General features: G+C 42.7%; 2 protein-coding genes across 5 annotated transcripts; one reads left to right on the top strand and one right to left on the bottom strand.

Moving 5' to 3' along the window:
• Positions 1 to 44,776: 44,776 nt before the first annotated feature.
• On the top strand, positions 44,777 to 87,600 carry PTER (phosphotriesterase related). Of its 4 annotated transcripts, none has more exons than XM_048838032.2 (5): positions 44,777 to 45,082; positions 69,051 to 69,532; positions 72,820 to 73,085; positions 77,013 to 77,153; positions 86,730 to 87,600. In XM_048838032.2, the coding sequence occupies exons 2-5, from the start codon at positions 69,101 to 69,103 to the stop codon at positions 86,938 to 86,940; spliced, it is 1,050 nt and encodes a 349-aa protein (XP_048693989.1). In that variant the 5' UTR covers positions 44,777 to 45,082; positions 69,051 to 69,100; the 3' UTR covers positions 86,941 to 87,600. The 4 variants fall into 4 exon arrangements, with proteins under 4 accessions (XP_048693989.1, XP_048693990.1, XP_074981990.1 ...); XM_048838033.2 differs by lacking the exon at positions 44,777 to 45,082 and adding an exon at positions 52,122 to 52,240; XM_048838031.2 differs by lacking the exon at positions 44,777 to 45,082 and adding an exon at positions 52,596 to 52,779.
• Positions 87,601 to 87,735: 135 nt separating this feature from the next.
• On the bottom strand, positions 87,736 to 97,681 carry C1QL3 (complement C1q like 3). The gene is made up of 2 exons (XM_048838034.2): positions 96,135 to 97,681; positions 87,736 to 90,585 (listed from the first exon to the last, which is right to left on the bottom strand). The coding sequence occupies exons 1-2, from the start codon at positions 96,720 to 96,722 to the stop codon at positions 90,406 to 90,408; spliced, it is 768 nt and encodes a 255-aa protein (XP_048693991.1). The 5' UTR covers positions 96,723 to 97,681; the 3' UTR covers positions 87,736 to 90,405.
• Positions 97,682 to 121,896: the final 24,215 nt, after the last annotated feature.

Genomic DNA, 121,896 nt, shown 5'->3' on the forward strand with positions numbered 1-121,896 from the left:
AGATAGTAATGACTTGGAATCATTGCTTACTTGAGTCACGTTCAAACCGTCGATCTAGAGGGGAAAGGTTCTGTATCCCATTGAAAGAACAACAAACCCTGAATTAACCAGTCTCCTGTGTGAGACTTTCTTTGTTTTTATAGTCAGCACTTTCAGTAGCTCTGCGATATGAAACTTCTTCAATTCAGTCTCTAAGTGTGGGAGGGTGTGAATGTTTCCAGCTCCTGGTAATGAATATTCTGGCACAGCCTGACATAGCAGGCACAGGGTAGTTGGCAATATTCTGAAAAACTGACTACAAATGGTTTATTACTGGACCCTCAAAGCAATATCACTGAGATTCCCTTTGTTTCCTACAGGAGAGTGTCACAGAGTGTGGTGACACTGAGTATCATTCAACCTCAGGACAAGAATAGCAAGGCTGTCATGAAAAGTCACTGAAAGTAATCTGTGCTTCCTTTCCTTTTAAAAGGTAATTAGCTTACTTTAACAAGAAGGCCTTTCTAGGTGTTCCTTTATCAATACCAAATGGCCAGTGTGGTTGGTTACCTGGGTCAGGCACAGCTGAAGATTTAAAGGCTTTGTTTTGTTTGTATTATGAAGTATTGCCTAACAACAGAAAAGGCTCACAGATTAAAACTGGCTGCCTGTGGCTGGCTCCTGGAGGGCCTGGCAAGCAGTAGTGGGTACAACCTGCAGCTCTTCTCCAGAGTGAAACTTGGTTCTTCTGGATTCACCACGTGCACGAACTCACTAGCCATGTCCCAACACACCCATTTACCTCCTTTTTACACTTGAACAACTAGAAAGCTAATCCAAAATAGAAACCTTTCTGCACCCCCAGAATGGACATAGAGTGTCCCTGGCTGGACTCTCCTCTGACTAGTGCATTAATGCACCAACATTTCAGCATTTCTGCTTCACCAGGGCATCACCCGGGCATGGATGCCACTTCAGGATTTGGTCCCAAGTAAATCATCACTTGTGTATACTTGCACTCTGCTGTGTTGCACTGTAATTAGCCTTGTAGCACATAAACTGTGTATTTACTCTGCAGCATTTTTCTCCTAATATGCTGTGAATTTTTATTTTAAATATGTAGACAGGAGGAAATAGCAAAATACTACCCAATGAAGAAGGATGCGGCAATAATTTACTATGGGTGGCTTAATTAAGTTATGAAAAGCACATTTTTCTAACTAATATAGTACATGCTAAAACTGAATGGATATAGATGTTAATTGTCTTCTCCATTAGAAAGATGGAGCTAATGCTAGGGATTTGAGACAAATAGTACTTAACCTCCTGAACCTTAGATGAAGAGAGAGATGAATGTTTGCTTTTGATCATTCTAGTCTTTTCATGCTCTGAATCAATAAGTACCCTTTGTAGCTTTGAGTCATGATTCTAATTAGTCCGCCTCTTGGGCCTGATTTACAAAGAAAAATATAAATCAACGCACATTTGTAAATTCCAACAAGTATTCTGGGCCAAAGCTATTTCAATAAAATAATTAAAATGCAATCAGCCTGTTAACTTGCTCTCCTCTCAGCCAAAATATATATAGTCTCAAATGCCAACCCACATTGGAAATGGAAAGGAAAAAAGGTATTGACTATGTTATAGCTACAATAAACAGGGGATATAAAATAAATCAGCCTTAATAGAATCAGTTAAAGCTTCACTTTTCTTTGTTAATATAAAAACATTGCAGATATAAAAACTAATTAGGGATTCTGATGATTATGGAGACCCGTGTATAATCTAGAAAACATTCACTAAAACTCACAGCTACTCACACAAGGAGGTAAAAGTCAAAACACAGCACACAAACTGCAGTCTACTGAACGGAAAATAAGGCAAGGATTTTAAAGGATCCATGTATGGGCTTGAATTTTGCAAGGACCGAACCCAGGGGAGACTCCTGCTCCTTGTGGAACATCTTGTAGGATCAGGACCTTCAAGAGAGGTTGGCCCAAAATCAATGTGGTGCAAATATCGCCTTCCTTTCTTAATATTCGGCGAACAATCAAAAACAGCCTCTAAAATTCCACTTGCCATTATCTGCACCCCCAGTTATCTGTAGACACAATCACTCACTGCTTCAAACAGAAGGACAGATTCTGATCTCATTTACGCTGTTGTAAAGCTGAATAACTCCATTGATGTGAGTGGAGTTACTCCTGGTTTATACTGCTATAAAGGTGATCAGAACCTGGCTTCAGACTTAGAAACCTAAACTATCCAACTGATCCTGAAAATCAGTGGCTTAGATATCTACATTTGGTTTGGGGCAGATCCTTTGAGCTTACTCAAGTTATATAGCACATACTGCTCACAACAGCTAATGTTATATGACCAAGTAGCAGCTGTGGTCAGGAAGGTTTCTACCACTTATGCTTGGCTAGAAGATTGCAGCCCTTTTTTTTTTTTTGGCTGCATATCATACTACTGTCATCCATACATTTGTCACTTCAAGATTAAACTGCTGCAATGTACTCTACATGGTGCCATCTTAAATCTATTTAAAATCTGGAAGTGGTACTGAAGACAGCTGCCTACCTGGTGAACAGAGGGAGCACATGACACCAGTACTCCACAATCTGCATTGATTGCTGGCTGACTTTTGGGTAGAATGTACAGTGTTCATTCTACCCTACAAAGCCGTAAGTAGCCTGTGACCTTCCTGCTTGACAGGCTGTCTCTCTCCCCGTGCTATATTGCCACAATTGGGGTCAGCAGAGGTGCTCAACCTGAAGTCCCGTAGGTAGAATTGAGAGAGGGCTGCTATCAGTTCCTTGTGCAGCAGGACCCTCTTAACTTCAAAATTCCCTCCTCCTTCTCGTGCAAAATAACTCAAATCTGCTAACAAACAAGACATGCTGCAAGGCTCATCTGATTTTCTGGAGGCATTGGAGATGGTGGAGATACAAAGGGATAATATCTGCAGTGAAATGGGCTTGGCTTGCTATTCATGACTTAATTACAGTTGGATTTTGTTGAGGGATGAGACTGACTGAGGCCTGTATAATTCTGCATGTTGTTTTAGTGGCAGGTCACCCAGAACTTCTGGGAGGGCACCTTTTAGCTATTTTAGAAATCTACATAAAGAAATACTGCTGTCCAAGAGTTCATGCAGGTGGCTTTAGATCCAGTGGTGGAAGGCTGTGGTTTTGGTGCCAGGGGTCCTGACTCAGGCCTTGCTGACAACTGTACTGTTGGTGTGTATGTGGCTACATTTTATAACAGTAGCCTGGAGGCTGATGGGAAGGGTTAAAAGAGTGGCTGTGTGGGAAAGAGAGGGTGGTGATGATGGCTTTGGAAAGTAGCACTCCACACCAGGAGGCTGCATTAAACCCCAAGGTGGGAGCTTTTCTGTTAGCTGTCCATTTATATTCTATTCTGTTTACATAGGTTTTTTACTGCTTTTATCACTGTGATACTGGAGCACCTTCCAGTAGTACATTAAGCCATGTGACTACACGTCTGTCACATGTGGTCTCTCTCATTCTCTCCCCAGAGGGAGACGCAGGTGCAGAGGAGTGGCTTAGTTTGGTAGGGTGTGGTTGTGACATTCCCCATGGTATAATCTGGACTGTTGAACAGCAGTGTCCCCTTAGGAATTCAACGTGGGATGGCTCTTACACTACTTTGCTGGTGAACAATCACCTCTCCAGTTCTGCTCACACACAGTCATCAGCATGTAAATTCACTCCCAGCTAAATTCATGAGAACTCTGACCAGTCATTCATGAATTACATACAGGGCAACATCCTCAAATTCTTAGTCTCAGACTTTCCCCCAGAAATGTGCATCTTGTACTGTCCAGCACGATACTGGACAACGCAAGCTCATAGAAAGTTCATCATTACATCAAAGGAAAATGATAACGCACCAGCCTTGTTATCCCCAAATAGAGTTTCCCACACACTTTTCTCCAAACATACACTGGTTAAGATAAAACAATAAGATAAGCTTATTAACTACAGAAAGATAGATCTTAAGTGATTACAAATGCTAATGCATAAAAGTCATGACTGATTACAAAAAAATAAAAAGATAAAAACACAAGCTAATTCCTAAACTTTAACAAGCTAATAGGATTTAAAGCAAGTATCTTTCTCTTACCACAAGTTGTAATAGTTCACAGGCTGGATTTCCTTTCAACCAGGGACCCTTCTCGCAGTTCAGAGTCCTTCAGGTGTTTGTTGATGTCTTGAGCAGATAGATGGGAAGAGGAGAGGTGAGGTGGAGGTCACTGTCTCTCTGTCTCCCTTTCCTATACCACCCTCCCCCCTTTGAGAATTATCCCCCACTGGGGTGTACGTGGCACATAGTCCCTTGTGGATGTGAGGGTTAAAACATTCTTGTGATGCAATGAAATTTCTTGTTTACCCTTTCCCATTGCTGAAGAATGACTGATTAAGCTGATGATCGCTATTTAACCCCTATTTGGGATGCTAGTGTGTCTTTGTCTCCGAAAAACTGGTTTGGACCTGCTTCTCTTAACCTTGGAGCATGTTATAACAATGATACATAGTAGAATCTAATAACTTCTCATACAATGTTGATACACACATTTTACCAGGACAGCAATATTCAGCAGATTATGAGTTTTCAAATGATATCTCACAAGGCATACTTTGTATAAAATTTATCATAGTCTTGTAAAAGTGATGACCAGAATAGTATAGACTGTTACAGTAGTCTATTATATAATATACACCTGTTATGTGTTTATACTAGAGAAGGCAAGGTCAAAGAAATGTGTCTTGCACTTGGAGTGGAAAGTGACCAGGTTTATGATGATTGTTAGGTCCTGGGAGAGTTCATTTCACAGTTTGGGCAGGGGTGGGCAATCTATGGCCTGGGGGCTGTATCCAGCCCTTCAGACGTTTTAATCCAGCCCTCAAACTCCCACCAGTGAGTGGGGTCCAGGGCTTGCCCCACTCCAGTGCTCCAGCCAGAGAGCAGGGTTGGGTGCTTACTCTGCTCTGCGTGGCTACTGGAGGCAGTGGCATGTCGCCCCTCTGGCACCTAAGCATTGGGGCAGCTAAGGGGGCTCTGCACGCTGCCCCTACCCCAAGCACTGCCCCCGCAGTTCTCATTGGCCAGGAACCACGGCCAATGGGAGCTGCAGGGGTGATGCCTGCAGATGGGGCACCATGCAGAGCCCTCTAGCTGCCCCAATGCTTAGGCGCCTTCATGTAGGAGCCGGAGGCAGAACATGCCTCTGCTTCCAGGAGCTGCTTGAGGTAAGCACTGCCTGGAGCCTGCACCCCTGACTCCCCCGCAGCCCAACCCCCGACCCAGCCCTGATCCCCCTCCCACCCTCCAAACTCCACGGTCCCAGCCCGGAGCACCCTCCTGCATCTCCAACCCCTCATTCCCAGCCCCACCCCAGAGCCCGCACCCCCAGCCGGAGCCCTCCCTCCCTCCCACACCCCAACCCCCAATTTCGTGAGCGTTATGGGCCCACCATACAATTTCCAAACCCAGATGTGGCCCTCAGGCCAAAAAGTTTGCCCATCCCTGGTCTGGGCTCATTCCCAGAGAAAGTTCTGTCTCCTGCACAAATGAGCTTTACTCTTATTGTTAAGTGTTCCATTGTGCCAGAGGAGCTTAGATTATTCATTTATTTTACTTTCTTATATTACCTAATAGGCTTTTTCCACCTTGAATTTTTTTTTTAATTTTTTTTTTTTGATTCTCTAACCAACCACTTAATCTGGCTGCTGAAAACAATTCCCTGTAGCATATTAAAGGCTAGGGAATAGCAATGGGTCTCCAGTTCCAGGAGTCTGTGGTTTGCTCGTAAGTGTTCAAATACCATGGAGATAGGCAAGGAAAAAGAAGCTTGATAGACAGAAATGGTACCTTTACCATAGAGTTAATGTTCACATCTTCTTTAGGGAAGGACTAATTTTACTATTCCTCTTTTTATTCTGAACTAGCAAAAACACACCGAGAATAAGTGGAATACAAATTACCTCTGTTTTCAATTCTGTAGCCTTACTGCACCTCATAAATAGGCAAATTGGAGATGGGTCCCAATCATGGGCTAAAAGGGAGTGTACTCTATTGCCTCATGCCTAATTGAATTTTAAATGTGGGCTGCTCCCTCAACAGAGTGAAGCCCACTTGTAAGAATTACTGATGTAGGGCTCATTCCTGCAGCTTACTGAGCACCTAGTGGTAGAAGACACTTTAGGGGATTTGGCCTAAAGGAATGCAAAGGTTATAGAAACATTTGTGTGTCTTATATCATCTGCACACCTCACCAGGATAATTGTACGTGTTTTGTGTTTTGTTTTTTTTTAAAAACTAGGATCTGATCTTAAGAAATGGCTTCTAATTTTTCTGCTGCAATTTACTGAAAATACAAATGCTGGTATTTGTCTAAGGATCTGATTGTGTGCACATATCATATACTGAGGTATTTAATTACTCATTTGCATCCACAATTAAATTCCATCTGCAAAATTGGAGCTTGGCAATGTTAAAAAATAAAATAGAAATGCAAACTCCCTTTTTATTGGTAGCAGCAGGAAAGGACCAAAGGATCAGCCAAGAAGAACCCACTGCTACCCTATTTTCTGTGGGTGGTGAAGAGATTCATATAAAAAGCCTGAACTCAGGATGCATCAACTACTGGTTTAAAGTACACACACATCACAGTGCAAAACTGAAAAGAGAATAAATTACTTATAAGAATAAAATAGGTTAGCAAATGCTTTATTCTTATTTGTTTTGTATTGTATATTCCTACTTACCCAAAAGGAATGGAGAGGTTAGGCCTAATCACTGAAACTAATAATGGTATTCATTTTACACACTGGTGAAAAATTAGCGATTCAAATGAACATAAAATATTAGCTCCATGCAAAAATACTGGATTTTTCCCTGAGAAAGGACCACATTCTGCTTTATATATAATAAAATTATAATATATAATTAATATATTCTGCTTATTCTCTCTGTGCTGGCTGTAGACTATAGGACAGTGCATTGACTGTGCACTTAAATTACAAATTCTAAAAAAACAGAGGCACACTTGTAGGTGCAAAAGTATCCATACAAATACACACATAGAGTTGCACATGCAATTTTCGGTCATTGAAGCCAGCTGCACGTGCAATTGCCGACAAATACGGGTGTCCAACTATCTATGTCTTTTTCACTTGATTCCCAGGCCTCCTAAAGATAACTGCAAATTACTTAGATTTTCTGCAATGGCAAAATTGTATAATTTAAACAAATACATTTTGAAGCTGTAGCAATTAAAAAGCTGATGTACTAGTAAAACGATATTAGGAAATATAAACATTAAGGATAAACATTTTCAAAAGCACTTAAGTGACTTAGGAGACTAAGTACTATTTAGAAAAGTGACAAGTGCATAAGTCACGTTTGAAAAATGGTATTTAGGCTTCAAAACCACTTAGGCATTTTTGAAAATTTTTCCTTAAGTCTTATTGAAAGTTAATGGGACCTAGCTCTGTCCCTGTGAATATAGAAAATCTCTGAAGCAACAATATCCGTATTGCCAGGTACACTACGTTTTGATGAAAATAGGCTTCAGCCTGCCCAGCACTTGCACGGAGTGGTGCAAAGCAAAGTAAGATGAAAGGGAGGTGCTTAGATACTAAATTAATGGGGCCCATGTAAATACTTAGACAGCTTGATCCTACATTAATGAACATGTCACTGAACAGCTACCAAATTACTTCTGCCACACAGCAGGAGTAATAGCCATGCTGACAGTGCATCTTGATTGCATTTGAGCCCCTGTATACTCAGACATGACCATAACCCTGCTGCTGTTCTCAGTCCTGAGCTCTTTACTATAAGAGAGTGGATGGCAAAGAGCTTAAGATTTATTTCCATGTTTATATGCCTAGTGCTGATCCTTGTTCTCACATGTAGCCTCTGCTCATGCTGCCACCTGAGTGCAATGAACCTGAACTCGCTGCTGCATATCACACAAAGCCCTGAAGGAGGAAGGCCAATGCCAGTTTCTCTAAGAGGGTCCAATTCTGTAACTGGTAAGGAGCCACATATATTTTTCTTGTGTTTAAGATTTCCCCCATTTCCACAAGTCTAAACTTCCACCATCTCTTTTAGGGCTTCAAACAAAACTGGAGCATACCAAACAACAAAAGCTAAAGTCTTTTGCAAATTCAATTTTTGAACAGCTTTTTAGATTAGGTGGGGGAAGCTCTTTTGATGCTTTGAACTAATTAAAAGGCCTGGTGTGCAAATATCAAAATGGAAGAAGTTTAGCAGAAAATGGGGAGAAATGGCCAGATCTCCCTGTTACCACTTGCTGCACATCTCACAAGACAGCCGATTCCCAGCTCTGTATGGGTTCCAGCATTCAGTGATTTATTGGGTAATTCAGCATTTGCCAGTATGTCTTGTGCTAATTAAATGCATCGCACTCTATTCAGAAATGTCACAATTGATTTGTCTTCTGCAAGCACTGACTTTATTTCAATCTTCTAAAAAAGATTTTATGAGCCTCAGATAACTTATCCTGGCACATTCATCTCCCAGGGCAGCTTCTGTATCTGAGGGCAGTATGAGAAGAAACCAACAGTGACCATTCAATACAAATGTCTTTTTTTTGGACAGTTTATTTATTTGCTATATGCTGTATACCCAGGAGTTGGTAGTCTATATGGTGAAATTACAAGCACCTCTGTTAACCAATAAAAACATTTGAACATAACCAAAGTTAATATGCAATATTGGCTGGTTTTATTGGTTGATAGACTGAGTCTAAAAACCTGTGAACTGAGAATGCTGTAGTCTGTTACAAGATGTTTATTTACTAGTGGATTTGTGACTGAATCCAGCTATTAACAAAATTGTAGCCAGAGGAAAGCAGCATAAAATAGCTCAATCTAAACATAAGATACCGGAGCATGCTTAGTATTTATACCCAGTGTGTAACAACAGGAGGTCACAGACTGAATGATAGTTTGTCATTTTAATTCAGAGTTCGCCGCACCCCCCCCCCCATGCTTTTTATGTAGAGCTGGATGCTGAGTCTGAATTGCAGTATTACTAGTCAATCATGGAAAAAATAGTTAGTTACAGTTATAGTGTGTGGCCAAAAAAAATTGCTTAGTTCTGAGAAAATAAAATTCCTGACACAAAATAACCGTCAGGGCTTAATCTGAATTGAAAATCTATGACACAGGAGAAGAAAAATTACCTCGCGTGGGACACAGGAAGAGAACCATTATTGACTGTGAGGCAGCGACACATTACTCAAAGAAATGGGAGAAGGGGAGATAGCGTGAACATTTTAAGAATATTTTACTAGAAAATAGTCATTTTCTATGAATGTTACTTGCATATAGGATCCCTTCCTATTTAACCTTTCTGCAGCTGCACCTTTTCTAAAGTGGATTATGTCATGTAAGGGAAACTTGCTGCATTAATGAGAAACTTATCAGAATCGACTGGAATCAACTAATGATAAACATCAGTTTTCATTTTTGTCACATTAGCAAGTGAATTTTGTGTGCATTAACATGCAGTGAGTGAGCATGTAAGGGGGCTGGTTGCAGGGGCAGGAGCCTGTGTCTGTACTGTGCACTGCTTCTGCCAATCCACTTTGTCCCTTGTTTACATCACCTCACCCATTCCAGTCCCAGGAGTCTCCCAAGGAGAGATTTCAACTGTGACACGTGTCTGCAACATGGACAAACGTTGAGTAGGATATGACCACCAAACTCTGGTCACTGGCTATGGCTGATCACATACACTGTCATGGTTTCCTATGGCTCACATAACAAAACTGTCTGTGAGTCAGGTATTATTCTCCAGTGGGACAAAGATCTCAGTTAAACACTCAGTTTTGGTGGTGATGAGACACACAACCTGTCAAGATATAAAATGAGGGACTCTGCCCATTGGTTAGTATCTGGCTATCTGTTGGCAAAGAAAGCGGCCACTGTCTTGTAATTTTATCATGTGAATGATATCCATAATATAACAAATTAATGTATCATTGCAAGAAAAGTAGGATAAATCACACCACTAGTAAACCCACCTTTTCAGCAACCATCTTTTATTCTTGATTTTCATGTCAACTAATAAAATAGTTTCCATGCACTGACAGCTGTCATTTTGCAGTTATAGGGATGATTTGTTTTTGTAATGAAGGGTAAATATTTGTCTGCAGAAGTGTCGTGAAAATTAACTATTTGGCTCAGGTTTATAGGATTTCACTATTTTATTGCAAAAAGTTGTGTTTGTTCACAGAAACAACAAGCTTTTGCTCAGAATCAGATTTGCAAATACTTGTGAACACAGAATTTTTCACAGGTGAGTACTGGAAAATGAAACTTGGTAGCTTGGCAAAGCCTTAGAGCTGGGATTTTCCTTCCATTCTCAGGAACTCACTTAAAGCCCGGGTCATGAAAAGAATCCTGTCCCACAAAGAATCTTAACTGACCTGACACTTCCAAACTAAAATGATGGTGTCAGTGCATATTTAAACAAGAAAACTGTTGTCCATTTGAGAGGATTATATTTACCCAGCAAATCTCAGTACTGATGCAGCATCTGGTTTTCCATTACGTCTTGCTTTTTGCTGTATCAGCCGAGAAACAAAACACCTTTAAATGACTAGTCATAGATCACACAAGGAGTCAGAAGCTCAACAGGAGTAAAGCCTCCGGGTATTCCCTGCTCCTTTGCCAAATCCCGAAATCACACATCTTTCACACTCAGGCTATGATGTATTTTAAATCTGAATATGTATCAGCAAGGGCCAGTTTTCCAGAGATGGCCTCTAACATTTATGTCTGCACCTGTTATTGTTTGCAAAAGGGCTTTCACACTCAGAAATTGGGTAACTGCAACACAAGAGGTACTGAAGTGGGCAATTACTTGATTTATTGCGCAAATCATAGCGTATTAAGGTTAGAAAAGACCTCAGGAGGTCATCTAGTCCAATCCCTGCTCAAAGCAGGACCAACACCAACTAAATCATCCCACCCAGAGCTTTGTCAAGCCGGGCCTTTAAAACCTCTAAGGATGGAGATTCCACCATCTCCCTAGGTAAACCCATTCCTGTGCTTCACCACCCTCCTAGTGAAATAGTGTTTCCTAATATCCAACCGAGACCTCCCCCACTGCAACTTGAAACCATTGCTTCTTGTTGCACACACAGTACTAGAGGTCATGTTTTAACATGCACTCCCCCCCACGCGCCCCGTATCCATAGATGGGCAGTAATGTCATTTCCTGCTACTATATCACACATGCCAGCCTTTTATTACTGAAATACTGTTGGCAGGTGTTGGCGTGTGTCAAGGTTCCTTCCCCACTCTGAACTCTAGGGTACAGATGAGGGGACCTGCATGAAAACCCCGATAAGCTTATTTTTACCAGCTTAGGTTAAAACTTCCCCAAGGTACAAACTATTTTACCTTTTGTCCCTGGACTTTATTGCTGCCGCCACCAAGTGTCTAACAAATATAACAGGGAAAGAGCCCGCTTGGAAACGTCTTTCCCCACAAAATCCCCCCCAAGCCCTACCCCCCCTTTCCTTGGGAAGGCTTGATAAAAATCCTCACCAATTTGCATAGGTGAACACAGACGCAAACCCTTGGATCTTAACAATGAAAAAGCAATCAGGTTCTTAAAAGAAGAATTTTAATTACAGAAAAGGTAAAAGAATCAGCTCTGTAAAATCAGGATGGTAAATACCTTACAGGGTAATCAGATTCAAAACATAGAGAATCCCTCTAGGCAAAACCTTAAGTTACAAAAAGACACACAAACAGGAATATACATTCCATTCAGCACTACTTATTTTATCAGCCATTTAAACAAAACAGAATCTAACGCATATCTAACTAGATTGCTGATTAACCCTTTACAGGAATTCTGACCTGCATTCCTGCTTTGGTCCTGGCAAAAAAAAAACACAGTCAGAGAGAAGCCTTTGTGTCCCCCCCCCCCCCCCCCCCGCTCCAGCTTTGAAAGTATCTGCCACTTTGGGGAGCTTTATTTGCCACACAGGCTGGTGAGTGGGTTCACTAGTTTAAAATATGGTTTAAAACTAATTCACCAAAGTTACCATGGAGATATAGCAGTATCTCATTTCAAAGGGGAGGAACTCAGGTTGAAACAAAGGAATATTAGGTTTGTTCATACAACCCCACTTCCAGGCCAGCTATTCTTCTGGGATTATTGCTACCAATGCAGTTAAGCCTTTTGCTAAAGTCTTGTTGACTGGTGACGCTCATCACAGTACAGCATTTTCGTGGCCTTCTCAAGACACAAACCAGCCATGCCAGATCTTGTTTGGAAGGGATTTATTTTCATGCCTTTAAGTCTTCTTTCCCCAGCCCTCCCCCTGAATGAAAACTTTAGCCCAAGTCCTGAACTCAGATCCATGAGAACAGACTCTTGGTTTCAGAAATGGGGCCTGAGTGCTCTTCCTCACCAAGAAGCAGAGCTTTCCTCAGGGGGTAAGGAGATTCAACAGACACTGAAAATCAAAGAGGGACAGAGTATTCCAGTAGGGTTGTTCTGCCCTCATTTGTACGTGGCCCTTTCTCGAGTGGAGAGAAGGATCTGGTATGTGAGCAGGGTATTTACTGGCAAGCAGCCAAATGCAGAGACCAAAGAGGAACTCAGCATCCATAGAGGTGAATCTGTGTCCTTGTCTGAAGGCTTTTTATCACCTGTTTGCTTAGTGGTGCTGTTGCAGGATCCCACACTCAACCAGGCCTTCATCCAGTCTGTTCTCCACCCACAAAGCAACAGTGTTCCTGCCAAGGAGCCTCTCTCACCAAATGAGTCATTACCCTTCTTTTGCCCCATATAAAAGGATGTATTTGCACAAGTCCCCCAAAGGATATTCTTTGTCTCTCTGTTCTTCCAATGGGATCTTGGAAAGTGTGGGGGGAGAGTATTCTTCCTCTCATTCAGTATGAGAGCCAAAGATCTAAGAATTCTCCTCCACTGGATTTCTCAGGAGGACTGAATTTTCCTACATTTAAAAAACCTTATGCCACAAACCCTCACAAAGAGGAGAAAAAAACAATTAATTGGTACGGGAATCATTTGTTACATGAGGAAAAACCTGCTACATCTTCCTTTTCCTGCCAGCCCTTCAGAGCATGACAGAATCTAGTCAGTCATTAGATGCCAAGGATTCAGTGAAAAATGTACTGTATATACATATAAACAAACTACTTATTTCTAGCAGAAAGCCAGGAATCGTGCATGACAGAATCCAGAATAAGTATTAGTCAGTGGCTGCATCTGCTGAAAGTTTGGCTCTTCCCCTAGATTCTGTCATTTCACCTAAGGCCGTGCTGCACAGGAAAAGTGAGGTGGTGTTTAGTAGTATCAAGCTCACTGGCCTGTCTGACAGGTAATGTGTTTACTCTACACATGTGTCCAGGACAGCTAAGGAATGGACTGCAGACATTCAAGCAGCACATGTGCCATATTCTTTAAAAACATGAGAATAGTTAATGCTTCTTTGCTAAAGATTGCTTTACTTAAATTGCCTGTTAAAACCACAAGTGCTTCAGCCAGGCCCATCTAGCTTCCTGCTTACACTATGGGGTGGGGGTAACTTACCCTCAAAAGTAAGGTGGTAGCTCTCCCTTTGAAAGGGCCCTGACTATTTGGAGACTTGCTGGATTCCGCTTCAAAAGGCATCCAGGAAAATAAGACCTTTCATCTGCTACTTCTTGAACCAATTGATTCAGACTATCAAGCCCCTTAGACCCATTATTTCACTCTATGGTCCCTGAGCAAGTACGATATTCAAAACCAGAATTCCACCCTTGTTTCTTTCATAGAATAGGACAGAAATCCAAGCCCCTAAATCAACACAACTACTCACCATACTAAGTATCTGCAGGATTGCACCCCTAGACAAAAAGGCAGCCATTGTAATTGATAGATGAGGCAATTACTATGAGAAGCTCTACCTGAAAAGTACGTCAGAGAAGCTAAATGCCAAAGACACCCTGCAGTCAAGTGGCAACCAAGTCACAGACTATCAATCTTCTTACCAGCTAATTGTTTTCTGTGATTTTGTTCTAGCTCCACTCAAGGTCAGCATGAAAGAGGTTCATTTTATTCAGAGAGATGCAGGAAGGATAAAGGCAAGTTGGGGTGTGATCCTGCAAACCTGTTCAGGAGGCTGCTAGTATGCAGGGCCGGCTCTAGGTTTTTTGCCGCCCCAAGCAAAAAATTTGCAGCCCCAAGCTCTGAGAGCGCAACTGCCCAAGCCAAAAAAAAAAAAAAAAAGGATGGCTGGAATGCCGCCCCTGGAATTGTGCCGCCCCGAGCATGTGCTTGCTTTCCTGGTGCCTAGAGCCAGTCCTGCTAGTATGGGTAAATGCTGTCAGGCCCTCACTCCATATTCTTTTGGCTACAGAGTTTTTTAAGAGGAAGGTGGCCCTGCATGATGTGAAAATTCCCATTTGTGGTTGCCTGCCGCCTGCCTGAGAGAAGACTGAAAGAAAATTAACCCCTGCAGTCTGTGCAATTGGAATAGATTCAGAGAACTCATTGGCAAGAAAGACATTTGTTTTTCTCTGAAGCTTATTGTGCCTACTCTGGCAGGGAGTGCTGTGGTAACCAGGAGTGCAAAAAAGATGGTCAGATGTTGCCTACTAATTAAAAAAAGAAGACGCTTTGCGCAGGAAGTAGAGAGAAATGAGTCAAAAAGGGAATTAAGAGGAAGCATAAGAAAACAGATCACACAAACAAACGAGAAAAACACTGATGTTAGGAAGGAAGGGGGAAAAACAAACAAGGGGGGAAATGACATCAAAAAATACATCAACCCCCAAAAAAGGGAAATATCTGAGAATGTATGTTGTTGCTTAATACAAGCAGAGGCGTGAAACAGTCTCTTGGTAACATAGTTTCAAGATAAAGCTATTCTATTTGGGGTAGATGCTCACAGGTATAAATCAGCAGAGCTCAACTAAATTAACATCAGCTGAGGATCTGGCCCAAGGATTTCAAAATTCTGTGCATTTAAGGCTGCCAATTGTACATTAGCTTTTTAGACGAACGTGGCAAACAAATAGCCATACCAAAGCACAACAAAGCAACAGTGTCTACTCGCAGTATGGTTGGAGAAGTGCAATGGAGACCAGAACTTACCCCAAAGTCCATTTAAAAAAAAAATGGGAAGAAAACTGCTTGATTCCAGAATTTAGTCAACTTCATGCTTGTATCAAGATCAGTGGAACTGGAGTAAGAGTGTCCATGTTCCCTGGAAGGACTGCTATTGAGGGGACACCTGTAGAATAGGGAATGTGGGGAGTTAAATTAAGCTGAAAGCAACACAACCACATGGTCAGAGCAACACACAGGGTTTAATAAGGATCCACTTGTTCAATTTAATTTGCATTCAGCTTTACTCTTTTCAAATGAAACTGTGGCTGCTGGTTTGGCTCATTGTACTATGTAGCTGTGCCAGATAATCAAATCTGCTCCTTGAGTGTATAACTAAAGGCATGTTTTCCAATTTTTTATTCATTCGCATGTCTCTTCTCTGAACCTTTTCTAATTTATCAACATCCTTCTTGAAATGTTGACACCAGAACTGGACATAGTATTCCACTAGCAGTCTCACCAGTTACTGGTACTTGACAGTCCCCTGTTTATACATCCAAGGATCACATTAGCTCTTTTGGCCACAGCATCATACTAGGAATTCATATTCAGCTGATTATTCTGGGAAGCAGTGAATCTGAAAAAAGATTTGGGTGTGATGGTGGATAGCGTTCTCTATTACATTTTTCATTCCTAGATGTATAACTTTACATATGGCTGCATTAAAACACATATTGTTTGCCTGCCCCCAACTTACCAACTGATCCAGACAGCTCTGAATCAGTGACCTGCCTGCTTCATTATTTACCACTCCCACAGGTTGTGTGTCATCTGCAAACTTTATCAGTGATGAATTTATGTTTTCTTCCATGTCACTAATAAAAATGTTAAACAGTTTAAGGCCAAGGTCCCCACTAGAAACATGCCCACTCAGTATGATTCCCTCTTTAAAATTACATTTTGAGACCTGTCAGCTAGTTTTTAACCCATTAATGTGTGCCATGTTGATTTTGTGTTATTGTAGTTTCTTAATCAAAATGTCATGCAGTACAAAGTCTAACGCCTTCGAGAAGTCTAAATATATTACTACAGCATTATTACGTTTATCAAACAAACTTGTAATCTCTTCAGAAACAAGCTATCAAGTTAGTTGGACAAACTCTGTCTTCCATAAACCCATGTTGATTGTCATGAATTATGTTATCCTCCTTTATTTCTGTATTAATCAAGTCCTGTATCAGCCATTCCACTAGCTTGCCCAGTATCAATGTCAGGTTGACAGCCCTATCATAAGCTGGGTCATCCCTGACACAGTTCAGGGCAACTCCACCAATATTGCCCTTCTTGTTCCAGCAAGGGCACCCACTCTAGGCTCCGAGCTCCTCAACCATCACCTCTCTTGGATGGAGATAGGCATCTCTCTCCCTCCTGACCAGGGTATTTCCAGGCTGCACAGTCCCCTGACAACACTGTGATAACCACGGTAAAAGACAGCCTGCCTAAGCAGGCCTGCTTCACTTCCCTCCTTGGAGATTGTACACACTATAATTGCCACAGTTAAGTTACCACACAGCTCTTTCTAAGTGAACAAATTTATTCTTAAGGTAAAAGCATTACAGAGAAAACATATTAAAAACTACATAAAAGAGCCTACATGCATGCCAATAAGATTACCAGAGATCACCCCTAATTCCAACAAGGGCTCTGGCTGGTGATTAGTCCCTTCAAACCCCACGCAGAGGTTTTTCCTGTGATCACAAGTTCATCACAGACTCATAGACTTTAAGGTCAGAAAGGACCATTGTGATCATCTAGTATGACCTCCTGCACATTGCAGGCCACAGAACCTCACCCACACACTCCTGTAATAGATCCTAACCTCTGGCTGAGTTACTGAAGTCCTCAAATCATGGGTTAAAGAATTCAAGTTACAGAGACTCTAGAATCTTAAACTCTGTTTAAACTAGTTTAAACTACTGTAAACTAGTTTAAATCTGCAGGTGACCCATGCCCCGTGCTGCAGAAGAAGGTGAAAAAACCCCAATCTGACCCAGGGGAAAATTCCAACCCCCAAAACAATGATCAGTTAGACCCTGAGTATGTGGGCAAGACCCACCAGGCAAATACCTGGGAAAGAATTTTCTGTAGTAACTCAAAGCCCTCCGCATCTAGTATCCCATCTCCAGCTGTTGGGGATTTTTGCTACTGGCAGTTATCGATGGGCCACTTGCCATTATAGGCAGTCCTGTCATACCATCCCCTCCATAAACTTATCAAGCTCAAACTTGAAGCCAGTTAGGTTTTTTTGCCCCCACTGCTCCTCTTGGAAGGCTTTTCCAGAACTTCACTCCTCTGATGGTTAGAAACCTTCACCTAATTTTGAGCCTAAACATCTTGATGGCCAGTTTATATTCATTTGTTCTTGTATCCACATTGGCACTTAACTTAAATAACTCCTCTCCCTCCCTGGTATCTATACCTCTGATGTATTTATATAGAGCAATCATATCTCCCCTCAGCCTTCGTTCGGTTAGGCTAAACAAGACAAGATCTTTGAGTCTCCTCTCATAAGGTAGGTTTTCTATTCCTTGGGTCATCCTAATAGCCCTTCTCTGCACGTCTGAATTCATCTTTCTTAAACATGGGAGACCAGAATTGCACAAGTACTCCAGGTGAGGTCTCACCAGTGCCTTGTATAATGGTACTGCACTTCCCTGTCTCTGCTGGAAATACCTTGCCTGATGCATCTACAGCTTCAGCTCAGAATCAGAACCCAAGCCTTATGGGGTCTCAGTGGGCCAAAGTCTTTCCAACCCTTCCCTAAGGATTGGGGCCCCCCTTGGACCAAAGGACCTGTCCATTTGGTGGATCAGAAAGAAGGCCCTGTGTCAGTTAACTCAATTATTTATCTATAAACCATTCCTTTGTCTGTTAGTCCCTGGAGAATCCAGTTTGAACCAGTATATGCAAGCCTCTCTTCAAGTGCTGGTAATTCTCTGCAGGTATTAAAACCTGAGTGAATTTGCCTAATTACTCACCCCACCCCCTCCCACTGTTCTTAGTTGCTGGACTAAAGTCATCACTGGCTTTTTCCCAAATACAGAACAGAAATATTTATTGAACCTGTCTGCCTTTTCTGCATTATTATTGACAATTCTACCATTTCCATCTAGTAATAGACCAGAACCTTTGGTTGGTGAGCAAAGAGAACGATTTAGAGAGAAAGGACAGGAAGAAGAGATTGCATTAGTCAAGGCGAGAGATGATGAAGGCATGGAAAAGGCTCTAGCTCTAATATACATGCCTGCACCAAGGATCTGAATCCCATTAACATTTGGTTTCAGAGTAGCAGCCGTATCAGTCTGTATCCGCAAAAAGAACAGGAGTACTTGTGGCAGAGACATTTCAGAGACTAACACATTTATTAGAACATAAGCTTTCGTGGGCTACAGCCCACTTCATTGGATGCATAGAATGGAACATATAGTAAGAAGATTATATATATACATACAGAGAAGGTGGAAGTTGCCATACAAACTGTAAGAGGCTAATTAATTAAGATGCGCTATTATCAGCAGGAGAAAAAAACTTTTGTAGTGATAATCAAGATGGTCCATTTAGACAGTTGACAAGAAGGTGTGAGGGTACTTAATTTAGGGGAATAGATTCAATATGTGTAATGACCCAGCGCTGCTCTGTGGGTGTTATATATTCCCACCATGTTCCACTTCACCAGAACACTGCAACAAAGGGCTTACTGTTTCCATTTTCACTGCTACACACTCCACAGTAGGGACCTACTGCACGTTGTGTTGCTCACTAAGCATTCCTTCAGAGTATCCACAGAGATTACTTTCCTTTGGCACAGAGGATAGTCTAGCAAAAATCTCTACAGACAATCAAGGGAAAGAAATCATTCCTTCATTCTCATTGAAAGTCTACTCCTCTCTAAATCCAGAGGATGACTGATAGACCTGCATGACAGTAAGGACGTGGGCTAGCAGTCAGATTGCATCTCATGGGGACTTCATGCAATCAACTCTACATGGAGAGATGGTCCCTTACAGGACTTTAATGAGCTTAACAAGAATCTCACTGAACCCAAACACAGAGCAATTTCACAATTAGATGTCGGAAATGTCAGTTCTCTTATATTTTGTCATCTTTTGATTTGAATTCTAATACATCCTTCTAATCCTCCTTAAATAGTTTTGCTTTAGAGTATTTGCAGTAATTTCAGACCAGGTAGAATAATTCATTGACAGGCAATACTTCTTATTTCATAATTTCTTATAAAAATCATAATACATTAATTTACTGTAGTTATAACTCTAATTGGTAATTCCACAACCATCTGCTATATCTTGGCATTAATTAGTGTTCTTGCTGTATTTACTGTACAGCAGTTCATTTGAAATGAAGAGCTAGGGTGAACTTTCCATTCAAATCCACAGAAAAATCCCACCCAAACCAAAAAGAAAAAATAGCCGTCAAGCTCAAAATATTGTAGCCTTTCAGTTTCAGCATAATGGGTCCACTTCTGTTCCCACTAAAGGCAATGGAAGTTTTGCTATTGACTTTGATGAGAGAAGGACTAGGCCCCCAGTCTGCTTCCTAATTCAATCAGGAAGAGTTATGCAAAACCTTTTGCTCACTCACTATGCCAGGGATCTAGCCTCAAGATTTATCATCAGTAGGATAAATCAGGGCTTTCTGGTTTATGACTTACTAACATGGCCTCTTAACTGAACAGATTATTATGCAAACACAAGTCCTTCACTACACTGCAAACATACACGTGTGTGTGTTCATTTATTAGAGCAGTGGATTAAACCCCAGTATCTAAAAATAGGCTCTTTTGGGATGAGCCTGGCTGCCAGACAAAGCCCAATTCACATTGACTGCTTTTGTTTTACACCACTTTATTTTGGAAGTCATCATATGAAACTACATTTGCTTCCACCACCCCCTCCCACAATCAACATATCTCTGGCTACCAAACAGCCATTCTACCAGCACTCTCAACAGAAGACAACAGGACAGGAACACTGTACTTTCTTCCCTTAGCTCCAGTTTATCAAGGAAATGTGGTCCAAGTAGGGCTGTCTGGAAAACAAGAAATCTGTTATGAAACTAGTTTGGTGGTTTGACATTTGGTTTCATTCTGCATTGGAACGACACTGAGACCTTTTGAAATTTTTAATGACAAAAAGATAACCTCCACCCGCCGATAGCCCAGTGGCTACAGCACTTACTTGGAATGCGTGAGGACCAAGCTCAAGGGCCCGCTCTGAATCAAAGTTTCTCATTTTCTAAATTCCATCATGGAGGTAGGAAACCATTGAAATGGAGACATTTCTGCAAGAAGTTTTGATGAATCAGCATTTTCTGATGGAAACAATGTTTTGTCGAAAAATTCACAACCAGCTCTAGTTTCAAGTCCCAGCAGCCGTGAGAGCAGAAGTTCCTAAGGTGCTCCCAAATTGGGTCCCCAATTACAGCATAATGCACTAGTATCATGTCATTAAAATAGCCCAAATGGTTCATGAAATGATTTTGGGTAGTTAATTTAGTGCTTATGACAAGGACCTTGGTAGATCAAATTGTCTATTCATCTGCAGGATGCACACCGTGTTCACTAGCCTGGGAGAACTATCATTTCTATTTTAGGGTTTTGTAGTAGCACCCACCACTGAAGCCTAGTTTGCAAATGCTTCTCATATAATAAGAAAAGCAACCTGTAAAATTACAGTTGCGATTTTCCATCGCAATGTTTTTTGCTATATAAAAAGTCAGATGTGTGCACGCATTAATCAAGTACCTAACTGCCAAATTCAGGAACACAGATGCCTACTAGGGTGTGCAAATGCAGTGTCTGATTATGCAAACAAAGCCATGCAAGGGGCTGTGTGAGAGCACAAGTGAGTTTCTTCAAAATTGTGGCCATTACAAGAGAAAGGGCACATGCTGGGTAACATTTTGTGCTGTGCAACACAAGTAGCAAGGAAATAAAAGTGCACGCTATATAAGAGATGGACCAAACAAGCTCAGCCTGGAGCAGGACACCACAAACACAGTAGTGTTTGGCAACCCTTTGGAAGTGTAGTTCACTACCTTTGGGTGGGTGTCACAGCGGCTGGTTGGCACTGTGCAGTTAGATATCCACATGTACAGTGAATGAAAGGCACTAACATGCTGATTTGGGAACATTTAATACCCACTTGGCAGAGGAGTATATGAAGCAAAGGAGAGGAGGGGGAGGGGAGTTTGTGCCCTTATCTGTGCACAGACATCCTCTCACCCTCGCTGAGAGGAAAGAAGGGGCCAGCTGCCACTGTGGCACTATGACCCCCACCCCAGGCCCTGCAGAGAGCCCTCTGTTGATGTGGGGACCTCTGAAAGGGGACAGGCAGGGCCAATGCTGCACACTTTGTTGCTCTAGATATGCTTCCTACACCAGCCTTTGGGGGCAGGGGAATCCAGCCCATGGCTGCACTGGTGCACCACCTTCCAACCACTGCTGCTGCTGGGCCACCTTTCAAGGGCAAACAACCGCCTAAAAACTGTGTGTATATGGGAACAGAGGGAGGGCGGCCAGCTGGTTCTATTGGCCTGACCATGGCTGCTGGTGTGGTAGGGGAACCCTTGCTGGGAATGGGCCTGCAGCTCTGAGCTAATGCAGGAGTGTGTGCGTGTTTGGGGGGGGGGGGGGCAGATGGTAGTGATAAAGGAGCCTCTAAAATGAGCACTCCATGCCTACTCCCCAGTGTTGCCACCAAAGTATCACGAGTCTTGCTATATTTGGTCTTTTTGCTTAGAGGCCCAACTCCTGGAGTGGTGATTATGTGAGTGTCTCAGCTTTCATTTCCTAAATAAATAAACAAACTGCAAAAGCCAGTTTGCAGCCTTCATGACTGATGAGAAAAGCTTGGAGACAGGATCTGAGGGCACCCTAAAAGCTCAGAAACCAACACGTAAATGAAAAGAACCCAAAATGTATTATTTTTTAAAATTCTCATGTTTAGGGAGGCCCGACTCATGATTTTTCAATGGCTGGGAGTGGCAATGGAGATAAATATCAATGCCTTTGCAAACTGCAGTCAACATAATGAGCCTGAGGCAGGATTAACTTGTACTTGGTGCCCTCCTGCACTGTGGGGGCCCCCTTAAGCGGAGGAGAGAACTTCAGGGATTGGCGCAGGAAGTAGCTCTGGCAGTGCAGCTCCCTGGGAACTATACCACCAGGGAGTGGAGTAGCCCCAGATGCTGCACTGGAAGGCCCTGCAAATCCACCCAGTCTGTGTGCAGATCTCTTTTTCTGCAATGGGGAGCAAATCTCCACCTCCCTTTGATGACTGAATGGTTTGGTGGAAGGGAACTTCACAGAACATTCCTCTTCATCCCCACCCGGACTAAGAGTTTTCACTAAAAGGTGAGTCTTAAAGACAGTATTTTTGGAAATGACTGATAGCAGGTCAGTCACTCTGTGCAGTCCCCAGCAGTGTGGAGAGTATTTGAAGAGCCCTGTTGTACCAGACTCACTGGCTCTAAACTTGGATGAACCTTGCAGGTTCCAAATTTTAACCTTTACTTACCACAAATGCAAATCAGAACTAAAGCACTTTAGGAGACTGGAGTTCTCAGGTGCCTGGTAAAGGGACGTGAACTCTTTCATGGCTAGGTCACTCCAGAGGCTATCACCTATACCCAGATAAATGACCTTTACATGACACACATTTGTACTGTATGTGAGATGTCACAGTTGTGGAGATAATCAGCAAAATATCATTTCTCCTACTTTTGAATACCTTCGATGGTGGCCACAGTAAACTACTGCACACCTCTGGGGACAGAGTTATCATCCAGCATGAGTCAAAAGTGAAATTGTGTTAATTCATATCCTGAGCAAGACACCTACACTGATCTCCAGTCTTCCCGCACTCATGCATATTTCTCTCCGTGGGATTAGATGCAAAGCACAATCCCTGAAGACCACTTAATGGGTAGTCTCTGATTTGAACCACTTCAGGGCTTGTACATCAGGTTGTTACTGAAGACTAACAACCAACAGAGCTCAAGCTGCGTTGTCCTTTTGGTTAAGGTTGCTTCATTCTTGCTAACCAATCAAACTGATATCTCAGTCATGGCAGATTAGTGTCACTTTGTTTACATCCCTGAGAAAAAGAAAACAAAAGTGTTTCTTTCTTCATAAAGGCCACTATGCAGTAAGTGACCAAAATTAAATTATGCAATCAGTTCATCTGTCCATCTGTTCAGTGCCCTGTCAGTCAGATGTATTTTCCTCCTCTTTCCCTTCAGCAAGTGGTATTCTGTACTGGCAAGTGTAGTGAAAGCAGCATTATGATGCTGGGTAATATAATTCTAAATACCATCAAGCCTATAAAACGGACAATGAGTGATAAATAATTTACATTTATCAGAACTATTCAATCTTATTCCAGATTCAGCAATTGCATGTCCCTCCTTCACTCCACAATCATGCTAGAGAAAGAGAACAGAATTTCAATAATCTTGTGGTTAGATGTATTGAACTGCTGTGCAGAGCAATGAACTCACCATTCTTTTTCCTTCAGCCCTTTGAAAGGTGATGGACCTGGTATGATGCCAGGGCCTGCAAAAAAGCAAAATGGGACCCATTTCAATTTGATTCTTGGAGACTGAACAATAAATCAAAGATTTCAGAGGAACAGCCGTGTTAGTCTGTATTTGCAAAAAGAAAAGGAGTACTTGTGGCACCTTAGAGACTAACCAATTTATTTGAGCATGAGCTTTCGTGAGCTACAGCTCACTTCATCAGATGTATACCGTGGAAACTGCAGCAGACTTTATATACACAGATTGTGTGTATATAAAGTCTGCTGCAGTTTCCACGGTATACATCTGATGAAGTGAGCTGTAGCTCACGAAAGCTCATGCTCAAATAAATTGGTTAGTCTCTAAGGTGCCACAAGTACTCCTTTTCTTTTTGCAATAAATCAAAGACTCTCACTGGGGAATATTTACATACTCGCCTCCCTTCTGATCCCATGACCAAAGCTTTATCCTGTTTAAGATGATCTGAGATATAAGAAACTGCTCTTGTTGTCTCAGTTTTCCCTCCCTGTTATTACTGTGTGTATTTACTGTGTGTGTGTGTGTGTGTGCTATTACTGTAGATAGCTAGATAGACACACACACACACACACTGGAGCCTCCAACAGCATTGCAGACAGTTGCAAAAGGAATGGGTGAAAGGATGTGTGTGACAGCATCTTGTTAATACAAAGCAAAGTGCTTTTTAACACCACCTGTCTGGAACAGGGAAAAGTGAAACAAAATTATTTTCGCTTTCGTTTCAGCTTTCAGCAGCCTAATGTGGCAAAAAGTCTTTTCACCCTATTTTCTTAGTCTGAGAGTTAGGGATGATCTTTTGCATGTTGCTTCTAATCTTGATTCCAAAAACATAGACAGGCTGAAGCAGCACATGCCTCCAGTGCCATCCATAAATGAAAAACCCCAAGTGCTAGCAGTGTCTCCTCTGTTCTGTTGTGGCCTTTTGGTCTATGCTAATTACTAAACTTTGGAGTATTCACTTGAAATTGTTCTGAGGTCATGGTGATTCTCTTCAAGCAAAGTAATCACCAGAAATCCTTTTGTAATTCAGATACAGAGGGTGACATTTAATGTAAGTGGTTAATCATTATTAATTGCTTTGGTATTCATTGTAATTATCATAATGAGTTCATTTGAATGTACAGTGTAATTTCATAGCAGTACTATAGGCTGTACAAGCAGACTTGGATGAAGAAGCACACTGAAGCTTCCAGGCCAAGAGTACATGTAGGTGTGTTTACTATTAATTATTATTATTATCTGTATTTGTATTACCATAGCACCTAGGAGTCCTAGTCATGGACCAGGACCCCATTGTTCTAGGTGTTGTACAAACACAGAACAAAAAGATAGTGTCTCTGGCTTCATACGCTAGAGCTGTTGACAATTCCAATTGTTTTTCATAGGAAAATTTAACAAAAAAGTCCTTTTCCCTGAAGCCTGAAAGATTTTCAAGAACCAAAACAAAGTTACTGAAAACTAAAAATTTGATTGAAGATTTTTCATTTTGTCATCGGGGGGGAATTAAAAAACAGAAAATGTCTACCAAAATAAAAAGTTTCTGCAAAAATATGTTTTGCTTGAAAAGCTTTTTTTCATCAATTTTTAAAAAAACATTTCAATGAAAAATGTCAGCCAGCTGTAGTGTAAATAATGTCACAAGGTAAACTGCACATGTCCTGGGGTAGAGAATCCAGGACTTTTGGCGCCAAAACAATACCGGGCTCTATCATTTGAGCTAAAGAAAAGTATCTATTAGCAGGCCTGTCAGTCGTAGGAAGGCTTATAACTTCTTTGCAGACTAGCCAGTGACATAATCACAAATAGCAGCAGCACTGAATTCCATTCAAACTATGGCAGTGCTGCACCCACACTAGGTAACATATACCACCTGTATATACCCACACGCAGGTAACGTACTTCGCTTTCAGAAGAAGGCGCATTTAGCATCACATCATTTCTTTTCCCTCAGTAAAGTTTTCTCCCCTCACACATAATCTTTCCTCCCATTACCCTCACTCTCCAGCCACTCAGCATGCAGGATTGCATATTACACCTATCAGCCACTAGCCAAGGAGGCCTGGACCCACTTTTAACATTAGACAGGAGGTTCTGCAATTGAGCAATGCTATGCCAGCACATGGACTGCTCATCAGCTTTCATGGCTGCAAATGGGATGCTCTGATAACAGACACCACAGAGGAAGGAGGAATAGAGGTTAGGCAAAGGGATACAAAATAGTTGCTTTACTAAGGAAACCAATCTTGGGGGTGGTAAAGGATAATTAATTTTCTTTTTAAAGTTATGCTCTCTGAGCAGAGATGGGTTTTACAAACCTTACTACAGAGGTTGCATGAAGCTGGAGCAATGAACAGTAACAAATTATGAGTTAAAAATAAATGTTTCTGAGAGATAATAAAGCTATTTATACGTCAATTTCCATTCCGATTTCAGGATGTAAGTTTATATACTTCCAAACTGGAGACACATAATAGTGAACGTGTTGGATATCTATGCCTATACTACACCTGGTCTGTGGCTAATTCTCTACTATGCTATCCATCTAATCACCAGTCCCACATACAGTTTGCAATACTGTTCTAATGCATTTCTCTTCAGTATTAAAAATGTGTGTTCAACAACATGAATCACGATATTTTCAGCTTTGGAAGTTTAAATGGAAATTATCATTGGTTGCTCTGTTCTTTGATTCTCATATAATTGTTGAGGATTTTTTTGATGCAACAATAAAAAATCTTTAATCACGTAAAGGTTATTTTAAAACAGCCACAAATATTAAGGAGTCCAAAATATGTATTCTTTTGTGAAAAAAAAATACCACAAGAATTTGATTTGAGGGTTTAGGATGCGACACTACACCCATTTATATTTACACCAACTGAGGATTTGGCAATTAGAGCTCAGTTTCCTAGGTGGAACAAGCAAGATGTTCCTTGATTAAGAGGAAGCATAGCCTGTTGTAAAAGCATAGCACAAGAAGCTGGAGATCTGTGGGTTGATTCTCCACATTAGAGGCCACATTTGTAAATGTAGGCCTTAATCCCTCTGTTTCAGTTTCTCTATATGTGAAGTGGGAGGACTACCCCACCTCACAGTGAGCGTTAACATTACTAATATTTGAAGAGCACTTTGAAATAATTGAACAGAAAGCACTACAGAAGAGCCATGTAAAAATATTGTTTTTAGATCTTCATATCTTTGCTAGGTAAAAGAAGGTCCAGGAACATGGTAAAGATGTTACCAATTAAAGATACTAGTAGAACTGTACCTAAATAAATGTCAAATTCAGTTATATCAAATGCTGTTAAATTGCAAATGGCATAGACCCAGCTTCCGTAGTTAACAGCTTGCTTAACTGCATACCTTGTGGTATGGTAATGCAAAACACATGTGAAAGAGAGTGCCTTTAGACATAAATTAAGGGTAAAGGAACACAGTATAATGAGTTTTTAATCCAACTTGCAATTTTTAAATTCATTTTAGTACAATTTTTTAAAATTAAGTTTACTAAAACGCACCATGGAGATTGAAATCCCTTTTGCAATTTGAACTTGCCATAGCTGAGATTCAGTATAACAGTATAGAAAAGCAGTATCTCACATGAGTTATAAGATAGTCACTTGACCTCACCAGATCCTAGTCAACCTGAACACTATTATTGGGAGAAATTATAAAAGAGTATTTGTAACCTAACAAAGCTGTGGGAAGCTTTTTGAAGAAATGGTGGCTTGACACTGAAAAATGATGCCACAGATTTTAGAGATGGCAGAGTCTTGCTGTGTAATTTAGTCTTCGTAAAGTTTAGGGCTGTTACGACTGACTCTCTTTAACAGTCACCTCTTGTTTCTCCAGAAAAAAAGGCAAATGAGAGCATAGGTGCTGACTCTGTGGTGCTTCGGACTCAAGCACCCACCAAAAAAAAAAAAATTGGTGCTGCTCAGCACACGAGCCACGGTGTTGCTGACAGTTTCATCCAGAAAGCTACAGTGAGATGTAATGTCTTTAAACTGCGACGTTCGTGAAGACAGTTTGTAGGTGAGTGCAATGATTTTAATATACTGTAATTCATGATGATGTAATTATATAGTGAATTACTATTTTGGAAATGATTAAATTGTTAAGATACCAATGGTAGACACATATTCAATAACGAGAATATGAAAGAAGTGTATCAATATGCTGAAAATAGCCTCCCCCCAAAACTGGCAGAGCCCTCCCCGCAAACACACACGCCTCTTCAAAACAAAAGTCAGCACCTGTGAGGGAGAGTCTTAAGTAGCTCTTCATATCAAATATATTTTGGTGTTCTCCATGGCTAGAAAAATATTCCGTGATGATCCCCACCATTTTCCTGGTTTTTAAATCACACCTCTTGAGACCCTGAACTGAGACAAAAAGAAAAGGAGTACTTGTGGCACCTTAGAGACTAACCAATTTATTTGAGCATGAGCTTTCGTGAGCTACAGCTCACTTCATCGGATGCATATCGTGGAAACTGCAGCAGACTTTATATACACACAGAGAATATGAAACAATACCTCCTCCCACCCCACTGTCCTGCTGGTAATAGCTTATCTAAAGTGATCATCAAGTTGGGCCATTTCCAGCACACTTTAGATAAGCTATTACCAGCAGGACAGTGGGGTAGGAGGAGGTATTGTTTCATATTCTCTGTGTGTATATAAAGTCTGCTGCAGTTTCCACGATATGCATCCGATGAAGTGAGCTGTAGCTCACGAAAGCTCATGCTCAAATAAATTGGTTAGTCTCTAAGGTGCCACAAGTACTCCTTTTCTTTTTGTGAATACAGACTAACACGGCTGTTACTCTGAAACCTGAACTGAGACAGAGATTGGATAAGTCTCCTTTAGATGATCCTATCTCCACTCCTTAATTGATCCTACAGAAGAGGTGAGGAAGGTGTATCCTGCCTTGCAATGTTAAACATGAATTGTAATCGTCCACTGTGATGCTCTCATAGGGGTTGGGCTGATGCACAGAGAAAGAAAATAAGGAAGGAAACTAGAGAGAATTGATCTACCCCTTCAAAAGGAGGCAAGCAAAATGGCAAAGGAGCAATGCATATGCACCTCTTCTCTGAGAGCGGAGCAACATTTCAGGAGCAACACTGGTGGAGTGCTATTTCAGGAAAGTATCACTATTCAGGACAGCACTTTAGCAGGTGCTTAAAGTTAAGCATATGCTTAAGTGCTATCCTGAATAGGGAAAGACTTAAGCACATGCTCAAGTGCCTTCCTGAACCAGAGCCTGAAGGCTGTAGGAGAGGATAATTTTCACTGAACAGAGTGAAGAATTTACACTTGTTTCCCCATAGCTCTTAGATGTGTGGTTTTGGAGCTAAGGCATTGGATTAGGAGTAAGAAGATCTAGTTTTACTCTTGGCTTTGCCACAGACTTCCTATCTGATCTTGGGACAAAATCTTAGAACAAAATCTTCAAGAAGAGTCCCTCCCTAATATTGGATGCCAGGAATTTTGGATGCACATTTTTAACAAGCTTGATTTTTCAGCCATGCTGAGTGTCTGCAGATCAGCCTCAGGAGTCTAAATTTGTACACCCAAGAACAGAGACACTTAACATTAGGCAACACATTTGAAGATCTGTGTTTTAACTGTAGTGTGGTTCTGTTTCCCATTCTTCTTTATGCCACTTATTATTTGTATTACAGTATCACCTAGAGGACCATTATTCTGGAAACCATATGAACACATAGTTAGAGATGGTTCTTGCCTCAAGGAGTTTACACTCTAATTGACAAGACAGACAAAAGTGGGAGGGGGAAAAACAGGCACGTTGAGGCAAAGTGACTTGCCCAATGTCACACAACATGTCATCTGGAAATAGATCTGAGTTCTTATAACTGACTCCATGAAAAGTGTTCACTTTCCATGGAAAAACTGAAGTTTTTGTTGCAAAAAGATAAACTCTTTGGTTTTCCTTCCCCTCCCCCACCCCCCCAGTCAAAAAGAAAAACGTTTTCTGTCCAGCTCTAATACTTATGCTCGCAACTTTGAAATTCACTTATTAGGCCTGATCCTGCAACGAGCTGAGCACCTTCAGTTTCCATTTTTTTTAATGCAAATTGAGGACATTCAGCACCTTCTGGTGATACTCGGGATCATGCTCCCTGAACATTCATAGCAGAACTATCCAATTACATACATGTTGTAGCAGGGTCTCAGTTGGTCCGCTGAGCCGCTGGGGAGAGCTACTGCCTCGCTGAAAAGCCTTGGTCACACCTTTCTGTCAATCAGGAGTTAGCGGAGGGAGGTGTGTCGGCATGAGTCCGTGGCGCGCCCCTCGGGCACGGGGAGCGCCGGCACGAGTCCGTGGCGCGCCCCTCGGGCACGGGGAGCGCCGGCACGAGTCCGTGGTCTTTATCGAGGTTCTGCCACCTGAGGCAGGTGGCCGGGGTAGAGGAACGCAGGCCCACCCGACTCCACTGCATTCCAGCCCAGGGCCCTGACAGTGGCAGGAGGAGAGGGTCCTGCCACTGAGTCAGCGGGGATCAGTCCACAACATGCTGACCAAATACTGACTCACTGCACTGTCCAGTTCTGCCCCTGAGCTACTTCCTACCCTGTCTCTCAAGTGGGTCCCTCTGGTTCCCCCAACTCGTCGGGATGTTCAGCCGCCAGAAGTCTTGGAACCCCCAGCTCACCCTTAGCGTCACGCTCACTCTGGCTCAGGTCGCTGCCTGGCTCCTCCAGTTCCGCGAGGTACTCTGCGGCCAGCAGTCATTGTAATCCGAGTCCTTCCTCAAGGTCAGGTTTCCCCTGGTCCAGGGCCTCCCCTGGCTTCCCCGGCAGCAGGATGTGCAGGGAACAGCCAGCAGTCTGTGTGTGTCTCCCTCCCTGGTGCAGCCCTGACTGGGCTAAGGACCCCACCTTTTGTACTTCCTGTTCCACCCCTCCCCTTCCAGGGGGTGGAGTAAGCTTGGCCTGGCCCTGCCCACTCAGGCTGAGGGCGTGGCTCTTTACCCTCTGGTTCAGAGGGAGGCCACCCTGGCTCCCTACACATGTGTTCTGAAAGTGAGCACAAAACATATGTGTCCTGGTCAAAACAGACTCATGTTAAAGTATGACCAAAAATTCATGGAAGATGTTTTTCAGTATGCAACTACCTCTGATTATTAATATGGTCTCATTACTGTCTGCTGCTGGGGAGCTAGCAATATAAGAGGCAAGGTCGAAGAATTCACTTAATCTCTCACAGTGCATGCCGAAAGACAATGCTATCAATGGGCCACATCAAGCATTCTTAGCCTGTGAAAGATATTTTATTTCTGTTTCCTCTGCTTGAGAACCTTTGTGGGGAGAGATTATATGAAGAAAAAGTGATAAAAATACCCAGGGCCAGGGGAGTTACCGAAGGCAAACACTACTCATGTTCAATCTGTTACGAGGCCAGGAACTAAACCTCTGATCTGTATGCACTGTATCTAGGAAATCCTCTTGGTTAGCTTTCACCGATGCTCAGACCTCTGAAATTCAGACTTTTATAAAAAGAGAATGAAGAAAAGGATATTGTGAGAAAAAACAAAAACCACTGACATACAAAGAAAAGAGCAAAAAGAAAAGGAGTACTTGTGGCACCTCAGAGACTAACAAATTTATTTGAGCTACAGCTCACGAAAGCTTATTCTCAAATAAATTTGTTAGTCTCTAAGGTGCCACAAGTACTCCTTTTCTTTTTGCGAATACAGACTAACACAGCTGCTACTCTGAAAAGAAAAGAGCACGTGAGAATGAGCTGGAGGGGTAAGATTAAAAATGTCTCTTCTTATTCTATAAAGGAAACCTGATCTTTAAGAAAAAAAATATAATAATTAGCATTTGAGCCACTAATAGTCTATTACATTTGAATTTCTACCTGGCAAAAAAATATGATTGGATTGTTTGCTCTCTAAGAGAAAACACTCCTATTCTCTCTAAGAGAATGTAAGAGAAAACACTCCTATTTTCCCACCAGTTTTTCATTTTAAGATGCTAAAAATGGCCTTACCTTTATGAAGCCTCTTTCATCCAGAAAGATGACAAATTGATTTACAAATTACCACATAATGTGGCCACTACTGAAATGTAGATACCTCTGGACTGGAAGCCAGCAGCTGTTTAACAGTGCACAGGAATGCTAACTAATTCTTTAAGGCTGGGAATTAAGAATACCTTATCCAAATGAGGAGGAATTTTAGATAGGCATAAGGTAGCTACCACCCAGTTACTAATTAATCACAGAAACAATTTACCAAGGGTCATTGTGGATTCTCCATCACTGACAATTTTAAAATCAAGATTGGACGTTTTTCTTAAAGATCTGCTCTAGTGATTATTTGGGGGAAGCTCTCTGGCCTGTGTTACACAGAAGGTCAGACCAGCTGATCACAATGGTCCCTGCTGGCCCTCGAATCTATGAATCTATATAAACTATAATTTGACCGGCAAGTTTAGCACACTTGCTTGATTCCTTGAGATCTTTATCTTTACAAGCAGTCAGGATGTTAGGCCTTACAATGAGTTTGTAAGCCCTCAGTGGAACTGCACCAGGGCAAGCTCCTAGCATAGCTAGTGGTGTAGTACAATTTATGGCAGTAAAAACTATATAAATCATACTGCACTGGTGTATGTTGTGCCTACACTAGGGATTTACACAAGTGCAGCTTCACCAGTGGCTAAACACCCAGGCCCTGATCCTCCACTGCATCCACGCACAGCTCTAACATAGCAGAATGTGGTGGTTGAAGGCAGTCAGTGATGGCTCTCCTGATTCAGGGTCAAGCAGCCCTTTCAACAGTGGAATATCAGATTTGGCTTAGCTCTGCCCTGCCAGATCCCTCCATTGTCCCATCCACACCCAACATGCCCCCTCATGCTCTTTACACTGGGGTTCAGAGTGCAGCTTGTGTAAAAGGCAGCAGAGCCATCCCCGCCAGTTTTACACCAGCAAGAAATTCTCCACTGGCCCTGTCTGGTTCCTTTAAGGTCACTTAGACAGTGCAAAGTCATCTTAGCAGACCAGAGAATCCAGCCTTCAGTGTCGACAAGGCCTATGTCTCATTCAAAGCATGAGAGAATTATTTATTGCAGTACTATTGGTAGCATTATAATGTACTGTCTCTGGCTCATGCCTAGTCATATTCTGCGGGGTTTTGTCATGTAGGCACGGGAGTGTCTGCCATAGAGTTTAGGGCCAGACATGACCACCAGATCATGTAGTGTGTCCTTCTGTAGCTCACAGGCCACCAACACCACTCAGCACCCACAAACTAAACCCAAAAACTAAAACCAGACCAAAGCATCACAGCCGATAGGAGACTAGAGTGCGATGTGCCACACAGAGAATAGGAGGGACCGATGTGCACCAGTGATGAGCACAATAGAAATGCTAGTAAGTAAATTCAGTCTCATCAAATTGAGATCAAATTGCTACAGAACAGAAATGGCCCAAATCATCCCTTGTGTAAGGGCTAGTCTACACTTGGAACTTACATCGCTTATAGCTACGTTGCTCAGGGGTGTGAAAAATCCACACCCCTGAGTGACGTAGTTAACCCCGACCTAACCGCTGGTCTAGACAGTGCTAGGTTGATGGAAGAATTCTTCCATCGACATAGCTACTGCCTCTTGGGGAGCTTTGCTGCTCTCAAAAAATATCTCAAAAAAACAAAAGGAGTACTTTTGGCACCTTAGAGACTAACAAATTTATTTGAGCGTAAGCTTTCGTGAGCTACAGCTCACTTCATTGGACGCATTCAGTGGAAAATACAGTGGGGAGATTATTTACATAGAGAACATGAAACAATGGGTGTTACCATACATACTGTAATGAGAGTGATCAGGTAAGGTGAGCTATTACCAGCAGGAGAGCCCGGGGGGACGGAGGGGGGGACCTTTTGTAGTGATAATCAAGGTGGGCCATTTCCAGCAGTTGACAAGAATGTCTGAGGAACAGTGCAGGGAAGGGGGGGGGAGGGAATAAACATGGGGAAATAGTTTTAATTTGTGTAATGACCCATCCACTCCCAGTCTTTATTCAAGCCTAAGTTAATTGTATCCAGTTTGCAAATTAATTCCAATTCAGCAGTCTTATTATGAAAAAATATACTAAAAATGTGTTTTTCAAAGTGTCAGAAATACCTAGATTCCTAATGGGGGAATGATTATTTTCTTTATATTTTACTTGCTTTCTTTCCATTCAAGCTAATCCACTTAATCCTAAATATGAGGCAGAAGATAAGGATGGCCTAAGGATAGGCCTGGGAGCCATGAACTCTTCCACTCCAATCTTATTTCTGACCCTTAGTTCCTCTGTAGCCTTAGGGATGTGACAACTTCTCTGTCTTTCTTTCCCCGTTTCTAAAATGGGGATAGCAACACTTACAGGGCCTACTTGATGGGGTGTTAAAAGGATGAATTAGTTAGCACTTATATTTTGCTTTACATATTAAGTATTATGATTGTTGTGGCCGCACAGCATTATGGTATGTGTTACTGTTAGCTAGTTTTATACCATTTCATTCTTTGAAATACCCTTTTAGAGGCATCATGACATCTACATTCTTCCTTTCTGGGTATCCCACCAAAACTGTAGCTTTTGTTGTTAAAAACATTTTTTTTTAAATTAAGAAAGAAAATAAGTAAGTTTTCAGCAAGGATAGAAACCAATATCCCTTTTACCAGGTTTAGTTTACACTTGAAAAATCTGTCTTTTTGCAACTACAAAATGAATTGCGTGTACAATTGTGAGTGCTCGTACCTCTGACTGATTTGGACCTGGAAACCAGTTGCTGGAGGTACAAGCGCTCAGATTTGTGGGTGCACTTGAAGTGTGAGTGCAAACAAAGAAAGCTAAACCTGCCAACTGCAATTTCATGATTTTGAAAAAGTGTTCCTTAGAATCTGAAGTACTTTTTACACTAGGGCCAACATTCTGTCGTTACTGAGATTTGTGCTTCTAAATCGCTCAGGCATGTTTGAAAATCCCACCTCAGAAACCTAACTGTAGGCTCCCATTTTTGCAAATTTTGGCCTAAACAGTTGTAAGATAAGGCTATATCTGAGGCCTAAATAATTTGACAGCGTCCTTTTTTACTAACTTATATTATGGGGATTTAATGACTGAGCATTACTGAAGGGATATTCAGTCTGTCATACCCAACGCAGGTGTAAATAAGAGCTGTTACAATCCGATAGCGTTCAGTGACCTATGTAAAATAAATGTAATGATCTCAGTGAACAATGCCCCAGTCCAGCAGAGCACTTAAGCTAGTGGTTAAATTTTAAGCACATAAGTAGCCCATTGATTTCAGTGAGACAAATCATGTGTTTGTGCTTTCCTGGATTGATGGCTAAATGTCACCATATAATAATAATACCTTGCATTATATTGCTCCTTTCACTCAAGCATTTTTATAGCTAGAGAAACTGAGGCACAGAAACTCAGTGACTTGCCCAAGATCATGAAGTGAGATAGTGGCAGACAGGAAGCAGAGTCCAGGATTTACAGCTCTAATCACTAAAACTAGCATTTGACTGGTTGCCTTTTTGGTAGTCTCTGCAGAAAGGACTGCATAGGCATGAGTCTGACTCTGGACTACCTTCATGCTCCGGGGGTGGTCCCTTTAGGTCAGCATTATGTCTCCCTGCTGGGGCAGCATTTACAGAGACTGAACTGTCACTGCTCGTAGCATAGCTATTCTGTGGATAAATAGAGTAAAGTCTCTAGGGCTGTTAATCAGGCATCTTTCATGAACACTAAATTCCCACAAAATTGTATGAAGGAAAAAGCCACCAAACCTAGTTTAGCAAAATGACAAGTTGTACTGAACTGTAACAAACTAATAAAAGTGTGGAAGTGACTCTATTTTCAGAGCTGTTGAAAAGGTATTGTCAGAACGCTGCACTCAACATAACTAATTTATTCTCCTACTGTCTGCAGACAGACGAATGCATTTTAAAGAGGAACTCCATTTAAACCGCGACATTTATAGCTTAGGCTAACAAGTGTTGTCTATCTGGAAAACAAAGGTAGTGGGCCACTGACTCCCTTTCCAGTAACAATAGTGTAAGAAAAATATTTCTTTGGCACCAAAATAATAAAGTTGTGTGCGACAATTGCATTTTCCTATCAGTTTCATCCCTAATAGGGTGCTACAATCACTATTACACTAAGCCTCAGCTTGCTATATCAATAAAATTAGAACAGACAGGCACTACTTTAAGGCACTTCGTACAATTTACCTTGACTTAATAGGCTCTTTCTGTGGGAGAATGGATAGGAGTATAAACAGTACTACAGATATTTTCACATCTTCATTTGGTTAGATGTCTCAGATGCTTTTCATAATATTGATCATAGAGACTTTTAACTTGCCTGGAACATCTGGTAAGTCTCCCCTGTGCTCTTTTTTATCTTGGTTCTCATCCTATTTATATGCTGGAAGATTTTCTTTTTTAAATGTTCCTTTGACTATGATCCAATTCATTATGGGGTTTCTCAAGCTGTATTGTGGCTTCTTGCTCCTTAATATTTATATATTCCTTTAGTGTTCATATCTATTTGTAGGTGTCATGACGTATATTATCTCTGTTAGGCTCATGACATCCAGGTTACTTTATTTGTTAGTCACACAACAAGCAGTCTAGATGAACTACAAATCAGCTTTAAAAGTTGCTGACAAAATTTCTGCAATTTGACAAAATTATTTATTTTCTTATTGCCATATTTAAAGTTTAATATAAAGTTGTTCCTTCTAATGTATGATGTGCTTTCCCAGCCCCTGGGGTTGGTGGAGAGGCTGATGAAAGGGAGGCATTTCCAGAGCCCTCCTGGAGATTCCCCCAAGAGCCACTGTTGCTAGGTAGGGGTTAGAACAGCCTTGCAAGCTACCACCAAGGGTCCTAAAGAGAGCACACTCTGGTTAGACCCAAGAATCTAGCCTATTGCATTGGACTTTACTCCATAAGTGGTCCCATTGATTTATTGGGGAGGCACTACTCAGCAGGAGTAAAGATAGCAGAATCTGGCTCTGGAGTCCTATATGTCTAGCGAGCTGACACCCAAGTAATGGACTTATTTATATTAAGTTAATAATATAATTTTTCACACAGGAAACAAAAATAAAACCAAACGTAAAAAATCTGTATATTATCTCTGATGAATTTCCCCCACCGTGTCTTGCTCAGGAAAGTGTCACTTAGAGATATAGGGCCAGATTCTTCACTTCTTTTGTCACTACTGGTGCAAGTGAGTGGAGAATTCTCATTAGGCAGACTTTTTACACCCAATTTGCACAGGTGTAATTGACTACACAAGCCACATGGCAGGTGAGAGATCCAGAATTTCTTTGGGCAATTGAATACTTATCTTCCCTTAACGATGACTGAACTAGTTTATCTAATAGGCAGACCAGCACATTACCTAACTCTTAAAATGTAACCTATTTGATTTATCTATTATCAAGAGATAAGGTAAAAGCACCTGTTAGTAACAGAAACATTGCAGCATCGGAGTTGGTATGTTGCCCAAGGTAAGCAAAGGCAATAAATCAAAATAACACAACAGCCAAACCCTTTAAAGGGAGACTGTTTCCAAAAGAGAGCTGTCCTGGCTTTCCCTCATCTGGATGTACAACTAAGAAGCAATAGTGAAAGATGAGAGTGAGGTAATATATTTTATTGGACCAACTTCTGTTGGTGAGAGAGACAAGCTTTCAAGCTTACACAGAGCTCTTCTTCAGGTCTGGGAAAGTACTCCAAGCGTAACCATCTAAATAATCTGCTCCACCTTACAGTTAGCTGTGACACTCGAGCACCTTCCCCTGAAGAAGAGCTCTGTGTAGCTTGAAAGCTTGTCTCTCACAGCAATAGAAAGCTGGTCCAATAAAAGATATTACCTCACCCATCTCATCTTTCTCATTTTGTAATCTACTCACTTAAAAAAACAGTTAAGATAGTTTGTTACTACACCTCCAATTTAAGTCCCCCTGGCTTTTCTGTGGTTTTACAGTCTCCTTTTACAATATTTTTAGGTCTTTATTTCCCCTTTGCTGTGTGAAAGATCCACACAAACAACTAAGGAAGACTGGCTAACACCACTAATACTGCAAATCACTCTAGATGGAGAGGCCCCTTTGCCCTACAGAGTACGATTAGCATTAGCAGGGCTCCGCATGTGAACAGGTGGCTGCCCACACGGGACATTGGCAGGATCATGGGCTAACTAATGATGCAAAGTGCTTTGTAATACATACAATCAACTGAAAAAGAGAGGAAAATACTCTTTTCTCCATAATAATTTCAGGATTTAGTTGTAACCGTAGTAGGTACAATTTTTGGACATGGCTTTATGTTTATCATGTCCTTTTAAATTTAGCATTCAATAGAAGAAACTCGCTTTTGTTTGTTAGCATGGGCTCAAGCTGATTATTTTGATGAACCATCCGTGTTAGCCCTTTTTTCTCGCAGCTAAAACAGTCCCAATACAGTAAGTGCACATCTTTTCTTTCAAGGCTAGACTCTTGGTCCTCATACGAAGCTTTACAGCTGGGGATTGTGCGGCAGGGAAGGAGCTGGGGATGGTGCAGCAGGGAAGGAGCATGTCCAGAGCACATGAATTTAGCAATCTCCAGCTGCCACAATAGCCCCTTTGGAGCCATTGTAGGCAGTCTTCATATTCCTCTGATCTTTTCTTCATATTCCTCTGATCATATTCCTCTGATCTTTTCTTTCAAGGCTAGACTCTTGGTCCTCATACGAAGCTTTACAGCTGGGGATTGTGCGGCAGGGAAGGAGCTGGGGATGGTGCGGCAGGGAAGGAGCATGTCCAGAGCACATGAATTTAGCAATCTCCAGCTGCCACAATAGCCCCTTTGGAGCCATTGTAGGCAGTCTTCATATTCCTCTGATCACTATAGCTATTCTCTGCAGCATTGCTATGAACATCTTCAGCATATATTTTCTGATACTTTGCTTGTTCTCCCCACTAGTTCTCTCCTTCCCTTTCAGAGCAGGAGTTGTGCTGATTAATAGCCAGAAAATGTGTTATAGCCAATGAGAGATGTCTTGTTTGGCTTGTGAAAACGGTTTCTGTCTCCTATAAGCAGTTGTAAACATTTGTTTTACAAATGGCGCACACTGTACCTGCATCCCAGATTGAGCAAGCCAGCAGAAATTGCTCACTCTAGTCTGATTTTAAAGGGCAGTCACTTTTGTTTCTATTAATCAATCTCAAACTCTGCCCCTTCTCCACGCAACATATGGTCAGTGCCAAGGGAGTTCAGGATCAGGATCATTAAGTAGTGCTGAATGGACAGTGCCAAAAGTGAGGCAGCAAGAGTCAACTGCAGGCAGAATACAGCAGAATTATATCCTTTAGGTGGAAGAAAAATGACTCCTAAATGAGTTGGGGCAGCTGTAAAACTAATCTGCCACAAGCTGGGATGAGGCATGGGAAACACGGAGAAGAGTCTCTTTCCTATCCCCAACTAAGGAAAAGCAATTACTGTAGATAAAGGCAGGTTACTCACAACACAGGCAAACTTGCAGGGTTTATTTCTTAAACAGAAATCTGATTCATAGTTAGATTCATTTCCAGTTCCAGAGCCACCAGCCTGGCATCTTTCTTAACCAAAAATGTGATTTGTGGGAAGGTGGGTGTCCCAGAAGGTCCCAGAAAAGAATTCTTATGCTGTCTGAAAAGGAAGGTATCAAATGAGAGATCCCCTGGACAAATCTTTGTTTTGAAGACATGGGCTTGGGGAGAGGGAATTAAAGAAATTAGGTGCCATATCACAACTTTCTGACACTGCTTTCTCAAATCAATGGTACATTTTTAAATATAAAATCTTTCTGTTCAACACAGGTTTTCAAATGCTGTGGTAAATGTGCTACATATTACTGTTCATGGAAGGCTTGTTTCACAGATCTAGACATGTGTTGTGCAATTTCTGCAACACGCTCTGATAAGGCTGTCGATTAATCACAGTTAACTCAAAGTGATTAACTCAAAACATTTCATTGCAATTTAAAAAATTAATCTTGATAAATCGCAGTTTTAATCGCACTGTTAAACAATAGATGACCAATTGAAATTTATTAAATATTTTTGGATTTTTTTCTACATTTTCATATATAATTGTATTCTGTGTTGTAACTGAAACCAAAGTATATATTATTTTATTACAAATATTTGCACTGTAAAAATGTTAAAAGAAATAGTATTTTTCAATTCACCTCATACAAGTACTGTAGCACAATCTCTTTGTATTGAAAGTGCAACTTGAAAATGTAGATTTTTGTTGTTTTTACATAACTGCACTTAAAAACAAAACAACGTAAAACTTCAGAGCCTACAAGTCCACTCAGTCCTACTTCTTGTTCTGCCAATCGCTAACACAAACAAGTTTGTTTACATTTATAGGAGATAATGCTGCCCTCTTCTTATTTACAGTGTCACCAGAAAGTGAGACCAGGCATTTGCATGGCATTTACGTGCCAGATATGCTAAACATTCATATGCCCCTTTCTGCTTCGGCCACCATTCTGGAGGACACACTTCCATGCTGATGACTCTCGTTAAAAAAATAATGTGTTAATTAAATTTGTAACTGAACTCCTTGGGGGAGAATTGTATGTCCCCTGCTCTGTTTTACCCACATTCTGCCATATATTTCATGTTATAGTAGTCTTGGATGATGACCCAGCATGTTGTTCGTTTTAAGAACACTTTCACTGCAGATTTGATAAAACGCAAAGAAGGTACCAATGTAAGATTTCTAAAGATAGCTATAGCACTTGACCCAAGGTTTAAGAATCTGAAGTGCCTTCCAAAGTCTGAGAGGGAAGAGGTGTGGAGTACGCTTTCAGAAGTCTTTTGAAAGAACAACATTCTGATGCGGAAAGTACAGAACCCGAACTACCAAAAAAGAAAATCAACTTTCTGCTGTTGGCATCTGACTCAGATAATGAAAATGAACATGCGTTTGGTCTGCACTGCTTTGGATTATTATTGAGCAGAACCCATCATCAGCATGGACGCATGTCCCCTCGAATGGTGGTTGAAGCATGAAGAGACATATGAATCTTTAGCACATCTGGCACATAAATATCTTGCAATGCCGGCTACAACAGTGCCATAAGAATGCCTGTTCTCACTTTCAGGTGACACGATAAACAAGAAGAGTGCAGCAATATCTCCTGCAAATGAAAAATAAACTTGCTTGTCTGAGTGATTGGCTGAACGAGAAGTAGGACTGAGCAGACTTGCAGGCTCTAACGTTTTACATTGTTTTATTTTTGAATGCAGTTTTTTTACATAATTCAACATTTTTAAGTTCAGCTTTCATGATAAAGAGATTGCACTACAGTACTTGTATTAGGTGAATTGAAAAATACTATTTCTTTTGTTGTTTTTACAGTGCAAATACTTGTAATAAAAATAAATATAAAGTGAGTACTGAACATTTTGTATTCTGTGCTGTAATTGAAATAAATATATTTGAAAATGTAGAAAACATCCAAAATTATTTAAATAAATGGTAGTCTATTATTGTTCAACAGTGCGATTAATCGTGATTAATTTTTTTAATCGCTTGACACCCCGACTCTTTATTAATGTACATAAACCTAAAGCTGAATCAGTTTACCAAGAGCATAATCCAAGTTATTCTTTCAGTAAAGGAGGAAGAAAAAAAGTGTATTGCTATGGATGGGGAAGCAATAACAATCTGAGAGTGTCTGCTAGGCCAACTGATATGTAACGGTGTATTCCAAACTGGAAAAAAAATAGGGGAAAAAAGGATCAAGGTTCAGTGGAGAGCTGGAGAGAGACTGGAGAAGGTAAGATCCCTAATTCCTTTAAAAGAAAGTTTTTGAACCCTGTGTCTCATGAGCCATGACATAGAGCAAAAGCCAAGAAGATGGAGCATGACCTAAAAGCTGGACACTGAAGCATGGAAAGATGTATGCTTAGTATTACTTAGAGAAACAAGTAAAATAATGGGTAAGTGAAAGTAAGAGAAATCAAGAACCATACTAGAAAAAACAGTACTACACCTGTGAAAAAAAGAAAAAGGAGACCAATGCACAGTAGATAGGGCTCAGGCCACCACAGATAAAATGCTCAAGACAGAGATGATTGAAGACCTGGTGTTCAAGACTTTATCCCACAGGGAATTGTCTAAAGTTATCATGTGATGATAAATTCCTAAATTTGTTTTCTATGTATCTTTCTGGATCGGGTTAGCTTAGGGATCATCTACATGACAAGTTAGTGCATGGCAAGCCAGGCATGTGAATGAACAATGCACGAGCCTGCCATGTGCTAGATCACCATGCGGACCTTGTTACAGTCACTAAAGCTTCCATAATACACTTTGACATACTGCTGTTTCAAACACACTATCTGCATCAAAGTGCATTATGGAAATTTTAGTGCATGGTAGCAGGCTCCACACAGTGAGTTATTGAGTTAGCATGCAGCAAGCTAGTGTGCTATACACTCACACCCTGGCTTGCTGTGCTAACTCGCCATGTGCACAAGCCCTTAGTGCAAAGTGCAGTATAGCAAAGACCCATATGAATGTATCTGTGATAATGAAAATACAACCTAGGATACTCTTAGTAAGTACAAATGCCTTCTGTTTGAAGCTTGAGCTTCATTTGATTTAGCATTAGCCAATTTCAGAACCATCTGTTCCATTTTGGGCAATATAGTGTATGTTTAATATTAACTTCAGATGTGTCTAAAATACCTCCAGTATTCAGGTGCCATTAGGTTGTGTGTTCTACTAAATAATGTTCCTGACAAAACAGTGTCTTGAATCACAGACTTCAACAGGCCTAGTTTGCAGGATGATGCATGAAGATCTAGCCCCATGTTGCTAAGAAACTTTTTGTTTTAAATATAGAAGCACACTACTTGCAGTATCTTTTCTAGACTAAAATGGTGTTAGGATTTAGTAAAGCACCATCTTAAATGAATGAGATTTAACATGCTTAAAATTAAAGCAAACAAACAAAAAATACACTGAGCCAAATTCTGCCCTTTATTAAACTATGCAATCTCATGTCTTCAAAGGGTTTTTGCCTTAATAAAGATTGTAGTTTGAGGCTCCAAGGGACATATCTTATTCCTACAGAAGTAGCAGGAGTTTTGTAATTGACTTGAAAGGAGAGATGATTTGGCCCAGAGATTTAGTCACCAAAAGGCCAGTTTATCTTCCCTTTATGATTTAGTTCTGCTCTTGGGGCAGCTTTCTCAATTTCAGTTTCTCTCATTAAGGAGCTTTCTTGTTCTCAGTTTCTCTCATTTAAAAGATACAAAGTTTAAAAGGTGGCAAGTAACTGTAAAAGATTTATTTCCTTTTACAGTTAATTCAAACACAATGGGTCCAAGTGATGCTCCCAGTTACATCCATGCAAAGACCTGTTAAGATATTTGTAACTTTGCTGCTAATTGTAAGCACAGATGGTAGCAAATTTATTTCATTTATGTGCAGTTCTTGGAGTATATCTAAAGAATTATGTCCAAAGGAGCAGGCTGAAGAGACTGCTATTTATTTGCTCTCACTGTGTGTTCTCTGATCACTAATCGAAATGAAAAAAGTTTACTTTCCAAAATTCTTCCACCTAGTACTATAAAACAATATAAGAGACAATAGTGAGTGAAACTGTATATATTTTAGTGGGTACAACAATAATTTTTGTTTTGTGTAGGATGGTGTATCTTGATTTACTGAAAATATACTGCATTTCTCATTTAAGAAAGCTGTTGTCATCCGGTAGTAGAGGCCCATTATAATTGAAGCAAGCTGCACTGTCATCCCATTTTCAAATATTGTAATCTTACCTCAAGTTCTTTATGCCTCTCTTTCACTCCTTCATCTTAGCAGGAGTATGAATGGGCAGTGCTAAGGCACTTTCACTTGAAGATCATATGGCAGTAGTGAACCTACAGTAGTTCCTAAAGGGAGGCTGTGGCAGTAAGTCATCACCAGGATGGAGCAGATTTACATCCACATCTTGAAAAAATAACTCCCAAGTCAGCTAAGAGAATTTGCACTAATACTAATTTGTTGCTAGCATCCAAGAAGTGTAAGGACCTCTGAGAATACTCATTTACAGTCTTCTCAAAAAAGCAGAAAATGATAAAGACAAATTCTTCATAACACACAAAGGCTTGCAAATCCCTTTTCCCAAAACTATTAATCATCATCAAAAAAACTGCAAGAGAGATACCACTGCAGTTACTGGTTTATAGCTTCCTGCCCAGCCAGACAGAACAAAAAGCAGAAGGGGACTTGCCAGAGAATCAGGTTCAACAACTGGAAATATATTCTATAGACTCTTGATCCTATGATCTGTATTGATTCAAAAGTATGAAAGTGGTCATTTATTTTTCTCTATATTATTTTTCATGTAGTTTATGCAGTTTATACATTCCAAATGTAAATGAAATGAGAGAAGAGAAATAACATTTAGATCAGAAGACAGTATTAGAGTTGAACTGTTTAAGCTTCCTTGATGAGCAAAATAGAAAATCTCTGCTGCTTTGAAATACTGTTACTCTCTCTGCTCCACTACCTCAAAAATAATAAAATTATTCAGATTATAAATTCAAGTAAGTCTTTGCTTTTTTGTGTGTTTCAAGTCCACGTTGTTCTGCTTCTTACGCCCAGAAAATTGTAGCTCAGCATTCTTCACAGAGATCTCTATTTATGCTTGCAGTTAATGAATATCTGTGTGCTGATTGTGCAGTTAATGAATAGCTTTGTACCGGGTGGTGGTGGTCGGGGACTCTCTCCTCCGAGGGACTGAGTCATCTATCTGCCGCCCTGACCGGGAAAACCGAGAAGTCTGCTGCTTGCCGGGGGCTAAGATTCGCGATGTGACGGAGAGACTGCTGAGACTCATCAAGCCCTCGGATCGCTACCCCTTCCTGCTTCTCCACGTGGGCACCAATGATACTGCAAGAATGACCTTGAGCGGATCACTGCGGACTATGTGGCTCTAGGAAGAAGGATAAAGGAGTTGGAGGTGCAAGTGGTGTTCTCGTCCATCCTCCCCGTGGAAGGAAAAGGCCTAGGTAGGGAGCGTCGAATCGTGGAAGTCAACGAATGGCTACGCAGGTGGTGTCGGAGAGAAGGCTTTGGATTCTTCGACCATGGGATGGTGTTCCAAGAAGGAGTGCTAGGCAGAGACGGGCTCCACTTAACGAAGAGAGGGAAGAGCATCTTCGCGAGCAGGCTGGCTAACCTAGTGAGGAGGGCTTTAAACTAGGTTCATCGGGGGAAGGAGACCAAAGCCCTGAGGTAAGTGGGAAAGCGGGATACCGGGAGGAAGCACAGGCAGGAATGTCTGTGAGGGGAGGGCTCCTGCCTCATACTGGGAATGAGGGGCGATCAACAGGTTATCTCAAGTGCTTATATACAAATGCACAAAGCCTTGGAAACAAGCAGGGAGAACTGGAGGTCCTGGTGATGTCAAGGAACTATGACGTGATTGGAATAACAGAGACTTGGTGGGATAACTCACATGACTGGAGTACTGTCATGGATGGTTATAAACTGTTCAGGAAGGACAGGCAGGGCAGAAAAGGTGGGGGAGTAGCACTGTATGTAAGGGAGCAGTATGACTGCTCAGAGCTCCGGTACGAAACTGCAGAAAAACCTGAGTGTCTCTGGATTAAGTTTAGAAGTGTGTGCAACAAGAGTGATGTAGTGGTGGGAGTCTGCTATAGACCACCGGACCAGGGGGATGAGGTAGATGAGGCTTTCTTCCGGCAGCTCACGGAAGCTACTGGATCGCATGCCCTGATTCTCATGGGTGACTTTAATTTTCCTGATATCTGCTGGGAGAGCAATACAGCGGTGCATAGACAATCCAGGAAGTTTTTGGAAAGCGTAGGGGACAATTTCCTGGCGCAAGTGCTAGAGGAGCCAACTAGGGGGGGGGCGCTTTTCTTGACCTGCTGCTCACAAACCGGGTAGAATTAGTGGGGGAAGCAAAAGTGGATGGGAATCTGGGAGGCAGTGACCATGAGTTGGTTGAGTTCAGGATCCTGACACAGGGAAGAAAGGTAAGCAGCACGATACGGACCCTGGACTTCAGGAAAGCAGACTTTGACTCCCTCAGGGAACGGATGGCCAGGATCCCCTGGGGGACTAACTTGAAGGGGAAAGGAGTCCAGGAGAGCTGGCTGTATTTCAAGGAATCCCTGTTGAGGTTACAGGGACAAACCATCCCGATGAGTCGAAAGAATAGTAAATATGGCAGGCGACCAGCTTGGCTTAATGGTGAAATCTTAGCGGATCTTAAACATAAAAAAGAAGCTTACAAGAAGTGGAAGGTTGGACATATGACCAGGGAAGAGTATAAAAATATTGCTCGGGCATGTAGGAATGTTATCAGGAGGGCCAAATCGCACCTGGAGCTGCAGCTAGCCAGAGATGTCAAGAGTAACAAGAAGGGTTTCTTCAGGTATGTTGGCAACAAGAAGAAAGCCAAGGAATGTGTGGGCCCCTTACTGAATGAGGGAGGCAAACTAGTGACAGAGGATGTGGAAAAAGCTAATGTACTCAATGCTTTTTTTGCCTCTGTTTTCACTAACAAGGTTAGCTCCCAGACTGCTACGCTGGGCATCACAAAATGGGGAAGAGATGGCCAGCCCTCTGTGGAGATAGAGGTGGTTAGGGACTATTTAGAAAAGCTGGACGTGCACAAGTCCATGGGGCCGGACGAGTTGCATCCGAGAGTGCTGAAGGAACTGGCGGCTGTGATTGCAGAGCCATTGGCCATTATCTTTGAAAACTCGTGGCGAACCGGGGAAGTCCCGGATGACTGGAAAAAGGCTAATGTAGTGCCAATCTTTAAAAAAGGGAAGAAGGAGGATCCTGGGAACTACAGGCCAGTCAGCCTCACCTCAGTCCCTGGAAAAATCATGGAGCAGGTCCTCAAAGAATCAATCCTGAAGCACTTGCATGAGAGGAAAGTGATCAGGAACAGCCAGCATGGATTCACCAAGGGAAGGTCATGCCTGACTAATCTAATCGCCTTCTATGATGAGATTACTGTTTCTGTGGATGAAGGGAAAGCAGTGGATGTATTGTTTCTTGACTTTAGCAAAGCTTTTGACACGGTCTCCCACAGTATTCTTGTCAGCAAGTTAAGGAAGTATGGGCTGGATGAATGCACTACAAGGTGGGTAGAAAGCTGGCTAGATTGTCGGGCTCAACGGGTAGTTATCAATGGCTCCATGTCTAGTTGGCAGCCGGTATCAAGTGGAGTGCCCCAAGGGTCGGTCCTGGGGCCGGTTTTGTTCAATATCTTCATAATGATCTGGAGGATGGTGTGGATTGCACTCTCAGCAAATTTGCGGATGATACTAAACTGGGAGGAGTGGTAGATACGCTGGAGGGGAGGGATAGGATACAGAAGGACCTAGACAAATTGGAGGATTGGGCCAAAAGAAATCTGATGAGGTTCAATAAGGATAAGTGCAGGGTCCTGCACTTAGGACGGAAGAACCCAATGCACAGCTACAGACTAGGGACCGAATGGCTAGGCAGCAGTTCTGCGGAAAAGGACCTAGGGGTGACAGTGGACGAGAAGCTGGATATGAGTCAGCAGTGTGCCCTTGTTGCCAAGAAGGCCAATGGCATTTTGGGATGTATAAGTAGGGGCATAGCGAGCAGATCGAGGGACGTGATCGTTCCCCTCTATTCGACATTGGTGAGGCCTCATCTGGAGTACTGTGTCCAGTTTTGGGCCCCACACTTCAAGAAGGATGTGGATAAATTGGAGAGAGTCCAGCGAAGGGCAACAAAAATGATTAGGGGTCTGGAACACATGAGTTATGAGGAGAGGCTGAGGGAGCTTGGATTGTTTAGCCTGCAGAAGAGAAGAATGAGGGGGGATTTGATAGCTGCTTTCAACTACCTGAAAGGGGGTTCCAAAGAGGATGGCTCTAGACTGTTCTCAATGGTAGCAGATGACAGAACAAGGAGTAATGGTCTCAAGCTGCAGTGGGGGAGGTTTAGATTGGATATTAGGAAAAACTTTTTCACTAAGAGGGTGGTGAAACACTGGAACGCGTTACCTAGGGAGGTGGTAGAATCTCCTTCCTTAGAGGTTTTTAAGGTCAGGCTTGACAAAGCCCTGGCTGGGATGATTTAACTGGGAATTGGTCCTGCTTCGAGCAGGGGGTTGGACTAGATGACCTTCTGGGGTCCCTTCCAACCCTTATATTCTATGATTCTATGATTCTATGAGGTGACAGTGCTCAGCAATGTGTGCAAATGTTTCTGTGTGCGGTTGCACTTGCACACATAGCATTTGTAATTACACTTTGCTTTGACATAGAATAATAACTGAAGACCTTTGGTTGTTATTGTTCCTGTCCCTGAGGGATAAAGAGCAAGGATGAAATAGCAAAAACCCAAGTGATCTATAATTCCACTGTGATGGACACTCCTGGTTGCAGATTTGAGTCTTCAGTCATTTTACTAATTCTGACTGCCAGAAAGATCCTAATATCAAAATCTGATTTCCTTGAAGTGATCGGAACTGGGTGATATATTCAGGCTATAGACTGGATAGAAGAACCTCTACAGTCATGTGAATTTTAGATTTCAACTCTCCTGTAGATTATTGACTAACACTGTCCAGGAACCCAGATCAGCCTTCAGGGGAGAATTTTGCACCCGTTTGTATAGCCTGGGGTGGGTAATTGAACCTTGAGCAGAAGCTGTCCATGTAGACTGCAGGAGAATGGAGCTTGCTCTCCGGGCATGGAGCACTGGCACTCAGCTGTTACTATAGCTACGTGTCTTGTAGTAGCAGTCACAGCCATTGTATAAAATCTGCATAGCTGTAGACCAACTGGCCATGACCGCACCATTACTCTCCAGATCATGATGGAGAGAACTGTGTCTGTTCTGTAGTATGAAAAAAAAAAAAAAAGTGAAGTCCCTTTGCATTGCATTTTACTGGCCTGCCCCCTTGTGCTGCAGAACCATGGTGAATCTAAGATTCCTAATATACCTACAACTCAGATGTCATTGGTTTGCACTTGCTATTATATAATGTACCTGGTACAACACTGCCCTGAATACGAGGACCACATCCTGCACATTGACTTCAACAGGAGGATGCCTTCTGCACCAATAGGGGATTGATAAGGAGTGGGAGAGGGGAGCCTCATTTCGCCCTTTGAGGGTTTTAGCCATACCAGATTTTCTTTAGCTCAGAGTTTCTGAAAGTTATGCCAAAACAAAAAAAAAGGTTGTCTTTTTTTAAAACGGAGCTCATGCAAAACTTTTTGTGCAGGTTACAACTTTAACTCACATAGCATGCTATCACAGGCTGTTGGTGTACCATATACACCAACAATTTTGAAGCACTTTGAGGAGAGGAAAGTGACCAGAAACAATCCGCAGGGATTCACCAAGGGCAAGTCATTCCTGACTAACCTACTTACCTTCTATGATGAGATAACTGGCTCTGTGGATGAGGGGAAAGCAGTGGACATGTTATTCCTTGACTTTAGCAAAGCTTTTGATACGGTCTCCCAAAGTATTCTTGCCAGCAAGTTAAAGAAGTATGGGCTGGATGAATGGACTATAAGGTGGATAGAAAGCTGGCTAGATCATCGGGCTCAAAGGGTAGCGATCAACGGCTCTATGTCTAATTGGCAGCCGGTATCAAGCGGAGTGCCCCAAGGGTCGGTCCTGAGGCTGGTTTTGTTCAATATCTTCATTAATGATCTGGAGGATAGCGTGGACTGCACCCTCAGCAAGTTTGTAGATGACAGTAAACTGAGAGGAATGGTAGATATGCTGGAGGGTAGGGATAGGATACAGAGAGACCTAGACAAATTAGAGAATTGGACCAAAAGAAATCTGATGAGGTTCAATAAGGACAAGTGCAGGAAGAATCCCATTCACTGCTACAGACTAGGGAGTGAGTGGCTAGGCAGCAGTTCTGCAGAAAAGGACCTAGGGGTTACAGTGGACGAGAAGCTGAATATAAGTCAACAGTGTGCCGTTGTTGCCAAGAAGGCCAATGTCATTTTGGGATGTATAAGTAGGGGCATTGCCAGCAGATCGAGGGATGTGATCATTCCCATCTATTTTCATTGGTGAGGCCTCATCTGGAGTACTGTGTCCAGTTTTGGGCCCCACACTACAAGAAGGATGTGGAAAAATTGGAAAAAGTCCAGCGGAGGGCAACAAAAATGATTAGGGGACTGGAACACATGACTTATGAGGAGAGGCTGAGGGAACTGGGATTGTTTAGTCTGCAGAAGAGAAGAATGAGGGGGGATTTGATAGCTGCTTTCAACTACTTGAAAGGGGGTTCCAAAGAGGATGGATCTAGACTGTTCTCAGTGGTAGCAGATGACAGAACAAGGAGTAATGGTCTCAAGTTGCAGTGGGGGAGGTTTAGGTTGGATATTAGGAAAATCTTTTTCACTAGGAGGGTGGTGAAGCACTGGAATGCGTTACCTGGGGAGGTGGTGGAATCTCCTTCCTTTGACAAAGCCCTGGTTGGGATGATTTAGTTGGGGATTGGTCCTGCTTTGAGCAGGGGGTTGGACTAGATGACCTCCGGAGGTCCCTTCCAACCCTGATATTCTAGGATTCTATACTATACCTGATTTTTTTTGCTTCAAAATTCTTTGGAATTTGGTTTCAAGTGGCATAACATCTGGCAACTAATCAAATATTTTTAATAGCCTGATTCTCAGACTGGGGAGAGGAAACAAAAGTCAACAGCATTACAGAAAGCTGTATATCACCTAAATTGTGAATACCGAATTACATGTGTAGACAGTGCTGGATATTGACTTGTTTTCCCCATTTATTTATTAAACATTGGTTTGGATGAAGTAGCCCTATGGCATTAGGATTACAAGTCCTGTTTTGCAGCAGACAAGGAAATAAAAATAATACTACAGCATAATAGTTTGATGTGGACATAGTGAAGACTGCTTTTAAGAGAGGCTGATTTTTTGTATGCACAAAAATACAGCTCTTACGAAGTTTTACTTTGAATCTACAGAAGTGTTAATACTGCCTTTATAATTGTAAAATGCCAAAGGTGTGTGGATGTGCAGGTCTTATGTGAAATTCATCACAAATCTTCAAAACGGGTTTAATATGGCCAGTGATAAATGAAAAGAGTCTCATAAAGCACTGCATGACTATTTTTAACATGGTTCTCATACATAATTTCTCCCACACTGATTGCCTAGCAATATGAACATGTTAAAATACAAAGCACTATAAATGCTAGGCTTTCAGGTTTTTACTTAATCTTTGTAGAACTCTTACTCTCTGGATTTCATACTTGCAGCAAATAAAAACAAGTGACACTGAGAGCAGAAACCATTCAAGAAGCCCACCTTTACCAATCTATTTGTATTTTGGACCATTTTACCATAACTCTATGTTATCTATGTGGGGTTGGTGGCCAGTGAAAAGGAAGCCCTCCTGATTTTCCTCACCTGCAACAGTCTGTATTCACTACAGACATTACTATGCACCAGCCCTATTCTCTGTATTTTTTCTCAAAAATCATTTTAGCCTCTCTTTTTCTCTAATGACAGGTTTCAGAGTAACAGCCGTGTTAGTCTGTATTCGCAAAAAGAAAAGGAGTACTTGTGGCATCTTAGAGACTAACCAATTTATTTAAGCATAAGCTTTTGTGAGCTCACGAAAGCTTACGCTCAAATAAATTGGTTAGTCTCTAAGGTGCCACAAGTACTCCTTTTCGTCTACTAACTCTGCCTCGCTCTTGTTCCCAGCCATGTCCTTAAAACATCCCCTTCTGGTCATTCCCTCTCCCATATACTTGCTTCTTCATTACCTTCCAGAAAAGGTGAAAATTGAGGAAAATTATCTATGAAGCAAGTGCCATATCATAGAATCACAGAGATGTAGGACTGGAAGGGACTTCAATAGGTTATCTGTCTGGAAGCTCCCTCCCGCCTTCTAAAGGAGAGCAACAAAAACCATTAAAGGTCTAGAAAACAAGACCTATTAGGAAAGATTGAAAAAACTGGGTCTGTTTAGTCTGGAAAAGAGAAGACTGGGCGAGGGGGGGCAGGGGGGAAACATGATAACAGTTTTCAAGTACGTAAAAGGTTGTTACAAGGAGGAGGGAGAAAAATTGTTTTCATTAACCTCTGAGGCTAGCACAAGAAGCAATGGGCTTAAATTGCAAGGGTGGTTTAAGTTGCATAATTGGAAAAACTTCCTGTCAGGGTAGTTAAGCATTGGAACAAATTACAGAGGAAGGTAGTGGAATCTACGTCACTGAAAGTTTTTAAGACAAACACCTGCCAGGGAGGGTTTAGTTATTACATAGTCCAGAGGATCGGACTAGACGACCTCTCAAGGTCCCTTCCAGACCTACAAGTCTATGATTCCCGGAGCGGTGCAAGGTACTGCAGTCCATTGGGTCACAAGGTTGGTAGCCCCATACCCGACTGTCCCTGACACACCAGGATGAGGCAAAAAGAAAAGGAGGACTTGTGGCACCTTAGAGACTAAACAAATTTATTTGAGCATAAGCTTTCGTGAGCTACAGCTCACTTCAGCGGATGCATTGAGGAGGCAGAGACCCAGTGTCATCCCCCACAGGGCCCAGCCAGCAGGCACACTGAAGACCCATGAGAAAGGGGCAGAGGAAAGCGGCCCCAGGGGGCGCAGCGCCATTACAGGGCGCAGGGCACCCAGTGCAGTGGGCTCTCCCTGCGCTACTGCTACGCCAGGGGGCCACATGGAGTGCGAGCCCGCTGCAGGGGACAGGGAGCCAGTGGCTGGCTGCGGCTGGGGACGCGCGGCCTTGGCGGCTGCCCAAGCACGTCACCGGCCGGGCTCCTCCGCAGCCCCTGCCCGGGGGCCCCAGCTGGGGGGCGGGCGCGCGGGCTGGGGAAGCCAAGCCCCGGGCCGGGAAGGCGGAGCAGAAGGTCGGCGGGCGGGGTCGCGTCGGAGGCCCCGCGGGGGTAAGCGGCGGCGGAGGGTGCGCGCACCCCAGGGAGCGGGGTCCACGGGCGGCCCCGGTGTCCGCGGGCCCGGCCCGCACAAAGTCCCAGCCCCGGCGCTGTGGCCGCCCGCAGCCCGCCACAGCCCCTCCGGGCAGCGAGGGGGTCGGCCCGGGACAGCTTCGCCCGCCGTGGGGGCGGGAGCCGGTGCTGCGGCCCGCACCCGGGGGGTTCCGGTGTCAGGGGCCTTGCGGCGGCCAGAGCCACCCTGTCGGGCGGGGCGTTTCCTGGCGCCTCTCGCTGCCGCCCCAGCCTGGCTGCGGTCCCCTCCTGCAGGTTCCGCTGCCCTGCTCCGAGCAGAGCCGCTGGCAGGAGCCGGGCCACGGTCTGTCATTCGCCTTCGCTGGGGCGGCGTGTAAATCCGGCTCGGCACACGCCTGAGCTCGCTTGCTGTTTAAAAAGTCCCCCCTCCCCACCCCCGCATGGTGTGAGCGAGGCAGTAAATTAGCCCTCTTGTCCCGCCCCACACAGTGAGTCAGTAGCCAAACGGAGATTAGCAATCGGGAGTTTGCAAAAAGAAAAGGAGTACTTGTGGCACCTTAGAGACTAACCAATTTATTTGAGCATGAGCTTTCGTGAGCTACAGCTCACTTCATCAGATGTATACCGTGGAAACTGCAGCAGACTTTATATACACACAGAGAATATGAAACAATACCTCCTCCCACCCCACTGTCCTGCTGGTAATAGCTTATCTAAAGTGATCAACAGGTGGGCCATTTCCAGCACAAATCCAGGTTTTCTCACCCTCCACCCCCCCACACAAATTCACTCTCCTGCTGGTGCTAGCCCATCCAAAGTGACAACTCTTTACATAATCAAGTCGGGCTATTTCCTGCATAGATCTGCATAGTTTGATTCCCACTCCTGTGCTTGGACCACAGCCTGCAGAGTAATGGTTCCCTGCGTGAAGTTGATTAATATGCATGGAGTTCCGTATCATGCTTTGAAACACTGTAGTAGTAGCACCCATCCCTCTACCTGTGGGGAGGAAGCTAAGGAGGACAAAGAAGGACTGGGTATGTCAGATAGGCTAACAGGAAATACCTCTCGTTCTGGCGTAAGAAGGTGCCTGCCAGTTGGACTTTCCCCAGGAGACAGGCCATTTAGAGGAAGTAGTGAACCATGCTGGGAGTACACAGAAGGATTGGAAATGTCTGGAGCAGTAGAAGCCAAACACGCATACCAAAACTATTTGGCCAGTAGAGACTCAAAGGAGAGACACAGCTCTGTTGGGAGTGGAGTACATGGGTGTTTGAGGAAATGAAAAGAGTACTAACTGCAACCTGGGAGTTGGCATATGTGAGTTGGCATTCCTCTGCCCAGGAAATCAATGACAGTGGGGTGGTAGCAGTGTTGTGGCAGAATAAGAAATGGTGGTTGAATTATTGTCAAACCAATAAGAGGTAATTGCTGCACTATGTGATCAAAGTGACTCACTGTCCTTAAAAAAGAAAAAAGGAGGACTTGTGGCATCTTAGAGACTAACAAATTTATTTAAGCATAAGCTTTCGTGAGCTACAGCTCACTTCACTGGATTCATTCTTAGTGTTTTGACACTTTGGTACTCATGCAGCACTGGCCAGCTAAGCATCAGGAAGGAATATCCCCTCTCTAGTACGTATTCAACTTTGGCACAGAGAAGTAGATAGTTTTTACAACCTAGACTTCCTGGTTGACAACCTGGGCAAGGCATCACTGCTAATGGTCAATGGTGTCATAAGGTTTGCATGGCCATTATTTTATGAGGGGTTTAAGTCTAGAACCCCAGAGCAGTTAAATTACAGTCGTCATTCCTGCTGTGGCTCCCATGTGGAGATGACAAGACAGGGAGCAGAGGTGGGTCCCATTAAATAGCCTGGAACTTTAAAAAAAAAATCACAATATTACAAGTGTGTGTGTCTAGACCATTAAATGGATAGTGTAGCATCTGGTAGCTCCCAGCTTCCCACAGTGGTGAGGGCATCTCCCAACTTTCCTGTAGAAGGTTACTTTGGAAACAGAAGACAGTTCTTCAGAGTCCCAAGGACTCTGCAGTGGAGGTGATCAGTAATGGCTACATTATAATGTGCAACCCTTATTGACATGCATGGCTATCAACATAGGTAAGTAAGCCATCTCAGTGGGGAGCTCTGCTAAGGAGGGCTGGGCCTAGTTGGTACATGAATGCAAGCTCTTAAAGGAAACCTTCGGTGTTTTGGGAAGTAGTGTTCTTCCTCTTTTATTAGGGCTAACTAAGTGAATATCCCAGCATGGTTTTAGGGCAGTCTGCTGTTGAAGATATCTTTTGGATAGAAGCAAGGTTCTGACCATTTGTGGTCATTAAAGATTCTCATGGTACCTCTTGCAAGAGGAGGGATCTTAGCCTTGGCTGAATTTCTGTTGGACAATTGTATTCTGCCTATCTAAACTTACCCCAGTAGTTTGTTACATATGGCATACTTCACTTTCTCTCCTTGGCTGTTCTCTGGTGTTGAAAAGTTGCAGCCTTCTGCCTTTGGGGGTGGCTGTATTGGAGTGATGGGTGAAGTGATCCCTGTAATATGCATTTTTGTATTATTCTGTCAGGTACTTTGGGATCATTGAATTAAAGACACTACATAAATGTCTGTTATTATTATTAACGCCTTTCTTGCATTTGGGGATTTAAAAAGGCATAATGTTCTCCCTAGTGTCACCATTGTCATATTCACTTTTGTTGTTATAATAAGAGATGGCAATAATGGCATTCAGATGCTTAATTACATTTCATAAAGGTGACCAGTGCTAATTTATAACAAAATTTAGTGCATCATGAAACAGAAATTAGCATTACTGCTTCCTTCGTTGTTAACAATCAATTTCCAGACCTGTTGAGGCACTTGCTCATAAGGTACCTAAAACCAGAGTACACTGGAGGTACAGAATACTGAGTGCGTAGTGTACTATTAGGGGATTGGTGTCTGTAGACCGCATGAGTATTTTTTTCTCCTTTGATTTAGGACTAAGATGGTGTCCATACAATAGGGCAAGATCAAATACCAGTCAGAACACAAGTAGGTATTTTGTAGTCTAAGAGGGGAAGGTTTTATTATCAGTTGACTCCAGATGTGGGAGGGCAGGGGGGTGTAACAGAGTCCCACCTCTTCAGAGTTAAAGAGAGGGAAAAAAAATTCCCCACTTTTCCTTGCTCATAGTTTAAAGCTCAGCCAAATCTCAAGAGATAAGCATGTGAAAAATCACTCCTCCTAATGCTACTCCCACATTTCAGTCCCATTGGGAGTTTAAGACATAGGGCTTGTCTACACGGGCAGCGATCAATCTATCTGGGGTAGATTTATCGTGTCTAGTATAGAAGCGATAAATCGTCCACTGATCGCTCTAGCAGCAACTCCGGTACACCACCTCAACAAAAAGCCAAGGGGAAATCGACGGGAGACATTCTCCCGTCGACACATCGCAGTGAAGACTCCGCTGTAAGTAGATCTAAGTACGTAGACTTCAGCTACGTTATTCACGTAGCTGAAGTTGCGTAACTTAGATCAATCCCTCCTGTAGGGTAGACTAGCCCATAGGGTGGCATTTCTCAACCAACTTCTCTGGAGAAAGTGGACCAAAGAACCAAGCTGTTTCCTGGTCTCAGCCCTGCTGAGGACTTATAAGGACTGTGACTTCACACTTCTGCTTTTTCAGCATTTGATCCCTTATATGGAAGTATAAGGAGAGGGTCCTTCCAATTTCCCCAGCTGTTTCTGTTCTCTCCCGAGCATCTCTGCAGTGACTCAGAGGTTCTCAGGACAAATTTTTTGGTGGCCTCAGAGTGCCGCCACCAACTCTTGCTGGTGGCCGCTCTCACACTTCTTCCTAAAATACTTAATTAGCTTTAGGAAAAACAAATAAATATGCACATATACATGTCCAAATCATTGTAGTTTATTTATTGCTAGTAAGTCTGTTGTGAAAAGTAATATTAACAAGCATACAAATATCGCTTTTCACAGCAGATTTACTCAGGCCCATCAAGCCTGGGGACAAATTAAGCCCTGGATGGGAGGTGGCAGTGGGGCCCAAGGGCAGTGGGGGTGGGGGAGATAGTTGGGGGCTGGAGCCCGAAGCCCTGTGGCCAGAGTCTGCTGCCCTGCTGCCCCGCCACCCCAGGGTTGAAGCCCACAGCCTGAACCCCACCGCCTCTGTGAGCTTGGGAAACTCACCGGTTGCCTGGTTCTCCAGCATTGTGTCCCAGGTGTCTCCACAGGGGGAGCAGGGCCCAACCACTGCTGGTGGCCTCTGCAGTCAACACCAAGGCAGTGTATCCAGGAGCAACAGCTGCTACTTTGCACCCCCCTCCCCTCCCATAACAGCCCAAGAGGCTGTGGCTGCAAGCGGTGGCTGCTTTTGAGAAATGCTGGACTAGAGACAGCTGAGACTGTATTCTAAAATGAAAGGCAGTTAACTGTTTTCTTGCCATGGTCTGTACACCCTATGACAGATGGGAAGCTAAAAACTCTCCACCATCAATTCAAACTCTGCTGTAGATCTTGACAGCTGTAATCTTCCCTTACTGAAAGAGGTGGCTAAATGTTATTCAGGTAGGCCTGGAGAGCAAGAGATTCTAAAGAACCTTAGTCTGTCACAGAAAGTTAATACTGCCTAGGACACAGAGGTTGTGCTACTATACTCTTGGAAAAATACTTGCCTGTGTCATGAGATGCTCAATTCTTAACTTACCTTTTTTCCCCCCCTCATTTTCTTCCTGTCTCAAAGTTTTGGCCACCATGTTCTTCTGTATTGCTTTCCTTTTCCATCTTGGAGCTTGGGTGTCCTAGCAAAGTGCAGTAACCTCCAGTGATATGAAACTAAGGAATAATAGTAAGTTTCCTTGGCCAGTTCTTGCATGAGTCCTGATGGATCACGGATTCAACAATAACTGGAAAGAGGCCTAAAGACATGGCAAAGCAGTTGGCAGCCTGATCAGGCCAGCCTCTTGTTGTTTAGAAGCAGTGGTATTAATTGTTTATTATTATTATTACTATTTATATTCCTGGTGCACAAATCAAGGTTACGGAACCAGTACCAGGGCATTGTACAAGCGTGGGAAGGTAGATGTGATCCTTTCCCAGACAGAGATTAAAACCTAAGGCCCAGATTTGGCAAGCTGTTCCATGTTGGTGAAACTCTGCACCTGTGTGGATCCCTATTGACAGTAATAGAGCTATGCACAGACACAGAGGCATCCTCATGTGAAACAGCTTACAGGATTAGGGTATAAGAAAGTGAATAATCATAGAATGGTAGGACTGGAAGGAATCTGGAGAAGTCATCTAGTCCAGTCCTCTGCACTCATAGCAGGACTAAGGATTAGCTAGACCATCCCTGACAGGGTGTTTGTCTAATCTGCTCTTTAAAATCTCCAATGATGGAGATTCCACATCCTCCCTAGGCAATTTATTCCAGTGCTTAATCACCCAGACAGTTAGGACGTTTTTTCCTAGTGTCCAACCTAAACTGCCGTTGTTGCACTTTAAGCCCATTGCTTCTTGTCCTAGCCTCAGACGTTGAGGAGAACAATTTTTCTCCCTCCTCCTTTTAACAACCTTTGATGTACTTGAAAACTGTTATCATGTCCCCTCTTAGTCTTCTCTTCTCCAGACTAAACAAACCCAGTTTTTTCAATCTTCCCTCATAGGTCATGTTTTCTAGACCTTTAATCATTTTTGTTGCTCTTCTCTGGACTCTCTCTAGTTTGTCCACATCTTTCCTGTGAAATGTGGCACCCAGAACTGGACATAGTACTCCATTTGGGGCCTAATCAGTACAGAGTAGAGCAGAAAAATTACTTGTTGTGTCTTGCTTACATCACTCCTGTTAATACACCCCCAAATGATGTTTGCTTTTTTTGCAACAGTGTTACATTGTTGACTCTCATTTCGCTTGTGATCCACTATGACCTCCAGATTGCTTTCTGCAGTACTCACTCTTAGGCAGTCATTTCCTATTTTGTATGCGTCCAACTGATCGTTCCTTCCTAAGTGGAGTTTGCATTTGTCATTAGTGAATTTCTTCCTATTTGCTTCAGACCATTTCTCCAGTTTGTCCAGATCATTTTGAATTTTAATCCTATCCTCCATGCACTTGCAACCCCTCCCAGCTTGGTATCATCCACAAACTTTATAAGTGTACTTTCTGTGCTATTATCTACATCACTGATGAAGATATTGACCAGAACTGGACCCAGAACTGATCCTTGTGGGACCCCACTTGATATGCCTTTCCAGCTTGACTGAACCAATGTTAAGAACTCTCTGGAAAGGGTTTTCCATCCAATTATGCACCCACCCTATAATAGCTCTATCTAGGTAGTATTTCCCTAGTTTCTTTATGAGAAGGTTATGCAAGACAGTATCAAAAGCCTTACTAAGGTTAAGATATAGCAATCTACCGTTTTCCCCCATCCACAAGTTTGTTACCCTTTCAAAGAAAGTGATTAGGTTGTTTTGGCACAATTTGTTCTTGACAAATCCATGCTGACTGTTAGTTATCACCGTATTATCTTCTAGGTGTTTGCAAATTGATTTGCTTAATTATTCGCGCCATTATCTTTCCGGGTATTGAAGTTAAGCTGACTGGTCTGTAATTCCCCTGGTCTATAATAATAATGTAGACAGTTTTTTTAAAAGGTAGCTTTGTAATTACATTAGTAAATGTCTTCTATCCCCATCTACCCTCTCAACTTATCTGTTGGCTGATTTCTTGTTGAAGCAGAACGGGGTCTTGAGAAGGGAAATGGAAGCCACATGCCTAATGTGACCATGGCGAATCAGGTCAGAAACAATCCACTAGCTCTGTCCACATGGCCATGAAGTCTTTTTTTTTTTAAATGGATGGTGAACCTTTCCAGTGGAAATCATGTACATGAGAGGAAAGTGAACAGGAACAGTCAGCATGGATTCACCAAGGGAAGGTCATGCCTGACTAATCTAATCGCCTTCTATGATGAGATTACTGGTTCTGTGGATGAAGGGAAAGCAGTGGATGTATTGTTTCTTGACTTTAGCAAAGCTTTTGACACGGTCTCCCACAGTATTCTTGTCAGCAAGTTAAAGAAGTATGGGCTGGATGAATGCACTGTAAGGTGGGTAGAAAGTTGGCTAGATTGTCGGGCTCAACGGGTAGTGATCAATGGCTCCATGTCTAGTTGGCAGCCGGTGTCAAGTGGAGTGCCCCAGGGGTCGGTCCTGGGGCTGGTTTTGTTCAATATCTTCATAAATGATCTGGAGGATGGTGTGGATTGCACTCTCAGCAAATTTGCGGATGATACTAAACTGGGAGGAGTGGTAGATACGCTGGAGGGCAGGGATAGGATACAGAGGGACCTAGACAAATTAGAGGATTGGGCCAAAAGAAATCTGATGAGGTTCAATAAGGATAAGTGCAGGGTCCTGCACTTAGGATGGAAGAACCCAATGCACCGCTACAGACTAGGGACCGAATGGTTAGGCAGAAGTTCTGCGGAAAAGGACCTAGGGGTGACAGTGGACGATAAGCTGGATATGAGTCAGCAGTGTGCCCTTGTTGCCAAGAAGGCCAATGGCATTTTGGGATGTATAAGTAGGGGCATAGCGAGCAGATCGAGGGACGTGATCATCCCCCTCTATTCGACATTGGTGAGGCCTCATCTGGAGTACTGTGTCCAGTTTTGGGCCCCACACTACAAGAAGGATGTGGATAAATTGGAGAGAGTCCAGCAAAGGGCAACAAAAATGATTAGGGGTCTGGAACACATGACTTATGAGGAGAGGCTGAGGGAACTGGGATTGTTTAGTCTGCAGAAGAGAAGAATGAGGGGGGATTTGATAGCTGCTTTCAACTACCTGAGGGGTGGTTTCAGAGAGGATGGCTCTAGACTATTCTCAGTGGTAGAAGAGGACAGGACAAGGAGTAATGGTCTCAAGTTGCAGTGGGGGAGGTTTAGGTTGGATATTAGGAAAAGTTTCACTAGGAGGGTGGTGAAACACTGGAATGTGTTACCTAGGGAGGTGGTAGAATCTCCTTCCTTAGAAGTTTTTAAGGTCAGGCTTGACAAAGCCCTGGCTGAGATGATTTAATTGAGGGTTGGTCCTGCTTTGAGCAGGGGGTTGGACTAGTTGACCTCCTGAGGTCCCTTCCAACCCTGATATTCTATGATCCTATGAAGAGTAGGAATTTCTCTGTAGCGAGAGAGAAACATGTAGAGCTGTGACACTGCTGCACTAGGCAGTGGGACCACTATTGCATACCTGTCCACATACTTTGTGGTAAGAGCTCCATAAGTATTTCTTTGATAACTGGGAAATAAAAATTCCATCCTAGATCAGATCACTTTATCCACCCCATCACCTTTATTGATTTTGGCCCCATTACATGTTCTGAAGATCAAGAAACCCTGAAAATATTAGAGCCATGACCTGTTAAATGGATCTGTGCCCCTTCTGGCTGATAAAAAGCTGTGAAGATCAAGTACACCAACCATTAACAGAAATACTCAATGTCTCCTTCAGAGAAGTACATCTGCCAAACTCCTTGAAAAAATGCAGTTCACCCCGGCCTCAAGAAGCCAAACCTTGTCCCTGAAGACTTCTCCAGTAACTGTCCCATCTCCAACCTCTCAATTCATGGACAAAGTAACTGAGAAAATAATAACCATCTGTCAAGGTTCCTTCCCCACTCTGAACTCTAGGGTACAGATGTGGGGACCTGCATGAAAACCCCCTAAGCTTATTTTTACCAGCTTAGGTTAAAACTTCCCCAAGGTACAAACTATTTTACCTTTTGCCCTTGGACTTTATTGCTGCCACCACCAAGCATCTAACAAATATATAACCGGGAAAGAGCCTGCTTGGAAACGTCTTCCCCCCGCCCCCCCACCCAAACCCTACACCCCTTTTCCTGGGGAAGGCTTGATAAAAATCCTCACCAATTTGCAAAGGTGAACACAGACCCAAACCCTTGGATCTTAAAAACAATGAAAAAGCAATCAGGTTCTTAAAAGAAGAATTTTATTTGAAGAAAAAAGTAAAAGAATCACCTCTATAAAATCAAGATGGTAAATACCTTACAGGATAATCAGATTCAAAACATAGAGAATCCCTCTAGGCAAAACCTTAAGTTACAAAAAGACACAAAAACAGGAATATACATTCCATTCAGCACAGCTTATTTTATCAGCCATTTAAACAAAACAGAATCTGACTCATATCTAGCTAGATTACTTACTAAGTTCTAAGACTCCATTCCTTTTCTGTTCCCGGCAAAAGCATCACACAGACAGAGCGAGCCTTTGTTTCTCCCCCCTCCAGCTTTGAAAGTATCTTGTCCCCTCATTGGTCATTTTGGTCAGGTGCCAGCGAGGTTATCCTAGCTTCTTAACCCTTTACAGGTGAGAGGGCTTTTCCTCTGGCCAGGAGGGATTTTAAAGGTGTTTACCCTTCCCTTTGTATTTATGACACCATCAAGCTCCACTGTCAGCCAACATTCCAGATGCCTGCTACCAAGGGTTCAGATCAAGGTACAACATAGTGGTGCTAAAAGACAACCTTCTTCTGGCTGTAAACACGGGCTGCTGAACTTATCTGCAGCCTTTGACAAAGTGTACCCTACGGTGTTATTAACATGCCTAAATGACATAGCAGTTGTAGATGGCCCAACACAATATTCCTCTCCAGCAGAACTCAGGGAGTGGTGGTGGATAACTGCTCCTTTTCTCCAAAAGGATCCAATAGCATGCTTCTCTGTGCTGTTACATTTTATTTGTATAGTTTCCTACAGCAAGGGTGGGCTGCATAATTTGTTTACACACACACGATATTTTTAAAAGTGCCAGTAACACAGTGAGAACAAATGGTATTACAAAACTGCTGCTTGGTGTTAGCGCTAACTAGTATGCATCTCTCTTAAATTCCTGAAATCTATTAGGTTAATTTATGATTCATATATTAAATGTTTCTATATGTTTAGGCTTCTCCCTGTTCCACTGAAATCATTAGGTGCAGGATCGGATCTTTAAAGCATTTGCCTCTATTTGTAAATAGATACGTAACCTGTGTTATGTCACGTTTCTTGTGTTTGTATGATTATGTAAGGAAAGATTCTATTATAATGCCCATGGTGGAACAAGGCAACCCTTATTTCCAAAACAGAAAGTGAATTAATTTTTTTAAAAATGTAACAGATAGCTACTGAGCCATGCCTATTAGATTTCATGCATTTTCTGTCACAGCAATCTGGATTTAGTGTTATAATCTCACATTGTAATGTAATGACAATAAAATGATTTCCGTGCTAGTATTGTTAAAATGTGCTTACTAAGTCAAAACGATTGCAAGCATGTGGAGACTATGTTTATGTAATTATTATGTTTTAGCAATATGAGATTATCACAGGAAACAAGCAATTCCAGTTTAGGGAGACTGCTCATTACAAGACTATTATAATGACACAATGACAGAAGTGCACGTTCCAGATGGGAAAACAACAAAGGGCCAAATCTTGCCATTGGCATTCAGGCAAAATGTTTGTTGAACTCAATGGAGGCTTTGCCTGGGTAAGGACTGCAGGACTTATTCCTGGTCTTTTTACCAGTGGGTCCCATAGCACTCAGTCATACCTCTAGGAACAATAACAACTGCGCTAGTGTTTAGTAGCAGGCTAAATGTGAGGATGATATTTTGTGCACTTTACAGTTGATTGTTGTAAAGGTTCACCTAGAGTTACTATAATAAACTCTAGTAGCTATTTCAAGACGATAATGAAAAACTGCAGTCCTTAGTTGCATGGACTCATTGGTTTTTTAGAGAAATAATAGTTGCTCTATCAAAATGTGTACACACTCATTTAATTTCAGAGACCATCATTTCTGTGTTTATACAGAAGCACAATAGGGTTCTGGCCCATGACTAGGGCTCTCAGGTGCTACCGTAGTACAAAGAATAATTTCAAAACAGTTTTTAGAAATTCCAATGGTTGTTTCAATATCTCCAGACCAGAGCTTGCCTCTTCTCTCTTTCTCTCAGTGGGAGTGGACATTTTACTGGTGCTTTCTGGAAGCAAGTTAGGATTCAGGAAATGCAGCCTGCCGTTGGCACATGTAGGAAGTGCACATTCAAGTCCTATTATTTTAGCGGCTATACTAGTAACTAGTTGTATTTTTAGAAAAGACTAGCACTAACCTAATAATTTTGGCAAAGCTCTGATTCATTCATTTCTTGTGCCTGCTCCCTCAGTTTGATGAGTTGGCAGCTTCCTGCAAAATTTGATTTTAAATTCTTTTTTCATTCTGTTTAACACAACTTGTTTCTTTAGTGATTTACTCTAATTAGTGGTAGTGATTAGAATGATATTATGCAATAGTTTTCCTTCAAAAATTCAGTGGTCTCTACACTGAAGCACAAATGCGATTTCTAGCTCTGTACTCGGCAGATCCATGAAAGCTGGGATGGGGAAGGAATCCTTTACTTCAGACTTCAGATCAGCATTTAAGTTGTTCCGTGGCTTTTAGCGCAGCCTCAAAGAGGCACTTAGGAGTTATTTGAATTTTTAGATCTATTTCCTTCCTCAACTCCTCTTTGAACGAGGGCTCAGGGAATGGAAGTGTCTGTTTGTCTTTGAGGACTCCATCCATAGTAGGGGATGGGGAGCCCAGGGAGTGCCCTCTAGTCTTATTATCTAGATTGGGAAAACCTACAATAAATTGATTTCAGAGTGGTAGCCGTGTTAGTCTGTATCAGCAAAAACAACAAGGAGTCCTTGTGGCACCTTAGAGACTAACAAATTTATTTGGGCATAAGCTTTCGTGGGCTAGAACCCACTTCATCAGATGCAGGAAGTGGAAAATACAGGGGCAGATATAAATACATGAAAAGATGGGAGTTGCCTTACCAAGTGTGAGGTCAGTCTAACGAGACAATTCAATTAACAGCAGGATACCAAGAGAGGAAAAATAACTTTTGTAGTGGTAATGAGAGTGGCCCATTTCAAACAGTAGGGGGAAATTAGTATGAGGGAAATTAGGTTTAGGTTTTGTAATGACTCAACCACTCCCAGTCTTTATTCAGGCCTAATTTGATGGTGTCCAGTTTGCAAATTTAATTCCAGTTCTGCAATTTCATGTTGGAGTCTGTTTTTGAAGTATTTTTGTTGAAGAATTGCCATTTTTAGGTCTGTTATTGAATGACCAGGGAGATTGAAGCGATCTTGGACAAATCACTTAAAATGTGAATTTTTCACTTAGTGAAAATGTGTAAAGTAATTATAGAGCCTCAGACAAAAGGTGCGATAGATCTCTTGTATCTCTTTTAGGTTTGCATATATGCAGTAATACAGAATCTTAAAAGTCAACAGATTAATCCCTGCTACAAGAAGAATCCAACATTGGAGCAGATAATTCTAGGCTTTGTCTGCCAGAAATCACCAGACAGCAGCCATAGGCTATACGTGGATCACACACATAAACATGGGTCTTCACAGGTCAGGCCAGATTAGTGGAGATTAATCTAATGTATCTGTGCCAGAAAGGAATTAGTAGCAAACTCATCTTGAAAATCTACATACATATCAAAATAGCTGTCTGAAATCAAGCAGAAAGCTTGATTCAATGAGAATGGCTTTTGTTGAGTAATATATTATAACATGAGTAAAAATAAAATAGAAAAATGTAGAAAAAATAGGAAAATACCACACTAATTGTCAATTAGCAATATCTAGTTTTACCATGAGAGCTGCTTTTTCCATTATACTCAGGGCCAGCCTTATGGGTGCACAACCACCTGGGGTGCCATGGTCAAGAGGCAAGGAGTGGGGTGGGCCTGGGGTGCAAGGCTGCAGAAGGGAGCTTGGGGCAGTGCGGGGGGAGGGAGCAGGGGGGCGTGGGAAGCCCAGGGAGGCAGCGGAGGCCAGAGGGGATGGATGGGGAGACAGCAGGGGAGATGGGAGGAGGGGTTCAGGGAGGCAGCAGGCACCAGAGGCGATAGGGTGGGGGCCAGGGACGATGTGGGAGCCTGCAGGAGCCAGGGGCAGTGTGGGTGGGGGAGAGCCTGGGGAGGCAGCAGGGACCAGGGATGCCAAAATACAAGTTCGCCCAGGGCACTATTTTCCCTAAGGCCAGCCCTGATTACATTATAATTACTTATTCAAACATTTGTAAAAGATAGTTTCATCAGGCTAAAAAGTGCCTTTTGAAAAGAGGCTGTGCAGAAAAAATTATTTGAAAGTATGGTTTTATATGGAGTGTAAATACCACTGGTTATGGTGCCAGAAGAGGACTAAATATTTAAGACAATCATCTCACTCTCTTTGCCTGGATTGTAGGAATGACAAGAATGACTCAGATCATTGAATCTTTTCCAAAATAGTGGGCTGGTCTACAGAACACCAACTCTAATCAAGAACATTCGATTAATGATGAGGTCAGACAACTTGATTTTAATCACAACCAACCACAGTTACTGAAAGAGAAAGGTGTTTTGCTTTTAATGATTCACACAAGTGCAGTCCCCTTCAAAATCTTACCCTGGGTGACTTTATTTGACAAATACCAGCTCATTATATTAATAAATTAGGAGTCTGTTTTAGGAAAGCGACTCTTCCTGTTCAGTTGCAAACAAGTCAACACAATGACCCACCAGGAGTACTATTATTGTAATCCCGTGTTATGGAAATGTCCCCAAGTAATGTTTTATATTAAGTCTACCATATACAGCACAACCACTTCTGCTGGCATTTACTCTTTAAATCCATAGCAGAACAGTCCTTTCTAATTGGGATTTTCATACAGTGTCTTCTTACACACAGGACACACAAATATAGTAAAGCAACCATATCTGTCTCTTAAGGCTGGCCAAGTTTCATAACTAGGTTAACCACAGTCACTGAAAACTCTTTACTACACAGTGTCCGTTTCTAATCTGTAGAAGCTGGTATTTTATGTTTAGATTGGAACATTTTATGTTTAGATTGGGTAGCTCTTTGTCACTATGAAATGGTGCTACTCATAGTACTGTCGTACTTTGTTTAGCTCTAAAGATCAGAGATCTAGACATTATTAACCCCGTTCATATGTAGGGCTCAGTGCCCTTTTGACTTTGTTCTTCTGTCTCATTAATAGATAGAAAGTTAAACATAAAAAAATATGCTCTTAGGGCTTTACCAGTAACAGACCCGTGTTTATGATATAATTCACTGAAAGGGAGACAGAAAGGGAAAGACCTCTCTCTTTAATCAATAATGTGTGCTCCAGTTAGTCCTATCCTTTGGACATAATTAAACATGTATTTTGTTTCATAACTCATGATTTTGTTTGACTAGGAATTATAACTACATATCCTCAAGCCTTTGCAGCTAGCATAAGGCAGATCTAACTTGAACTGGGTAGTCAGCCTTGTTTAGTGTTAATATGGGAAGTAAACATAAGAAGAGAGAGAGAGAGTTGCTGCTAATTCTAACCTGTAGAGATTCAGGCTACATTTTTACAGATTGGAAACCTTTGACATGGTCCAGTTGTAGGTAGTAGTGTTAAAGAATATCATAGTAACTGCCCATTTAATGGCTAAAAGGTATAACATAACATTGTTTAATCCAAATTAGCTGAAGAAAAAAAATATTGTAGGTTAAGCCATATAAAAGAAATGCTAGTCTAATCACCTCAGATAAAAATATTTTCCCAATGAGTCTTGGGAGAAGTAGAATTGGATCTGAATTTCTGCTGTAGGAATTCCTGCTGTTCAGGAGCCAAATTCCACTCTCGGTTACACTAATGTAAATCCAGAGGAACTGCAATGGAGTTATTCCACATTTACACCAGTGTAACTGAGATCAGAATTTGACCTCAGGTTACTAAAATAGGTGGAGATTGCCCCCCCCCCCCCCAAAATCCACACACAGTAGGGCAAACAAGGTGTCCAAACATAGGCAAATTCCTGGGCACAGAAAGAGTATATTCAATCTTGGAGCATAATGATTTTTTTTTAAATGGAAAGTATCAGGCAAGTAATATTCAGCCTTGATGCCAAGTATGTTCAGCTGGTGGCTCAAGCTGACAAAATGTGACAGATGCTGGGGAGCAGAGAATCCTAAATGAACATACAGTGGTTGCTATTAAAAAGGAAACATTTGCCTTAATGGGATATTGTGTTATCACAATAAATTGTGATTTTTTTTTAATTGTAATGAGAATTTTTTACATTGTAAATATCTTGATATAAATGTAACTTTGAATTTAGCTTTATTTCTAATGCCAACCACCATACTAGAAATGACAATCAAAGAGCAAGGGGACTAGGACACAGGGGTTGGAACTAACAAATAGTGTCAGACAGTGACATGACAGGGTGCTAAATACAGTAGAAATGCTGCTGGGATACTGGATGGCTCAGGGGGATGAATAATGGAAATGTCACCTTCATCCTCTAGTGCAACTAGTGGATTCCATCACAACTCCAAAACTCCTTCCACACGTCGGGTGCCAAAAGCCCCAACTGCCTCCTGCCTAATTGACAGAACCTCCAGCTTTTCCCCTGACAACTTCTATAATGCTGCTGCTTTTTGTCAATGTGAAAATCTGTACCACACTGAAAACTGAAAGTGTGTGAACAGTTTTAAATAATTGATGTTAACGAGAAAACAAACATAGTTGTGCCAATTGCATTATTCATTTCCCTACATAATCTGATAAAAATTTCCATTCTGGAATGTATTTGGATCTGCCATTCAATTTCCAGCCTACTGTAGAATCCAGGGGGCCTTCCGGTAGAATTCAGGTCCAACTTTCTGCCAGTTACACAGGCCCTTGCCTAAAGTGGCTCAGAACACCAGAAAGGTTTTGGAAAATATTCGGTGAAATTCACAGCCACAAAAGGGTCTGGAGGGGATGGACTAATGAAGAAACAGTGAAAGAACTGGGCCAAATACAGTAACTGCTCTGGGAGTGATCCCAGTAAGAGTGACCATGGAGAGGATAACTGGGAGTAATGGTTCAAAAGGAAAATGTAGGCTGAATATCAGGGAAAATTCCCTGCTAGTGAAGTCTGCTAAACTGTGGGACAGTTTCCCACAAGGGAGTAAAGGAAACTCCATCTTAAAACTAGACTGGACAAAGTGTTTGAAAATATATCATAAGGAACAATCTACATTGGCATTGGGAGTGAAATTCCTATATTTTAATAGGAGCTTTGTTGCTTTTTATACAACTTTTTTCATGTTTTATTTCCCTTCCTCTTTTCTAGCAAATGCTTGTTTAGAATCTGGATTCTTTCCTTATAAAATAAGAAGAAAAATGCCTTCCCTGGGTGGGAAAGTGCAGACCGTGTTGGGCCTTGTGGAGCCAAGTCAGCTTGGCTGCACCATGACCCATGAACACTTGTCAATGAACTACAGCTGCTGTTATGTCCCGCCTTCTTCAGGCCAAGAAGCTTTGTCTGATGGGCCCGTTGAGATGAAGAACTTGTTTTGGATTAAACAGAATCCCTACAGCCATAAAGAGAACCTTCTTCTGTATCAGGAAACAGATGCTGTAAAGGAAGAGCTATTACATTATAAGGCAGCAGGTGGTGGGACTATAGTGGAAAACACAACCATGGGTATCAGCCGAGATGTAAGGAATTTAAAGAAGCTTGCTGAGGAAACCGGGGTCCACATTATTGCCGGTGCTGGGTTTTATGTGCATGCCACTCATTCTTCCGAGACACAAGCTATGTCAGTGGAGCAAGTAAGTACTAACAAGTAAATAGTAAAATAGTGCCCTACTGATAATGTGCAGATGACAGGAGATCAGTGACAGGTCAAGCACAACTTGACAAAAACCTAAATATACTCTTCTTGAAAACCTGTGCAAACAATGATAATTGTGTTTGTGTAAATTGTATCTGCACCCAGTATTGCCACTGTGATCTGTCAGCATTTCTGTTTTCTTTTAGGGGTTTATTATGACCTAACAGTGAAAAATGATTACATGTGTACAGCATCCTGGCAAAGCTGTGAAAATTTTCTTTTTACAAAATATTGGGATGGAAATAGACTAATGTTCCCTCTACTTTCCTTGTCCCTCTTTTCAGCTAATCCATCCCTACTAAACACCCAAAAGGTTTTTAAAAAGTAAATAAACAATTGTGGCACTAACAAGCTATTTGCAAACCATCCCTCTGTTCACTCTGCCTGTAGGTTATATCATTTTCCCCTACCCTTTTTCTGACTAAGGTCTTTGGAGCGGGGACCACCTCTGTTTGTACATCCCTAGGACATGGGGTCCTGAGCATGGCTGGGATCCCTATACCACCATAATAAATATCCACTCAGCTGTTCTTAAGCTGATATGATGAAGGGAAAGGGGAACTTTTCAAGGCAGAAGAGAACTGAGCAGCCCAAAGAGTGTGAATGTACTGATCTGAGCTGAAACTAAAAACATCTGCTATATTTACAAAAGAGTAAAATTAATCTTAAAAGCACAGAGATAGATACTCAGTAAGTGTTAACTGACATACTTCCATTGAGGTTAGCATCATTGACCTTAATGATTTAGGTCAACTGAGGAGCAGCCCAAAATTGTTCTCACTGGAGCTATTTCTCAAAACTATACATGAGTTTCTTAGTTAGCCATCCAGAATAGGTGGGCCAATTTGAATGGATCCACAGGGTAAAAGTCCTCTAACTGTGGTCCATGGACCACTGGTGACTTACAGAGCACAGTGTGTGCAGCGCTGGTGAAGCTATGTTGGTCCCAGGATATGAGAGACAAGGTGGGTGAGGTAATAGCTTGTACTGAACCAACTTGTGTTAGTGAGAGAGACAAGCTTTCAAGCTGTTCTTAAGAATGCAGTGTAGTCTGCAGTCCATTCCATCAGTGCTTAATCCAGTCCAGGCTGTTGACAGGTACCTGGTTGAATGTAGATGTCTGCAGCAATTGACCAATGAAAAATGATCAATGATTCCATAGATACATTGATATGGACATTGTGGTCTATCTTTTTGTTAGGATTCAGCTAAATAAATGGAAAGTTTTGACATTAGTATTAAACAAGGGAGGGATTTAGTGTCTCCAGCAATCCACGCCATGATTGCTTAAACTGGACAAGATTTAGTTAAGCCCCATGTTGGGAACATTGCAACACAAATGGTATTCTTCAGACTGCCATAAGGAATTCTAAGAACTGTATTCTGTTGCACGTTACCCATTCTTGTTAACTGCTCAGTTGAATGCATGAATTGGAAGGTTTAAAATTACAGTGCAGAAGTATTGGGGCAGATGCTCAGCTAGTCTCAGTTGTCATAGCTTTATTAACTTCAGTTTACACCAGCTGAGGATCGACCCCATTGTGTTGTGTGTCCATGTCCGGGAGAGAGAATGAGTAAGAATGAATGACAGATTCACTTGACATGGATTTTGTTTGCTGATGTTCTAGTTTTAAGGTACAGTAACTCCTCGCTTAACGTTGTAGTTATGTTTCTGAAAAATGCTACTTTAAGTGAAATGGTGGTAAGCGAATCCAATTTCCCCATAAGTATTAATGTAAAGGGGGGGCATTGCCCCTTTAAGTATGCTGACCGCACTCTAAGTACATTGCCTTTTTAGATCAGGAAGTTGAGACAGCAGCTGCTGCCTGCAAGCTCCCTCTGTCCTGAGCCCTGTCATGAGTTCCCCACCCCCCCCCCACACACTCTATGGAGATAGGGTAAGCGGGTGGCAGGGGGGAGGGGGACACCCTGATATTAGCTTCCTCTCTGCCCCCCTCCCATGCCTCCCAGGAAGCAGGAGGCTCCCGGGAGCAGCTCCAACGCAGAGGGCAGGAACAGCACATGGCAGTGGGGGGAGGAACAGCTGGACGGCCAGCAATTGATAGCCTGCTGGGTGGCTGCCACACAGGGAACTTAGGGGAGCTGATGAGGGGCTGCCGGTCAACTTTGGTTCCAGGCCCCCACCAGCTGGCTGCAAGGGGCTGCTCTTTCTGCAAGCAGTGGACAAAGCAGGCGGCTGCCAAATGACAGACGTTAGAAGGGAGCACTGCACAACTTTAAACGAGCATGTTCCCTAATTGATCAGCAATAACCGGGACGACTTTAAGTGAGGAGTTACTGTACTAGCTTCTAGGTTAATACAGCCTTGCCAGACCTTTTTCTCTCCTTGTTTACTTTATTGTTAGTGTGCCCTGAAATCATGATTCCATTTTAAACATTTAGGGCCAGATATTTAAAAGGTCCTCAACCTCGGTTTTGCACACACAAATGTGTGCCTGTTTTTGTGGGGGCAAATAATGGCATCAAGAAATTTAACTACCTGACGATATTTGCAGGTGTCTACATGCCATCATCTGACTCTGTAGAATTAAGGGCTGCTTTAAAAAAAATTCACCCTGAAAGATTGTTGGCCAAATTTTATTCTTGGTTACAACTCAGAAGTCAGTGAAATTACTTCAGATTTACTCTGGCATATCTGAGAGCAGGATTTGGCCTGATGGTTCTGCCTCAAGTCTTGACAACTAGAATCTTCCCTAAACTTTAAAAAATTTACAGTTTTGTCCCTTCTCTACCGATGATAATTATTCACTTTCACCTTGAGGCTGTGTTTAAACACAGGAGTTGGATAGGTTTAACTTTAATCGATGTAAAACCTGATTTAGGGCTTTTCTATGCAGTTGTTCCTGTTTAACTATATCAGTTTAAAAGCATTAGCTTCTTGGATAGATATAGTTAAATTGTTACAAATATTGGGTGTAGACCAGCCCTTAATTAAGCCAATGCAAGCTTTTGTGTGGATGCTCTGGTATTGGTTTAAACCTGGCTTATATTGGTTTAGCTTGCACTTGGCACAAGGTACACCCTTGTAAGCCAAGCTTAAACCAGTGTAAGAGTGTGTACACACAAAGCTGGATATATTTGTCTAAACAGATTTAAAAATCACACCATTAGTTAGACTCCGTGCAACTTCGTATGTAGACCAGAGATGATACTTTGCAAAATAAAGTATCATTAACGAAAGGATTTCCTTTTTATTTTTGTTAGCTTACAGACATTATCGTCAACGAGATCCTCAGAGGAGCTGATGGAACAGACATCAAGTGTGGTGTTGTAGGAGAAATTGGCTGCTCGTGGCCTCTGACTGAGAGTGAAAACAAAGTACTGCAGGCAACAGCGCATGCTCAGTCACAGCTGGGCTGCCCCATTATAATCCATCCTGGCAGGAATAGCGATGCCCCTTTCCAGAGTATTCGCATTCTGCAGGAGGCTGGGGCTGATATCTCAAAAACAGTCATGTCTCACCTTGACAGGTAACCTAATAGGCTACCATGGTATCATATGTCTATGGTTTTTCTGGATGTGCTGTCTGGAGATAGTGGAATTTCTGGGAATTATATGGCAGCTTCAGACAGTTGGGTTTAATCCAGTGATCAGATATCGCTACAAGCAGCATTGCTTTGTGGTTAGTGATTTCAAGAATACAATGCGTATGCTTGCAAAATCCAAGAGGTTGTGGATCAGGCTTCTAGTCTACAAGCAATCTTGACCAAGATTTTAAGAAGTCAGATTCTGTGTCGATACAAAGACACCTGAATAAGTGGCCTGGTTTTCAAAAGTGCTGGACATTCAGCAAGTCCCACTGATTTCAGTGGGAGCTCCTGGGTGTTCATCCCTTTTAAAAATCAGGTTGCCCTCCAAGGACCCAATCCAGAGCTCATTGATGCCAATGGAAAGACTTTCATTGACTCCATTGGACTCTGGATCAGACCCCAAACCAGGTTCTTTAGACTCTGCAACCAATTTAAAGCAATACAGCTGAAAAAATCCCAGTTAGATTTTAGATAGGTCCTGTCTTATTGAAGAGAGAGAGAGAGAGAGAGAGAGATGTTAGCCCCCTTTAAAACAAAAACAGAAGCACAACACAGACAGGGCGGGGAAGAGATAGTATCCTGCTCCTTGAATTGAGAAGCACAGTCCATTTGGCGCACAGTAGGTTTATGTGACCTTGTGTAGCTGGCAATCATTTGGCAAGTGTCCAAGTATTGATTAATGTGGCTAGCTGCTGAAAAATGGAAACTATTTGTAGTCATATGACTCTCAGCAATTCAATTGTTTGTCCCCATCAAGGGTGTAATATAAACATAAATTATACCCAATTCTGTTACATATATTGAAGATTCCTGTCAACTAAATGTTCCACAATGTTGCAATTCAAGTACAGGTTGTTTGTATTGTGACAAAGTTCCTCCTCTGCCTTGGTGCGTCTTGCGCTTTTTGGCAGATTTGCTCACCTCAGAGGTTCACAGCAGCCCTCAGTTTGGCCACTTCTGCTAGAGGCTCAAACCTGCCATTCACTCAGCTAACCTCATCACTGGCCAGCATGGGGGAAATGGAGAACAATCTCCACAGTCTCTGTTGTCCCACCTAGTGGGTCGGGGACAGGCCAGATCCCTTTCCAAATTAGACCTTCCCTTCTGGCATTGCTCACAAACCAGGTCAACTCCTCCTGTGTTGGATCAGGGGACAGGGGGAACCCGGGCCTGCCCTCTACACTGGGTTCCAGCCCAGGGCCCTGTGGATAGCAGCTAAGTCTCCTGTATCAGCTGCATGACAGCTACAGCTACAGCTATAACTCCCTGGGCTACTTCCCCATGGCCTCCCCCCCAGCACCTTCTTTATCCTCACCGCCGGATCTTCTTCCTGAAGCCTGATCATGCTTGTACTCCTCAGTCCTCCAGCACCACGCCTTCTTACTCCTTACACACTCTCCATTAACTGACAGGAGGTCCTTTTTAAAACCAGGTGTCCTGATTAGTCTGCCTACCATAATTGATTCTAGTATGTTCTTAATTGGCTCCAGGTGTCTTAATTAGCTTGCCTGTCTTAATTGGTTCTAGCAGGTTCCTGATTGCTCTAGCACAGCCCTTGCTCTGGTCACTCAGGGAACAGAAAACTATACATCCAGTGACCAGTATATTTGCCTTCGACCAGACTCCTGTACCCCACTGGTCTGGGTCTGTCACAGTATATATACCAGAGCCCCAAATTATTCATCTACATTTTGGGTACATTTTATTAATGTTTAAAATAATATTGTAATGCTATACAAATAAATAAAAAAATCAATTATATACATCACACAATCTCTCTTCATGTATTAATATGTGGTTAATCTTCTGTAGATTTATTTCTTGGACTTCCTAAAAAAGATATTAACCCTCTAATCCGTAGATACAAGAGTGCTCAGCACCTTGCATTGGCAGTGCCAGGGACTTTTGTAACCACTTCGATAGAACATAGCAAATTGTTTTTAAACATAGTGCTTGTGTCTCCTCTCACTTATATTGGTGTGAATCAGACGTGATTCCATTGAGTTGAACAGAGTTACACTGGTGAAAAAAACAACGACAGTATAAGCGAGAGGAGAATCAGGGCTGCAAAGTTCTAAGTGCAGCATCAGCTGAATAGCCATTGATACAACTCATGACATGTTCTGATATTTATTGTGTCATTACATTTCACACTTGGAGATGGGCTCTCACTGGAACACAGGATCTGAATGACCTTGAACTTTGAAGTACAGCTCAGGATCTAGAAATGAATTTAGCATCTTAGGCCCATATCTATACTGGAGTATCCAGGTCCCCTAAATTTAGAAGTTTGCATGTAGATTTAAACTTCATGCCTGTCTTTATTCAACACATAACAGTACTATTTAGATGTCAGGAACAGACTATCATGGATAACTCTATACTGCTAGCTACATCCTGTTCTCCAATACAGCTTTTTATTACATTCTGTGTTAGGGGTCTGTAATAAAAGAGTGATACAACTTTTTATTTCCTGGCCCATGTCACCTAACAGGGATTAAGGTTACAAAGCTGCCCTGTCATGACAGGGGTGAGCATTCATTGGTATCCATGGCTACTGTTACAGTATCCACGGCATATATGTTATGAAGGTATGTAATGGATAATGCTTTATATGTTAATAATCAAAACATGTGTATATATAGTCCCCTGTGAGCCCACCACTAACAATTGTTTTTAAATAATTTTTCATGGCTGTGACATTACTCCTATGAAATCTGCCGTTTAAAAAAAAATAAGATTGCATTTTGCACTGGAACTAGCTTCATTCTCTTGGCTACTGCAGCCCCTTGGACTATGCAGGGCTGGCACTGAAAGCCACTCCTTCTTCTGCACTGCACTTTGAAAGCCCATTTGGTCACAAGCTCTTATCTTGTGTAAACTGTGAAATGTATTTAAAAACCATTTGTTTTTATTAATTACAGTTGACAATGCTTAGACTCCTGCTGGTGACAGGCTTGTCTGAACAAGGGTTTTCTCTCTCTCAGCCCATCTGTTCCTCCTACTTGATTCTGCTGTTAAGTCATAATATTGAATTTGTGACATCAGTCATTTCCATAGCAACAGACTATGATGTAATTAAACAGAGAAAAATGACTTTGTGGCATCAAAAAGAAGGAGAAGCTGTGGGTGAACATTCTTATTTAAATGCAAATATCTGTGCTTATAATAAAGGACCAGAGCACATTGTTTGCAAAGTAAATTGTTGTTTTACTTTTCGTTTTTGCTTTTTGTTAAGTATTTTCTCTTCACCTTTCCCCGCACTTCTCCCCATCCCTCCGAAAAAATCTTCCTCCATGTGAGAAAGTTCACATTACAGCTGTATCAGTAGATGTACAGTGCATCATTCGGAGGAATTTATCACAGATGGAAGAACCTACTCTGAGGTCTTCAGAGAGGACATTTCCAAGGAGGACTTGCTTGCTGCCAGAAGTTGTTAGTTCACCAATTGTCACCCTCTGAATTTAAAAAAACAAACAGCAAAACCTTCCTTCCTCATGAGTGTAACAGGACAGTTATCAAGTGTGTGTGTCTTGGTTCTTTCTTCTCATTGAAGTTCATTATAATTGCACTTGTGATGCTACATGTTAACATATTTTAAAAGGCATGGAATCTCCAAATGACGTGTGAAAAGACTGAATAATATGTTGGTTTATTATTATTTATTAACTTAAATTTCTCAAACAGTAGCTCAATTTCTCAGTAAACCTGATCAAATATTTTTAGTTCCTTGGAGGTAAGATTTCCCCCAGTGACATACTTAAATGCTCTAGTCCATATAACATGGAGCCCTGGAACAATTTCCAGCATGTGTTATGATGATGACTTGTTTATGCACATTTATGCTGTGCTCTGTATTTTCTGCAGGACTATATTTGATGAGAAGAAACTGCTGGAGTTCGCTAAACTTGGATGCTACTTAGAGTATGACCTCTTTGGTACAGAATTGCTTCATTACCACTTCCATCCCGATATTGATATGCCAAGTGACAACGAAAGAATTGCAAGGTACCTACTGCAATGCAATGAAGTATAAACAATAACACTGCTAGCTACTGAAAATGAAAATTATTGGTATGCAGGTTTTCGAATGCATCACAGAATGGTCCTGCTCACTGCTCATACCAATATGCTAAATTATGATAGTTTACTGTTGCTGGTACTTCTATCTAGTACAATAAATATAACTCTGTCTCTTACCTAGCTAGGTAAATATAATACACATATTTCTTCCTACAGAAAACGCAACTATGAAAACCTAAGCAAGTAGAATATTTTAAAGATGTTCATTCATAATTATTTGTTCATTTAGTTGAATGTCACCACAGACAATGGTTTCTCTTTTTTTTTAGCATCCTGATCTCCAAAGTGAGGGATTAAATGTGATTAGATAACGGTCTGTTCTTTGTTTGTAGTCGTCCCTGAATTAGTGTTATTACTATCTATTGTCCAGTCTAATTGCAATGTCTGATAAATGGGCAAAAGACTTTGGCCCAAATTCACCAATGGCTTTAATGGAGGTGCAGCCACTTACATGAAAGGTGCATTTGCCCCTTTGCTTCCACTGTTCAGCATGATCTGTTTATTTGCTAGGCCCTCTATCACTTCTCCCACCACCACCACACTCCCTATCCAAGGAATAACACTCTTTTCTCTTCAAACTCTTTAATGATCTTCTTGTTCACTTCTTCTAGTCCTGTTCCCTGCTTCTAATCAGCGTCTCCAATACCAGTTCAATTCAGTGAGATTTTATTAGCATAGCACACTCTACAAGTGTTGCTAGAGGTTACAAAAGAGACAGACCCCTGAGGTATGTGTCTGAGGTGGGTACGATCTGCCCAGGCTGGGGCTTCCTGCTGTGTTTGGAGTGGGATCCCCTGTGTCTGCTTGTCAGCAATGTCATTCCTAATCGAGTGGCAGATTGCTACATCGCAAGATGCCATCCCTTCTTTCTCCCAGGGACAGAAATACTTTTTTCTCCTCACTTTTTGATGAGAAGGTTTTTACAATTCCTAATCATTTGAGGAAATATAGGAAATATCTTTCTAGTTTTAACTCCTATTTGTGGACATTACTTTTCTGCCTGGGCTACCTCTGTTACATTGGCCACACAATCTCTCTCGTCTGGTTGCAGACTGTTGTCTCTTTTCTTTCTGCCAGGTATTTGTCTGATTCTGCACTTGACTTTCTCTGTGCCTGAAAGATCTCTGGTTTTACACAATAGGAAATCTTCTCTCTCTTTATATTGCTTTTCAGTCTTGCACTCACAATCTCAAATCCTGTTCTGTTATAACAACAGTTTTTCACACTTGGCCTTTCTAACATGGGCTTGCAAAATATTCACCCAGTGCAGTTGTTTTGCATGTAGAATTCTTATGGAAAACACTGGGAGCTATACATCCAAAAAGATTGCTCTACTAGGCCTGGGGTAATGTGTCTCTCCTTAATCATGGTAATATTTTTTGTCTCATCCATAATATTCCCCCCCTCTCTCCCAGCCACAGCTGTTCCTCCTTAGCTCCCTGGCATTGAATGAGTGTAGCAGCAGGCTTTTTAGAGAGAGAGAGAGTGTGTGTGTGTGTGTTTGGGTTGGAAACGCGATTAAACTGTTTCTTGTACTTTCACTGTGTTCACGCTGGAAACACCATGACAGTGGCAGCCTCCTGTTTTTCTGCAGATTCCTAATAGCCTGACACTTGATTTGTATTTCACACAGTGTAATATGTATCAACATGACCCTGACATTTATTTGTACAAGTATTTAAAGAGAAGAACATTTTCAAGCATATTCATGTTCAGATCCAATACTTACGTATGAATTAACTTACATAAATGTGTATGTCTAGTCACACAAATACAGCTATAAATATGTATGTGTATGTACATATAATATAGGTATATGCAAAGGGTATGTTGAAAATTCTTTTTTTAATGAGCAGGCATGTAGATTTATTGTAAATTTTTAGGAAAGTTATGGGATGAGGGAAGTTGTATTTCTGGCACTGCCTAGATCTTAGGCTGACCCAGTCATCATCTCTGACATAATCTCCTTCAAAATTTATGTTTATTGATTGGTTTGGGTTGGTTTTTTTTATGGTACCTCTTACCTATGGTCAAGGTTCCTTCCCCACTCTGAACTCTGGGGTACAGATGTGGGGACCTGCATGAAAACCTCCTAAGCTTACTTTCACCAGCTTAGGTTAAAACTTCCCCAAGGTACAAATTAATTTTATCCTTTGCGCCTGGATCCACTGCCACCACTGAACTTTAACTGGGTTTACTGGGAAACGTAGTTTGGACACGTTGTTCCCCCCAAAATCCTCCCAAACCTTGTACCCCACTTCCTGGGGAAGGTTTGGTAAAAATCCTCACCAATTTGCATAGGTGACCACAGACCCAAACCCTTGGATCTTAGAACAATGAAAAAACATCCAGTTTTCTTACAAGAAGACTTTTAATAGAAGTAAAGGAATCACCTCTGTAAAATCAGGATGGTAGATACCTTACAGGGTAATTAGATTCAAAACATAGAGAATCCCTCTAGGCAAAACCTTAAGTTACAAAAAAGACACACAGACAGAAATAGTCATTCTATTCAGCATAGTTCTTTTTTCAGCCATTTAAAGAAATCATAATCTAACACATACCTAGCTAGATTACTTACTAAAGTTCTAAGACTCCTTTCCTGTTCTATCCCCGGCAAAAGCAGCATATAGACAGACATAGACCCTTTGTTTCTCTCCCTCCTCCCAGCTTTTCAAATTATCTTGTCTCCTCATTGGTCATTTTGGTCAGGTGCCAGTGAGGTTACCTTTAGCTTCTTAACCCTTTACAGGTGAGAGGATTTTTCCTCTGGCCGGGAAAGATTTTAAAGGGGTTTACCCTTCCCTTTATATTTATGACACCTACTTTTTCTTTTATCTGGTTTTCCTTGCTCAGATCTGGTGATTTGCTTAGTATTAAATTTTGATTTGCGGACCCAGCCACTGCCATCTTATCCTCTACCAAGTACACAATCTGGCACTGGCATGTAGTTTTGGGATGGAGGACGTACTTGCACTGTGGCAGACCTACAGTACTTACAATGTTAGCATGTGTATTTTATGAAAAACCTCCAGTTTGACACTAAGTCCCAAACCATACCTTATTTACCAGATTTAGGGTGACTATGATTTTTGCCCACCTACATGCACATATCTCCTTATAACCAATCTTCTGTATAAATCCTGCCCTCCCCCACCCCAAGCTAACAGTAAGAACTTTCATATTGCTGATGACAAAATAATACAATGTTCCTTGTACTGGATCAAAGCACACTCAAATAATGAAAAATCAAAATTGTAGAGTGCTAGTAAAAATGGTGGAATCAAAAGGTTTATGTGAGTGATAAGCAATGAACAAACACCAGTTTTGTTAATGTTCATCTCTTCCATTTTAATGTTGCAAGCCAGTGGGATCTCAGGACTCTTGGTAACATTCTTAATGCAGCAAGACCTACACCTGGCCAAAACACATTGACAGTCCCTTCTGTGCCAGTAGATGCTGTCAGAGAAGCATGTTGAACAACCTTCAGATATAGTAGGCTCTTATCATGAGGGTAGATCAGGCAGCAGAATTCTACCTTTGTTCACTTAGGGTTCCACATTTTGCAAGAGTGGAAGGAACACGCTGATAGGAGTGGAACCAAAGTGGTTCTGCTGACTGGAAGAGGGTGGCAGGATGCAGGAAGGTTAATGAAGCTGCTTCTGCACTGCCATAGAGGAGGTGATTTTTGCAGATCCCCCAGCCAAACTTCACCCTCAGGCCTTGTCTACACTATGAAATTAGGTCGAATTTATAGAAGTCGGTTGATGAAGTGAGCTGTAGCTCACGAAAGCTCATGCTCAAATAAATTGGTTAGTCTCTAAGGTGCCACAAGTCCTCCTTTTCTTTTTGCGAATACAGACTAACACGGCTGTTACTCTGAAATCCGTTTTTATACAGTCGATTGTGTGTGTCCCCACACAAATGCTCTAAGTGCATGTAGTTGGCGGAGTGTCCACAGTACCGAGGCAACTGTCGACTTCCAGAGCGTTGCACTGTGGGTGGCTATCCCACAGTTCCTGCAGTCTCCGCCGCCCATTTGAATTCTGGGTAGAAATCCCAATGCCTGATGGGGCTAAAACATTGTCGTGGGTGGTTCTGGGCACATATCGTCAGGCCCCTCTTCCCTCCCTCCCTCCGTGAAAGCAAAGGCAGGCAATCGTTTTGCGCCTTTTTTCCTGGGTTACCCACGCAGACGCCAAACTATGGCAAGCATGGAGCCCGCTCAGCTCACCTTCACCGTATGTCTCCTGGATGCTGGCAGATGCGCTAGTGCATTGCTACAGCAGCAGCTTATTGCCTTTTGGCAGCAGACAGTGCAGTATGACTGGTAGCCATCGTCGACGTAGTCCTGGGTGCTCTTTTAACCGACCTCGATGAGGTCAGGGGCACCTGGGCAAACATGGGAGTGACTCAGCCAGGTCATTGCCCTTTTAAGTTTCGTCTCATGGCGATTCAGTCTTACCGGCAGTGCACTGTCTTTTAATCAGCAGCCAGGAGAAGACGATGGCCAGCAGTCATACGGCACCGTCTTCTGCCGAGCACCCAGGAGATGACGATGGCTAGCGGTCGTACTGCACAATCTGCTGCCAGCAAGATGTATAAAGGTAGATGAAGTGGATCAAAACAAGAAATAGACCAGATTTGTTTTGTATTCATTTTCTCCTCCCTCCCTCCGTGAAATCAACGGCCTGCTAAACCCAGTTTTGAGTTCTATCCTTGAGGTTTTGAGTTCTATCCTTGAGGAGGCCATTCTGTTTCTCGCAAAGCCACCCCCTTTGTTGATTTTAATTCCCTGTAAGTCATGTTGTCAGTCGCCCCTCCCTCCACCAGAGCAACAGCAAACAATCGTTTCACGCCCTTTTCCATGGATTACCCGAGCAGGAGCAGACGCCATATCACAGCAAGCATGGAGCCTGTTCAGCTCACCGCAGCAATTATGACCATTGTAAACACCTTGCGCATTATCATGCAGTGTATGCAGAACCAGCACCTGAAAAACCAGGCGAGGAGGCGACGGCAGCGCAGTGATGAGGACATGAACACACTTTTCTCTAAAACCACGTTCCCCCGCAATTTGGAGATCATGGTGTTAATGGGGCAGGCTCATGCCTTGGAACACCAATTCTGGGCCCGGGAAACAAGCACAGACTGGTGGGACCGCATAGTGTTGCAGGTCTGGGATGATTCGCCCTGGCTGCAAAACTTTCACATGAATAAGGACACTTTCATGGAACTTTGTGACTTACTTTCCCCTGCCCTGAAGCGCAAGAATACCAAGTTGAGAGCAGCCCTCACAGTTCACAAGCAAGTGGCAATAGCCCTGTGGAAGCTTGCAATGCCAGACAGCTACCAGTCAGTCGGTAATCAATTTGGAGTGGGCAAATCTACTGTGGGGGTTGCTGTGATGCAAGTAGCCAACGCAATCATTGAGCTGCTGCTATCAAAGGTAGTGACTCTGGGAAATGTGCAGATCATAGTGGATGGCTTTGCTGCAATGGGATTCCCTAACTGTGGTGGGGCTATAGACGGAACGCATGTCCCTATCTTGGGACCGGACCACCAGGGCAGCCAGTACATAAACCGCAAGGGGTACTTTTCAATGGTGCTGCAAGCACTGGTGGATCACAAGGGACGTTTCACATCAACATCAACGTGGGATGGCCGGGAAAGGTTCATGACACTCGCATCTTCAGGAACCCTGGTCTCTTTAAACAGCTGCAGGAAGGGATTTACTTCCCAGACGAGAAAATAACTATTGGGGATGTTGAAATGCCTATAGTTATCCTTGGGGACCCAGCCAACCCCTTAATGCCCTGGCTCATGAAGCCATACACAGGCACCCTGGACGGTAGTAAGGAGCTGTTCAACTATAGGCTGAGCAAGTGCAGAATGGTGGTAGAATGTGCATTTGGATGTTTAAAGGGTCACTGGTGCAGTTTACTGACTCGCTTAGACCTCAGCAAAACCAATGTTCCCATTGTTATTGCTGTTTGCTGTGTGCTCCACAATCTCTGTGAGAGTAAGGGGGAGACGTTTATGGCGGGGTGGGAGGTTGATGCAAATTGCCTGGCCACTGAATACGCGCAGCCAGACACCAGGGCAGTTAGAAGAGCACAGGAGGGCGCGGTGCGCGTCAGAGAAGCTTTGAAAACCAGTTTCATGACTGGCCAGGGTACTGTGTGACACTTCTGTTTGTTTCTTCTTGATGAAAAGCCACCCCCTTGGTTGCCTCTAAATTCCCTGTAAGCCACCCGCCCTCCCCCCTTCAATCACAGCTTGCTTGCAAAGGAAATAAAGTCACTATCGTTTAAAAAACATGTATTCTTTATTAATTGATTATAAAACTAGGGAGATAACTCACAAGGTAACCTGGGTGGGGTGTGGGAGGCGGGTAGGAGGGAAGGAAAAGGCCACTTGTTGAATGCCAGCCTTCTGTTGTTTGGGCTGTCCACTGGGGTGGAGTGGTTGGGTGCCCGGAGCCTCCCACCCCGCGTTCTTGGGCATCTGGGTGAGGAGGCTATGGAACTTGGGGAGGGTGGTTAAGCAGGGGCTGCAACGGCAGTCTGTGATCCTGCTGCCGTTCATGAACCTCCACCAAATGCCGGAGCATGTCTGTTTGATCCCGCAGTAGCCCCAGCGTTTCCTCATGCCGCCTCTGATCTTCCTGCCGCCACCTCTCCTCACGTTCATCGGCCACCGTCCTGTACTCTGCTATTGTGTCCCTCCACACAGCTCTGTCAGTGCCGGACGACTGCATGAGCTCAGAGAACATGTCATCACGCGTGCGTTTTTTTCGCCGCCTTATCTGAGATCGCCTATGGGACGGAGGAGAAAGGCTTGAAACATTTGCAGCTGCTGGAGGAAAAAAAGGGAGTGAAGTATTTAAAAAGATACATTTTACAGAACAATGGCTATACTCTTTTATGGTGAATAATACTATTCACATTACAGAGCACATGAGATTTTGGTACAAGGTTGTATTTTGCATCTTATATTGAGTGCCTGCAGCTTTGGTGCTAGAGAGCACACACACAGGGCCGGGCAACAGAATTCGGCTTGCAGGCGGCCATGGTAAGCCATAGTCTTTCAGCTTCTGCAACCTTCATAACAGCAGCTCCCTCCTTTCCCATACCAAGCAAAGCCCGTTGAGTTGGCCATTTAGTGCTGCAGTTTTCCTGTTAACGTGCAGCAGCAGAAACCAAACTAACCTCCTTCCCCGCATCCAGTTCTCTAGGATGATCGCTTTTCCCCTCCCGCCACTGCATGGCTGGTATCAGGGAAGATCCCTGCTAGCCAAATGCGAACAGCTCAGCACCAATGCCCCCCCCCCCCCCTTCACCGCCCCGCATGGCTAACTGTGGGGAGGATTTCTTTTCAGCCACAGGCAAACAGCCCAGTGGGAACGGGCGCCTCTGAATGTCCCCTTAAGTAAATTCTCCTATTTCAGCCAGGTTGCCATGAACGATATCACTCTCCTGAGGATAACACAGAGAAAGAATGGATGTTGCTTAAATGCCAGCAAACACCAGGACCATACGCTGCGAGGCTTTGTCATGCAATGATACCAGATTACTTGCTACTAGCATGGCGTGGTAAAGTGTCCTACCATAGTGGACGGAATAAGGCTGCTCTCCCCAGAAATCTTCTGCAAAGGCTTTTAGAGTCCCTCCAGGAGAGCTTCATGGAGATGACCCTGGAGGATTCCCGCTCCATCCACAGGCACATTAACAGACTTTTCCAGTAGCAGTACTGGCCACGAATGCATCCCAAGTCCTCAGGGCTAATTAATCATTAAAAAATGCTTGCTTTTATAACATGTATTGTATTTTAAAAGGTACACTCACCAGAGGTCCCTTCTCCGGCTTCATTGGGTTGGGAAGGTATTTCAGTCAGGGTGATAAAAAGATCCTCGCTGTCGGGGAGAATGGTGTACTGTTTGCTCTCCCCAAGCTGCTCCTCCTCCTCCTCATCTTCCCCGTCCGCAAAATCCTCAGGCATGGCAGAGAGTACCCAATCATCGGAGTCCACGGACAGCGGTGGGGTAGTGGTGGCGGACCCCCCTAGAATTGCATTCAGCTCAGCGTAGAAGCTGCATGTCTGGGGCTCTGTCCCGGAACGTCTGTTTGCTTCTTTGGTTTTCTGGTACGCTTGTCTGAGCTCCTTAAGTTTCACGCGGCACTGTGTTGTGTCCCTCCTGTAGCCTCTGTCCCTCATGGCCTCTGAGATTTTTTGAAATGTTTTGGCATTTTGTCTTTTAGAACGTAGTTCTGATAGCACAGAGTCCTCTCCCCATACAGCGATCAGATCCAGTACCTCCCATTCGCTCCATGCTGGGTGCAGGATTAATTTGGATTTAATGCTGCTAAATCCAACATAAACTCGTAGTGTAGACCAAGCCTCAGAGGGAAAGACATTAGCCACCATCTTATCATCTGTCCCAACTTGGCCCACTCTCTGCTTGTGCAAAATCTGTTTATTAGCCCTTTACACCTATTATATTGCTGACATTTTTATTTGTACAGAACTAGCAAAGACAGCTGCTGCTAGATTAGCCATTTAATTGACTTTTTCCATAGATATGCTGCTGAGGGTGGGATATTATCTGTGTGATTTTGTCTTTGTGGAAATTGGTGACTCTCAAAGACTTGAAATGTCTATAGCCCAGTTATTCCAGATGGAAATTCACTAAAGAAATGTTACTATTTGCATAGTCCACTCATACTTTATTCTGTGAATAAACTTCAACAGTCTGGGTCAGAGACTCCGCTGATTTAAGCTTGATTTACTTCCGCAGGGCTACAGCCATTTACACCTATGGTTTTGCTTTTCCCTGTGTGATTGCAGAATAAGAAACCAGTATTGTTAAGAAAGACTGTTTAGAGTGAGCAAAAATCCTCCAGGAGATTTGATTCTTCAGCAGAAAGAGCCACAGTTGGAAGTTATCTAATCCCTGTGCATTACCATGTTCTTTGTTTATGGAAATCCCTCAAAAAAAGTGTGTAAATGCAGCTGAACTACTTAGCAGTACAGGTGTGGAAATGGTTTGTATTAAGTTAGAGGCAAGAATTAACCCTGTTAAATGATCATTTGAAGAACAGTGTATGTAGGAAGCGATTGTTTAGTCTTGTGGGCCAGGCCTACTCATATTGAAATCCATGAATTTTACCATTGACACTGAAGGAGCAGGACTGCAAAACAGTGTAATAAATCCTGGCAAAGTGGATTTTCCCACCCATCACTCCAGATGTGTGACATTGTCTTGCTTCCAAAGGGATTTCTTCTCTCTAAAACGGATCTAGGATCGTTTAATCTTTTGTGTATATTTAAGAAACATGCCTGCTTGTTTCTTTTTAAGAGCCTAAAATAGTTCATTTAATTTATAATACATACTAGAGGTATGTCCCTGTAAAGTATTTAAATACTAATTATTTCTGTATTACTTCCAGAATTGTATGAACTCTTAACTGACAGACATACTTTGTATTTACTTTTATGCAGGATTCGGATGTTGATTGACGAAGGCTATGAAGACAGAATTGTAATTGCTCATGATGTGCACACTAAGAATCGATTGATGAAATATGGAGGTCATGGATATTCACATATCCTCAAAAACATTGTTCCTAAAATGCTAATAAGAGGCATATCCCAAAATATAATTGATAAGATATTGATTGAGAACCCAAAACAGTGGCTGACTTTTAAATAGAGCTCATGATTAGCTATTCACGTCTTGTATGTAAAGCTTGCTGAGAAAAGTCAGATTTGTTTCAATAGAGTGGTAATTTTAAAGCTAGGTTCTTTTGAGGAAAACTTGTGTGATGTTCATAAGACCCCTAAAGAGCAGATAATCACTTCCCTTTATAATTAGAACAAAAAAATTTGTGTATTATCTCTCCATCTGATTACCTCTAATAATCTGGTCCTGAATGAGTTATTTGTTTTGAGCACAACTACAGAATTTTCCCAAGTAAATATTGAAATAACTGTTTCCAAAGAGCAGATTTAATACTATAGTTAATTATTATTCAGGATTATTATTTTTTTAAAGATGCATCAGCTTAGCTACTTGAGGAAATTTAAAATGTTTCCAGTTAAATGGCCCTCCTCTGGAGCGATATGATGTTCCTTGTAATATTGATGATCCTGTTAATTATCCTGCTGTTCTTTAATTAATGCTTAAAAAAGAATATGGCACTTTTAAATAGCTACTGCAGAAAACAGAATAACAGAAGGAAGACAACGTGATTTCAAAAAAGGTACTGTATCTCTCATGATTAGCAACGTGTAGAGATTATTTTTAAATGAAAATGTAAAAGAATACATGGAAAAGCTATTTTTAATAAAGCAATTTGTAGACGACTAACAACTTTATGTTTTAGAAGTCTTTTTTTTTTAATTATGTTAACATTTTGAGTTGAACTTTTGGAAACTTGCAAGTGAAAATGTGAAGTGTCATGCAAATCAGCTTGATGTTGAAAAGATGAAAATCCAAAAGTCCAAATATATTACATAATACAATTTAATGAGTTGTTACAGTTATAACAAAGGCCATGATTTAATCAGTTTACAAATCAGTTTGTCAAGATATGATTCAAAAAAGAAATGTTTGCCTTATATATGTTTTTCATTTAAATATTTGTTCTTTCCTCTAACCAAAACAGGGGTAAATATTTATTTATCCAAAGAAAAGATTGTGTGTTAGCAATGGCAATCTCATTTCAATAGCTTATTCTTTCACGAGTCCAGCTTTTGATGTCCAGTGGTAATGAAGTATTCCTGTTCACTTCTTGGTGAATGTGCATTGCTAGTTATAAATGATTTTTTGCTTGAAACCTTGTTGTTTGATACCTACATAAGAAATCTCCAAAGCTTTGCTGCTAACCACTCTGTAGCGGTGGTCCTCTGCAATAAAAGCTATTGTGATATGAGCAGATGTGAAGTCAACTATGTGTCCATTATAAAATATATTGCATATAATCAGTACAGTCCATAAATATGGGTTGGTGTCTTTTTTACTAGGAGAGTAGAAATGTTTAACCAAACTGATGTGATATAATGAGGAAACAGAAAAAAAAAAGGCCGTTATGTAGCACAACTCTCCCTTTTGAGAGCCAAGATACGTTACATATGAGATTCTCGTATTGAGCATAGACTAACTGATGGCACATCATGTCTTTTGAATTGAACAGCTGTCCAAAGGAGGAACAGACCAGAAGAATGATATGGTCTGTGTAAGAAATGCCTTAATCATGTAAATAAATGCTTTCTAGGAGGATTTTTCTATCTTTAAAATCTCTATCTTAAAGTTATCAAAAAATCAAAGGGGAAGATATTTTTCTTTAATTATGGCGAATATTTGACACTTTAGTATATGACAAATCTCAGTTTGTCCCCTTCCCTTGGTAGATTAGAGTAAGTTGCATGGGGCAGATTATGTAAAACAGAAAAACTAGGTCTGGCCTCTCACTACTGCATAGCAATTTATACAAATAGTATTTTTATTCTGCCATGAATGTAATCTAAGATCTATACTGCATAAACATTACAGCAGGTAGTTACGTAATTATTTTGACCTTACTGTAAAGGTTCTGTTATGTATTCCTGCTATAATTTTGCTTTAGACTTAAACTTGCAAGTATCAACATGGGAGCAATTAAAAAATAAAAACATAATTTCTAAATAAAAATCCTTTTTATAGAGGTATTACTGATATTGCTGCTATTACTGATTGTAAAAGATTTTTGTAGAACTATAACTGAAAAGCATGTTTTTACAATGTAATTCTCCAGGCCATTAGTCTATTATACTGAGTAAGCCTTTTTGAGTTATAGATATATAGATACAAGAAAAATAGGTTTTAATACACAGTTTTTTGCATTTGAAAATCTGTTTCTCTCTTTGCATAACTGGTTTTCATATTTGGTAATATGCTTATCTGTTAATTTCCGTCACACCATACTACAAACGAATGCAATACCTTGTAACAGGTACTGTGTGATGGGATCATCACATAGGGCCCAAATCCCACTCTCATGCAAGTATCCACACTGACTTCAGCAAGACTGGTTGCATAAATAAGCTGAGCAGGATTTTGGCCAGTGGTTTTCTCACAATGTTCTATGTAAGGACTCCAGTTGACTCTTTGTAGTATGTCAAGTCATAAATAATCTTTTGTTAAACAAAAGTAGTAACTACAGATTTACACTGAAGACTAATTGCAGCAAAGAAATTATTCTGGCCTGGCCTGGGAGCGTGGATGTTAGATTTGCTAAAACAGTATTTACACAACAAACCATCAAGAACGGGTTTGTTAAATTGTCTAAACATATGTATTTACAAATGTTTACATATTAAGAGCCAAATCTGTTTACATATTAAAAGCCAAATGGGAGTTTTGCAGTTGGCTTCAGTGGACCCAGGATTTGGTCCAAATATAGGCAGTTTGTTATATCATCTCTTATATTTTCATTGAATTGTTTCTTCTGTCTTTCTCTCTTAGAATAAAATTAAGGGGCGGGAAAGGAAATTTAAACTAAACGAATGGGTGGAAATCATTTAAAAGGCCTGACCTACACTCACAAAGCAGGGAAATTAAGAGTTAAGGCTTGAAACTTATTAGTTTCTAGTTCTAGATAGAAGGATAACAAAAGTACAAGGCAAACAATTCCTTTGGAGAGAAGAAGCATTTCAATTACCTCTTCCTTTTATTGTAAACTCATTCCTCACTATGAGTGGACTCCAGGCATCATAGTTAGCGGGTAAGTCACACGAACCAAAGCTGACATATGGATAAAGCAGCAAGATCATAATACATCAAAGTATCATATATACCGAAGAAATAATTCAGTGTCTTTAGATTTTCCTAGAAAAATTTGTGATCTATATAGGACTTCATTCACATCGACACTAACAATGAGAAGTATTTGCTTTGGCGGTAGTGGATCACACATCTGTTTAACTTGCTTTTATATATATATATATTTTTTTTTTTTATTATTTTTTTTTTTAAATGTAAGGTTTCTTTGTGTCATACAGATGTGAGTCAGGTAGCATTTGATTTTCCCCCACTACTGAGGTGTCCCACGGTCAGTATCCGCTGGATTCTTGATTCATTGACTTCTGCCACATGAATCCATCTCTTAGAAGAACAAGCTTAGTTTTTGACTCATAATCAGTCAGCATAAATAATAAATCCAGAAAATGTGCTGTATTTGTTGTTGTTTCCTCCATGTGCTTTTCCTCCATCTAATTTTATGTAAACTTCATCTCCTGGCTCCAAATGAAGAACCACGCTGTTACTGGCATAGTCGTAGTTCTGATCAGCATCCTGAGCAATTGCACTAGCTCGAACCTATGTAAAACAAAAACAAACATAAATGTTTGGTTAAGAAACTTGGACATTCTTCCTGCATGGTGTAATTAAAACATGTCCTGAGAAGGCATTGCACACTTTCAGTGCCACTTTAAATATGCCTAGACACCTCTCAGCTGTAGTTTTCCCCTAACAATACCATCACTATTTCTGCCATTGCTAGAAATGGTTTACAATGTAGCAGCAAGTTCTCCCAGAAGTAGCCTAAATATTTTAACTCAAATCATTATCACATGGCTTGTTTGCCTCTGAGTAATACAGGACTGCTCACTCTCACATCTCCAGCTATTTTGCCCCTATTTGTTTTTTTTTTTTAATACAAAAAATAGCTAGACTCCAGGGAGCTGATTATGGACTCACTCCAGGTTTAGACTGGTGTAACTCTAACTCCAGTGGAACTACTGATTTACACTGGCATGAGATCTCTATCAGCCCCAGGTATTAAGGTGGAGTTTTTCAGACATGTTCTGATCATAATAGTTACCAGATTGTGTTGCAAAAACACAGAAATAAAATAGTCTCTTGCTGCCAATGAACTTTAAACCCTTGTAGTTGATTTGTCTCCAAATAAGTCATCAAAATGTAAATGAAATGCTGAAGAACAAAAAAATACTAGTGGATAAACAATCGAAGCCAAAGTAGGAAATTCTGTTATTGGCACAAATTTCACATAATCATTTAACTTCTGTACAGTCTAAAAGATATAAATTTTAAAATTACATCAGCGTGTATTTTAAGATGAATTATGGAGGTTTCAGCTATTTGATTTTTTGAAAAAAAACTGAATATACTACTTTAACGCAAACATTTTCCCCTTCTCACTGTTTGGCTACTAACTGAGTTTGACATTATTAGCAAAGAAAAAGGAATTTATTAGCAAACTGAAAGGAATTTATAATCAGTATCAAATCGTAAGTCAGTCTTGTGCAACGAATATTCTGTCGCATCCTCAAGTAAAGGTAATCTTCCAGATCATTTAACTATAATTTAGTTCTGCTTTGTAAAATATTTAAACTTATTTGTATGTGATTTATTTTATCATCATCTTTGTTGCTTGGCCCTATTCTAGAATAGTTATACAGAGCTGTAAGTGATTTAGTGGTTTTGCAAATGAGAAGTAAGTAATAATGCATGACTTGACTTACAATATGTGGGATTTTTATTTTCAGAATTGAAAAAAATGAGCTATAAGTCTAGAATTTCCATGCATTTCTTTTAAAGTTTAAATGATAGGTTTTCAAATTAAATTTTCATGTGGCATGATCCCACGTTAATACTGAAATGTTAAAAAGGAAGGCTCTTTAGCACTCTAGATCTCAAGGTATTTCATTATGAAGCTTAAGCAGCAAAAATTCTCTGTGCATCACCTAGCAGGGGTGAGACCAGCTTACAAGGTTTATAATTGCATAACAATGTGCAAATTTAAACAAATATATTAATATATGAGTCACTGGTTCACATGTGTAATTGTTTATTGAGATGATCTGTTTTGACCATTATTTCAGCAATAACTATCAAGGCATGGGGCATTTCTTAGGGATTAATGACCATCAGGGCAGAATTGATGGCTTTGGGCAATGAACACTCTTCCATAGAAAATAGAGGTGGTTATTGCTACTATAAATGGAGGAAGAGGGAATAAATATGTGGCCATGGTTAGTTTGTATTTTAATATATGTGAAACAAAATGATTTTCCTAGGGAATTAATGCCCTGCACATTGGCAAATTGAATTGTTTAAATTACCACCCCCACACAAACCCAAACAAATTCCATTCATGCCACAATTAAATGCTACTTCTTGGATATATCTAACATTTATACCTGTATTGTTATGAATAAGTATATCTGCTGTACAGTAACAAACTATTTGTGCTATTGGCTTTACCATTAAAGGCACTCATTATGAAGAATATGGGTGCTGAACATTCGCTACAGCAATGGACATTTCATTGCTAAGACTCTCGGTAGTACTTGGCTGTACTGAGAGAATGATTTAGACATTGAGAACCTAAAAATAATCTCGCAGATTGTATTATTTGTGTATAGCCACAAAGCCCTGTAAATGCATTAACTTGGTCCCACAGACCAGTGTGTTACCCTTAAGGGGTTTTCTTCCTTTGTTTGGGAAAGCCAATGTAATTTCTTTTTAAAGCCTATGAAAATAGTCTCAGAAGACTCCTAAGTGTACTGCCCTAAGCGTGTAAATGTATTTCAAAATTAAACCATTAATGTCGTACCCATTTTATAAGTTGCATGACTGCCCACCTCATCATTTTATAAAGGTACATTGGGACACTGAAATTGCAGACACATACCAGCTAAGCAATGTGATCTCAGCACTTCTTGTGTTTAAGCTCTGTAACTATTAAGGAGGGCAATGTGTTACGCTGGAGACCGTAAGCTTCCTAATACCTTATACATTGCTTTGGGATGATTTTTTCCTATAAATCATGCCCTCTCCCCGTAGTAATGTCCCCCACTAGAGAATACTATTGAATATATAACACCATCTGGGGCAGACTCAAACCCCTTTTTAACGATTTCATTTTATAATATCCAGGCTTTTTCACAAATACTCTAGAAAGTTAACTACTATCACATTGCATCACCCGCCAGTGTTTCACGAACAAATCACACTTTTAAAAGGCACCCGTGCACTAAAACTACTAACTAATTTCAAATAAACTGAGTCCTGATATTTAAGCTTAACCATGACTTCTCCTCCTACATATAAAGAGAAGGAAAAAAGTAACATCCCTTGTACACAAGACTCTCAGTCAGCGGGCGATGTGTATGTGTAGTCCTGCTAGGGGGTTGAAGCGGTTTATTAATAGTTGGGATCTTCTCGGTTAGTCTCTGGCTCAATTTAATATTTATAATAAGGGTTTTCACTGCATGCCTTGCTTTGCTGTGGTATTTTATTTGACTTCTAGCATGTAGGGGGAGAAATACTTCCGACGTTTTAATACCCAAAGACAGGCTCATGATTTAATCGCAGACGCGGTAGACTCACTGTCTACTATCCACAGCCTTGCTTTGACAGGAAGAAGTCAACGCGGTTGTACTACAATGTAAGAGTTTTAATAGTGCGGGCTCAGCTGCAGACGCGGTATTCGTGGTCGACATTTGCTAATGTAATTAATTGCCGCTGACGTCCTCAGAGCTCCCTTCCCCAGTACTTCTGAGCACCCATAAACAAAAGGTTAAGTGGCATATCAGATTAATTTACAGGCCTTTGATGCTTCCATCTGTGAGCCTGCATTCAACACAGTGCCTAAGTGAAATGGCTCGCGTCTGGTTACGTACGGTGGCACTGCGCTGCCCAGCAGTGGTAAGCATTTTTAAGCTTCATTTTTGTGCCTTTCACGGGGGCGGGGGGCTTTAATCCGAAAAGCGACACGGAATCGGGACCACGGCACGGGGACCGGGAATCCCGAATTTCAGCTTTATGAGCCCAATCCCTGTCAGGCCAAGAAAACCTGCCCAGCACATACATGCGTTAGCCAGAGCGCAGCAAAGCTGCCGTGTGCCCTCCCTGTTTGCTGAAAGCATCGACCCTGCAACATTTTACATTTACTAGAGGGAAATTCTTTACAATGTTTCAGGGACCGTGTCGGCTGGATTTCTCGTCCCGGCGTAGCAAACAGTTCGCAGTTATATTGAATTACTTGCAGACCATTAGTAACGCTTGTAAGTTTCCCCGCGCGTTAGTTCATATAAATAGTATTTAGAAACTATAGTATAATCTTCGTTTGTGACCAGTTGAAAGCTTCTGCAGCCACCCGTCCTTCTGGCCACATTCCAAACGTCTCTGGTCCTTTTGGAAAGCATGACAAGTACTCCTGGTTTTTTTTCTACCCATTGTCCGTTGACCAGCAGACCGAAATGGTGGGTGCGTGAGAGAGAGAGAGGCATAGGAAAGAGGTACAAAGTTACAGAGAACATTTCCACAAACTCAGCAGTAGCAACAGTTAGACTAATTAAAATAGATTATGCCGCTGTCTTGCAAACTGTAGCATCTCAAGATCTTTCATTATTTCGGTGTTCCTGGGGGAAAGATGCCGAATCTCAGACTCTGAGCCCTAAAAACGAGGGCTCTTTGATGTTTGGTTTGGCTGTTACATTTTGGAAGAAATCCACAATTCTTGCTCTAGCTGTACCTAAGTAGCCTGCTAATAGGAAAGGTCTGCAGGCAATATTAATGTTCTTAGTTATAAAAGTTCTTTAACTGGGGAATTATGCCAGAATAATAAATTTCCTGCTCTGTCAACAGTGCCTTAAAAGCCCCCAGCTGCCAGCCTATCACCCCGATATTCTGGCCTGTAGTTTCTATTTATTGCATGTTTCACACCGGAGCTTCGGGTTGCCTCTTGATTACTTAGCTTTTATTAGAATGCGTAAGTGGCCATGCTTCCTGCTGATGGGAGTTCTGCCCCCGCTAGCCCCCAGCTGGGCCCTGTTCCCATTGCACTCTTACTGCGCGTTGGATTCCTGTGTATTTCGCGTCCCCCTCAATCCCTTGCCCTGTGTATTCTTAGAGAAAGTCTCAGGGCGTCTGGCTTCCCGGCCACCCCCTTGGGCCCCGTCTTTCTGTGCCTCCCTTGGCTGGGCGCTTGAGAGAGGAGCATCCCGGGTAGGCAGTGGGGGCTGACCGCAGCCCTCCAGAGTGCAGTTCAGATCCGCTTCCCCGCCTCGATCCCCCCACCCCCAGCCCCATTTTGAGGCCGTGTTGCTCAGGGAGAGGAGCAATTCCCGCTACAGCCGCCCCGGGGGGAGCGCAGAGGGGAATCGCTTCCCCCCATGTGCTTGTCAGTCTCTCACCCGTGCACGGCGCTGTCTCCTGGTGCCCCACGGCGACTGTGTGGCCGCGAGGCTTTCCAGCCTCCCTCCCCCCGCAAGCGCTGTCACTTCGGCACCCTAAGGGGTGTTATTGAGCATCGCTGGGCCGGGCTGCAGCCTCCCCCCTTCCTGTGCAAACGTGCCCAGGCTGCAGGGCCCCTGGAGCCCCCGCTCTGACCTGCCCGCCCGGGACCCAGCTCCCCCGCGTAAAACCGGATTGACTCGCCGGGAGAGAAGGGACATGGTCCCCTTCCCCCGAGGTCACCGCAGGGCCGGAGCCTCCTCCCCGGAAGCCAAGGGGGAGTTTCCCCATCAGCCTTAAAGGGGTGAGATAGGCCCATCCCGGGGCCGCCTGGCTCCTAACGCCCCCAGTCCCGTGTCTGTCCCCTCCCCGCCAGGCCTCCTCTCGGGGCCCTTCCCCTCCTGCCCCCCCTGGCTGCCGGACACCACCCCTCCCCCGGGGACCTGCCCTTGCCTACCCCCTGCAGGCCCCCGGTGTGCCCCTCTCCACCCTCCCGGGCCCCACCTCTCCCCAGGGCTCCCGCTCCTTCCTCCTCTCCCGCAGGTGCTTCCCCGCGGCTCCCCTCTCCGGGATCCCCCACATCAGGCTCCTCTGCCTTCGCTCCCCTCCATGTCCCACCCCGGGCCCCTGATGCCCCCCAGGTCCCCCCCCCCCCGGCCCCTCACCTGGTTGTTCTTGCAGAGATCTGCCCACATGCTGGTGCCGTCGCCGCCCCGCATCAGCACGTGGTAGGTGAAGAAGTAGATGCCGGGGATGGAGCACGTGAACTTGCCCGTGGTGGGGTCGTAGTGGTTGCCCAGGTTGGTGACCACGTCGTCGAACCTGAGCACCTCGTAGCCCTCGTGCTGGCGCTTGAGGCCGGCGTAGAAGGCGATCTTGGGCACGGTGCTGTAGGTGGCGGCGCTGATGGCCCCGGCCGCGTTCAGCCCCGGCGCCCCGGGGGGGCCCGGCAGGCCCTGGCGCCCGGGCTCGCCCTTCTCCCCCGGGGGCCCCACCGGCCCGGGCGGCCCCGGCTCCCCGGGCGGCCCGCGGGGCCCCGCCTTGCCCGGCCGGCCGGCCTCGCCCTTGGGCCCCTGGATGAAGGTGGGCAGGGACTGCATGAGGCCGCGGTCGGGCGTGGCCGCCGTGCTGGGCGCCTTGGTGCCGCCGTAGGGGTCGCAGACCATGCGGCAGGTGCCCAGCATCTCGTAGTGGGCCGAGGTGCCGGCCGAGCTCACCAGCACCGGGATGAGGACGACCAGCAGCAACACCATGACCACCCCCAGGGCGCCGGCCGCGATCAGCCGCCGCCTGCTGCCCACCAGCCGGCTCAGCGCAGGGCGATCCTCCTGCCTGCTTTTGGACAAAATCTTGCTGGTTGGGCGGGGACCTCCTCAGAGCCGAAAACACCCCGAAGCCCCTGGCGAGCCCGAGCCCCCCGGCTCCGCTCCGGCGGCGAGGAAAGTGCCCGCGGCCGGTCCACAAGGCAAAGGCTGAGCCCCGGGCACCTGTGGCTGCCGCTGCTCTGGCGCGCAGGGAGCTGCCGCCCCGCGCCGGAGCCGCTCACACTTTTATGCTCCTGCTGGCGATCGACTTTTTTTTTTTTTTTTTTTTTTTTTTTTTGCATACGGTGCCACTTCGAATCAACTTTCCCTCGCGCCGGCCTCTTCGCGCCCCTCGCGAGCGCCCCGCTTTCCTGCCCCCTCCTTTTTTTCCTGCAGCGACAACAAGTCCCCCAAGGCAGCGCCGGCTGGTGAAACTTGCAAGAGCGCACGAAAAATCCCCCCCTCGCGGCGGCGGCGGCGGCGGCGGCCCCGTCCCCTCCTCGCCGGTCCCTGCTTCTTCCCTGCCAGGCGCACCCGCGAGCGCTCTGCGGGGCTGCCGGCCGGGTGCGGAGCCGCCGACAGAGTGAGCGCGGCAGCCTGCCCGCCTGCCAGGAGAAGAGGAGGCTGGCAAAGGCGCCGGAGCAATTTATAGGCACCCAAAAGCGCAGGGGAAAGGGGAGCTGCGTTGGCATCTCATTCCAGCAGCTGCTCCGCTCTTCCCACTCACCCCGAGTTTGGCATCACCCTGCCCGTGTGGGGATTGTTCCCTCCCTGCCAACGGATGAACAGTGAAATCGTGAGCACGCCCTGGCGCTGAGCAGCCCAAGGGGACGAGCGGGGTTTGGATACCTGGCAGGTCACCGAGCTAGACGGAAAGGTCACCCCCACCTCCTGGTTAATGGGTCCCCGAGCTCTCCCCCGCCGCATTAGCACGGGACTGGAAATCGCACTTTTCGCCTAAGGACCAGGCTCCCCACTTCACCTCATTGTCCCAGTGCAAGTTAGTTGGAACCACACCTCCCTCCGCTCAGGAGATTAGCAGCTCCCCCGGATTTTAGCGCACAGGCGTGATCCTTGTGACACCCCTAGAAATAGCTCGTGGCAAATGGCTCGCTCTTGGAATTAAAATGAAACGATCTGCTGGTGACTTGTCCAAGGCTGCTTCGTCTGCTCCCGTTTTGTTCAGAATATGGCGTTGTGACCAAGTTTAAGAAACCAAGCCAATGAAAAGGGCTCCCGCTCATGCAAATCAACCTAGCCCAGGACTCAAGGCAAGGGGCTGTCCCAGGTAAAGATAGGGACAGAGGAAGTAAGCTTTGATGGCAGGGTCTCTTCCTCCCCTCCTCTTCCCAACTGGGGCACCTCTGCGGCTGAGTGGGTAGGTGAAAGACCAGCCTGAATGTCACATTGGGACCAACTCCCCACAGAGGATGTTAAGCAAGTTACCCAGCTACCAAAGCTACAAGCTGCACAAAGCGCTCTTTAAATAAATAAGCAGAATTGATTCCTAAATCATACTTCTGCATGCAGGAGCAATGGACGTCAATCAAAGGCGGGTGACATTTGCCTGTCAATACGGGGATGATAGCTGGAAAGCGTGTGACTTATTGCAGCGGGGCGAGAATCCGAAATGAGCCCCAGCAGCAAATAAGACAACAACCAAATAACATCTCCAGCGACGATCAGAGGGGCTGCGATCTTGTCTGGGATTTCGTTAGCACGAATCGCCTCCCCCTGCCCCTTCCCTTTTCTTTCTTTTCTACTCCGCAACACAATAAGGTCAAACAGGCAGGCGGTGGGAAACAAAGATTCATCGATTCTTCCTTTTAAGCAGAAATGTCAGCAGCTCCTTTTGCTCTTTCCTGGGAGACTGGAAGGCAAGGAGTGAGTCCAAGCGGTGCAGAGAGGGGCCAGCCCTGCTGCTTATCTCCCCAGCAGGCTGCTGATAAAGCTTTCACTTCCCACCCTTGTAAATATTTCCCCCTTTTCTGTTTTTCTGTTACTGTTCTACCTTTTTTTTAAAAAAAATCTTTATCTGGCAAAGACACAAGCTAGTCAGTCCCCTTAGCTATGAGCTTCCACCCCAGCCCTTTGGAAGATGGCTTGAACCCACTTGTTTAGACCACATCATTCTCCTCCTCCCAAAGGACAAGCTATACAAGTCTGTTTTTTCTTCTTTGCAAGGAAAAGTTCTGGCAGGGGCTATAGGTCAGTGCAAAACTATTCCAGGCCCTGCATCCTCAGTGTCATTCGTCCCCAGCCCCAGTAGCATCATGATCAGGGCCCCACTTCAAGTGCATCAGGCTGCAAAATAAATAGATAAAATAAAATGCTCATCTTAAATGCTCCTCCTGCCTATGTGTGGTTCATCAGGGACCATTCAGTGATCTTGGCAGGTATATGTAAAAAAAAGTATTGCCCCTAACAATGATCACCTTCCTCTGGATTAGAACAGCCCTGGATATATAGAGGCCCCAATTGTTCCATCCTGAAAGTTATTCATAGCTCAGCGCTTCCACAACACCTTTAAGGGTTGTGTGTGTTTGATATGTTACTTGCCTCTGGAGGCACAGTTGTACAGTTGTAGCTGAGGACAGAATTTAGCCCTCTGTTTATCAAGTAATGAAATGTTTCAAATCTCTTCATTATTATTATTAGGTTACACAGCCCCACTCAGATGCAGTAATTAAGCTAATAGTAATTCGTACTGAATGCCACTTTGGTTCTAAAGTCAGAGCTCTTAATGATGCTCTTTTGTCACTAGCCGCCCTTTCTCTTCTAGTGCCTCGCTGCTCCTCCTTGTCCTTGTCTGTCCTGACCACCCCCATTTAATATTGTCCACACATCCATCAGTGCTTCTTCCCAGCCGTTGGGATGAAAGATTATACAAATGGAAAAGGTTTATGCATCCTTCCTGCTAATCAAGACTTTCATCCGATGAAGTGAGCTGTAGCTCATGAAAGCTTATGCCCAAATAAATTGGTTAGTCTCTAAGGTGCCACAAGTACCCCTTTTCTTTTTCTGATACTGATTCAGCTCTCACATTCCTGTAGTCTTTCCTAGTGTTTTTGAAGCCCTCTTCCTGGTCCACTTTGCACAGCAACAGTTCACCCAAAGAAGGGATATCAAAGTCATAGAGAGAAGAGTTTGGGCTTGGTGGCAAGAGGCACTGAAGAGTCAGGCAACAAGCCTATTTCAAACTACAACTGTTGACAAATGGCAGTTTTTCATATTAGGAGGGGAAATGAATAAAACCCAAACAAGACAAAACACTGAGCATGGCAAATAATGTGTTCATATAGCCCACCTCATCACTGTATCTAACTACTTCCAAACTATTATAAGGGAGTTTGTGCTGAGAACGTCTGTGAGCTAAAAGTGTTATTAACCTCTATTTTTCAGCTGCAACACAGAGAAATCTTGTCCAAGAGCACAAAGAAACTGTGCAGAGCTGGGCATTCAACTCAGATTTCTAGAGCCCAAGCCCTCGCCCAGTACCTTAACCACAAGACCAGCCTTCTTTGCTAATAGAAATATGCCCACATGTAAGGAAGGTAAGACTGAGCCAGAGGGGCCAAACATTACACCGAAGGATCCAACAATCTGAGACGAGAACAAAGTCAAGGCCCTGTGAAAAGACAGATGTGTTTTGCTCACTTATCCTTTGGCTAAAAGAACTGGGTGTTTGTTTTCCTGTTATGGCACTTTTGAGCCTTGATATGCTGTAGTTACGGCTTGAGTAGCACTTACTTCACTAGCCCCTCTTCCAAGGTTTAGACGTCTGGGTTGACAGCCCATTTTTAATGTATCCCCTTACACCACAATAGATGTTGCTAGTCTTGCAACAGTGATTGGCGTGACATTTCTTTGTCCAGGTTTTTTTTAAAACCTCCTGTGACCTTGTTCTGACCTTTTGTGTATGTTTTTAACGACTTCCCCCTATCTCTCTGTTTCGGTATAAGGTGCCTACTGTTCACACAAGGATACTGTTGCTGGTGCCTGAACTTGGACTCCCCCTCAGCTCCTGCCATTTGCAATAAGCTGCCTACAGCTCTTTTCCTTACTGACTAGTTGGTTAACGTTGATGTAGAGTCTCAAAGGTGTAAAGCATAATATGCGTGTTACATCTCTTTGTGACAGGTTTCAGAGTAGCAGCCGTGTTAGTCTGTATTCGCAGAAAGAAAAGGAGGACTTGTGGCACCTTAGAGACTAACCAATTTATTTGAGCATGAGCTTTTGTGAGCTACAGCTCACTTCATCTCTATGTGAGGATATCCCAATACCATCGTAATAAGAAAGGGAAAATCAGCAAAAACAGATGAGGTACTCACTACATAGAAGACAGAGAAATCTGGCTAGCAACAAAATGGCTCCTTTAGGACTACAAGTGCCTCACTGTTGCTAAATGTACAGGCTTAGGCCCCAGAAGAACATGCTAGGAAAAAGGTCTGATAATAAGGCAGCCCGGCACACTGTATAGTAAGAATGAGGCATATGCCAAACAAGGGGTTGCTTTGATGTTGTACGGAGCACCATGGTTATATCTGAAATCGCCCGTGAAACCACAGCTTTTCTTCCTTGTCCACAGCTGCTTCTCTTTTGTTCAGATATTATTTTTAACTCTTACTGCTTCAAAAACCATAAAAAAGCATTTTAGGTTACAGCTGGTAAGAAAGAAACATATAGAAAATAAAGTTGTGCTGGTTTGTATCTTTCAATTGCTGGTTTAATGGGATACATTTCAATCTTAAAGTTAGGAGCCAAAGTCAGTGCTGGGGTATCCTAAAGAGTTATACCCACTTACACTAACAATGAATCAGGTTCAAAATATGTACTTTGAAATACAATATGAACAGGGGAAAGGAGAACATCTGAATGGCTGGCCTAGAGGTACCACTGCAAACGATCACATGTGACACCTGGGTTCTGCTTCCTGGGCTATTCTATTCTCGCTACATTCTTACGCTTCACCCATTTCTGTAAAATCTCAGCACTGGCAGATTTGTGGTATGCTGAGTGTGGAAGGCCCAGTGCCACTCAATAGCATCATCTGGTGGATAAAGAACTGTTTAGCTGAATGTTGGTGGAAACTCAGTAATCAGCCCATCTGAGTGGAGAATGTATTTGTAGTGATGCAAGTCATGGACTGGATTTTTTAACCTTAGTAGATTCCCTGTGTACCAAAGATACTCAGCTTCTGCGTTTAGGAATCCTGCTGCTCTGCTCATCATTTTCCCCAAACTTTTTAATTTAGCATTTGTGTTGGAAGGATATTTTCTAAAATTTGAGCCACTTTTTTATGGTGAAGAATCCTTCAGATTAAATCTTACCACAATGAAAAATGTCTTTTGACACACTTACCGGGGTGGGCCTGGTACCAGAAGAATGTATATTTCAGAATAATCTGCAAAAAATTAAGTTTAATCTTGAAAGGATTACAACCAGTTTTCAAATCAAAATCAGGGGGAGTTCAAAGAGGGCTGTCACTCAAGTGACAGGGCTCAGTGAGGGGAAATTGCAAATAAATTCAACATATCTCTTCCTTTTTAGCTTTTAATCTGAAAAGATCAGTAGAATATGACTAGTTGCTCAGGAAGGGGAAGAATTTTTAAACTTAAAGATGTATATTCAAGTCATGTATATAGTATTTTGACTGATGACTTATTGCAGATATAAAATCAGTCAATCAAATAAGAAGTTAAAGAGTAAACATTTCACTGGTCAAGTTTAAAGATATTAAATGATCACATATAACTCGATAATGGCACACATAAAGATCAGTAACTAACCATATACAAACATTCATTACCACATCTGTGCTCATGTACTGCAAAAATTAAATTGCTAATTGCAAACATAAAGGTCAGTTTTTGTAGATCTCCCCTCCCCACTTAAATTTGTACTTATAATTTTCCTACTTGCTTTAATCTCTGCTTTTACTCTAAAATGGAAGTCAACAAGCTATATTCTCCTCTTAATTCCCACCCATAACTCTCTAATGTGTACAATAAAATGTTGACGTGATGCACATGAAAATTACAGTGAGCTACTGGAATATTTTTAAAACCAGTGCACATATTAAATACTTTTTAAAAACAGTAACACGCACTTCCAAATATGCATCCAATTATTAAATCATTTTCTGTATAGCATGATTGATCCTGCAACACTCAGACTGTTGTAACTGCAATGGTTGTATTCTTTGCTGAAGGCCAGTGTCACAGTTCGTGGGTTGGCTGCCCCTGCTGAGACCCTTTTCTAGTCCTCCACGTGCACCCCTTCAAGTGACAGACCTGTGCCCCCACTTCTCTTTGGGGTGGGACCCTAGATAGACATGACTTAGCTTTGGTGCCATCCCCCATTCTCTTGGTGACCAAGGTACAGCCTTCTTGCTGCAACCTCTGACTCTCAAGCAGTCTGTGTCTGCCTGCAGCTGCTGACATCTTCCCTCCTCCCTTTCTGCAGGGCAGATCTTTTAACTGATCAGTGTCTTTTGCTCTCCAGGTTCTCAGCCTTGGCAATACAGCTGTGTCCCCAGGTTTGGGGTGGAGAAGGTGACCTCTTCACAGCTATTAACCTGACTATTGTGTTTCAGAGACCCCTTATCTGGACTATTGTGTAACCTTCCCTAACAGCCCCCTTTTGATCAAACGCCATATCAATAACCCAATAAACAAACACACAGAGACAGGCACAATATTCATACAAAAACAATACCAATATTTCCCAGTTCTCCCCAGCCAGCATTAATTCAAGTGGTACCATATTGCTAGCAGTGAAAGTAACAATTGCAATATTTTTTATAACACTGTAAATAGTAAGTAGAAGATAAATGCTTCTGTGGTGCTAAAATTAAACCAAAACCCTAAAATCGTACGAATAAGCAGAAGTATAAATCAGGCTGTACTTCTATTAAAAGTTACATCAGTTGTTAAAGCCAGTTGGGGGGAGATTTTCAGATGATTTGATCACGAGTAAGAATTTGGGTAGCTTTGAAATGGTGATGAGAAGGCCAGCACAATTAAACAGAGGAAAAGGAAAAGCAAAAAGAGAGAGAAGCGTCTCTGTACTGTCATCTGCTGTTTCCTTCTACCTCCTCAAAGCCCTACAAGACTCTCTTTCCATTGTTATCCCAGCCCAGCAATCTTGTGGAATGATATACTGCACACTATGATCCTTTATATTCATCAGGAGTTTGATGGATGGGCAATAAGAATGGATAGCTGGGAGTGGAAGCTCAAAATTAAAATCCTAAGAGTGGAAAGTTGCCCAAGAGGTTTATTATTTTTCTGTCACCTACTCAATATATTCTTCCCTTTGTTCCTTGATTATTAATTTCAGAGTCACTAATGGTATAATTTATTCCGTAAATTGCAATTATTTCTAACTACTTGTCTGTCTAATATTTTTAAAAATTCAAGCAGGCAGTATTTGAACTAAACAGCCCCTTGAAAATAAAGACGTGCAGCTCATCCATACAATGGCCGTTTGGCCCGAGTCTTCAAGGTGCTCAGCATCTGAGTCCAATGAGAGTCGAGCATGATCAACGCTCTGCAGGATCAGGCCCTGTCTTTCTGCATTACAATATGGATTCAAAGGGACTAACTGATAGTAAATCAGGAGTAACTCTGCTGAACTCAGTGCAGTTACATCAGTGCAAATGAGATTAGAATCAGGACCAGAAATCCTTACATGGAATTTTGACAAATGTGAAGTATGGAGGGGGATTCAATATTGTATGCACAGACAAAACCCACATAAACACAGCTGAGAAACTCCTTCTGCCCTTGAAAGGGACTGATCCCATATTCATTTCACTAAGATGTTTTCAGGACCTCAATTTTCACCAACGAGCACCGAGTCACACAACAATATCATTGTGTCAGTTTCTCATCATTATATTTTTCTGGAATCACATTAACAGTCTACCAGAGAGTGGGTGGTTTCTTCTGCTTCTTTCTTTGTTTTTTAAACTGTATTTTGATTTATATTCAGACAAGCAGCAAAAAAGAAAAAAAGGGCAAAAGGAGTTAGACTATGGGATAACATCATCGTGATTTTATGATAATCAGTATACATTCTTAACCTACCTGTACATTTACAACTGTTCAGTTGCATAATTTTTTTCTAGTTGGCAAAAGTAATATATAAAGATGCTTTGGATCATCTTATTCTCGAAACAGTCCTATTTCATTCAAAGGTCAAGACATACGGTATTCTGATTGTTAAAGGGACTTTCCTGTGGTGCCCTGTGGAAATTTCAAGTTCTACATTAGCAAAAATGGCACATGTGTTCTCCTCATAAGATGGTAAATGATGTTGACTAACCATGTGGCTGGCATTGTGAATTTTTATCCCAATACACAAATATATAACAAAGTACATTGAACACATCACATGAAACAATCCATCTCACACAGCCCAAAATAAGTGCTTTGATGGAACCTAAGATTGGCAGATACGCCATTAAACTACAGCACATACTGTACATCTAACCTACTCTGTTAAAATGAGCTGGATGAAAAGAGGCATCTGATCAGCCAGTGAGGGTTCTATATTATACTCTTCATGCAGGAAATACTCAACCGGAATTTTCCCTTCATACAATGGCTTTAAGTCATAGTGTTTTTGCCTGAATCATAACAGAAGGCTGTAGCTTGTGGTCATCTTAAATAGCTACTCACCTTCTCTTGTAGTGACAGGTTTCAGAGTAGCAGCCGTGTTAGTTTGTATCAGCAAAAAGAATGGGAGTACTTGTGGCACCTTGGAGACTAAGAAATTCATTAGAGCATAAGCTCATGAAAGCTTAATTTATTAGAGCATAAGCTTTCATGAGCTTATGCTCTAATAAATTTGTTAGTCTCTAAGGTGCCACAAGTCCTCCTGTTCTTCTCTTGTAGCATTATTTATAACCAAAAACATGCTGTACAATATAGTAACTACACGATTGTGATTGCCTTTGCTTACACTGGTGTGAATGTGAAGTCACTTCACTGCATTACTAGATAGTGGGCCAGTTTCTGTTTCCACTTACAGAAGAGCAACTCTACTGCTCTAATAGAAACCCACCAGCTCTTGTCTTATCACCATCAATTAGTGCAACAGCTTTACACTGGTGTAACTAAGAACAAAGTATGGCCTGAACGCTGCAATTTCATTAGCTTTAAATCACTAATGTGATTCTTAAACTAACTTTAGCAGACAAGAATTGTTTGACAAGTTTAATGTGTGCTAGAGGAAGCATGAACCGGGCAGAATTTTCATTGATCATGCAAGTGCTGATAAATGCCAGTTTTCTTTGTTAACTGTAAGTCTCAGCCCAGAAACAAGTGAAACTTGGGAAAGGAAACGTATCACCTCTAAACATTTACCATCAGGTAGGGAGGTTATGATGATTTCCATGAACTTTCCCTAGTTGTGATAGGGAATGTCTTGAGCTTAGGTCACTGCCAGGTGTGCTGCTTCTGGAAAGCAGCTTCTCTAGGGATGATCTTGCAGTGATGATTGCAATTTATTTATTGGAGGTGTTGCCAAGCAAGGAACAATACCATGCAGAGATTCAGCCTGCCACTGGGATCATTAGTATTTTGGGACATGGGGCAGTACTGCAGGCAAAGGTGGATTGTTGGTGCTTCCAAGATAGCTTGGTCCAAATTCTTCCTTCAGATAACTCCATTGACTTCAGCTGAGGTACATCAGGGATGAACTTAGTGGGCTTTTTCTCTCTCACTGTAAGTTTCTTATTAAAATGGAAGCACGGAGGAAAGGATTCAGCATAGAGAGAAGTCCTGAGATGGGACTAGGACGAGGAGAAACATGGGGTACCCACCCCCAGTGTCAACATCAATACCTTGTTTATCTCCTTCCACCCCGGCTTTCCACCCTCTCCTCATTAGAATGCCTCTTAAAGACTTACTTTTTGCAAGGGGTCTACAAACACTCCCCTATCCTGAATGTGTCAGGCCCTAAATGCTGCAAGAAAATTCTGCTCTTTCCCGTTGGCATGACCCCAGTCAAGTCAACAAGGTAAATAAATAGTTTGTTCCACCTGCTCTGAGGCAGGAGATTTGGAAGAGAGTGTAAAACACAGATTTGCTTGAATTCTTTCATCCACAAAAATGTGTAGGATCTACCTGGAGTTCTAGACTGATAGTTTAAAAACACCTCAGGTGAGTTTCTTATCCAGGCTCTGGCCCCTTTACACTACACAAAAGAGCCAGAGTGGCATAAAGGGCTTCTAAAAGCCCTGGATCTGGCTGGGAGATGCTTTCCCTGGCACAGAAATTGAGGAAAACAAGGTAAGGCTGTCTTTCAGGGACCTCCTCACACAGCAGGGTATGGGCAGCAAGTAGGGCTAAGGGCAGAAGGGGGGGTATCAAGGCTTGGCCTACAGTGCAGCACTGGTGAGCTGCTGGGCAGTACTGGGGCCTATAGGGCTGTTTAGGGCCTATAAGGCTCCGTAACTCAGCCTGGGCCCCCAGGGCTGTTTAAGTTACACCAGGGCCACTCCAGCCCATGGGAGCATCCTAGGATCAGGAAGCCACCTTAAAGTCACCTCCTCTTTGAGGCATGGCACAAAATCTCAACTTTGCAGTTTTGTCAGGCCTACCTGAAGGTGTCATCACATTTCTCTGAATACGATGTATTAGTTAACTTGTGCTCCCTCCATTGGCTGGATGGCTTCCTCTGCACAATGCAAAAGGATTGCAAAGTTTAATTTACTGAGGCTCTGGTTAGGTGTTTTCGTGTTGAGGTTTTTATAAGTCTCTTGGGGCAGTCCTGGATTTTTTTCTAATAGATATTTGGAATGCAGAAGCCATTCCTCACCAGATTATAGCAATTTTCAGGTAAGTTAGCTTTTGTGCCCAAATTACTTGAGTGTTCTTTTAAACAGGAATATAGTTTCTGAAGTACACATGGGCACTGTAGGAGGTGGAACAGAGAGCAAAAGTCTGGGGCTGAGCTCTTTGAATGGGACAGATGGCAAACCTAGCCAAAAATAGCGTCGCTAGAAGTATAACACATGGTAAATTGAATTAATTTTAATAATTGCTTTTTTATACTTTGATAAAAACTGGCAAAGACCTAGAGCTTCTTTACCCACGGTAATTAGTATAGCTCTTCTCTACTGCTATGCTTTAGAGCTAGTGCTTTTTTGGAGGCTCTCAAAGCGTACAGTCATGTGTAGGATGGGCCTCCCCACGGGTGCAAGGAAGCCGCACTGCTCTAATATACCACCCACAGCCAAGGGTCTGCGGCATACCTTGTGCTCTTGCAGACTGGGCACATTAAAGAAATGCTATGCTTGGTTTAAGGGGGGAAATGCCAGCTGCATCTGTAACAGTATTCACGCTCTGGCGATGCCATGAAAACCCAAAGCGTTCCCCATCAAATTTTAAATAGACCCTTCCAGTTGGTAAAGCATTGTGCAAACTTTCCCATCAGTCCAGTTCACACATGATTTGCAAATTGCACAGGCCAGATCCTCACTGGGTATAAACTGACATAGATTCACAAACTGGGATAGCCAAATTTGTACCAGCTGAGGATCTGGCTCTACATTCAGGAATGGTGCCAATGCAGAGTCACACACATATCAATCAGTGAGAGCACAAAATCCCATGCTTGTCATCATGGTTTATTACAAACCTCAGAGATATTGCTTCTAAATGTGTGTGAATTTGTCGGATTCCACTGGAATACCCTCCTACCTTTCAGACTTGCTCTGAAGATAAATGCATTATTGTTTGTGAGACACTCAGATTCTATGGTGATGGGACCATCTTGGTAGGTAGGCAAATAGGTAGGAGGTAGATAACATGTAGCCAGAGCATTTCTGAAAGTGACCAGAACATGCCACATAAACAACCTCAGGACCATAGACGAGCAAATCAAGATTTAAAAAAAACAATAGGCGCGACTGCAGAAGCAAAATTGCCTTTCTCCAAAGCAAGAGACCATAGAAGCTTCAGCAACAGCAAATGTGTAAATGGAATTTAATAGAAACTAGCATGGAATATGGGGACACTGGTCAATGCAAAGGTGATTGTTATGTATAAAGGAACAGCCAGATATGTCTGTTGTTCACCTAAATACAAATATAAAGCATGAGAGAGTGCAACAGGTGTAGTAATGGACCCTGTAGCTGGTAAAACATGCTGTTCCCTACAGCTTCTCGCTATAGCCCCTGATCAGAAATTATAGGTGCATTAGTCTAGAGACACAAAGAAACTCCGCTAAAACTCCCTTTATAAAACTAGGAGACAGTTATGTCAAGCAAAATGTTTAACACCAAGGCTTCACCTTGCATACAAACATTGCACTGCTCTAACTAAATCAGTCTAGATTCCTTCGTAACTTCAGCTAAATTGAGCTGAGGCCCTCTCTGATTTAAGTGTCTACACAAGGGGGATGCACCAATTTACTAAACTGGTTTCTAATTGCAACGTCTGTGTTTAGGCAACACAACTTCCCACTAACTGCAGGATTTAAGAGGGCATGCAGAGTGTAGGGCTCTTTCAAAAATATTACACTGGATAATATAATACAATAATGAATAATAATAATAATTAATAGACTAGATAATATACCGGAGAGATAAATTTCCCCTTGTCAAGCTAGAAGACACACATGTCAGGCCAAATAAGTCCCAGAGAAGTTACAGAAAAGAGTAAGTGTAAGAGACAATCTGCCAGAGTCAGACAGGTAAAGGCCCAAGACCGGGTTATGGTGTTTATCACAGTTTTTTCTAGTTAAAAGAGGAAATCCCTCACTTATAATGCAGCCTCTCTTTGAAAAGAGCGAAATGTGGCTGCTGCTGAACTGAATTTACCCTCTTGCTACAAAGGACAGGCTCTGCCAGCCACACATCAAAAAACACCCTGTGACTTAACCCTAGAACCACATCCAGCTACGTAGTACATCGTGACCAGTAGCCTGAAAAGAATGTGAACAACGGTTGATTTCAAATAATTTAGCATTGAGAGCTGACATGTTATACAGCTCTAATTGTCGTTCGTCCTGAATCACAGAGATGGAAATGATCAGTTAGTCCATCCTCCTGCCAGCACTAGATTATCCACTATGGACCCCTTCTAGCTGGTGTAAATCTGCTTAGTCCCCATTTATAACAGATGAGGTTTTACCCCCTAGGCATTTTGTTTGGATTAGAATATTTACAATGTTTGTATTCTCTAATTTTTGAAGCTAGGCGACTTAGTCAAATGCATTCTGATTTGTTTCCATTTTTCCTCAGTTCTTTACTGTGCTTTTCCATAAGAATTACTCAGTTCAGCAGCTTTCTTTAAAAAAATATATCAGCTGCTTTAATATCAATTTTAGCCCAGTTTTTGCCAGTTTTTCCTTGGTGTTTGATTTTTCCTACCTCCTGAAAATGTTATCAGGGTTTTATTCTTTGCCTATTGTCATTGTAGTAACCAGTTTAGTTTGTCTTATTCATGCTTGTCGCATTGTTTCTCTGAGGTAATACTGCTCAGTTTGTTTTACTTTTTCTATTGTCTTTCCCTCATGGTTGCACTGTTGTTCTTTTACATCCTTGTTACAAAGCATCTCAAATGCTCTTTATCACAAATGCGGCAAGTATATAGTGAAGCCCTCTTCAAATGCAACCAAAGAGATGAAATATTCCAGAAACACTGGATTAAAATATTCAACTGAACCACAGACAGCAGAAGAGGGCACATTTTTGCCTTTTGTAAAAATCTGTGGGTGTGATTTCACTGTTAAGATGGAAACTTCATTGTGGTGAGACATAAGAAATCTTAGACACGCCAACAGAATATCAAAAATGTTGCAAGGGAATAAAGCTGATTCAGTTCCTTGCCTGCCATAGTAAGTTAAAGAAGTTGCTTTTGACAGCTTGCTAGTGAAACACGATTTATATATTATTTTTGCAGAGACCAGTCTGCAGAATTATTGCATGGATGCAGAGGCTGTGACAGTGATGAGATGGGAACCCTCCCCAGGAAGCTGCATTTCCAGGAAAGATTTTGAATGACCAAAAGAAAATCACTCTGATGCATACAGTTCACAATGCCTAGGCTATATTTGGAGGTTTCCACAGATGCAGTAAATCTGTTGGCCATTGGTGGGATTTTTTATAAGCATGCAAGCAACCAATTCTAGAGATTCTCATTCAGTTGAGAGAATTTCTGTAATAGAAGACAGGCCATTCCTCAGTGGGTAATTAAAAGGATTTGGACTCACTATAGAAAGACTGTATGATGAGTAAACTACTGTCTGACAGACATTTGCAGCATGATGGATGAAAAAGCCATTACAGTGTGCCAGTTACACATATTATTCAATTGTGTATTGAGAAGTTTTTGTTCCTGGTATTATGGAGAAGCTGCTGCCTCTCTATTGTGAAAGCCAAATTTGATATACTCTCTGCATTCCAAGGTATAAGTCTTTGCCTACTGGCATTGTCAATTGCTAGGACAGGTTAGGGACCAGGGTGGACTTTGTAGGGAAAATTGCAAGTCTTTTGAACAAGAGGATCTTGAGATAAGACACCACCCCCAAGGTGAGCAGTTGTGAAAGATTCAAAAGTTTCTGATTTTTTTTTTATTTTATTTTTTGCTCACAGCTAGGGGAAAAACAGGAGCAAGAGACACATGGACCTTTTCTCACTGGAGTCCTTTTGCTGAGCTCTAATGTTCTCTTGTGAAACAAAACCCTGATTAACACCTTAATAAGGGTGCTACTGAAGAATGGTTCCATGTCCAGGGTAATTTCTGTTAAACTATAACTCAAACCAAGTTTGATCAATTTTCTACAAACATTTTGGGGAAAAACCCAGTTGGGTGCCAATCAAAATAAATTCATTGCTACGAACAAAACACAAAACTGCACTTCTGGGACTTAAGCCCTTGTCTTGCTGCTCCTGAACTAGTATGCCAGCATGTCAGCTAAGGGGAAACCTTTGCTCCAGATCACTCTCAAGCATGTCCTTATGTTCTCTGGACGCTTTAGCCCCACACACACTACAACCACTACTGTGAGATACAACAATTGTTAACACGTTTGCTTAATTGCAACCAATTTTTATTTACTCTACCCGATGTATGAGTGTGGCTGGAGATCTGCCTACACAAAGACTAAAGAATAATAAGAGACAATTTTGGAGATAGAGGCAAATAAAGAAATGTTAGCCATGCCAAAATGTCCAATCAAGTCATTCACAAACTATAGCAGAAAACCAGTTTGGCAAATTTTATTGAGAGTAAACCTGGCAGATTTCAGGCACACTCACATTAACAGGCATTATCCTGGTAACATGAGTAAGAGGACACACGCAGTGATTGAGAGAAGAATGCATACTAGCCACATGTACGTTCAAATCTTTATGGGATACTGCATTGTCTTTTGTAGTTTTTAAAACTTTTTATTTTTCCTTCTCCGGGGTTTTCTCTTTTATTCCCTTCAAAAGCTTCACCTCCCTCCAAAAATGTCCCTATGCCGCCCCCCCCTCCCCCGCACTTTCTTATCTATTGTGAAAATATTGTTGTTGACTTTGATTCTTAGACACACAAGCCAACAAGTATTGTCCTTGTTTATGTATGTGCTGTCATAAAAAAGCATCATGGACAAAGGCATCAATGAAGCCAGTACAGCTCTATGAATAAGGTTTTGACGTTAACTTGTGCTCCTTCTGCTGGCTGGCTGGCCAAACTGCAAGAGAACCATAACAAGATGGTAGGGTAAGATGGTAGGATGGTATGAACAATAAATAACTCATTCACATGCACACACACTTAGATCTCAGTCAGATGTGAATTTTCAAAGATTGTTTGAGCACTGGCACTATAAAATACACACAGACACATCCTCTGCCTGGAAGACCTTACAATCTAGAAGATGGACATGGAGAAGCTGCATGAAACAGGGGAGACTTTGGCTTCTGATGGGGTTTTTCCGTCCATAAACACTTTTTATGGGCATGGACAAAATAGGTTTTGCGGAGGGATTTAAACGAGACAGCGGTGGTTTGACAAACTGGGGTTGTAAGTCACCATATACGTCCGATGAAGTGGGCTGTAGCCCACGAAAGCTTATGCTCTAATAAATTTGTTAGTCTCTCTAAGGTGCCACAAGTCCTCCTGTTCTTTTTGCATCTACGTAGGCACATCATGGCAAAATACCTAGAGATAGGAACAGGAGGAAGAGATGAATGGAGTGTTGAGACTGGTGCTTTTACAGAGCAGAGAGAGGAGGTAAAACAGGCGGTGCTGCTGGCTGTGGCCAAGGTGTGGAGTCGTGAAGGTGAGGCATTTAAACTTAATACAGCATCTCTCAAAGGGGTGCCAGGAGTGGGGGCAATGCGCTCAGATTGCTGGGTAAGGAAAAGACATTTGGCGGCTCCATTTGGGAGATTCTGGAGAAGGGGAGAGGGCAATGTGGGAATCAGAGAGGAGGAGAGGTTGGTAAATTAGGGCCCAAGATACGTTTTGTCTGCATAATTCCAGTTACTTCCATGGGAATTTCCCACACAGACCACAACCAGGCATTCAGGTCATGCGGTCATGGAGGGGCCGTGTAAGTACCGAGATAAATAGGCAGGTCCCTTTGAATTTGGAAAGTATTCTCCAGCAGCCATATTGTAACAATTGTGAGGGAGGCGCAAAATCTCAGCTAAACCACTTGGCAATGTCCCTTTAAAGTAACTTTTACATGGTCACACTTTTTACTGTTGTTATCAATCACTCCTCAATCTATACAATGTCAAAAATGCTAGGCAAACCCTGGGAACACATCAAACTCCTGCACTGGCATCTCGCATCTGCTAATCTCTTTTTAATGCCTCAGACAAATCAAAATCTTGTACTACCTAAAAGATACTAGTCATTTTTGTGCCGTTGGTTTTAGAACTTGGGCCAAATTCTGTTTGCCTTCCTCCTATGCCCCATCCCAGTGGGCAATTAAGGCAAACAGAATTTAGCCTGTACTTAATAACCCAGGAGTTTTGTTAAAAAAGAGACTTTTGTGGAAGAGAAGGTTGAAAAAGTCTGATTCTAAAGGGATATTAGAGGTGTAATTTTCATAATAATCCCATAGAAACTGATTATCTCAGTTTACAACTGATTTAAGGCAACTTTAAAAAAAAATCACTGGGCTGCAGTTATAATCATTGTTTTACAGGAGATTATATGATAAAAAGCAGTGAATTACTAAAGTCTACCTTTTTTTGTATGTCTGCACTGCTGAAATTACTTCCAATTACTGTCACTCACTCTTGTATGGAATGTCTTGCCATTGTGTTTTCATGACAAATATAAGATACAGTCGCTCTGCAGGGAACAAGAATTGTTTAGCTAGATGAGCAGTGGTTGCAGCATAATAATGTGGACTAGAGTTACCTGAGACCCATGGCCCTTTCCCAAGTCGTGCTGTGGTGTTAATCCACATGGAGTTATGTCCGCTTGGAACATGGCCTGATACTGGTTAGAATCTGCAGACCAGTCTATGGTCTGGCCTTTCCGCTGTAGAAGCTGGTGTTTTCGTGGCTCCCTTCAGGTTCCTGTGAAACAGGTTCATTGTGTCCCCATTAGTTAGTGGCTAAAAGTAATAGGCTAGATCCTCACCTGGTGTCAGTTGGCGTAGAGCTCCAGCAGTGCTACGCCATTTGACACCAGCTGAGGGCCTGGTCAAACTGCTGGTAATTAAAAAGCATGGGCCAAATTATTCCCTCCACTAATCGCAGTTGCGAGCGAGAAAAGCTGGCAGATTGTGGATGGAAGGAGTGCAAGCACTGTTACTCCACAGATGACTTTCCACCGGGGTTCAGGACCAGCGGCTGGGCAAAAGTGTGGGTGCTTTCCCCGGGTTTATTCACCACGCCCCACCCCCCTTAGAGAGAACACACTGCACGTTTCTGATGACTGAGTGCTGTAGTTATGACCTGAGCCAAGTCCCATTGAAACTGTGGTTAGTGCGAGTTGATTTGGCAAAGGATTTTCACAGGCACAAAGACATCCAGTTCCCATTTCTTTTCAATAGGAATTGAGTGGCTACTTTCCTGCTGTGCCTTTGAAAATCTCCCCCATAGTTTAAGAGCCTCTCTCCAAAAGAATGAACAAAAGAAGGTCACGTGACCGGCAGGAGGAGAGGGCAAGGAAGAAGCTAAACATTTGCAGGTGGGTAATATATCTGACTTCCCCCAATTTCTATGGCTAGCCATGCTTTCTAGGTCCCAGATCACTGCCTGTCTTGTAAAAATGTTCCGGAGAACAGAAATCAGAAAACAGCGTGGTGAACCTCCCAGCATTTTCAAGGACTTGTTTGGGAAGGATGTGTTCTCCTCACCCACATAATCCAGTGATGGGAAGGCCAAGAACCTCTGAGGCAAAGGAGTGCCTGGGAAGGACTGGGTCATCTCTGTGGCTAACCTCCCCGGGAGGTAAGACTTTGAAAGCATCCCTGCAGCAGAGCAAAGGAAAGAAATTCTCACTAGTTAATTCACTCTTCAAGCACCACTAACATACGTTCATATTTCTGAATAGAAATCCACAGGGACTGCCATTTATAGCAGGGCAATTTAATAAATTTCCATGTAGCCATTGTACAAATCTGAAAAACTCATTCAGAATTTCTACTGGAGTAACATCCGTGCAGAAAATTCATCAACCTGTGTCAACTAACATTCATTCTTCCTAACCACTCACCAGCAAAATGCACCACTAAAAAAAAAATAAAATAAAAAAAACCCTCTTCCCACCCCTCGTCCCCACAGAGTTTTTATGTCCAGTCAACCTCCACATCAGTGAAAGCTTGGGAAGCCTTGCGGCATGGCCAGATCATGAGCTAACCTATGTTATACCTACCAAGAGGTGGGTGTGGTCAGGGCCCTAACCTAAGATATGGGAGACTTGAGTTCAGTGTCCTGCTTTGCGACTGACTTCCTATCACATGGGGATAATGGCACTTGCCTATTGTGAAGGGTGTTACAAGTAAATTGATGATTATGAGGTGCTCAGAGACTACATTGGTGAGGGGGTATATAAATACCCTAGATGGATGCATGTTATTAGCAGAATGAAGCCATTCACTCCTCTGTTCCTTCCTCCTGCCCCATCCCCAAAATTGCAAGGCAAATGACTCCCACAGAATTCCAGTGAAGTAGCTTCCATGCAGTCCCAGAGAGGAGAAGACAATGTTCTTGAGCCACAGCTTCCTGCCTTCATCCCACTAGTCTGCAGGCCTGTCTACTCATGGAAGTCAAGGGGATGAGCTGATCATATGTTGTTTGCCAAGAATGTGGGATGCTTTAATCTCTGCCGGTAATAAGATACTTTAAAATACTAACCACTGGTCTTTCAAGGAGAACATGTCCTGAAGATAAAGTCACTTTTGATCTGAATCTATTCCCTTTGATCCTGATGTTTTCTCGCTTCTCAGCCACAGCTGTTGTGCATTAGATATCACTTCTGTTTCACAATACTATTACCCTTGGCCTAATTATCACCTTTTATCTCACCAGTTCCTTTTGCTGCATTTACTCTCACACTCACAGACCGTGAGGCCTGAATGAGCTGGTTTGAGTGTCTTCAGAAGAAAAGCAATTCATAAATTGGCCTAGAGAGACCAGCTGCCAGAATATAAGTCTCTGTTATGTGTGCTCACACTTAATTTTACTTAGAAATGAATTCCTCTGCTCCAGGCAAGCCTCAATATTTGTAGAAAGCCGTGGATGCTATTTCATTTCCTCTTGATTCTGGCTGGTCTCCCTCTGGTGCGCTCTGATTCCCTTTCTTGCTTTCTTGTTACTGCTCCCTCCCCCCGCCTTTATTGATTTGATAAATTCTTATTAACCTGACCGATTTTAAGACTGTCACTTTTTTTCTCAAGATTCAGCCCGTTATCCACACTGTTATATCTCCTCCCAGTGTTCTAACATGCTGAAAAAGGAGGAAGGAGCAGCTCAAGAACTGAAACCATCTTTCCTATGTAATCCTTCTAATCTGTTTTGCTGCTTTTGAGTCAAACCCACAGGGGTGGGCCACCTCTTTTGTGCTGCAACATGCTGCAAATGGCTACCATTGTAAGGTGCTACCGCTATATTTATGTTCTCCTTTCTGTGGAATAAAGGTCGAGCAAGCATGCTTTAGCTAACATGGCTGTTCTGACAGACAATTAACCTTTACAGAGGCTTCTCTCCACAGCCCGGGTTTAGCACTGGTGCATTGTCAGTTCCAAACATGGAGCATTCAGGTTTACTCCAGCACCCTAACGGGACAGGAGGAGTTGTGGTCTAGTTAGCATAAATCTGGGAGTCAGGAGATTGGATTTTTATTCTTTATGCTGCTACTGATTTTCCGTATAACTTTGAGCATGTATTTGTAAGCCCCTGTGTCTCAATTACTCTAACTGTAAATGAGGATTACTCATCTTTGTAAAAAGAAAAGGAGTACTTGTGGCACCTTAGAGACTAACCAATTTATTTGAGCATGAGCTTTCGTGAGCCACAGCTCACTTCATCAGATGGCTCACGAAAGCTCATGCTCAAATAAATTGGTTAGTACTCCTTTTCTTTTTGCGAATACAGACTAACACGGCTGTTCCTCTGAAACCTGTCATCTTTGTAAAGTGCTTTGTGATCTATGAGTGCAAAGTACCACATACATGCAAAGCTCACTATTACAATCCTAAAGGTGAATTGCAAAGCAAGTACAATTTTTTTTGGCGTCCTTTGCTGCTCCTTTGTGATGTACAAAGACAGATTCATACTTAAACCAAACCAAACCAAACCAAAAACTACTTTTTTTTCCTGCTTGTTCTGTACATTTGAAATTTTGGGTCCTCACTTCTGTATTTTTCCAGGAGGACCCTCTCAAGATCCTTGGAGGATCTGAATAGTGACATTACACGAAGCACTTTCCTGAACAGCAGCTTTCTTTTCCCCAAAGGAAGGGATTCAGATTTTTAGATATTCTCTTGTTTGGTGATACTTCACTGTTAAGAGTTTAAGAGCTTGTCTATACTGGGTTTTTTAGCATCTGCCTTGTCAAGGTTCCTCCCCCACTCTGAACTCTAGGGTACAGATGTGGGGACCTGCATGAAAAACCTCCTAAGCTTATCTTTACCAGCTTAGGTCAAAACTTCCCCAAGGTACAAAATATTACACCCGTTATCCTTGGAATGGCCGCTACCACCACCAAACTAATACTGGTTACTGGGGAAGAGCTGTTTGGACGCGTCTTTCCCCCCAAAATACTTCCCCAAAACCTTGCACCCCACTTCCTGGACAAGGTTTGGTAAAAAGCCTCACCAATTTGCCTAGGTGACTACAGACCCAGACCCTTGGATCTTAAGAACAATGAACAATCCTCCCAACACTTGCACCCCCCCCTCTCCTGGGAAATGTTGGATAAAAAGCCTCACCAATTTGCATAGGTGACCACAGACCCAAACCCTTGGATCTGAGAACAATGAAAAAGCATTCAGTTTTTTAAAAGAAGACTTTTAATAAAAAATAGCAGTAAATAGAAATAAAGAAATCCCCCCTGTAAAATCAGGATGGTAGATATCTTACAGGGTAATTAGATTCAAAACATAGAGAACCCCTCTAGGCAAAACCTTAAGTTACAAAAAAAGTACACAGAAAGAAATAGTTATTCTATTCAGCACAATTCTTTTCTCAGCCATTTAAAGAAATCATAATCTAACACATACCTAGCTAGATTACTTACTAAAAGTTCTAAGACTCCATTCCTGTTCTGTCCCTGGCAAGAGCAGCATACAGACAGACCCTTTGTTCCTCTCCCTCCTCCCAGCTTTTGAAAGTATCTTGTCTCCTCATTGGTCATTTTGGTCAGGTGCCAGCGAGGTTACCTTTAGCTTCTTAACCCTTTACAGGTGAGAGGAGCTTTCCCCTGGCCAGGAGGGATTTCAAAGGGGTTTACCCTTCCCTTTATATTTATGACACGCCCCCCAAATCTCAGCTAGGGTGAAACACTGGCTGGGATTTCTTCCTGGAGCTCTAGGAAAACAGAGTTAATAAGACAAATGCATCTCTAAATATACTACCAAGTACATAAAGACTAACAATATTTTCCACATCTCAAGGACGATTTTAACCAGTTGATTCTGGGAAACTTTCACGGGAGAGTGCATCAGCCACTTTGTTAGAAGCTCCTGAGATGTGTTGGACGTCGAAATCAAAATCTTGGAGAGCTAAACTCCACCGAAGAAGTTTTTTGTTAGTTTCCTTGACGGTGTGAAGCCACTTCAGTGCAGCATGGTCGGTTTGCAGGTGGAAACGCCGTCCCCAAACATATGGGCGTAGCTTTTCCAGAGCGTAGACAATGGCGTAACATTCTTTTTCAGTGACTGACCAGTTGCTTTCCCTCTCAGACAGTTTTTTGCTGAGAAACACTACAGGGTGGAATTCTTGATCAGGTCCTTTCTGCATTAAAACTGCTCCCACACCACGCTCGGACGCATCTGTGGTTACTAGGAACGGTTTGTCAAAGTCTGGGGCCCTTAGTACAGGGTCAGACATGAGTGTCGCTTTAAGCTTGTTAAAGGCCTTCTGACACTTTCCGGTCCACTGAACAGCAGTTGGCTGTTTCTTTTTGGTTAGGTCTGTCAGTGGGGCAGCGATCTGGCTGTAGTGCGGTACAAATCGTCTGTAATAACCAGCCAAGCCTAAGAAGGATTGAACCTGTTTCTTTGACTTTGGGACAGGCCACTTTTGGATAGCATCCACTTTGGCCTGTAGGGGGCTGATAGTTCCTTGACCCACCTGGTGTCCAAGGTAAGTCACTCTGTTTAGGCCTATTTGACACTTCTTAGCCTTAACAGTTAGTCCTGCCTCCCTTATGCGCTCAAGGACTTTTTGTAGATGTTCCAGGTGGTCTGCCCAGGAATCCGAAAATATGGCCACGTCGTCAAGGTAGGCGACTGCATATTCTCCTAATCCCGCTAGGAGACCATCTACAAGTCTTTGGAAAGTGGCGGGTGCATTTCGCAGCCCGAAAGGGAGTACATTAAATTTATACAGCCCGAGATGTGTGATGAAGGCTGACCTTTCCTTGGCAGATTCATCTAGCGGTACCTGCCAGTACCCCTTGGTTAAGTCCAAGGTAGAGATGAACTGGGCCCGTCCCAGTTTCTCTAATAGTTCATCTGTGCGTGGCATTGGATAGTTGTCTGGGCGAGTTACAGCATTTAGCTTACGGTAGTCCACGCAAAAACGTATTTCCCCATCTGGTTTGGGAACTAGAACCACTGGAGATGCCCATGCACTTTCAGAGGGGCGGATTACCCCCATCTGTAACATATCCTGGATCTCCCGTTCTATAGCAGTTTTAGCTTGAGGAGACACCCGGTAAGGTTGGACCCTAATTGGGTGAGCATTACCTGTGTCAATGGAGTGGTATGCCCGTTCAGTCAGTCCTGGGGTGGCTGAGAACGTTGGCGCGTAGCTAGTGCACAGCTCCTGGATCTGCTGTCGCTGCATACGCCCAAGGGTCATGGAGAGGTTCACCTCTTCCACACCACCAGCACATTTCCCTTCGTAGTAAACACCTTCAGGCCACTCAGCGTCGTCTCCTCCCTGGGCTGTAAACTGACAAACCTTTAATTCTCTGGAATAAAAGGGCTTTAGAGAATTAATATGGTACACCTTAGGCTTTCGGTTGGAGGTGGGGAATGCTATGAGATAATTAACAGCTCCCAGGCGCTCCTGGACCGTGAATGGCCCTTCCCACGATGCTTCCATTTTATGGGCCTGGAGCGCCTTTAAGACCATGACCTGGTCTCCTACTTTGAAGGAACGCTCTCTGGCATGTTTATCATACCAGGCTTTTTGTTCTTTTTGAGCATCCTGTAAGTTTTCTCTAGCAAGGGCTAAAGAGGTTCGGAGGGTGTTTTGTAGGTTGGTTACAAAGTCCAGAATGTTAGTTCCTGGAGACGGTGTAAATCCCTCCCATTGCTGCTTCACCAACTGCAATGGCCCCTTAACCTCACGGCCATATACAAGTTCAAATGGGGAAAACCCTAAACTGGGATGTGGTACAGCTCTGTAGGCAAAGAGCAACTGCTGCAACACTAGGTCCCAATCATTGGAGTGCTCATTTACAAATTTACGTATCATGGCCCCCAAAGTTCCATTAAACTTCTCCACCATGCCATTTGTTTGATGGTGGTAAGGAGTGGCAACCAAGTGATTTACCCCATGAGCTTCCCAAAGGTTTTTCATAGTTCCTGCCAGGAAATTAGTCCCTGCATCTGTGAGGATGTCGGAGGGCCAACCTACCCTGGCAAAAATGTCTGCTAGTGCCTGGCACACACTTTTAGCCCTGGTGTTGCTTAGAGCTACTGCTTCCGGCCATCGGGTGGCAAAATCCATGAAAGTCAGTATGTACTGCTTTCCTCTGGGTGTCTTTTTCGGAAAAGGACCCAGAATATCCACAGCTACTCGCTGAAATGGAACTTCAATGATGGGGAGTGGCTGGAGAGGGGCTTTGACCTGGTCTTGGGGTTTTCCCACTCTTTGGCACACCTCACAAGACTGGACATAGGTAGAAACATCCTTGCCCATTCCCTCCCAGTGGAATGACCCCCCCAAACGGTCTTTGGTCCTGTTCACCCCAGCATGGCCACTAGGGTGATCATGGGCTAAGCTCAAGAGCTTGGCCCGGTATTTAGTTGGAACTACCAACTGTCTCTGAGGATGCCAGTCTTCCTGGTGTCCACCAGAAAGAGTTTCCTTGTATAAAAGTCCTCTTTTTACAACAAACCTGGATCGATTAGAAGAGCTGAGAGGCGGTGGGTTGCTCCGTGCCGCCGTCCAAGCTCTCTGGAGGCTTTCATCTGCTTCCTGTTCGGTCTGGAACTGTTCCCTTGATGCTGGAGACATCAGTTCCTCATGGGATTGTGGACCTAGGCTTGGTCCCTCTGGAAGCGATATAGGGGATGGAGCTGTTTCTGTTGACTGTGAACCGCTCTCCGCTGGTGCACTATGTTGGGATTCAGGCTCCGGCTGAGCCTCTTGGGTCGGGTTATCGGCTGCTGCCAGTTCAGGTTCGGTGGGGCCCTCTGGTGTTGAGGTTGCAAGTACTGGATTCAGTGCTGACACGGGGTCTGGTGTTGGTTGTTTGGC

The sequence above is a fragment of the Caretta caretta genome, chromosome 2 (genome assembly GCF_965140235.1).
Source record: "Caretta caretta isolate rCarCar2 chromosome 2, rCarCar1.hap1, whole genome shotgun sequence".
Classification (NCBI taxonomy): Eukaryota; Metazoa; Chordata; order Testudines; family Cheloniidae; genus Caretta; species Caretta caretta.

Coding starts and splice junctions, on each gene's coding strand:
- PTER (XM_048838032.2), top strand. CDS start 69,101: ATGCCTTCCCTGGGTGGGAAAGTGCAGACCGTGTTGGGCCTTGTGGAG. Junction 69,533..72,819: donor AAGCTATGTCAGTGGAGCAA/GTAAGTACTAAC, acceptor TATTTTTGTTAG/CTTACAGACATTATCGTCAA. Junction 73,086..77,012: donor GTCATGTCTCACCTTGACAG/GTAACCTAATAG, acceptor TATTTTCTGCAG/GACTATATTTGATGAGAAGA.
- C1QL3 (XM_048838034.2), bottom strand. CDS start 96,722: ATGGTGTTGCTGCTGGTCGTCCTCATCCCGGTGCTGGTGAGCTCGGCC. Junction 90,586..96,134: donor ATCTCTGCAAGAACAACCAG/GTGAGGGGCCGG, acceptor TGTTTTACATAG/GTTCGAGCTAGTGCAATTGC.